Genomic DNA, 144,179 nt, shown 5'->3' with positions numbered 1-144,179 from the left:
TGTAATGGTGGACAAGCCTCTGCGTTCCATTGCATTTCTTTACAAAGCCCCGAAAGGTGGCACAAATCACCCCTTGCGTGACTTTGTAAATATTACCGAAGCCTATGGTTGACCATGCGTTGTCTGTTGTGACGCAAATACCATGCAAAGGCTTGAGAAATCTGGCCTGTGGACCATAGGCTAGGGAAAATTATTGCATAACAAGATATTCCTTAAAAGGTAAGTGTTCTTGCAGAAGGGCATGGAAGGCAATACTCTTATACTCTCTTCAAGGAGGTTATAAAGTAAGTTGAGGTTGGCATGGAATGTGAAACCTAAGAAGTGAGCAGACTTCACTGTTGGAGGGATGATTCCAAATGGTTTACATTGGTCCTGACATAGTTGAATGCCTGTGGAAGTTTAGATTGCGTGGCAAAGAAGATTGTTGACATTGCTCGAATTTAGGTTCCACGAGAAGCCAGAGATGTATTTTTCAAGGTCTGAAAGTATTGTTTTCAGTTTCTTAATATCCTTTCTGCAGCCCCGAGGTATAGCTGGATGTTGTTTTTTGTTGCTGAATGGTCACAACACACTCTTGAGGGCAATTATATTAGCTAGTCAGCATACAGATGATAGATCAAGGGGGAAAAAGTTGATCTTTGTGGAATCACGCTCAAATGTTAGCATCAGAGAGCAAGAGTGTTCCACCTGAACACATTGGGTTCTACCTTTGAGTGACGAAGAAGACTGGTTCAGTATGAGGCTTTCCTTATCCATTCCTTGGATTGAATGCAGTGGTGGTTTCGTGGTCACCAGCGTCAAAGGCTTCAGAGAGATCAAGAACAGAAAGAGGTAAGCCTTATCATGTCGTAAATCTGTCATGTCTCATCCAGAACATACAATGTAGCTGTTCCATGCCATGCTGTACCAGGTCCTGAAGCCAGGAGGACCAGTTCTACTATATATTGAATTCAGGTCTAAAATGTATGCCGCATTTCTCTAACAAAGTGCAATTTTATCAGTACTTTTAATAGCACAAACTGTGCATGTCAAAAGGGTCAAGCATTAGTACTGACCTGTAGGATGGCCACAACATGCTTTATTTTACCCGTCATTCCAAGTGTGTGGAGATGTGTAATGCACTCACAGCAGTTTTGCACAACATGAGGCCCTCAGAGTGACAGGTGGCATAACTTCCAGATGCAAAGTGGGGGGTAATATGCCAAAGGCCTAAACATGTAGAATTCAAATAGTGCTACTTATGCTTTTAAGCAAAACAACTTTGCAAACAAATCAAATTCTTAAGAATGTAGGCATTGTTCTATAACCACTGACATTTGTAATAAAGCAATTTATTCTTAAAAGAGTCCTTAAAATTACAGCAGTAAAATCACTTTGAGTATGGATATGCAGAAGGAACATTAAAAGGGGTTGTGGAGTTTGCATATCGAATAGGGATTAACATTATACATTACTATCATAGTCAAAATAGCGAGAACAAAAATATCGAAAGGTAGGTGCATACAGTGAAGTATGGATTTATTATTCCTAATTCCACATCTAAGTACCTTGAGAATATATATCCTCAAGGTGCATCGATGTGGAGTTAGATATAGACAATCTATACATACTTACCTGTCAAAGGTTTTGTTCTCAATATTTTAGCTACAATATTAAGGAATAGTAATATTACCCTCTCAATATTCAGGAACCACACCCTTTAAGGGTGATTTAAAAACTTTCATACATTGTTTTCCAAGCAGTGACAATAATGGCTGATTTTCTATAATAAAGGGATAATACATTTATCGGCTCATCTCCTTAATTTCCAGATCCTTTAAAGCAAAAACAAATGCATCACTTAAAATAAAAATTAATTGAATTTGCTTTAAATTGAATTGTGGGAGAGATTATTCCCTAACATTAATTCATCTGTTTGCATCTTAATTGGCTATCAAAATATTTGACTACTTTTATAACTATTGTTTTCTCTTTTTTCGTTGTTAATTAGCATTCCAGACTTTTTCAGAACCATGAGCCTACTAATTTTCCATTATAACCGGCAAATGCAATTATTTAAAGCTCTTAATTATTTTGTTTTGATATCATGATTACATTGCCACCAGATTCTCCCCTTTGAAAGTAAAAGGAGACCGAAACATGAGAAACATCTGTCCCTTGTCTGTTTATGGCAGCTCTGGATTGGTAAGAACTGCGCAATCGCATTCTGTATGCCTCACAGGAATTGACGATCTTTATTCCTAATTTTTACTTGCTGCCCCATATTTATATGAGTGGCGTAAATTCGGGGAAGCGCCAAAAGTAAGAACAGGAAAAACCTGGTCTTAACATGGCGAAGTGAGTAGAAATGTTTTATTTCTCCTAGTTTTTGCGGTTTTTACATGTGCTGCATTGTGCAGCACACGTAGAAACAGAAAAACGCCATGAATGTTTGTTTATGTGTTGGAAGGTGTTCCTTCCTGCACGTAAACAATCATTAAAAAAAGTATGAGTTGCAACTTCTATGTGTGCTGCATTTTGCAGCACACATAGACGTTCCAAATCGTCATCACTAATTTTTCAAAAACACAATGTGGACAGTGGACCACTTTTAACACCCTACAAGCACCAATCCAACTATTTCCAATATTTGCATTTAAATTGTCTTTCAAATCGTGTGCAATGTTCAGAATACTCCCTGTCCAGAGAGTATAACCCAACAGCTTTGGGTAAACACAAGATTTACAACAAGTTCCGAAATGCACCACTTTGATAATCAAAATTACACCATATGTCAGTGAAGAAGTCTATGTTCGAAAAGAAATAGTCCAAATAAGAGAGCGCTGGGTCCAAAATTGCAAGCAAGTGTTCAGGATTCTTTTAATTTTCAAATCGAAAAGCCAGCCAACGCGTTTCGTTCCTTCAAGTGGAACTTCTTCAGGGCAGTAATGATAGATGACGAGTGTAAGGATTTCCTGAGCCGGGATCAAAAATTAACCATAGATGTTTGTATCCTATGTCTGGATGTCGGTGAATATATGAGGTCACCAGATGTCAATTTCAGAAAGGTAGTTGCCTTGTATCTTCCAAAGGGAATACACCTTATGAAAGCCTTCCTGCAGATTTTTCTATTTTCTCTATTATTTCTTATTTTTCATTTCTTCGTCATTAGTAACAGTGGGCTGTGCAGTTTCTTGCTGAATTATAACCTTGAATTATTTTGAAGGTCCGTATTATTTACTGTCACTTGTTCGAATTTGTAGATCCCTAATCGACTCTGGCGAGGTAGTCACATTCAGGTAGTTACCTGTGGGGGTCCCATTCGATATCCCCAGTCGGCGTTTCCTCAATACTCGCGCCTGGTCCGCTCCGGCCAATGTTCAAATTGGCCGGAGAAATGAAAAATAAGAAATAATAGAGAAAATAGAAAAATCTGCAGGAAGGCTTTCATAAGGTGTATTCCCTTTGGAAGATACAAGGCAACTACCTTTCTGAAATTGACATCTGGTGACCTCATATATTCACCGACATCCAGACATAGGATACAAACATCTATGGTTAATTTTTGATCCCGGCTCAGGAAATCCTTACACTCGTCATCTATCATTACTGCCCTGAAGAAGTTCCACTTGAAGGAACAAAACGCGTTGGTTGGCTTTTCGATTTGAAAATTAAAAGAATCCTGAACACTTGCTTGCAATTTTGGACCGAGCGCTCTCTTATTTGGACTATTTCTTTTCGAACATAGACTTCTTCACTGACATATGGTGTAATTTTGATTATCAAAGTGGTGCATTTCGGAACTTGTTGTAAATCGTCATCACTAATTGTTTATGTGCAGGAAGGGACACCTTCTGCACATAAACAATCCTTCCCTGCAATGCAGGCACCCTTGCACAGTTGTGCAAGAGTCCCTGTGCTGACGCTATGCAGCTGTATTTAGCACCAACACTAAGGGAAAGGCATGGGCACGGCGTTATCCTTCTTGGCTTATTGCCACGTTCCAACAGTTTCCTAGTAACTATACCCTTTGGTGTGGTTACATTTCACCAAGTGCAGGGTACCTGGCCTCATGGTCAGAGCTGCTGACTTTTGAACTAGAGGACCGGGTTCCAATCCTGACTTTAGATCAACATCCAGTGATTCTGGGAAAGTAGCTTTATTTTACCCTGCCTAAAAATGTTTAACAGTATCTGGTTCTCATATAAAGTGCTATAATGCTATACATCAACAATTGTGTTGTATAAAACTGCAAAATATGAAAAAGATGAAAAATAGGGAAAGGTATCTAAAGTCAAAACTTGAGGCCATCTGAAATTTCATTGTGTGCTTAGCTGGAACCCGGCTTCAGGTAAGCGGCCTTCAATATCCCTTAATATAGAATGTGTAATGCTCCCATTTTGAAGAAGAACGTAGGATTGTGTTGGACGTGGCCCTTTTTGCAGGGTTATGCACAAACGTTTTGCTTCTTCCTCCTATTTTTTCCTGACCTGTGTTTGTTGGCTATAAGACTCTGGGCACTTTAACACTGCTGATCAGTGCTTAAGTGCACATGTTCTCTGTATAAATTATGTTTATGGATTGATGTTTCCATGATTGGCAAATTTGATTTACTAGTAAGTCTCTAGTAAGGTGCACTGAGTGTGCCTGGGCCTGTAAATCAAATGCTATAAGTGGGCCTGTATCACTGATTGTGACACCCACATGGGTAGCCCAGAAAAGTTATCTCAGACCTGCCACAGCAGTGTCTGCGTGCAGTTTTAAACTGCCATGTCGACCTGGTAAGTGCACCCACTTGACAGACCCTAACTTTCCCCTTTCTTAGATTTAAGCACCCCTATTGTAGGCCCAAGCTACCCACATGGGCAGAGTGCAGTGTATATGAAAGGTAGGACATGTACTGGTGTGTGTGGTATGTCCTGAAAGTGAAAAACTGCCAATTTAGGGGCCGATTATGATCGCGGACGGACTTGCGTCCGTCCGCGATCATTGAGGAGGGGACGTCCGCATGGGCTGCGGAGTCCCCTCCTGTGCGATTAGGATGTGACCGCCAGGGTGACGGTCACATCCTCTATTTTTAACATTGCGGCGGGTGCGGCTTCAAGCTGCACCCGCAGCAATGTTAAAAATGCATGCATTGCATTTGCATGCAGAAAGAGGCAGGCACCGTGCGGTGCCTGCCGCTTTCTGCATACAAATGCAGGGGGGTACCATAGGTACCCCCCATGTGCACCCCCCACCCCCCCTTCACCTAGGGGGCCCGCAACGGGCCCCCGCAGTGAAGTTACACATGCTTTTCCACGGTGGAAAAGCCGCCGCGGAAAAGCATGTTTGCAGGCACATACTAATCTGGCGGACGGTGTCTGAGAGACACTGTCACCAGATTAGTGCTTTTCCTCCGCGGTTGTAAGCCAACTGCGGAGAAAAAGCTGCGGACGGAAACCAGGACCCACCAGCCATCCTAATGTGGCGGTGGGTCTTTGGTGGGTCCGCTGCGGATTTTCCGCATCCTCCGGGCCGGCGGTGGCTTCCGCCGGCCCGGAGGATGCGGAAAATCCACAATCATAATGAGCCCCTAAGTTTTTCATTATTGAAAGGCTATCTGCCCAATCGGATAGAATGGGAGGTACTTTGTAACATCTTACAAGTGTAATTCCCCTTGGGACAATATAGAGAAATAAAGTTTAGGCTCTCTGAAATCAGAATTTAATAACACATCTTTTAGCACGATTGTTTTTACATTGTGCAGTTGAAAATGCCACTTTTAGAAGGTAGTTATTTTCTGTTTATCAATTTTGTGTGCCTCTGCCTGTTTGTGGATTGACTATCTGGTTTTGGAGTGACAGTGGCTGGGGATGTGTATTCCCTGTAGACAGCCACTTGAGGTTTGCTTGACCCATAGCTGAGCGGAATGGGAGTTGGCTGAATTTAGAGTAGTGGGAGGGATTTCCTTGCACCTGAATAGCGCCTGTCTCCCTTGTACAATGCTATCTCCACCCCCTGTGGTTTTACTGCACCAGTGAGGACAGAACTGGTTTGGACTGGGCTCAGAGACCCTTGCACAAAGAGAACAAAGACAAACTGGGGTATAAGTATTAGACCTAAAACCCCAGAACTTGAGTTCACTTATGGACTCAAGAGGAACCTATGCCAGGAGAAGAGCTGTGAGGAGGAGTACTTCCCATTTGCTGTGTGCTGTGGGGTTGGCCTGCAGTTGCTGTTTCTGCCAAGGAAAGGACAAAGACTGAAACTTTGCTGTGAACTTGCTTGAAGAAGAATTTCCAAGGTCCTGTGTGTGCTGGCCTCCTGTTCTGAAGTTTCAGGGACACGAAGGCTTCACCTCCAGCTTCCATGAAGTATGCTGCTGAGAGTTCTGACTTGCCAGGAGGTGCCTATCCAATTCTGGGCCTCTGGAGGTTGTTCTTGCAGTTGGGAGCTGGATTAAACCTGAAGAACTTAGAAAATGTATGCATCGCTCTTATCACGTCTCTTTTCCCCGATGCAGCACCGCCGTGCAAGAAGAATCTCCACGTATTGCTGCACCACTGCAGACATGATGCAGCGCCTGTAGCGGCTAGAAGAACCAATGCATTATGGGATCAGAGCTGAAGAAACTGATGCAGCACTTCACGGATTACCACGCATTGCACCTGTGCGGCAAGTTTTCCCTACGCATCACCCGCAGACCAGAACCGTTTTGATGTCAACGCATCACTTTCCTCCTAAGGTCCGGATTCAACGCATCACGTCTCCTGTGTGCAGCTGAACTGTCCCATCTCCTCCCCAAGGATTCAGGGACTGGCGCATATCTTTATTTCTCTACGCTTCCCTTCTCTGCAGCTGTTTGGCCTTATGAATATTGACGCATCTGCAAGTACTGCGTGTAGAACCACACATCCATAGTTTTCTATGGACCCAGTTGCTTGAAACCTTTGAAAAGTCATATTCTTATTACATGTTTGTTGAATTTTTGTTGTTTTGGTCTTCTTGAGTTTAGATAAAGATACGTTATTTTTCTAAACTGGTGTGGTGTCCATTTGTAGTGTTATCATTGTATTACTGTGTGCTTTGAGTACAAATACTTTATACATTGCCTTTGAGACAAGTCTGTCAGCTCGTGCCGACCTACCCAGGGGGTGAGCAGGGGTTATCCAAAGTGTGTATCCCCCTTACCCTGACTGGAAGCAAGAGTCCATATTTCTGCCAACTACAGAATCCATTTCTAACAGATTAATAATGCATGCCACATTAATTATTGTAAAGTTGTTAATAATTATAACATTGGACTTAAAGATTCAAAACATTGTTTATAACCCCTTCTTCCTTTATCCTCTTTGAGGTGGTTCTGTGTATCATCTGCACACATCTTACTTTTGGTTGAAGGTTTGCAGGAGTACACAAAGTAATAACTGAAAAAGACTGGAGCCTTGTTAAGTTTTAAGTCATCCTGCAAGTGAAGTTTGTCGTTGCTGGTACAGAAGATGAAGTTTGTATGTTTGCTTTCATTGAGGAAACACTTGGACATCTTTGACATGTGCCCCCCAACTCCCATACACATTTCAAGGTTGTGAAAAAGTAAATAATGTTCATGGTTTTGAAGGCTTTGGGGAATTCTGGTAAGGTAGGGGCTGACTATTGGCCATGGTGGATGATGATGACTTACTATCTTCAAAAAGCCTGATGGTGGTGTCAGATGTGAGAAGTCAGATAGCATCTCTTTAAGGTGGCCATTTCATATTTTATTAAGCATTTCTTGGTTCTGCCAAATAAGGAAATGTAAGCCTTCAAGTAACAGCATGTGGTACACTGAATGTAATTGCAGTAAAGTTTGTCTTTTTGCATATTCTTCCTAGATAGTAGACTCACATGTGACTGGATTGGCTGGCATTTTTAACAGTGCACTGGGAGGCTGCCAAACATCTCCCAGTGCAGGTGTTCTGGCCACAAAACATGATAGATAATTGGCTAACCTTAATAGGCACAGATGACTTTAAGGTAAGGCCACATTACCATGGTACAGAAAATGCAAAAATGTATTGAAGTAATTTGTCACATGAGGTCTGTGGTGGATATATGATGTTACAACGCGCGCGTTACAACGACCTACCATAACAACGCGGTTGTAACAACGCAAGTCGTTACAACGACTTGCGTTGGGGGGGCTCAAATTTAAAACATTTAACTTACTATTCCAACACCAGTCCCCGTGGATAGTAGGGAAGGTGTTGGGATAGTAAACTAAATGATTTACTATCCTCGAGCGCCCCCCAGCGTAATTCGTTGTAACAACTTTCGTTGTTACAGCCGCGTGGTAATGGTAGGTCGTGGTAGCGCGCGTTGTAAGCGTTGCATACCGTCTGGGGTGTGCAGTTGCACTTCCCACAGTACTTTAGACGCGCAACAATACATTTTAATAAGTTAAACAACCTCATTTTGAATTATTTGAATCAGTACAGAGTCTTGTAGTCCATTAGACCCTTGTGAACAAAGAGTAAAAAAGGTAAGATAAATATAAACCCAAAATACCTCCTCATTGATAAGATTCAAAGTGCTGTATCCAGTGCTTAATTTGTAAAAGAATAAGTGTCGAGGCTCTAATCAAAAGGACACTGCATCTTGCACCACCCATCGCTCCTGATAGCACTGCCAGTGACACTACCAAAACAACTACTAACCGTTACACTCTTAAAAGTGTAACAATTCATATTATTCCAGGCTCCCAAAGCTATAAGAATGGTTTGGGTTGCAGGTATCAGTCACTGTTAATGTATATTGAATTAATAAACAGCTGTTGTTGTGCTCATACCAAAATTAGAAAGACGGGGCCACCATTGGCAGACTGTCATAAACGCTGGTGCTGTCAATTAAGTACTGGTACCAAGCACCGGAAACCACCGGCTCAAATTAAGCACTGGCTGTATCATTGTAAAGGCTAGAATAGTCTTTCCCCAGATTAAAGGCCTGCTTCGATATAAATGTCATAATTCCCATAATTTAGCTTTAGGAAGCAATAGAAAAAATGTCTGTGTGCAGTTGAATTGTTATATTAGGACCACTGGAAGTGTATGGTTCTACAACTGCGATGCATACTACATAATTATGTATTGCTGCACTTCTTGTATAAACCATCTTCTGCTGCATAATTTACAGATTTTTTTCCAAACAAATATTAGTTTCTAACTCAAATGAACAAAAAGTTACCAAAACCACTGTCACCTGTGATGCTGTGCAGTGGAAGAGGGCCTGCAAAAATACCTGGCCACCTTTCTTTTTCTGATTGCTGTATTTAGTTTTTAAACCAATAATAATGAGGGGAAACATTGCCTAGACAGTGTTTACAAATGTAAAAATGACAAAACACTGAAGTCATACTACTCCCAAAATGTGCCATATTATGCCACACAATGTGGCCGTTTTTGTTTGTTAATTTTGCCAACACTCTCACATGTTATTTTCTCCCATACTGCTACAAAGATGATTGTATTAAACGTTGGACACCTCTACCTTAAAGTCTGGGAAGATCAACTGCCAGTGGCAGCTGGGACATGCAAAAGTGGTGGTGCAAGCAAATCAATAATTTTGACCAACTCACAGGCACTGTGAGTCAGCAAGAATACCTGTAGGGTTAACGCCAAAGCTCTCAATCATGGTTTATTTTAAACAATGTTTATGACAGACCATGCATGAGAGCTTCAGGTTGAAGGCAGTGTGAATTTTTAACAGTACTTGTCAGTCGGTCATAAAATCAAAATAAAATGTATACTACCATTGGCGTGCCTCCTCCTGTTCTGCTCAGTGTTCTTCAGTCCATCGGAGCAAATGGTTTTATAGGCAACTTCCCTAACCAATCCAGATGATTCTCCTATGCTTCTGACAATGTTAAGCAGCACGACAGAGAAAAACACAAAGGGGCAGATTTATGTTGGGAATGCGCCACGTTTGCGTCACGCAACTGCGGCGTAAGCGTGGCGCATCCCTACGACCCATTTACAATGTGACGGATGTAGGCAGATGCGTCACGTTGTAAAGCCCTGCGCCACTTGTGGGCGTTCCGGCGCAGGGTGGGCGTTCCGGGGCAGGTGCGCCTCGCAAAAGTGGCTGAGTGAAATCTATAAGATTGCACTCAGTCACTTTCAGGCCAATGCTGCGTCAAAACCCTGCGCCTGCTTGAAGCAGGCTTAGGTCTTGACTCAGCATTGTAAAGATGGGGCCTTGCTGGACCTGCGTCGCGCTTGCGACGCAACTCCAGCAATGCGCCACCTTTACGGCACAGGTGCGTCACGCATCTGTGCCGTTTTTGCCCCATGGTGCGCCACATTGTAAATGCGGCGTACCATAGGTGGCGGAGCAGCGGCGCAAAATAACTGGCGCATCCCTGGGGATGCGCCAGTTAACATAAATCTGCCCCAAAGATTGGCTGGAGCAGGCTCCACTGGGGGCCTGTTCCTTCTCTCCACCCACCTGTCTTAGACAGCCAGCATAAGTGACATGCATACTTTAAACAGGAGTGGGCACCACTTCTCCCTTGCTGCAAATCAGCAGCAATGGCCCCATCCCACCCGGAAACCTGCCTCGGGCTGGTAAGCCATGAAAAATAAAATGGTAATAAATTAATTCTTTCAGTGAACAAAGGACTCCTTGAAGTGACTGATTTGCTAGCCGATATCTAGCATAAATGCAGGTTGAAGTTAATTTGAATTTACTGGGCGTTCATCAATATTAATCTGGGAATGTGGGGGGACAGGAGAGTACACCTGGCAGGAAGTGTGTATATAGTAAATAAAGCATGAATGTTAAAGTCTTTCCTTTGTTGGTGTCCTCCCAGTCATTCGGATTTGTGCCCCTCTGGGAGTGGTTTGGGCCAAGAACCAGCCACAGTTAATTTGCTAAGGGTGGGAAGGCTAGTTTTTTTCATTGTAATAGGATAGCACTTGGCTTTGAATACAGAGTTCAAGACGGTGCCAATGGTGTGTAGCCAATTTGGAAAACCTCCAAAATAATGCCTTCTGGGATAGTTGTACCCCAAGTCAGGAGAAGAGCTGCCAAAGAGGGCACCACCTAAGATAAGCTGGCCTAAGAAAGATAATGGAAATGACCATTGTTCTGAAGAATCAGTTGACCAGTGAACTCGACTTTGGCTGAACCCTGGCTAAACAGAATGACTGAGCTTGACTCCCACTGCCAACTGTGCCCAGTTCCTGGATACTGTCCGGAGCTGTTTCAGAGCTCAGAAGTAATTACGAGATTGAATTTAAGCATCCAAGACAAAATTGTATTTAAAATATGGGGTGTTGAGGTTACCGGACAAAGATGCAGCCTTGGTATGCAAGATTTCCTGGTGTGTTCTGCTTGGAGTTTTTGGCAGCAATGTCTGCTGGTTCAGCCAGAATGCAGAATCCAAGTACACTTAACCTTGGGCTGCCATGTCCAGATGTGCCTCTCAACCTTGTCCCTCTGCAGAAGTGTGAGCACCAAAATGTGAAAAGTCTGATGGAATTAAGCAGGAACAGGTAAAGGCAGCATCACTCCATGAAAAGACAACTTGGTGACTCTGATTCTGGCTTGCTGCACTTGGAGCTTTTGGCACCAACATTGAAGGTTTCATTGAGACCTCACACCCAGTGTAACCTGCCTTGTCGAGCCTTCAGTGGTCTCAGGACCTTGACTTGACAGATTTTAAGCTTCAGAAAAAAGACGAAGTACAATTACATTTTTACTCAGGAGACAGAGTTTCAGAAAGATACTACAGAGAAAAGGGTATTATCATTTTCTCAAGAAAGGTTGGAGAAGATGGACGACTGGCTCTTGACAGCTGGGGTGCACACACAGGCTTGTATAAAGACAGAGCAGCAGAGACAAGATAGCACTCACATTTGTTCTGGATCCTTGTAATTGGAGTCAAAACTAAAAACATGGCACCTGGCAACTTTTTGTTTGTTGTACTGCTCCGTCCTTCATTAGTTTGTTTCTGGTTTGGCATCCCTTATTTTGTGTTCCCTTTTTTGGGCTATGTTTGCGTCTGTCACCTTATGCAAAGATTCTGTACTTCTCCAATTAATGGCATTGCTCAGAGTTCCTTTAGATTCCCGGCAACTCTCGTGGTGCCTGCAGGAGCCCTGCATTGTCTTTTCTGCTGAAGCGACCGCTGAGTTATTTATCCAACTTGTATAAAGTATAGGTTATGTTGTGGGGTTTTCAAGATTGTAATATTTGGTTACACTAAGTGCTTAATTTGTATTTGAATCAGCCCTGGTGCTCAAAGTTTGCTTCGAAACCTATGGCCGGTACTTTTAAATGTCAGCCCACTGACTACCACGGCTGTGTAGTCTTGAATCAACCTCATGGCACCTTCATCTACTATCAGACACTCCCTGTCCCTTTATCTTACTCTTGCAGATTCCTGCTTTTTCCCTTTGGGACACTTTTTTTCGATCTTTCTCTACCGACTTCATTCCCCTTGGTATGTTTTCCCTCTTGTCTGCTGCTAATTCTTCTTTTACCTGATTCTTTTTGTTGGCCTTAGACTCTGAGCACTTTACCAGTGCTAACCAGTGTCAAAGTGCATGTGCTCTCTGCTCTAAACATGGTTACACTGGTTTATCCACACATGGGATACTTCCTTTTTCTGTAAGTCCCTAATAAAGTGCACAACCTATCCTCAGGACCAATAAATGTAATACTTCTAGTGTGCCTGCAGCACTAATTGCGCCACCCACACAAGTAGCCCTTTAATATGTATCAGGTCTGCCACTGCACAGCATGTGTGTGCAGTTTTACTGCCACGTTGACTTGGCACTTACATATAAGTCACCCCTAAGGTAGGCACTAGGTAGCAAATAGGACAGGGTAATGTGTAAGTAAAAGGTAGGATGTACTTCTAAGTTTTGCCTATCATGGTAGTGAAAAACACATATATTCCCTTTTCACTACTGTGAGGCCTACTCCTCTTATAGAGTAACCTTGGGAATTCCTTATCACACTTTTAAGCTGTAATTCCTTTATAGGTCTCGACTAGGCAGCGCATACACTGTCTCGTCGAGAGATGCTGTATACAGTATTGTGGGGGAAGCTCCCCCCACTTTCTCCCATGCTTTTGATTGGCTCAAATCTGAAATGCTGCAATCTGATTGGTTGCCGGCGTATTAGGCCCTCCTCCTTACTGCTGTGACATAATTTTAGTCCTTCCATGGCTATCAGCCCCTTTACTTCAGCAACTCTTTTGTTCCCCTGCCTACCCCTGTTCCCTTCCGCAGTCTGTGACTTCTCTGGCCACCCCCCCCCACCCACTCCAGTTCCTGTCTTCTTCGGGCCCCGCATTTTTGTTAACAATGCAATAGGACTGATTGGCTGCCTGCATTTGCACTTTCCTTTGCCTGACCTGTCCCTCTCGCATGCGTGCGATGTTATATATCGTACGCATGCGTGCCAAAAGTCTGCCTCTGTTAAATTAGAGCTTTCTTGAACAGCGACAAATCGTATGTCTGTCCCTTTGTTTACTGAAAATATGTATCGGATCAGGTTATTTAATGTATAAACAGGGTTGTAAGAACCGTTGAATTTCTTTAGAGTCCTGAATGGGTATAGACTCTGGGAGGCACACCTCCATGTGTCTGTAAGGTGTGTTTATACACTATGGCCCACATGCATCATTGTGTCATTTTGCATTTCTTAATTTGCGAAAAATAAGGAATCGCAAATTAAGAAGTGCAAAATGCTATGCATCATTTTTTTCGGTATTTCTTTGTGATTCGGTAAAAATCGCAATTTTTACCGAATCCCCAAGAAATACCGAATTCTTAAGTTAATTTTCGCAATTCCCATTGATTCCTATGGGCCAAAAGGCCCATAGGAGTCAATGCAAATTGCGAGTGGCACTTAGAAAATTTCATGGGTGCAGGGGGGGGGTCCAAAGGACCCCCCCATGCACCCCTGAAATGTATTTTTCGCATCATGTTGCACACACACATGTCCTAAGGACATGTGTGTCCGTAACATGAATGTTGAAAAAAAAGCATTTTCAACATTTTAAACACTTTTTCCAAATTTACCGAGTGGTTCAACCACTCGGTAAATTTGGCACCCTATTTGCGAATTTTCACTTTTTAAAATAATGATGCATTGCTTTTAAGAAATCGCACATCTGCGACTTCTTAAAAGCACCCGCAATTTTAGAACTCGCAACAATGTTACGAATTCTAAAATTGCTTCATGCATCCCAAAAAGCACTTTTGCATTCGCAAACGGACGATTTTAAGGAATCGCACCGTTTGCGAATAAAAAAGTGCTTGATGCATGTGGGCCTATGTTCGTGACACAGCAAACCCCGAGTTGAGTCACTCGAGGTTGCGCTGGAGAGTGCTCGGAAGAACGAGGGAAAGCCTACACAAACAGGCTGCGCTGCTCAATTAGTGGTGTCAGAGAAACTCCTGAGGTCACCTCAGAGCCCTTTAAACCGTGAACACAAAGGCATTTAGTCATGGCGTGTGCTAAATAAGGTTACCTCACTACAGATCCCAGTAAATACTTCTCATAATTTCTAAAAAAATATCTTCTTCCTGTGTCTGTTGTCAGTGCGAGGGACACATCCAGTACTGGTACTATGTATGTACTATGTATGAAGCTCATGCTGCCGCGGGTAGTGACGGGCGATCAATGGAGAAACGGGGGCTTCACTCCACGCACTTGCACTTTTACGAGTACAGAAACCATGAACAACACACCATTACCTCAAACAACCTCTTCAGAAACTCCAGAGCTCTTGCTCACGATCCTGTGTAAACACCAGCGCCACCTGCTGTGCTACAGCCTACTTAAAGACCTAAAGTGACACCGAGTTGTGAGTAAGAGACGTCACGGGTCACTGAAAGTCGTGGGTGTTTGAATTTGTTAGGCATTCTCATCTTCCAGCATGGCTCCTGTGCTTATTGCGAAAAGGAGGGAATCACTCAGCTGCCTCTGCCAACTTAGGCACCTAAATGATTTTTAGGTCTCGCCTACGATGTGCACATGTGCTAAATAGTAGACCTTTAGCCGTCGTTCTGCTGTTTTTCTAAGCACATACTCACGCTAGTGGCGGCATACACATTGCAGGAGCATGCAGGGGGCGCAACAAGCACAAGTATGTGCTTCAAAAAACAGCAGACTGCTCTCCGCAGCGTGCGCACCACTCGCAGGCTCACCTCCTGCTCCCCCTCTCACAATTAACTTTCGCGGCTAAAGGGAAAAAAAGATGGATCAGAATCGAGCACACCACTCCCCTCCCATGCCTATCCAACCTCATTAGGCAACTCAGATCCAGGTTTTAACACTTACTCTCCTCCTTTCTGAATTATAATTCAATAAACACCAATCTAAGGACAGAGAATGCAAAAATCCAGGTCCCTTCCCTTCCCATGCACTCACCAAGTCAAATAAATTTAACTTCGCTAATGAAACCTGGAGCCCTAGGCTTTGTCGACTCACGCCACAGCTCATTTGAAGTTTTTACATCACTGCTACAACGCCCACTGTGCCCATCTGTTTACTAATCATTACTGTTGGCTTCAGCTCCTTGACAATGTAATTTGTGCTCAGAGTGAATATGGCCTCGTGGGCCCCAATGTACAGCACGTCTTCACTCTCAATCAACGTCAGCCTCGAGTAGTTAGAGATGCCAGGTTTCGAAAACAGCCTCGCTTTGTTCGTCAACTCTGAAATGTAAAATTCATGACGTCACACATGATTGCTATCCATGCAAATTACCTTTCATGTGGCATGATACTACCAAGACCATGCCTTGGGAAAGCACCTGAATGCTGCTGAGAGTCCAAACCAAACATGCATAAGCCAATATCCGCCATGAAATAAATGGATGTGATCATTAACTAGGCACTCAGGATCAGTTTACCTGGCAAAGTGCGCAAACAATATATCAATAGAAGAGTGCCTGTCAACTTACCTTCATTTAGAGGCGGTCGCACGCTTTTCAATAATATACACCCGCCTCACAAGTAAAATGCCCCATATGCTCCCATAGGACCATTCTCTGCAAACCACTACACTCCTAAACAACATTTTCCTCAAATTACTTTATGGTGACCGCTTTCATACACGTGAGATGTCTCACGTATTAGAGTCAATATGTTGACATGTACGACAACGGACCGTGGCAATTCACGCCCTCCTTGGTTGACAACTGTTGCAGGCAGTAAGCCTTGTTGGTTCTGTGAAATTCTTAAATGCCCTCCTATTAGGAGCTGTTGCCCTGTGGTTCCTTGGCTCTTGTGGAGGCTGCTTATGAACCCCTCTTACCCTAGTATCGGTATCCCACTTAGAGGCTTTTGACCCCATTGACTATGGCTGCCTACTGCCTCTCAATAAGAACTTTACTCTCCCCCTTTGCTGGCCACGGGAGCCTGTGAGTGCCATATCTGGTCAATTTTGGGGGTGGGGAGATTGTGTCGTTGGGCTAGAGGAACCCGTATGAGCCTTCTTCCCTCTTCGCCCACTACACCAGTGCCCACCATGCCCATGCCATGATCCCTTCTTTGTAGCAGGTCGTTTGAGGGACGTGCCATCTCAAACATCTGGAAAGTATCAGGGCCCTCTTCCCCATCCCCTTCAAAGCCACATGAAAAGGCGGGGTGGGGCCTAGCAGGCAGAGCTAGCCAAGCCTCCGGCCTCAACCCAATGAAGGGCAAGGAGGGGTCTGGCAGAGGTGCTTGTCGAAGTGGCGCTTCGGATTACAAACAAGAAGGAGCTCATATGTGCGCGTCAAAGGGCAGAGACAGTAACACAACACCAACTGCCACACAATCACCATGAGAGGGCTCCTGAGAACGAGGACATTTTGCACCACGGGGACTGATTACATAACAGCACCCCCTCTCACCCCGATGAGGACTCCCAAGTCACTGCACAGTCATCAAGGAACAACCCCAGGGTGAAAATCATGACTTCAACAACCCCCCCCCCCAACTCCAAAAAGAAGCGTTGCAAGCCTATGTGATAGCAGCAGTTTCATCAATGAATTTAAGGCCTTCAGCACGAATACATAACAAGCATTGGCATAGCCAATAGGTCTCGCCTTTGGGACCTTATAAGTTTTTAGCCATGCAACAGTTGATGTTGTTGCACGAAGGATATTGTGCTGCGTAACTAAATACTTATAAGGCCCCAAAGGCGAGACCTATTGGCTATGCCAATGCTTGTTGCCAAATGTGTCATTTAACACAACGATTACTATCGATTTCCTCATAAACTATCAGTTTACGCGCCATTGCGCACCTGTTGGATGGCATTTTGACCATAATGAGTGGAAAGAGGTGTCTGCCTGATGGCAGTCTCACTCTAGACGAGAGTTCGCCTCGCACGACTTTCTCCACAGGAGAGCAGGCTACTAACTAGGATCTGTGCCGTAGTTCATCTTGCTAATTCATTATTTAATACACTGTACAGGGCTATAAGTGGGATGAAAAAAGTGGAAACCATGAAAGGAAACGGGGCCTATATAATTAAGGATATGACTTCAACTTGCACACTAACATTTGCTTAGATCGCCACCCTGCCCACACATTTGCATTAAACAACAACTGCAGCCGGCATATGTGAACATTGCTCCGTGACTTTGCAGGGAGGCCAAGGATTGGGTGACCACGTAATCTGCCACCTTTTTGTCCTACTGATAGGCACTGAGAGAAACTTGCACTGCCTTCAGCCGCAACCTAATTGGGGCCCCATAGAAACACCTGGATGAAACTCAGATCAAATTATGCACTAGGCAACAGTTATATGCTGCCTAAAAAATGTAACACAACATGAAAAAAGTAACATAGCCTCCTGGAAAAAGCAAACACTCGAGTGATGCAAGATTAATTAAAGCATGTGAAAAATAAGCAGGAACGACATAGATTACATAAATGTTTTGTTGCTGTCTGTCCAGAAATCGATCAAAGTTTTTGCATGGAGACTTAAGATTAAGAACATGAATACAGGGCCTGAAAGGGATACATACATTCAATGTCAAAGTCTGTTGGAAATAGGACCCTTTTAGAAGTGCTCCTGCAGAAAGAAAGAGGCAGACGCCAGCAAAATGCATATTTGCACACCTAATTTTAACGTTATCAAATAGGGCTCATAAGTGGCCCCCTTTCGCAGTCTGTATTTTAGAATTAAAAAGTGGTCCAATGGAAACGAGAGTAGCCTAACGTTCTAAGCCGCAATCAATCAATCAATCAGCAAATTTGTAAAGCGTGCTACTCACCTGTTAGGGTCTCAAGGCGCTGGGGGGAGGGGGAGTCGCTACAGCTCGAACAGCCAGGTCTTGATTTGTTTCCTGATGGAGAGATGGTCCTGGGTCAGCCTTAGGTGGGTGGGGAGGGAGTTCCATGTCTTGGCCGCCAGGTAGGAGAAGGATCTGCCTCCAGCGGTGGTTCTGCGAATTCGTGGGACGGTGGCGAGGGCAAGCCTGGCGGATCTGAGCTGGCCGGTGGGTGTGTAGAATGCGATGCGGCTGTTGATGTATTTGAGGCCCATGTCGTGGAGAGCCTTGTGTGCGTGGGTGAGGAGTCTGAACGTGATCCTCTTGCTGACGGGGAGCCAATACAGGTCTCTCAGGGGGCAGAGATGTGGCTGTGACGGGGGATGTCCAGGATGAGTCGTGCAGTGGCGTTCTGTATGCGTTAGAGTCTTTTCTGGAGCTTGGCTGTGGTTCCTGCGTAGAGGGTGTTCCCGTAGTCCAGTCGGCTGGTGACGTGGGCCTGGGTGACCGTCTTCCTGGTTTCTGTGGGGATCCACTGGAAGATCTTTCGGAGCATGTGCAGGGTGTTGAGCCGCAGGATAAAGGCTTCTGTTTCTCCAGAGGCAAGAGTTCGAGTCCCACTGATGCCAGTTATTTTTAATCTATTGCAATGTCCTATCATACTTTGTTGATGTTTAGGACAATTTTTATTTTAAAAATATTCGGATCTGGTTTCTTCATCAGGAAGCGATGCTTCTCCACATTCGCACCGTCCAGGAACCTGTGATTAAGACAATATTTTAGACATGGATCAGAGGAAAGGCAAAATGAGGAGTGTGGCAACAACCTAGGCACCTGGGCTACTGGCTTTCAAATGGATACTAAGCGATAAACTCGGGCAGTTGCCACATAGCTCATGAGTGCTATTATTGACAATTAGAAAAGAAGAACTGAATGACAAATTCTCAATCAATCAAGGCAGGAGGGACCAGTGGCACTGGCATCTCAATCTTTATCATATGAAGAGGTATTGTAAATAGCAGGTAAAATTATGTCTTGTTTGAATAGTTCTGCATCTCTAACCTGGGCTTAAGCCATGGCATGCGTCAGAGCTGCTTCACACACTTTTATATGCCCCATAACATTTAGGACTTTCAGTCAGCTTACCTACCTGAGCCCCCTTAACCTCCGAAACCTCCGTTGTTATGCATCCCTAACCTGAGCGTAAGCCATGATGTGTGTCTTAGATGCTTCACACACTTTTATATGCCCCATAGCAGTCAGGATTTTAAGTATATATTCAGCACATTGCTTCTCCTCCAGCCAGGTTCATGCTATATGCAACACGTTCAGACAGTGCTGCCTTTTTAAAAACAACACGTTGCATTCTGGGATTTGTGGTATTGCTTTTAGTATTGTTATACATGGTCTAAAATCGCAAAGATGGTTTAATACATTAGTGAGCCATTAACACAGTCGGTTGAATTTCCTACATTGGTTTCATAAAGCCAGAGGAGGTTTTACCTGATTTCTTTAATGTTTTGTTCGTTTTGCCGTTTTCTTATTTTTGTTATTATGGCCCTTCATGTAAAATTATTGGTTGTGTCTCTAAAATACAAGTCAACCTGTAACCCTGCTTTTACATCGACAGACTTACAACAATATCTTACTTTAGAGTTTGACGTATGTTTGAGGAGTTGTAATATTATTTTTTAAATGCTGCCCATGGGTAAATGACATTGTCATTTACAACGTCACTAGCTCTATTGCTCACAAATAGAGACCGATTACATTGTAAATGCTTGTTTTTTCTCTCTTTGATTTTGTGTTTATTTTTGTATTTAAATTTTTTATTTTTTATTTTCAATAGTGGCACATGAATAAATTCATATTCAAATAATTAGTCTGAGAGATTCTATGAAAAACTAAATAAAGGTATAAAGATGTATACATTTTGTGCTATCATCCCTCTCATATATACAAGACATTTTTTTTCAATACACTTTTTTGAAAGGTAAATATTACATTGGAGGATAAAAAACTAACAAAGAAAGGGAGCAGAAAAGAGATAGAGAGACCACCCCTGCCCGCTATAGCGACATTATTGTTATATACAGAATTTTAGTTCACTGTTATGTCAAGGGTCCCCAGCCTCCTCCTTCCACCGATAAATTGGGGCCCACATTGTTTTGCTCAGCTTTTTGACCTTTCTACCTTTTCTTTCATAAATTCATTTCTCCAAGTTGAAAGTGGAGAGAAGCTGAGCAAGCCATTGTTAAAAAAAGATGGAGCCACCGGGTCTAGCCAGGCTGTAGCAACAGAGATCTTAACCACTGCCATTGCCAAGAAAATAAAGTATGGTTGTGCACCATCAGATCCTGTGCTGTTGACCCCCAGTAACATCACTTCAGGAGGTAAGGCCACATTAACCTTCAGGGTTAGCTCTAAAAACTGTTCTATACTTTTCCTAAGAGCGTCCAGCTGCTGACAGGTTGAGAACATGTGTATCAGATCTGCACAAGCAGTTTTACAACGTGGACAACTGACACCTACAGACCCACCCCACTTTGCTATTTTATCGGGTGTATAGTACAGGTCTAAAATTGTTTTATAGTGCTGCACCTGTAACTTTGATGAGCTTTTAAGCTGTAATTCCTGATGGAGAAGCAGTAGCTTTGACATTTTTCATATTATTGGAATGGTAATGATAAATCCTCTTTACTAGTAAAGTTGGATTTAAAATTGCTATTTTAGAAATACCACTTTTAGAAAGTTGCTGCGGCAACAACCGATGGTCGGAATACTGAAAAAATCAAACATTCACCCCCAGTCAAGAGATCTGGGTTAAATCCATTGTCCTTTTGCTCACTAAGCCACTTTTGGGCGCAGCCATATGTAAATCAGTCTTGACCCTGCTCCTCATGGGAAGAGGCCAAGCTGGGTACTCACTGGACAGGAATCAATAATTTTGGGACTGGTTTCAGGGAATGAACCCTAATCAGCCAGGCTAGCTTGAAGCCAGAGGCACAGCGAGCAAGGGACTCACATCTGGGCCTACCCATCCCACTTAGGGCAAAAAATTTAGCGTCAGCAAATGAAGGATGGATTGCTGAATAAATCGAACCTTTACCCCGTCAAGAGATCTGGGTTAAATCCTTTGTTCTTTAGCACACTAAGCCACCCCAGTTTGGACTCAAACATATGCAAATCAGTTTTAATTACTGGATTCAAGTAGCCTGGCTAATGAGGGGTAGTACCCTGAAACTGATCCCAGGATGCTTGTTTCCGGTCCAGGGAGGACCCGGCTTGGCAGTTGGGGCTGGACTCTTCTTATGAGGGGCAGGATCAAGACTGATTTGCACATGGATGGGTCCAATCTGGGGTGGCGTAGTAAGAAAAAGAGTGATGGATTTATTCCAAATCTCTTGACTGGGGGTGACTGTTTGATTTACTCAGTATTCCGTCTAATATTTGATGCTGCACCACTTTTAGAAAGTTGGCATTGCTCTGCTCTTAAAGCTCGGTGTGCCTGCAGCCTGTCTCCAATACACATCTGGGGTCGGTCACCGCTTGACTTTGTGTATTCCCTCTAGACAGCCACAAACAAAGGAAGGTTAGGTGTGTCTGAGTGCTAATCTGCATTCTGATACTTACACCTGAATAGGCAGTGTCCTGTCACCACATACAGATTTGATTACCCCCTGCAGATAGTCTGGAGCCAGGGCTATAAAAAAAGGATGTCTGTGCACTTCAAAAGACCCTTCTTCGAAGTCACACCCACATCAAAGGCAAAATTGGGTATAAGTACAGGGGGGATTTTTACATGAGGTCTGGGCTGCTATAGCACCACTTTTTTTTTTTACACTTCGTTGGCGCAGGCCTCTCAATCATATGTATGAGGTAACGAAAAGCTACCCTGCATGGCTTTGCATTACATCATAGATATGTTATTTGGCAAGGCAGTAAAAAGAACTGATTTGTCTTACTCAGCATCAATGAGTCTTACCTTTGATGTTGCTGTAGGTGTTCCATGGATTTTGAGGCTGCCCTAGATTTACAAAAACAACCCTGCCTGCAATAGAGGCACCCTTGCACCATGCTGCAAGGGTGCCTACGTTGTTGCTAGGAATCAAATTGTGCACCAGATCATGGAGAAAGGACAGGAATGCACTGTATTTACCAATATGGTGCATTCCTGCCCTTTCACAATGGTGGAGGGCAACACAGCAAGAAGATTTGCAATACTGTCCTATGCCAACTCTTCATAAATCAAGCTCTGGGTCTTGGACACTGCCAAATCAGGCAATCTTGACTTGTAAGTAAACTCGGTCAGGAGGAAAGACTGCTGTGCTGCTACGAGGACTCTCACTCTTCTGAACTGCTGCTCTGAAAGAGCAGTTTTTCTGCTGTGCTGCCCTTCTACCTGCTACCTTATGGCTCTGCTGAGGAAGACCTGGACTCTGCTTGAACTCAGAGTGATGTCCAAGGGCTTGTTGACTTGCCTTCTGAAACTGAGAGTCAGGAATATCAAAGTCTCACCACCTGCGCCTGTGCCTGGTCCATTGGAAGTGGATCCAGGACCTTGCTCCATTCACACCAAAGCATTTCCTGTCTGCATGTAGCAGAACCAACACATTGCTGCTGTTGTGGGAGTAGATTCGGTCCATTGAACTCGGAACTAGCATATCGCCTTAAAGAACAGATGCATCGAAACCAAAGCATCATCGCCACTGCAGCTTGAGAAGATCGATGCATCCCCTTGACTGCGTGGTGAAGCCTGGTTCATCTTCTACAGAACTAACACCCCTCAACTTGGTGCATCATCTCTGGAACTGGCGCATGGCCACCCCTGCATAAAGAAAATCGACGCATCACTTTGACTACGGGATCAACATAGCACCCAGCTGTACAATGCATCTGGCTGTTGCGACCAGAATCAAGGCAAGTTCAGCAGGCCTTGCATTGCTCCTCTATCCTGCTCCATTGTAGTCAGTCTGAATTGTTGACTTTGCCCCGGTCCAGTGCAACCAGATAACACCCATAGAAGCTTATTGCTCCCAAGTGCTATTTTTACATTTAATCTTTAAAAACTCATATCTCGACTTCTACACATTGAATGTTTTTCGTTTGGTCTTGTTTTATTTATAAAAATCATATCTATTTATCTAACCTAGTGTGGTGTCTTTTTGTGGTACTTTCATTGTTTTAGTGTGTGTTGTGTTGCACAAATACTTTACACATTGCCTCTTAAGTTAATCCTGCCTACTCTGTGCCAAGCTACCAGAGGGAGAGCACAAGTTAATTTATGGTGTGTATCTGATTTACCCTGACTACGATTGTGGGACTTACTTGGATAGGGTACATTCCTCTGACAACTAGAGATCTGGGGCCTCATTTATAAAGCCCCTTGCACAGCCGGACATCACTTTTTGTGACCTTACGAGGCGCAGGAACCTGCTACATATTTACTAGGATTCAAGCAAGCCGGGCTGAAGACGGCTGGAATGCCAGAAACCGGTCCTCGGAAGCTTGTTTCCGGTCCAGGGAAGACATGGCTTGGCAGTTCGGGCTGGACTGTTCCCATGAGTCACAGGGTCAGACTGATTTGCATATAGCCATGTCTGAACTGGGGTGGCAGAGTGGGTTAAAGAACGGTGATGGACTAAACCCAGATCTGTTGACTGGGTGTGAGTGTTTGATTGATTCAGATGCTCCGTCCATCACCACCCCCTTTTATACCATATTTGCACGGCAGCACTAAGCCACTTTTTTTGGCTTAATGCTGCCTCATAAATATGGCTCCCATTAACGCAGTTTCTTGTATTAAAGGGGAATTCAATGGGTGTTTCTGGGATCATTCCCAGCAACATCCATGGCTTTTTGACACTGCCCCAGATTTACGAGAAATCATAAATCTGAGGCAGCGCCACAAACTTGTACTTCTCCTCGTTTTTCCTTTTTCTATGTGTGCCGCATTCTGCAGCCCACATGGAAAGAGAAAAAAACTCTTTTGATTGTTTCAGTGCAGGAGGCTTCCCTTCCAGCACAGAAATAATCATCCCCGCAACGCAGGCACCACTTCACCATGGTGCAAAGGAGCCTGCGTTGACGCACGGCAGCCCATTGGGTGCCGGCGCACAGGAAAAGAACAGGAATTTGCTATATCTCGTAGATACAGTGTATTACTGCCCTTTTCTTTTACCGTAGGGCAGTGCAGCAGGAAGAACTGCGGCGATGCCCTATGGTAAAACCTCATAAATGAAGCCCCCAATTACTAACATTGGTGATTAGTGGAGAGGATAGGACTTCTGTTTGTGCAGTACTATGCAGTGACTCTGTGTATACTACTATATCATATCTAGACCAAGTCGAACCAGTTCTCCCTACTTGACATCATGGATTGTTCCAGAACTTTTTTTGCGCCATTTCCATTTTTTCTGCAACATCTTTGGCCTTGTCTGACAGAATGGAATTCAAGCTGGCCAATCTGGATACCTACACAGTTATCCAACTCAAGGGGTTCTGCCAGAAGAAGAGGCTGGGAAGTGTCAAGAAGACAGAGTTTCAAAATGCTTTAAGAGCATGGGCAGCAGCTCACAAGACCAATCCAGATGATGAGGAGGAAGGCTCTGAGGAGGAGTTAGAGCAGGACCTGGCTGGAGGTCTTGTCATGCAGCTTACTGAGGTGAGGGGCAATTTCTTTCCATGACTGGAAGTCCACCCATGGACAGGCAGCAGTGTGTCTTCAAGGAACCTGTTCTCAGAGGAGCTGAAGGGCAGGAGGGAGGAGAGGAAATAGAAACTAGAGCTTGCCAACATTAACAAGGAGCAGGCCCTTGCCAAGCCAGAGAAGGAGCATTACCTTGCTAAATTGTAGAAGGAGCAAGCTCTAGATGAGAAAAGACTGGCATTGGAGGGGAAGAGGATGGCCCATATGCTCAACTTGAGAGAGCTGGACATCAGAGCCAGGCAAGTGGAGTCCAGCAGTAGTGGTGGCAGTATACCTACAGTGTCTGCTACAGAAGGGATGGTTTGCATCCCAAAGGATTTGGTACCCAGTTCTTTGAATGGGGGATGACATGACAAGTGGTTATGTGCCCATGTGGTGGCTCTTAGGGTGCACAAGGTTCCTGAGGAGTGCTGGAGGTGTAGTCTGTGGAGGTACATGTCAATGGGGGTGAGGTAAACACTTCTTACACTTGAGGTAAAGGATCTGCACGGTACACCCCCATGAAGGCCATTTTGCTAAATAAGTTTGAGCTGATCCCCGAAATGTATAGGCAGAAGTTCAGGGGCAGTCACTAGATTTCCTTACAAATGGGCAGATTTCCTTCACTATACAAGCAAGGTACTGTAGGACTGGGTGAGGGGCAGCAAGGTTGATGATCATTCTGGGCTGTACAACTTGATTTTAAAGGAGCACATGGTAGATACTTATTTTCAGGAGCTGTGCCAACACCTGGTAGATAGCAAGCTTACTGATCCCAGGAAGCTTGCTGAGGAGGCAATTATCTGGGTCAGCACCAGAGTGTCCAAGAAGTCATCTGGGTGGGACTCCCAAAAGGGTGGTCAGGTTTCCCACCAGAAGAAGGATGGGGAGAAAAAGAAAGAGCTCTGTCAAGGCCCCCAAAACAATTCAAAGTGAAAGGGACCAGTTTCCAATCTGGCCACTAGAAGAAGAGCTTCCCCGACAAAAGTCAGACAAAGTTCTCCAAGAGCTATGAATGTTTTAAGTATGGGCACTACAAGGAGGATTCTAATTGTTTAAAAAGAGCACTGCCTTCCACTGGAGTTAACATACCAGGGGTGGTGAGTATACTGCTGGGGAGGAGTTTGTCCCATTAAGGGGAGGGGAGGTTCAATGAGGTTACCCGAGTGTCTCTGTGTGACAATGAGATGGTTTCTAAAATCCATGTGTCCTAAAACACTGCAGAATATAGACAATGAGTTACCATCAATGGGAAAGGTGTTGAGGCTCTGAGGGACACAAGACCTAGTATGACTATGAGAAGGAATCAGCAGGAGCCCCCAGAGCAGGTGATACCCAATGCATTCCACCAGGTTGTGGTGGCCAACAACTGGGAGGGTTACTATCCAGTGACCCTCTTTCCATTTGAGTGGTAGAGGGGTTCTCAGGTCTTCTGAAAGTTACCGTAAGTGCTTCTATGCTGTGGACTTTTGGTTAGGTAATGACCTTGTGCACACTACCAGGAAGGAAGTGGAGCTGTAGACACACCTGGAAATGTTATAGTTGCCTGAGTGGACTTGTGCTGCCAGGAGGTCCATGGCTACCCAGGATGGGAGTCAAGATGGAAGAATGGCCCAGCCAGCTCCAAAGAAAAAGATGGTCAGAGGGCATAGGAAACTAGCCCCCGAATGCCTCCCAGTTCAGGTGGAAGAAGTGCCTGCGGTGGCCACCCCAGAGTACACTGAGGTGGGCATTGCTCCCCTGGTGACCTGCTTTCTGGATGACAAGTGGAAGGTAAACCCACCAAGGAGGAGTTCTGTAGGGCAGAGAGAGAGTGTCCAACCCTGGAGGGCACAAGGCAACAGGCCGAAGTACAAGCAGCAGGTGATGCCTCTTGGAGTCATCACATTTACTGGAAGGACACCCTCCTTTATAGTGAGCCTAAGGTTTATGTGCATGGGACAACAAGGGCCTTGGTGGTCCCCCAATGCTAAAAGGTCTTCCTACTGGAGCTAGCTCATGGAATTCCCCTGGCGGGACATCTGGGCCAAGACAAAACCTTTCCTAGGCTTGCTTCCCACTTTTATTGGCCTAGGATTAAGATTTCCTCTGATGCGTTCTGTAGGACTTGCTTAACCTTCCAGGCCAGCAGAAAGGTAGGAAACAGGCTGAAACCCCCCCTTTTCCCTTACCTGCCATTGACACACCCTTTAAGAGGGTGGGCATTGAAATTGTAAGGCCTACTGATCCCCTGAAATCCTCTGGCTGCACATTATTCTCGTACTGGTGGACCATGCCACAAGGTACCCAGAGGCCATACAACTGAGGACTGCACCTGCAGTGGCTAAGGCTATAATGGGGATTTTTGTCAGAGTGGGTTTCCCAAAGGAAGTGGTGTCTGACAGATGCACCAACTTCATGTCTGTCTATATGTTGTCAAGGTGGAAGGAGTGTGGAGGACCTACCATTCACAAGCCTATGGGATTGATGAAAGGTTCAACAAGACCCTGAAGGGCATGAGCAAAGGCCTGACTGAGGCCTTGAGGAGTAAGTAGGACATCCACTTGCCACGTCTTCTCTTTGCTTACAGAGAGGTGCCACAAAACGGGTTGGCTTTGGCTTTTGCACTTCTGTATGTACACCCTGTAAGGGCACCTCTGAGTTTGGTAAAGGGAGGGTGGGAGCAGGCTCCTAGGAAGATTCTCCAGGACGTACTTAGCTACATGCTGGACTTCAGAAGCCAAATGGGCAAGTTGTATCGGTAAGTTTCTGGCAACTTAGAGGCCATCCAGGAAGTGATGAAGCAGTGGTATGACCTAAATTCTCACCCTGTGGAATTTCAAGCTGGGCAGAAATTGTGGGTGATGGAACCCATGAAGCCCAGGGCCCTCCAAGACTGTTGGACTGGGCCCTATGAGACTGTTGAGTGTAAGGGTGAGGTCACATACCTGATGGACCTCAAGATCCCCAAGTAACCACCTCATGGTGCTCCATGTCAACTATTTCAAACCATGATTTTAGAGGTCTAAGCTTACCATGCTGTTAGTGACAGATGGATGGAGGACGAGGATAGTGAACCTCTCCCTGGCGTCTTAGCCTCCAAGGAAAAAACGGATCAGTGGAAGGTGTAAACCTTTCCCCAGTCTGACTCCTGACCAGCAGAGGTACTGCCACCCGTTGCTGGGGAAGTACTCCTCTCTGTTTTCCCTCATCCCTCAGACTACCCACCTGTGTACCCATGATGTGGGCACAGGAGACAGCCTCCCTGTCAAGAATACAACTTGTATTGTCTGATAAGGTGAGGGTCAGCATTAAAGATGAGATTTCTAAAATGCTGGAACTGTGGGTGATTGAACCCTCCCATAGCCCATGGTCCAGTCATGTGGTATTGGTACCAAAAGCTGCCCCACTGTGCACCACACCTGAACTCAGGTTTTGTGTGGATTACAGCAGGCTCAATTCGGTATCTAAGACTGATTCTCATCCCATCCCCTGCCTGATGAGCTGATAGACAGGTTAGGGGCTGCCCAGTTGTTAAATACCATTGATCTTATACCAGGAAGCTAGTAGATTGTCCTAACAAAAGGAACAAACAAGAGGTCATCCTTCTCCACTCAAGAGGGCCACTATCAGTTTAGAGTGATGCCCTTTGGACTCAAGAATGTCCTGCCACCTTCCAGAGGTTGGTGAACCAGGTTTTGACTGGAATGGAGGCCTTCAGTGCTGCTTACATGGATGAAATTACAGTCTTCAGTAGCAACTGGAAGGGCCACCCTTTTCAACTCCAGGAAGTGATTCAGGCTCTGCAGCAGGCATGCCTGATTATCAAAGCCAGTAAGTACCAGTTAGGGAAGAGGACTGTGGTGTAGTTGTTATGCCTTGTGGGCAGCGGTAAGGTGCAACCTCTCAAGCCCAAGTAAAGATAGAGATATACATGGGCTGGGAGCCCCCCAAAACCCAGAATGAATTCAGGGCCTTCTTAGGCCTCACTGGGTATTATAGGAGGTCTATAGCATCATTGTTGATCCCCTGACAGAGCTGGGTTTGAAGGTTCAGCCCAGGAATGTGATTTGGACAGAGGCATGCCAAAAAGCATTTGACTCCCTAAAGCAGGCCATGTTCACTGCCCCTATACTAAAGTTCACTAACTTTTCCTGGGAATTTATTGTTCAGACAAATGCCCCAGAGCATAGCATAGAGCCAGTACCTTCACATCTTAATGAAGGGGGCCTAGACCAACCAGCAGCCTTCATCTGTAAGAGGTTACTTTCCTGGGAACAGAGGTGGAGGGTTATTGGAAGGGAAGCATTTTCTGTGGACTGGGCACTGTAGAAGTTGAGACCATACCTGTTTAGGACTCACTTCCTGATTCAGTCAGACCCCTGTGCCCTCACGTGGCTAATGCAAATGAGGGGCTAGAATCCAAAATTGTTGAGGTTTTCCATTTCCCTACAGGGTATGAACTTTAGGGTGGAATACAGACCAGTGATAGACCCCACTAATGCTGATAGTCTTTCCATGTTTTTCCGCCTTAGTGATGAGAACTCCCTAGAGGTTGGGTAGCTCTCTGCACTTTCAGCTGCAGAAGGCACGTATTAGACCTGTCAGCCGTAGGGTGGTCATCCTGCAAACCTTTTGTCTGATTACCTCCTCTTTTTGCTGATTCTTGTTGCTGGCCTTAGGACTCTGAGCACTTTACCACAGCTTGCAAGTGCTAAAGTGCATATTCTCTCTCCCCTAAATATGGTTACATTGGTTTATCCACAATTGGGATACTAAAGTATCTGTAAGTTCCTAGCAGAGTATCATACCTGTGCCCAGGGCCGGTTGCACTGATTGTGCCATCCACACAGGTAGCCCTTTAAACATGACTCAGGCCTGCCAATGCAGAGCCTGTGTGTGCAGTTTTACTGCCATGTCGACTTGGCACTTAAAACCCCTCACTGGTCCTTAAACGACCCTTTTATTACACATAGGTCACCCCTAAGGTAGGCCCTAGGTAGCCCATCGGGCAGGGTGATGTGTAAGTTAGAGGTAGGATATATATATTTAAGTTTTGCATGTCCTGGTAGTGAAAAACACCTACATTTGTTTTTCACTACAATGAGGCCTACTCCTCTCATAAGTTAACCTTGGGAATTCCTTATTACACTTTTAAGCTGCAATTCATGATTAAGACGGGGTAACTCTGTCATGTTTTATATCAATGGAATGATAATGATAAATTAGCCTTACTAGTATTGTTGGATTTAACATTACTGTGTTAGAAATGCCACGTTTAGAAAGTTGCTGCGGCAATGAGTGATGGACGGAATGCTGAATAAATCAAACATTCGCCCCCAGTCAAGAGATCTGGGTTAAATCCATTGTGCTTTTGCTCACTACGCCACCCCAGTTTAAACCCAGCCATTTGCAAATCCTTCTTGACCCTGTTTCTCATGTGAACAGTCCAGCCCGAACTGCCAAGCCAGGTCCTCCCTGGACCGGAAGCAAGCATCCTGGGACCCGTTTCGGCGTATCACCCCATCATCAGTCAGGCTAGCTTGAATTCAGTTGCACAGCAAGCAAGGGACCCACATCTGGGCATTGGATTTAACATTACTGTTTTAGAATGCTCTTAAAGCTCTGTGTGCCTGTCTCCAATACATGTCTGTGGTGGGTGACAGCTTGCCTTTGTGCATTCTTTCTAAACAGCCACACAAAAAGGATGATTAAGTGTGTGTGAGTGTCTATCTGCATCCTGATGGCTCATCCTGAGCAGGATGGGAGGAAGGAGATGACACACCTGAATGGGCAGTGCCCTGTCCACGCAGAAAGGGTTGATTACCCCCTGTAGATAGTCTGGAGCCACCGCTAGAAAGAAAGGACCTCTGTCCACTTCAGAGACCCTTTTTTTAAGTCACCCCACTTCAAAGGCACACCTGAGTATAAGTAATGGGTCTCTGACCCCACCAAATCCTATACATCGAGACCTGTAAAAAAAACTCTGTCTGGAGGAAGGACTGCTGTGCTCCTACAAGGGCTATCACTCTACTGGACTGCTGCTCTGGAAGTACTGCTTTTCTTCTTTTCTGATGACTATCACTCTGCTGGACTAATGCTCTAGAAGAACTGTTCTTCTTCTTTTCTGATGCCTTGCTGCCTGTTATCTTCGGACCCTGCTGAGGAAGAACTGGATTCTGTTTGAACCCAGAGTGATCTCCAAGGGCTACTGTTTTTGAGAGTCGGGGTTATCAAAGTCTCCCCATCTGCACCTGGTCCATTGGAAGTGGATCCAGGTGCTTGCTCCAGTCCAACCAACGCATCTCTTGTCTGTGTGTAGCAGAACCGATGGATCGTCGCTGTAGCAGAAGCAGATCGGCACACTCAGAACCAGTGCATCGCCCTAAATAACTGACACAATGGAAGCAACATATCACCACCGCTGCAGTCTGGGAAGATTGAGAAATCTCCACTACTGCGAGGAGAAATCCAGCACATTGTTTACGGAACCAACTCCTTTCGGCTCAGCACATCATCTTCGGAACCGGTGCATACGCCTGTATGAAGAAAGCGACGCATCACCTCGACTGCGGGATCAACAACACTGACCTATTGGCCGGCTACACACCGCATCTCGCAGTTGCGACCAGGATGAAAGCACTGGCCTTGCGTGGCTCCTGTAACCATCTAGGTTAGCCTGAACTCTTGACATTGCCCTGGTGCAGCGCAACCAGATAACCCCCATAGGCGCTAATCACTGCTAAGTGTTATTTTTATATTTAATCTTTAAAAATTCATATCCTGACTTTTGGATTTTTTCTGTTTTGGTATGTTTTATGTATAGAAATCCTATATATATATATATTTCTATTCTGTTTTGGAGTATTTTTGTAGTGTTTTCATTGTGTTACTGTGTGTTGTGTTTCACAAATACTTTACAAATTGCTTGTTAAGTTAAGTTTACCTGCTCTGTGCCAAGCTACCAGAGGGTGAGCACGGGCTAATTTATGGTGTGCATTGGACTTACCCTTACTAGCATTGTGGCCCCTACTTCGACAGGGTGCATAGCTCTGCCAACGAAAGACCCAATTTCTAATACCTCTTCATCCTCAATTGTAGAGTATTTCACATTTTGTCTCTGCTCACCATAACATACATTTAGAGGAAATAGTTTAGTCAATTCCCTTTTGGTGTTGTTGTGTGTAGGAGACGGCATTCTGCCCAAGGACAATATCAGCATTCAGAAGGGGACTGCTGCCAATTATAGGAATACATATATATTTCCTTTGTATTTTAAAAAGAAAAATATATATTTCAAGGGTCTGGCAGCATACCAAACACTGCCACTGCTCTCTAGCTTCTGATGCAATTTGATGGATACTATGCAAATGGCAATTATATTTGACTGAGATATAAACCATTTAAAGATGGGCGTCTTTCGGCACATGTCCACACACAAATGCAGCCATATTTCAATTTTATTTCTCATACTTTAGTAAAATCAAAAGCTAGCCCAGAATGTGTGTGCATGTGTGTTCAATTGTAACTAAATTGTAACTAAAACATTCCAAAGAAGGCGATCTCAGCTTTACCTAACAATGCACTAAATTTCCTCTTTGTGGGACCATCTCCGAGAACAAATTATGTTGTTTTTTTACAGTAAATCAGTAATCCAAGATAGTTTCACCAGATATGGCCTGGTTTAGGGTAGACCAAGCACAGTTTTGAACCAGCAAGATTAAATTCAATATTCTTGCCATAGCCCTGAATAAACATTGATGTATGGGTTATAGCATGCCATCATATGACTTCTATAGCCCCTGTTTGCCTTAAAGCGTCCTCTGCATGAATTTAGTTCCTGGTGCAGACTCACACATGTAAATTAGAGGTAACAAAGGCATACCATAACCCTTAGAGCCCTATTAAGAGTCTGCCAGTCGGAGGGCCGCCAAACTCATGGTGGCGCAGCAGTGGCGTGGCAGTGGTGCGGCGATGGAGGAGAACATGATTGCAGTCACAAGGTAACTTTCACAAAGATTAAACATGAATGTTGAAGGGACTAAGTGCATAATGATTGCCTGTCAATGACAGGGGTTTCTAAATAACTGGAGCCCAATCTAAACCAGAGCAGTAATTTAAGAGTGAATGTGCTTTGTGACATGTGATAACGATCGTCATTAGATTTCTCACAATATGTATATATATAAAATATATAAAATACTACTGTGAACAAAGTTGTAGCAAATTCTGAGGCATGACCAAAAGAGTGAGTCTGAAATGTAAGAGCTAATGTGAAAAACTAACAAACTAAAGTGTGGCAAAAGATCTCTATGAAAAGGCTAACTGCGTTTCAACAATTGTGATGAAAGAATTGGAAACTGGAAATCTGAACTGCGAATGGTGGTGGACAGATCAAAACAAAGTTGGGCTTGCTTGATAACTGCAGATGGAAAGGAGATTTAAAGAAAACAGGATAATTACAATGTATTCTTCAATCCTTTGGGGTTGAGTGTATCCTGGAATCGTATCCAGTAGGTTGGTCGTTGTGCCAAAAACCTCATCAGGTCTTTATCTGGATGCTAAACTACTACTTCCAGACTCGTGAAGCATGATTGCACTTTGGTATGTTTGCTCTCATTCCAGTGAGTTGCCAGAGGTGAATTCAGAGTCTTGGCCTCATTTATTTATTTATAAAGTTTAATATATTTTATTTATTTATTAATTGAATTTATTGAGCGCGACAGCTACCCATGAGGGTTTCCCAGCGCTAAGAGACAGATCGACAACATAAGGCAGAAGATTTAGAGATCGAAGAACCAGGTCTTCACCGCTCTGCGAAATCGCATGTGACAGTTTTCCATCCGAATGGTCAAAGGAAGTCGGTTCCACAGTCTGGGTCCTAAGTTCGCGAAGGAACCACCGCCCATTCTGGTAAATAATAGTGCGAACATGACCCAAGCGGGTATCAGAGCGCTTCACATAATGATGAGGATAAGAGAGAGGGAGACAGGTGGGTAAAACAACAATCTGACAGTGCAGGATAAACGGGTAAACAAGAGTATTGTGGTATCAGAACACCACATAAATACAGTATATACAGTAAATGAGCAGCCGTGTGAGGAGGGAGTCTCAGAGCATTGTTTTCAGGGAGTGTAGGTACATTACAAGTTCAGAAAATATGCATAAGAAGTGCTTTGACTTCTTTTTTGAAAGAGGACTTTGAGGGATTCAGTCTGATTTCCCGAGGTAGTGCGTTCCAGATTCTCTGGGCAATACCGGAGAAGGCTCAGTTATAGGTTTTCTTTCTTTGACATTTTTGTGGTTTCAGCAGTAAAGTGCTAGAACTTCTTAAAGGTGTGCAACCACCCAAGAGTTCCAGTTTAAGGCAAGGTACAGAGGAGTGTTAAGGTGAACAGCTTTGTGAGCCATACAATCAATTTTAAGATGAATCCTAGCCTCAAAAGGAAGCCAGTTTAGAGATTTCAAATCCGGCGTGATGTGGTTATTTCTTTTGGATCTAGTGATGAGCCTAGTCTCTGAGTTCAGAGAGACCCTCAGCGATGCCAACTTGTAGCTCGGAAGACCACAGAGAGTTGAGCTCCCATACTCCATTCAGGAGATGACTAGCGCTTGAACAGCAGACTTGAGGTCTTCCAGAGTAAGGAAGGGTTTTAACTTTCTTAGTATGCTCATTTGGAAGTTTTCTCCTTTGGTGGCAGCTCTGATGTGCTCCTGCATGTCAGGGCCTTATCAAGTATTATTTCAAAAGATTTGGTAGAGTCAATGATGTGTGGATGATAATAGGGGCCTGTTTGGGAGGAGAAATAAGGAAGAATTCCGTTTTGATGGAGTTTAGCTTGAGATGGTTGGAAGTCAACCAGTGTTGGGTTTTGAGTCGGGTCGAATTGAGTGAATTGATGTCTTTGGGGAAGGAGATTTTCAAGTACAAGAGGGTATCATCAGCGCACATTTGATACAGTATATTGGATGATTTAAGCATTTGCGTTAAGGGCTCCATGAACAGGTTGAAGAGTGTGGGTGAAAGCGAGGACCCTTTTGGGTCCCCCAGAGTGATCCGAGTAGAGTTGTAGAAGGAGTGATTGACTTTAATTCTTTGCAATGTGTTATGAACAAATTAGGCAAACCAGTTTAGAACTGATCCTAAGAGACCCATCCTGTGTTCCAGTATATCCCGGAGGTTGTCATGTTTGACCATATCGAAAGCCGATGAGAGGTCAAGGAGGATTAGAAGGTAGGCTTCGTTCCGTTCCAGCGTTTTTAGAGCATCATCCATTGTGGGAGTAATGGCCGTTTCAGTGCTATGATGCTGGCGAAAGACCAATTGGAATTGATCAAGAAGCTAGAATTGATTAATGTGGCTACAAAGTTGGACATGGACACATTTCTCTAGCAGCTTTGATAGAATTATGAATGGTAGTGATTGGGCAGAGGTTATTAAGGTTGTCTTGCTCAGCAGAGGGTTTTTTAAGAATGGGTGTAACCTGGCCCACCTTTAGACAATGAGGAATCACACCTTGCTGTTGGGAGGCATTTACAATCTTGGTCCAGATTGGAACTAGGGACCTCTTCATTTCATTGAAGAAACTGGGAGGGTAACAGGTCATTGAAGAGGTTAGAAGGTTTAAGAGTATTAAGTATGTTAAGTATAGAGATTTCATCAAAGAGTGTGAAAAGGCTCCTGGCGGTGCTATTTTTGGGAGTGTACCCTAGATCAGGGGTAGACTGGGGGTAGGGGAAGGGTCTGTCAGCTGGTTCATTGTTGTCTGGAGATCAGATTTAATCTTATCCATTTTACCAAGGAAGATGTCAGCAAAATCATCACAATATGGCTGTATAACGGAGGCCATTTGTGAAAGAATGGGAAGATTGTTGGATTGGAGTTTAATTAATTCAAAAAGCTTTTTTGGCCTATTTCTGGTTGTATCAAGTTGACTTTTGAAGAAGATCTCTTTAGGGCTCTTAGGGCCAGATGTAGGTAAATGAGATTTACCGATTTTTAATTACCGAATTTTACCGATTCGGTAATTAAAAATCGGTAAATCTGAGGGGTGGATATGTAGGAACATCCAGATGTTCCTTTTACCGAATCGGTAAATATCTGTATTTACCGATTCGGTAAATACCGACCGGTAATGCCCCATTCATTCCTATGGGCTTTGAAGCCCATAGGAATGAATGGGGCATTACCGGTCGGTATTTACCGAATCGGTAAATACCGATTCTGCCAAGGGTGCAGGGGGTGTCACTTTGACACCCTCCAGCACCCCCAAAAAAGGTTTGGGGGCCATGTGGCAGGCATACCTGCCCTAAGGGCAGGTCTGCCTGTCATATGGCACAGGTGTGCATGCACACATGTGCATGCACACCAGAATCGGTATTTTACCATCAAATAGTATTTGATGGTAAAATACCGATTCTGTAATGCTTGTGGGACTCAGAAGAGTCCCACCTACATATCAATTTTACCGAATCGGAAAAAATACCGATTCGGTATTTTACAGAATCGGTAAATTTACCGATCGGTAAATTTACCGATTCTGTAAAATACAGGGCCCTACATCTCAAATTGCATTTACCGGTCGGTAACGGCCGAATTCGGCCGTTACCGACCGGTAAATGCCTACCTACATCTGGCCCTTAATGTGTTTATTGTAAGATCTCAGGAGCATAAGGTGTTCAAGAGATGGTGAGCCCCTCCAGGATCGTTCGGCTTGTCTCAGATTGCGCTATCTGTTTTTAACCCCTCATTGAACTAAGGTTTGGAGTCTTTTGTTGACCTTCTGTTTAGTTGTAATGGGGAAAAGCATCCAGAAGGCTCGATATAGAGTTGTTGTAGTGCTCGGTGAGGTCATGAACCCCAGACATGTGTGTAGGAGGAGGCAAGTTCATGTTGCTAAGGGATATCATTTCATTCAGGTTTGCATTTCGGATGGATCGTTTCCAATGCCTAGGTTTCTTAGGCTGAGATTTTAACTTAGTCCATGGTTTCATGATGCAGAAGGAGATGTAGTGATGATCAGTCCAGTCACACGGGACAATCAAGTCAAGTTGAATAAAGCTGGGTTTAGCAATAATAAGGTCCCGGATTGAACACAAATTGTGAGTGGGGCTGTCGCATATTTGAATCATGTTAAGGTCAACTTGGAAGGTTTTGAGGCTATTCATTGCAGGGTCATTCACGTCATTCCAGTGAAGATTGAAGTCACCGAGGAAGATTTTGGACAGTGATGATCCACATTGGAGAAAATGTTTTCCATAATTTGTTCCACAAAAGGGAAGTTATCACCCGGCGGTTGGTAGAATGTGTGCAAGGTGCATAGAGGCCTGAGGTTGCTTGAGATGTCTATGCACATGTATTCGCAAGGTGAGAGAGTAGCTGTGAGTGACTGCTTCACAGTAAGACTGTTCAGAAATATGCAGGCGCTCCCTCCACTAGGTTTGACCGATCTAATAAGTCTGATGAAGTTATGGCTAGGAGGGACTAAGATGTCAAGGACTTGACCTGAAGAATCCTTTAGCCAGGTTTCCGTGAGTATTAGAAGGGTCTACGTCCTGCTCCGGGATAAGATCAGCGATATCCTTGGCGTGTTTCACAGCAGATCTACAATTGATATGTATGCATTTCAAGTGAATAGTTGAGTCAGATGAGATAAATTGCCTGATGACAACTTGTTTGAGGTGTTTATAGTATTAGGGTTGTGTCTGGGTATTTTGAGACGGTTAGGGAGAATAGACTGAATATGGAGTCGTTTACCCAGATTAACGGTATGAGTGGAGCTGTAAGTAAGAAGGAGGGAGTGTATATCAAAATCTGTTAAGGAGATCTTACATCTACAAGGTCTGGAGGCAGCATTCCAGCATTGAATGGATCCCCACCCTTGGGGGGGGGGGAAATCATGTAGGGAGATAACCTCTTTAATGAAAGGGGAGATGCCAGTGTAGTAGGGCAGTAGTTAGTATCTGGCGCTTGATTACGTCTGTTTTTCTCTAACGACCTGTAGGCTAAAAAGTAAGTAAGCTTTTGTAGGTCAGCCCTAAGTAGTTGAAGATCTCGCGAGATATTACCTAGGCAAGGAGCGGGGATGAGGTGATGCTCAGAAGAGAAGGCGTTTATCTGGTGGTCGGTTTGTGGGGAGGGAGAGCTGATAGCAGAGTATGGGTGATGCTGGATTGTGCGATCCCGCGAAGGGGAGGTTGAGTTGGAAAGATAATTAGGCTTGCCAGGGAGCGGTGGGAGACTCCTGAGATTATTATTAAGTGATACTACGGTCGTATGAGTACTGATGTAGCTAGGAAGAATACGTTCAGGATTCAGAGAGGTCACCTTGGGACGTGTGAGGGACAGATTAGTATTGAGCATGCCGGGGCTAGTGCAGGATGTGTGTGTTAATGTATTGGCAGAGGGTGAGCAATGCTGAGGGTGAGCAATTGCTATAGCTGCCCAGATTAGGGGGGTGGTCAGTGGGCTGGGCAAGATCACTGCTAATCATGTGAGAGTCAGGCCCAGTTGACAGGGAAGGGAAAATGGGAGGTGGGAACTGCTCGGGGGGACAGTGCTGAGGAGGGCGTGGGGAGGGGTGAAAAGGTGCAAGGAACTATGTAGCGGGATCACTTGGGTGAGCTGTGAAGGGGATGAGGACCTAAGCCACCTATTTGCAGTATCAAGATCACTGTTAGAAATAGACTTCCTGATGTTGTGAAACGTTTCTTCAAAGGTACTTAAATGAAGGGCAGCATCTTGGATGAGGATTAGCAATTGTTATATATGGTGATAGTAGCGTCAGCTTTGAAAGTTGGAGAGGGAATTACCAAAAGCCTTAGACTGTGTGCAACATCTTTGGGAGAAAGTGATCATGAGTAGCGAGTGGAATTCTTTCCTCCATTTAGCTCTTCTCTTCGAGTCGAAGATGAGATCATTAATTGTAGAACCCCTTTTCACGCAGACGTAGGGATCAGAAATTAAGGTTTCTGGATAAGCTTTAAGAATTCTGTGTTTGAGGCATTTAGATGCAATTTTTGTTAGGGTAGGTGGGCATTTAATTGTAAAGGCATTGAGGCCCAGTGGCTCCAGTTTGGAATCAAGTGACTTCAGTGGTGTGGTATCCATGATTAAGAGAGACAGACGTGCTCAGAGTAGGCAAATATGTAGGTAAGCGTAGTTGACCTCGTGCCCAGATTAAACAGATGGGACTGTAAACAACTGCTGTTAGTTAGTATCTCAATGCAGCTACATAGAAAACCGCCACAATATATAGATACTATCAATGGCAATAAAGTATCCTGGTGGAAACCTCTCTTGACCAGAGAGGTAAGTACAGAAGTATGGTCATTGTTCAAAATGAAGACCATCAAGAGCAGATGCGACAACCAGGCTCCTGCTAATATGGCCACGCCGAATTTCTATTACCGACAAAGTGAGCCAGGAGTCCGCCAGAATAGAGAAGGATAGGTTGTGGTGCACTTCTTAGCCATTAAAAGATGGCCGTCCCATAATCCATAAAAATGTGGATGCAAGTGAAACACTATTACTTTCTATTGCAGGAAGGGAGACTCCTTTTTACCCTCCTGTGTGGAAGGAGAGAAGCAGCACAGGAAGCTATGTCCCCCGTTTCCTACCATGAAGTCAGACTCTGCTCTCACTGCCCGGGATCCACATCAAGAGAGCAGCACCCAACTGCCCCATCAACAGCACGAGATCACCTGTCAAAGATTCCCATCCGATCGCTCCAAGAAACAGTACAAGGTGCATTCTTTATCCCTTTCAAGATGGCCACCCCATTATCCATAGTAATCTGGATGACAGAGGACTAGTCCTACCACAATTTCACTTGCAGTGAGGGAGACGCCATTTTGCCATGGTGCCCTCGTGTCTGGAAGGGGAGATGAATCTACAAGATGGAGGGTGGTCAGATCCATAGAGTCCCCACCATGAATACAGACAAGCTCTCTCCCACGCCTCCACTAGATACAACGAATGAGTAGCCCCCAGCTGACCCCACCAGCAGATCCAGCTCACCTGTAGAAGATTCGTCCCAGGCTGAAAGATCCGCCACCAGGCCTGTGAAGGTCCGACATGGGGAGCAAGCTGAGCTTATCGGAAGAGCCTCGCCCCCCCCCCCCGCCCCCGGAGTGCTGGGAACACATCCACAACCACAGCTGGAGCCAGTACCCAGGCGGCGAGGTGCAACGTGGTTCACGTTCGTACCTTCACCCCAAGATCAACGTTCATGAGGAGAAGTCTGCTGCACAGATACACTGACTGTGTATGCGGTGGGCGTGGGCCTGCAACAAGCTCAGACCACAAGGGCGGAAACCGGCAGACTAGTGAGCTGAGAAGTCCACTGCTCAGATACACTGTCTGTGTACGCAGTGGGCACGGACCGGCTTGTACTGCAACAACCTCACGGGCCGCAAGGGTGGAAGCCGGCAGACTAGTGAGCTCTACAAGCACATCCGTGAGCCTAGAGGCAGATGACGTGGCTGGGCAACAGCAAGACAGCCTCCTCCAGAACGCAGCGTGAGACAGGGGAACAGGGGACAGTCACCTCTTGATTTCAGCACCGCATCAGCCCAACAATCAACGTCGATGTCCGCCAGCAAACAGTCCACAAACCAGCAAGGTCTTCTGGTCAGCAGCAGTAGCCATCGACGGAGAGGCCAGACAAAACTCCCCAGAATGACTGTGGAATCAGAAAGAAAGTAGATGGTTCAATCTTTAGTTTAATTTCCAGAATGATCCTCAGCTTCTCAGATGGATGCAGGCAAACATGCGGGTAGATGGCAGGCACAATCAGGGATATTAAAGAGATCCCAGGCAGAGGAGCTTGCCTTAGGCACCCCCAGCTGCAGCAGCCATCTTGCCCATCTAGTCCTTATGCGACTCTTAAGCTCAGTGATCCTTGACCTGATCTTTCTTTCCGTCTTGCCCATGTAGAATAGCCCACATGGGCACTTGATGGCATGAATTACAAATTGCGTATTTGAATCTGATGTGTATTTGAGACTGATCTGTTTTATTGTCCATGGATGGAAAATGCTCTTCCCTACCAACACATTATTGCAGTGTGTGAAATTCAAATATTTTATCATGCCTCTATGGACCACGTCATCCATCTTCTCTGCCATAGATAATAGTTCTCTTAATTTGCTAGACCATTTGTAAGCTAATAGAGGCAGATTGGCAAATACTCCTCTAAAATCAGGTGCCTTTTGGAGTAATTCCTACTGTTTTAGGATGATGCTCTTAATGGTCGGTGATTTTATGGAAAATGTAGAGACAACAACTTGCCTTTCATTTGCCTGTTTGGGCTGCTTTTCCAGGAGTTTTGCCCTGTCTTTTTTATGTACATGTTGTTCGGCTTGATCTAACACCTCTTCATGGTATCCACATTGTAGAAAATGTTGCTTGTATTTATGGATTGTTGAGCTGCAGTTGTCATTATCTGATGTGATGTGTTTGACCCTAGTGAATTGAGAAAACGGTAAATGCTGTTTGAGTTGGTGGATGGAAATTGCTATAAAGTAGTGTATTATTTCTGTTGGAGGGCTTTTTGAAAACCTTGGTTTGAGTGCCTGTCTCCACATGCATAATTTCCATGTCCAGATAAGTGATGCTGAGTTTTTCAATGTTGTATGTGAATTTTATTCTGGTATTCTTTCGGTTGAGATCCTTCAGGTGCTCTTCTAGGTCCTGTTGTTCACCTTGCCAAATGAGGAAGATGTCATCAATGTATTGTCGATACACAATGAGCTTCTGCATCTAACTTTCTTTGCTTAAAATGTATTCACTTCGAATTTGAGCATGAAGAGGTTGGCGTAGCTGGAAGTTCCAGAAAAGCCCCTAAACGGGCCATTAGCTTGGAGATGATAAGTCTGATTCCATTTAAAGAAACTGTGATAGAGGCAAAAGTGGAGTAGTTCAAGTAGAAATGTTTTGTTTGCTTGCATTTCCTCCTACTTGAGGAGTGCCCACTCTATGGCTTCTGTGCCTTCTTCGAGTGGAATTGAAGCATGAAGTGCTACCACATCCACTGTGCGTAACCAGACGGATTGGTGTCAGTACAACGCGATGTTTTACAACGCGTTCCGTTACAACGCGATTTTTACATCGCAAATACCATTACAATGCATGCCATTACAACGCATGGCATTACATAGCAGATGGTATTACAACGCATACCATTACATCGTAAGTATTGGTAAGTATATCTTTTTTAAAAAAAATGTAATAAAGTTAATTAAATTAATTTAAAATAATAAAAATAATATAACATTATTACAACAGTAATTAAGTTAATTATAGTAATTTAAAATAATATAATTAATGATATATAAAAAATTTATAAATAAAAAAAAATATAATGTAATTAATTACAATATATATATAATTATAATTTAATTAAGTTATAAATAATACATAATATTATTATAATTAATAAAATTAAAAGAATTTAATTAATTAAACATTTTTAAATAATATAATTTAATTGTAATCGTTTATTAATACAATTAAATTAATAATTGTAAATATTGTAATTAATTTAATTAAATTAAATAAAATTAATTTAATTAATTTAATTTCTATAAAGTCGTAATACCCCTGTACCCCAAAACCCAAACCCTGCCCTAAAACCTAAAAACACCCCTGTACCCCAAAACCCAAACCCTGCCCTAAAACCTAAAAACACCCCTGTACCCCAAAACCCAAACCCTGCCCTAAAACCTAAAAACACCCCTGTACCCCAAAACCCAAACCCTGCCCTAAAACCTAAAAACACCCCTGTACCCCAAAACCCAAACCCTACCCTAAAACCTAAAAACACCCCTGTACCCCAAAACCCAAACCCTGCCCTAAAACCTAAAAACACCCCTGTACCCCAAAACCCAAACCCTGCCCTAAAACCTAAAAACACCCCTGTACCCCAAAACCCAAACCCAGCCCTAAAACCTAAAAACACCCCTGTACCCCAAAACCCAAATCCTACCCTAAAACCTAAAAACACCCCTGTACCCCAAAACCCAAACCCTGCCCTAAAACCTAAAAACACCCCTGTACCCCAAAACCCAAACCCTGCCCTAAAACCTAAAAACACCCCTGTACCCCAAAACCCAAACACTGCCCTAAAACCTAAAAATACCCAAACACCCCAAAACATATACATCAGTACCCCAAAACATATACTCCTATACTCATACTTATTTTAAAAAATACTTAAATTAATATATTTAATTTATAATATTTAAAAACGAAATAATTTTTTTTTATAATTAATAATAATTAAATCAATAATAACATATTAAATAAAATAAAAAAAAAATGAAATACTTACCAATACTTACGATGTAATGGTATGCGTTGTAATACCATCTGCTATGTAATGCCATGCGTTGTAATGGCATGCATTGTAATGGTATTTACGATGTAATAGCTGCGTTGTAACAGCATTACGTTGTAAAAGTTCCGTTGTAACGGTAACACACCAACCAGACTACTTGATTGTTTGTAAAGTGAATATCCGCTAACAATTTCAGTAGGGGTGTGGTGTCCTGTAGGTATTACGGGTTCACTTGTACCAACGGTTGTAGAAAGGAGTCCAAGTATTGACCAAGTGGTTTGTGACTCAACCCACACCCTGAGACAATTAGTCTAAGGGGCGGCTCAAGAAACATTTTGTGGATCTTGGGGAGCATGTATACTGTAGGCCGTCTTGGGTATTCTGTAGATAGGAAACATTTTGTCTTATCACTAATCCATTCCATGTCCAGAGCTCTTGATAGTATGGAAGCCAAAGTCTCCATGAATATTGGCATGGGATCTTCTGGCAATGGTAAGTATGTGAGGTTGTCCCTCACATGATCCTCCACCTTGCGTTCATAAAAGCAATGGTTCATAAATACTAGGGCCCGCCCTTGTCTGCAGGTAAAAATCTCAATAATTGATTGTTCTTTAATGCTTTTAGAGCTGCCAAATCATTCTTGGACATATTGTTGTGTTTGGTGGTAAAACACGACAATTCCTGTAAGTCCTTCCTGACCAATGCTTCAAAGATGTCAATCATTTTGGGAGTAACTGGAGAAATGAATGAACTCTTAGGTTTAATTCTTGGTACCTCGGTTCCTCTTTGTCAACATGGGTTTGGTTTAGATTCTCAAAGTAGTATCAAAGTCATGGTTTTCTGATACATATATACAATGCTACGTCCGTGTCAAGAGCATTTGTGTGGAATGTAGGAACGAAAGAAGTGCCTTTAGTCAAAACAGACAGCTATAATGGAGTCAAATTAGATGTTGAGATGTTGATCACTAATGTTTCTTCTGCTGTCTTCTTGCGGATGCCATGGTTTTTACTGTATCTGTGACATGGACACACTCTGCACATTACATCAGCACAAGAGGATTGGTAGGGGCATGCTGCAAGCACTGGCTTCACTGCTGAAGTTTGTACTAATGCCTGTATGTAGTGAACTTTTGTGGCAACGGATTGTTTGACATGCACTAAATAGCCATAGCCATTAACCTTGTGGGCAGCAGGTTGCCACCAGCACAGGTCTCCCACTAAAGATAACACCAATCATACACTCGTTAAAATTGGCTCGCATAGGCTCCATCTTACTCCCATTGACTGCATTCCATATGAGAAAATACAACAGAGCATGATGTTGCTTACAATGTAAGTACCTGCTCTCTCACTATAATAAAGGTTTTCGATCATGAAATACCAATGGTTTGGCAGTTGATCTTCTCAATTGACAATTCTGAAACATCAATTTCCACCTTCCAGTCTACAATGAGATTCATCCAAACTTGGATGGACCAGAACCATTTAAAATTTAATCCAGGAAAAACCGAGCTGGTCCTCACTGGAGAAGACAGTGCAAGGCACTGGGGCCCACACTACTGGCCGTCGGATCTAGGCCAAGCTCCTACCCCTCCCCCTCGGCAAAGACACTTGGAGTCACCCTGAATAGTGATCTCTCACTAAAAATACAAGTGGGCCAGGTGGTCTCCAAGTGTTTTTTCCAACTACGGAAAATTCGAAGTGCGCCGACTTTTAACACCAGAAGCCATTACTCAGGTAGTAATTGCGACCGTGATCTCCCACATGGATTACGCAAACTCTGTCTACCTTGGCTTACCGCTTTTTCTTCTGAAACGTCTTCAGATGGTACATAATTATGCGGCTAGACTGATTTTGAATCGTCCTAGATGGCTTCCTGCCTCCCCTCTACTGAGGCAACTCCATTGGCTCCCCGTGGCTCAGCGATGCACTTTTAAGACAGAGTGCATAATTTTTAAAACTCTTCACTGTAAGAGCCCAAAGTTCATAGACAAACTAATCACCAAGTATGTCCCATCGCGGAATTTGCGCTCTGCCCACCTGGACCTCTTACAGATACCATCGTTCAGCCGTAAACGCTCTGGAGGCTGCCGATTCGGTACCTTGGCTCCCCGTCTGTGGAACACTTTTCCTTTGGAAATTCGGTCTTGTCGGGACTTGCTTACATTCAGGAAAGCATTAAAAACCTGGCTTTATATTCAAGCATTTCAATAGAACCCCGGATCCCCCCTGTTCAAGTATTTCCTCTGTCTGTCAGTGCCAAGAAACTAATCGGTGTTAGCGCGCTTTATAAATCATTTTTTAACATAACATAACTAGGATAAGTATGAAAATCTGCCTGGAGAAAAATCACATTCCAATTCATCTTATTTTTTCAAGTCTGAAATATATGTTATTAATAATTTAAAGTTAGTATGTGGTGTTGGAGCTGCAGAGAGTTCCCAGCAACAACATGGACTAACGGCATCTGTTCTCTATTCACAAATATCATCGGAAATGAACAAGTCAACATCTCCACCTCTGTCTACACAAGGAGAACTCTATACCATTGTCTTCACAAGCCTTTCTGACTTGACACTTGACAAAGTTCCCCTACAGCACTCCCAGAAAGCTGCACCAGGCTCATGCTTCCAGGCGAACTCTTCTAATGGTCAAGTGTTTATACAGTCAGGGTCCTATTCTTTCTGTACAGAGTTCTGTGTACAAGAGATATCACAAAAGGGAAATTGGAGCCCGTGTGCAAACACACTTCTTCTCCATGGAGACATCTATGCCCCTGCTCTAGTGGTTCTGGCATCTATGGGGAGTGGTGGGTTGGGCAAATGGGTGGTGGGTCAAATGAAAAATAAAAACACTTACCTGTGACACCTCTGACTCCGACCCTTTCCTCGCTGCACATCTTACTACTGCAGCGAGATCCCTTGAGAAGTGCCTTAAGCAATCCTGGTTCTGCTCTCATGCTGTGACAGCAGTGCCCTGATTGGAGGGAGCAGCCCGACTCACAGCTTTCAAGGACTTTGGAGCCCTAAGCTTACTTTAGCCCAGCTTTCATAAGACAGCTGGGTTAGAGGTTTTAAAGTGTGCATGTCTGGGTGACCGTAGCAAGACTGCCAGCCAAAAAGACATGCGCACTTTGAAAAGTGCTAAGCAGCCCGCCCTCCTCCCTGCTGCTGTCTCTCAGCATTGACCCTGCCCACATCATGACGCGAGCATCAGGATGGAGTTATACTGAAAAATAAAATGATAATAAACCAACTTTATTACCATTTTATTTTTAAATTCTGGGTTATTGTTAAATGGCCCGTAGGAACATTGTCAACAATGCTTAGTTAGCATGAGCTTAGCTGCCATGATGCTGCTTTTGCGCACGTTACTACATGACTTTGTTTTTGCAAGAATCTGTTTGTGCCTTTCACATGAGAATGGGCTGCCTTTGGCGTTCTCTGCATTTCTTGGAGTTTAGTCTGAACACGATGTGCAAGGTCGATAAACAATGCCCCTTGTTATTCTGTTCTAGTCAGTCCCTAGCACCTAGACATAGCACGCAACACACAGCTGAGGTACTGAAGACTCGTGCGTTGATATTACATTGTTGGAAGTTGTTTTAACACACTTGGAGAAAGCTGTTCCATGGAGAAGAGCTCCGCTGTTCCGATGATGTAATCTTACATCCAGGCTTTAAGGTATGGGTTCTGCCGCCAAAGCCTAGAGATCTTCATTTATATAAAATAAACTTCTTCTAGTCAAGGGGAGGGTGGCAAGGCCTGAATACCTTGTTTTCCACGGTCTTTATAAAAGATTTCTCCCTTTATATTCTATGGAATTGTAACAATGCTAACAGTGTGTAGTGTTTATGCATTTTGCTACTAGTAGTGGCATGTATACTGTATTGTAGAGCATGATAGTGAAAATAAACATTTTTACCATTTCAGTGACTCTGCCAATTCTTATTGTGGACAAGTACGAGTTAGTGAGCGAAAGAGTACGTCTTGCTCCCATGATTCCTGAGAGAGTCAGGAGTGTTGTGTTCTGGGTTGCCTAATGATTTGTAGCTCTGTGATATTTGGAGGAGAATTAATGAGACACCATAGCTAGTCGGTTTGGGATTTTGGGCACTGGTGTGGTAGGTTGGTACACCCTTATACACTGAGGTCCTGTTTTCCTGCGCATAGTTCTGTGTATGAGTAGAATCTCTGCAACATGGCGCCGCCAATATTTGGTCTGGTTCTTATCTGTGAAACGCTTGAGTAGTGCTTGTGCTTGTCCACAATACCGTCACTTCTGTTTCCGGAGACAGCTGTGACGGTGTTACTTCCTATATTGATGTTTTATGGGTTCTTTCGAGCATGAAGTTTTAAATTTTTTTTTCTCTTTATTATTTACCCGTTATTGCGCTGCAGCGCTCTGGGTTGTTAATCTTAAGTTTTTTGTGATGGCGGTTGATGTTCCACTTCATAGCCGAGCTGCACTCAAGGCTTATTTAGCTCAATATGTAGTGCCTGATCCAGGTGCGGAGCTTATATTTGTAGTGGAAGCGAATCCGGCATACCACTTCAAGGTGTTTTATTCTTGGATCACCTTTCTGGTGGTGGATGGAACAGACAATTTGTTTCATGAATACATGGCCATGGCCCTCCCTCACGCTCATCAGCCGTATAGGGCTCTTGAAGTGTGCCTTTCTGCTTGGCAACACCAAATTTGGTTTAATGGTGCCCTTCCTCACCCATTATCACCCGTTTATGTAGGTCCTTTATCGATAGATGGGGCCACTCTGCCCATTTTGGCTGGGTACACCCCACACCCATGCTATTTAACTCTTGCAATTGGAGACCTTTGCACCTTACGTACGTCTTTAATAGGCGTACATAGGGCTGTTATTCATATATCACGTGCAAAATCCAGGTGGGACCACCTGGCCATGTTGTGCAATCTCCGAGACATGGTGGTGTAACTATCAGGCTCGTTATGGTTAATTTAGTAATGGGCAAGCAACCACAGAATAAAGATAAGTTACCGTTTTGGCTTGCTGAAAAATGTGGACAACTAGAGTCTGGTTTTCCAAATACCTCTCCTGTGGAAAAACACAGGATTTTGACTATAATTTTGCCTAAAGACTTACTTCCAGAGTTAGCTGATTGCAACACTTGGGGTAAGGTGTTCGCAGCAGCATATTCAAAGTGTTTTGGCACTCTCTACACGACTGTACTTCCCTCAGTGATTAATGCAAAAACAACAGTTGATGGACAGAATGCAGAACAATGACATACATTCACCCCAGTACAGAGATCTGGAACTAAAGCCATTGTTTGTTTGCACTCCACACCACCCCAGTTCAGACATGGCCATATGCAAATCAGCCTTGACCCTGTGCCTCATGGGAACAATCCAGCCCAAACTGCTAAGCCATGTCTTTCCTGGACGGGAATCAGCATCCTAGGACTGGTTTCTGGCTATCAGCTGTCATCAGCCAGGACAGCTGAACTCCAGTGGTGTGGAGAGCATGGGACTCACGTCTGAGCATACCCATCCCAATCGGGGTGACAAATGCAAAAACAACAGTTGATGGACAGAATGCAGAACAATGTCATACATTCACTCCAGTACAGAGATCTGGGCCTAAAGCCATCGTTTTTTTGCACTCCACACCACCCCAGTTCAGACATGGCCATATGCAAATCAGCCTTGACCACTGTTCCCATGAGGCACAGGGTCAGACTGATTTGCATATCGCCATGTCTGAACTGGGGTGGCAGAGTGGGCTAAAGAACGGTGATGGATTAAACCCAGATCTGTTGACTGGGTGTGAGTGTTTGATTGGTTCAGATGCTCCGTCCATCACCACCCCCTTTGGTACCGCTTTGTTTGCCAAAAGTTGGCAGGGTATGCTCAGGCATGAGCCCCTTGCTCACTTTGCCACTGGATTCAAGCAAGCCTGGCTGAAGACGGCTGTAATGGCAGAAACCAGTCCTAGGAAGCTTGTTTCTGGTCCAGGGAAGGCATGGCTTGGCAGTTCGGGCTGGACTGTTCCCATAAGGAACAGGGTCAGACTGCTTTGCATATGTGTTATATCCTTTTCCATACATATTTCCCTTTTAATTCATGATTCCATTTTGTACATATTTCCCTTTTAAATAGAATGCTTCTTGTTATGTGCTCATGCACACTGTCTGTTAGATTCCATTGGAATTGTTATTACCTGAAATGTTGTAACTGAGACAGAGAACTTGGAGTGTGGAAGTACTGTGCTGCAGATAAATAAATCTTGGATTTTAACTTGGATTTCTTGGATCTCCTATTGATTTCTTACAAAATTGGCGACGAGGGCGACCAGTACCTACTACTTCTACAACAGCAGCACAGGCGTGGTACATCTAATATTTTTTTTTAAAAAAATGTTTTGGACTCTTTTTTGAAATTTTTTGGTCTTAAAAGGATTCCAGAGGCTTATGGATCTTGGAGTGTAACCTTTAACACGCTCTTCCACGAATATTGGGAGTTATTGAACTATATTTATTTGTTTTTCTTTGATATTATATGTTACCTCCACTGATTCGACTACATTGTATTATTTGAAACTGCATCTTGGAAAACGCTGGACTTCGCTGAAACTACGATCACTGTAAGTCTTTGCTGCACATTTCCACGATTTTTTCACTAAATAACCTTTTATTTCGCTGGTGTTTACCTTTGAAAGCAACACACGAACAAGATCGTGAAGCTGCAGTTTCCATGCACCGCCGTGAGCGAGGAGCCGTTACCATGGATACAATTGCCGAGTATCACGTGACGCATGACGTAATGCGTAATGCGTGAGCAGCGGCCATGTTTGTTTACCTCTGAAGATCGTACGAGCGCTGCCGAGTGTTGCGCGCTTTTCTGAAGTCTCTGACAGTAATTCATGATTTACCTCTGATAATCGTACAAGCTCTGCACGCTTTTCTGAAGCCGCTGGTGAACGAAATAAGAGTTTCTATACAACGGGACTATAATTGAAGGTATTTCAACGACAAGGAGTTAAAGACTTCTACCAATTTGTGTTCAAGCTTATTCCACTTCAACTAGACAAAACTTATGCACTGTGCCTTTTTCCTTCGATTTCACTGAAGTAGAATATTGCTGATGTACACAGCTTGTGTACTCATGAACTAGTGTCTAATTTACCTACAGTATTTTGTGCTTTGTTTCATTTAAATTTTATTTCACTTTCATCTCGTTTTTATTACTCATTTTGAGCTAATTGTATTTACTATTTAACAATGCAGTTTGATCCCCCTTCAAAATTTTTGCAAAGTAAAGGTGACCCTCCCATTCCATGGAATAGATGGAAGGAGGAGTTTTTAACTTATTTAAAGGCTATTGATGGGGAAAGGATGGGAAATGAAAGGAAGAAAAATATTTTCCTCCATTGTCTAGGTTCCGAAGGACAAGCCATCTTTAGGAATTTACCACCTGTTCCTGGTGACGCTGGTGTCTTTGATGAAGCTATGCTTCGTGTGGAAACACGTTTTAAACCTACAACTAGTATAGCATTAAATCGTTACAAGTTCTATACCAGAGCCCAAAAAGAGAATGAGTCGTTTGATGACTTTTTAACAGGTCTCAGAGCCTTAGTAGTACCATGTAATTTTGGTAATATGACAGATGAGATGCTTAGGGATCAGATAATTTTTAAATGTTAAGTGTAAGAAAACACAAGAACAGTTGTGGATTGTAGGGAATGCAACCTTATTGGAATGTATTTCTACTGCAAAGGCTTTTGAACAGTCTAACAAATGGATGAAAACCATCGAAGAAACTAGTAATAAGAATAATAGGAATGACAAATTAACGGATGAAGTATGTGCAATGAACAATGTTGCTAGAGGTCCCCAAAATTATAAATATGGACGTAACCGCATTGTGTGTTATAGGTGTGGAAGTTACAATCATGTAGCTTCTTTCAAATTTTGTCCTGCTGTGGGCAAAGAGTGCAACAAATGTGGTAAAGTTGGTCATTTTTCTAACTCTTGTAAGGAGGATAAAAAGAAAAGTGGGGACAAAAGTGGTTATTTCAAGAAAAAATAAATTTCTTGTGTGAGAGATGAGACAGATTTTGATTCAAGTTCAGTTCGAGGTGAAAATGTTGTGTTTGATGCATCCAATAAACTAAGTGGGATGATTGTGTCCATAATAAGTTTAAGTTTGCTTGAGGAAGATGTTTTGGATTCTCCTAAATGTATTGTCAGATTTAAGGGAGTTGAATTAGAGTTGATGGCTGATTCTGGGTCTCCTTGGACCATCATAACTGAGAAGTACTTTGATGAAATGTACAAGTCTATAATTTCAAAGAGCGATTTGTGTCCTCCTGATGTTATGGCGAATGGTTTTAATGGTTCTAGTATTGATTTCACAGGGTATATTGCTTCCATGATTTATTTCAAGGATCAATCTGCATATATCAAACTGTATGTTGTTGTAAAGGGAGTAAATGTTTTGGGGTGGCGGGATCAATTCAGACTTCATATTACTTTGAATCCACGCAACAAAGATCCCGTAATGGTGTCACATGATTGTGATATGTTGGTGAAAAGTGTCAAATCTGTGGAAGAGAGCAATGTTTGGAAGACACTTTCGGATGAGTTTCCTGGAGTTTTTTCGGATAAGTTAGGTAGACTATGTGGTTTCACTCATGCAATTAAGCTTAAACAACAAGCTATGCCAGTTGTACAAAAACTTAGACCTGTACCACTGAATGTTAGAGAAGAGTTAAGTGATGCGCTCAATGACATGTTAAAAAATGACGTCATAGAGGAGATAGAATCGTCAGAGTGGGTTTCGCCAGTGGTTTTGGCACGCAAACCAGACAAATCTTTGAGACTATGCATAGATTTGAGAGCACTTAATGTAAACATAGTGGTAGATTGTCATCCCCTGCCCAATATCAACGAAGTGGTGAGCATGCTAGGAGGAGGTGTTATATTTTCCACTTTGGACTTAAGATCTGCGTATCATCAGGTGGTGTTAGCAGAAGAATCACGTCACCTCACAGCTTTTATCACACCACAGGGTTTGTTTCAGTTTAAACGGATGCCGTTCGGGTTGGCGTCGGCAGCCTCTGTTTTTCAGAGATCTATGTATCATATTTTCAAGGACATGAGTGAATACGTGAAGTGCTTTCAAGATGATATCTTGATATTTTCCAAATGTGATGAGGAACACATGGAGCATTTGAGGAATGTGTGTAAGATGTTAAGTAAGTTTGGGCTTACTATTAAGAGTAAAAAGTGTAAGTTATTTCAAAAAACCATAGAATATTTGGGACACACCATTTCTGGGAATGGTGTTGCTCCAAAAAGATCATTGGTTGATGCGATTCTAAAAGCTCCTGCACCTGATTGTAAAGACAAGTTATTGTCGTTTTTGGGACTTTGCGAATATTACAGTAAGTTTATAGCAAATTTTGCAACCAAGATGGAGCCTTTGAGAGAGTTAACAAGAAAGGGTGTTGAATTTTTGTGGGGACCTAAACAGCAAAATGCGTTTGAGAGTGTTAAACTTGATATGGTGTCAGCTCCTACGCTAAGACCTTTTTGTTTGAATAAACTTTGTATTTTGACTGTAGATGCAAGTCTCTATGGTTTGGGTTGTGTGCTTTCACAACGTTCAGGCAAGGAAGATTGGAATGTTGCTTTCGCATCAAGATCTTTGAATCAAACTAAAAGGCGGTATGCTGTCATAGAAAAGGAATTGTTGGGATGCGTATGGGGTGTTGAACACTTTCGGAATTACATTTGGGGTGCAAGGTTTTTGATACGTACTGATCATAAACCGTTAGTGAGTATTCTTTCACCCGGAGGAGGTTTAAATGCAACAGCTCGTATTGCTAGATTGATGTCACGTTTGCAGGAATATAGCTTTGATATAGAATATGTACCAGGAAAACTGAATGTAACAGCAGATTGTTTGTCAAGGTTGCCATATCCTTGTACTGAAGATGATGAAGATACTGAAGTTGTAACTAGTATTTCTGAACTGTTATCAGGAAAATACAATGTCATTTCAGAAGATTTGTGGATGGAAAGCATGAATGAAGATGATATATTGTGCAAAGTGAGAAATTATATAAATTTGGGTTGGCCTTCTAAGGAACGCATACCTGCTGAAATTATGCCCTTCTACAATATTGCTGATGAATTGGGCATTGAGGGTAATTTGTATTTGTATTTGTATGTCGATTTATAGAGCGCGATTGCTGCCCGGGGGCGTCCAAGCGCTAAGAAACCAACAGAACAAGAGGAGGTGGCCCGGTGTTATTGGGCAGCAGTGAAGAGGAACGTTTTTAGCTGTTTCCTGAATGAGGTGAGATTGGAATTTTTCCTTAGGTGGAGGGGTAGGGTGTTCCATAGCTTGGAAGCGTTGTAGGTGAAAGTCCTACCGCCAGTTCTGGACTTTTTTATTTTGGGAATTGTGGCCGTGAAGGTCTGGTTGGATCGCAAATTCCTAGTGGGGAGGTAGTGTGACGCTAGGTTGCGAGTGATGAGAGGACCCGTTTTCCAGAACGCCTGGTGCGCAATGCATAAGGCTTTGAATTGTATTCTTTGGGGAATGGGTAGCCAATGCAGTTTTTTCAGTCCATTTTTGACTGATTGACGTCGAGGGATCTGAAGCAAAGTGCGCGCGGCACAGTTCTGCACCGTCTGTAATCTCCGTATCGTGTACTCAGGGGCGGCGAGGTAGAGGGCGTTGTTATAATCCAGTCGTGACTGGATAAGGCCCTGAATGGCTACTTGTTTTGCCTCCATCGGTAGAAGATGGAGTACCTTCCTTAGCACTCTGAGGAGGCCGAAGCAGGTGGCTGCCAGTTTGGTGGATTGGGTGCCGAAGGACAGAGATCTGTCTAGCCACACCCCAAGGCTCTTGATGCTGTCCTTTGGGGCCGGAGGGGTGCCCAGGCAGGGTGGCCATAGAGTGCTGAGGGAGTTAGGGTTGGCAGGGCCCAGGAGCATAAGCTCTGTCTTGTCTCCATTCATTTTTATCTTATTTTTTATTTTAATCTTTTATTCAGAGCTGGAAAGTGTATTCCACCTGTGAGTGTTAGAAACGTTATTTTACAAATGAGCCATGAGTGTCACATGGGAATGTCATCCATGAAAAGATTAATTAGATCTAACTTCTGGTGGCCTGGAGTAGATAGGCAGGTAGATAAGTTTGTTAGAGAATGTCCTGAGTGCATTGAAAGTGATAAGACGTGCAAGTGTGATCCGGCACCTTTGGTTCCAGTGAAATGGCCAGATCATCCGTGGCAGAAGTTAGGGATTGACATTGCTGGTCCATTTAATTTTTTACCACAGGAGTGCAGATTTGCTATTGTTGCAGTGGATTATCACTCCAAGTGGCCTGAGGTCAAGCTGGTACCTCATCCTAACACTGATAGTGTTATTTTATTTTTGAGAGAGATTTTTTCAAGAGAAGGTTTTCCTGAAAGCATTGTATCTGATAACGGTGTACAATTCAAATCTTCAGAAATGTCAGAGTTTTTGAATACTTATGGTATAAAGCATTGCACCACTGCTTTATATGAACCACAGGGAAATGGACTGGTGGAGAGATATAACAGGGTGCTCAAACAAGATCTAATATGGGCTCGGAAGTCTGGCGGAATGTGGAAAGAAAAATTGAGGGAGAAATTGTGGTTATATCGTATAATACCTCATGCCACAACTGAAGTTTCTCCTTTTCGCCTGCTGAAGGGTAGAGATCCTGTATCTTGTTTGTGTCCTTGGTGGTTCAAAAAGAATGTTGACCATCAAAAGGTTGATTTGTGTGTCAAAGATGTGGCTGAGAGAGTGGAACAGAAACAAGACAAGTACAAACGTGATTATGATACCAGGATGAAGGTTAAACAACCTGCTTTCTTTGTAGGAGATGTTGTTAGGATTCGTAAGCCAGGTTATGTAACCAAAGGTGAGACGAAATTTGGTAAACCTATGAAAGTTGTGAGGGTTTATCACAATAGTGTGGTTACACAGGATGGAAAGAGATGGAATGTCAGAAGGGTATCTAAATGTATATCTTGATCTGTTTCTTATACTCAGAAGTAGAAATGTTAGATTTGAATTGTATTTCTTTAAGGGGGAAAATGTGTTATATCCTTTTCCATACATATTTCCCTTTTAATTCATGATTCCATTTTGTACATATTTCCCTTTTAAATAGAATGCTTCTTGTTATGTGCTCATGCACACTGTCTGTTAGATTCCATTGGAATTGTTATGAACTGAAATGTTGTAACTGAGACAGAGAACTTGGAGAGTGGAAGTACTGTGCTGCAGATAAATAAATCTTGGATTTTAACTTGGATTTCTTGGATCTCCTATTGATTTCTTACAAAATGGCCATGTCTGAACTGGGGTGGTAGAGTGGGCTAAAGAACGGTGATGGATTAAACCCAGATCTGTTGACTGGGTGTGAGTGTTTGATTGGTTCAGATGCTCCGTCCATCACCACCCCCTTTTATATCCCTCAGTGATTAGGCATGTTCAGGATGAACATGGAGCCGAAGCGGCTGTAGAGCTGGGAATAAGACTGGCGGGGGTGTTTGACCTGGTTGCTGATATGATCCTTGCCAATGTCAAGGGCGATGCAGTAAGCTTTCAAGTGGCAAACTGCTTGGAGGCAGTCCCTGATGTTGACAAACCACACGATTATCGAAGATTATTGCAAACGCTCATAAGACCATAGGCCGCAATAGTCTGGGAGTTAAGCCTTTTACTCAAATGCAAACTCAAAAAAAAGCCCAGACTGATAAAGATGGGCGCTCGTTCTTTCCTAAAAAGAACTGGAAGCATAAAAAACAGGGGCAGCAGCAACAGAAGCAACAGAAGCAAGGTTCGTTCACCGACACCTGAGTCTTCTGAGCTTACTTATGACTTGTGTGACAGCGTGAAAATTAAGTCTCCTGATAGATTTCAAGTCCCTGATCAGAGTTCTCCTCGTTCTTCTAAAAACACATCTGGCTCTCAAGCCAAAGGATGGGAACGCCAACATTGTGGCAAAAGTCAACCTGCGCCACAGGGACGTGATCAGCCTCGACATCTGTAAGTGAAAGGTAGGCACCACAATTCATGTAGAAATGGACTACCCAGTGGTTCAAAATGGCCAATCGGAAAATGTTGCATGCACGATTTAAATTGAAATAGCGAAAAAGGGAGAGAGATAACTCGATGAATTAACGAAACAGCAGAGTCCGTTTCCGCTACCGAGAACAGCAAGGGTTCCAATTGTTCAATATGCAATAGTGTATATGCAGCATCTGTCATGGACATAAATCGTTGTTTATCAGTTACATTAAATGGCAAAAACAAAGCAGTGGCTTTCAAATAATCCCAAGGTACTTTTCCCATTTTAAGGGTTTGCAATGTCCAAGCAAATTTCATACCAGATCTTAACTGATTTTGACCATGATATAACACAGAAACATCACTTTGAACAATATCAATAACTGATGAAATAATATTATCCAGCCTATAAATGCGTAAGGAAAGTGTGTTACTGTGTTACTGCTGTTGTCTACTAAAGCAAGGACTTTTTTTAATTGGCTTTATCAATTTGGGGCAGACGAAAAGCAGCTGCAATCTGCGAAAGCTTCTATATTTCATTGTATGCGGCTTAAAGAAATTGTTCAGCTCTAGGATTCCTAGGCCCTGAGATCAAATCAGCCAGATTGATGTCATGCGACGGCAGAGAAAGATGTTGTTTTACTAACGGCAGTGTGGAATGTTCCAACCATTGTTGGCATAACTTACCCTTCAAACAATACCTCGGAGCTCAGAGGGAATACCGTAAAGGGTCGCCCTCTACTATAAATCTATAATACAACTAAAGACCCAATCCAATGGCGTAAAGATACATCAGTGACTCAGGAAAAGGGGGGTCCAAATATCCTGCTCCCAACTACTCTCTTATACACGTTATAAGGAGGTGATGCACTGTACTCTGCCCACGTTAAAAAACCTGTTCACCCGGACAACACTACAGACCACCAAAAATAGTGAACCAAAAACGAAGTTGGTCACACAAGTCCACACCAATTGTTGAACTACACTCTTAATAGAGGAAAAAATGTGCGACAAGCAAATGACCCCTCATGGAAACACCACCAACGGGGTAACTGGGATGCAATTTCCAGACATGCCCCTGTCTCATCATCGGTAGTCACTTGTTTCTCAAAAGAAATAAGAAGAAAGAAAAGAAGTGTCCAAAACAAACAACATAAAATGTGACAAATAGTGAAGCGCAGAAAGATCTGCTGGTGACAAACACACAAATATAACTGAGTGCCTAAAAACACACAGCACGCCAGTCCCTTAACCAACTCTATTCATAGGGAGGTGATAGTGTGCTGTTTAGATTGAAAATCTGGTAGCTAATCATGCATACCATTACCTAATGCCAGTGCCGACATGTTTCACTGCTATATTGCGTTAAGCACGGTGGAGGAAAGGCGTCTTCCTGTGTCTGTCACGAAAAATTTTAGACTAAGGAAAAAGGGATATACTTACGTTTGAAGTACCCTGTGACCTTGTTGAAACCGGAGCGGCGGGTATGACTGACTTGGCTGTCTCCTGTGCGTTACAGAACTAGTGTCCAAAAAGTGAAGTGGCAGCATTTGAGTGCAGCCCTGATGAAACTGCTTAGCCGTGGAGGATTTGCGTTGATCCCATCTAGCCTTGGTGTCAAATGAGCCATGAATAAATTAAACAAATGGGGAGCCAAGACGCAGCCTTGTTTTAATCCATCACTGGTTGTGATCTTCCTTGTTAGCCTTCGGCCATTGTCGACCTTAACCTGCATCCAGGTGTTGGTATAAAGGTCCATGATTGGGTTCAAGATTGTATCTGGCAGACCCTGTTGCTGTAGTTCAGCCCAAATTTTTTTTCGACTGACACGATCAAAGGCCGCCTTGAAATACACTAAACATAGATGTAATGTTTGACGCTCTTGTAGGCTTTTTTCAGCTATAAGGCTTATTGCTATGGCGTTTGCCATGGTGCCTATACCACGGCAGAACCCTGATTGATTCATGGGGATTTGTTGTTATCGTCAGACCATTTTACAAGGTCGTTTGGCACCAGTGACGCATAATATTTAGCCTCCGCATCGATCAGCGCGATCAGGCAGTAATTTGCTGGATTTTTACGGTCCCCGCCCTTTTATATTGGGTTGATGATCGCTCCTCTCCAGCTTTCTGGAATCCGACTGGTAACATTGATCGTCCGTAACAGATTGTTAAAATTACTGGCCCAATAATGGATGTCTTGCTTATAAATTGCCGTTCGGTCCTGGTGCGCTATCTTGCCTGTTTTTCTTTATTATTTGTAGTATTTCTACTTCCGACATGCAAAGTGGGCATACCCAAACAGTTAGCGACTGAAAGCAGTTGCTAACGTCGCTATCGCCTATTAGCAAGGCAGGCGTAGCCGTGGAAATATTCGCGCTAAGCGCAAATATCTCCAAATACTAACACCAGCCCAGACCAGTTCTTAGCCATGTTATCCAAAGGGAGGTGGATAAAATGGCTAAGCCATTTCGTCGCTAATGCGTGAATATCGCTGTATTCTCAGCGATATTTACGCATTTCGCCGCTATCGCTGGATATTTTAGCACAATGGAGAAAAACGTTGCTAATAGCATGTTTTCTCCGCTAACATATCCAGCGATAGGCAGCGATAAAGAAATTGTCGCTAAGGCTCTTTAGCGATAAATATCGCTACTGGTAATATGCCCCTAAATTCGGTCCTAATCTCATGTTTACGACTAAATTTACCTGCGCAATTATGGCTAACCTGCATGTAAACATTTTCCAGTGAGTCCTGTTTATCTATATCTTAAATATTGTAGAACAATTCAAACCTACATTATAATAGCGGTTAGGCAGTACACGGATGAATTATTTGAAAACGACAAATTAATTCTTTAATTTTTACCTGCTAGACATTGTCAGTTTTGTGGCAAGTGAAACATGATGAAAAGGCAGCTGCTGCATGCAGTAAAAAAAGAAATATCCAGAAGGTACTGTAATTTTAACTGTGATTTTCTTCAAGGCGGTAGCTCTTAACGAGGTTTAATGATTATACATGCATTGTGCAGGGAGATTGCTCTCAAAGACTATCAACTAAATCTCAAGAGAATTAAAAAATGGGATGATCTACTTTTGTGATAACAGATTATCTTTGCAAGATGCTTGCCTTTAGCTGAAAAAGACCCAGAGCTCCGTGTTATTGTGTTATTATTGTTAAATTTCAATTTGTAGAATTCATTCTAAGGCATGGGCATTCGTTATTCTACAGCATAATTCTCGCTTTTTCTCCGTTTCCTGCATCTGTGATGAATTCCCTTGAGCAATCTTCATAGAGAATTGAGGTGAATGGTATTATTTAAAAGAAAGTGGGAGTTGCATGCATGCATGAGACAAATCACTGCAGGACTTGGGGCAGGATTCGTGTGCAGAATTCACTGCTGCTGTTCCCTGGAGGCGTGGCTAGTGATTGGGCCCCTTTGTAGCCAGCACTTCTGGCCCACGGCGCAGGACGTGTCACTGCAGCACCTAGAGCAGGATTTAAAAGCCCGCACTGCTGTGGTTCCCTGGAGGCAGGGCTAGTGATCTTGCCCCTTAATAACCAACAGACCCTGCCCTCAGTGCAGGATGTACCACAGCAGGACCTGGGGCAGGATTCAGACAGGACTTCAAAGCCCACACTGCTGCTGTTCCCTGGAGGCGGGGCTAGAGATCGCACCCCTTTATAGCCAACACACCTTGCCAGTGGTGTGGGACGTGTCACTGTAGGACCGGGGGCAGGACTTCAGACCCCACACTACTGATGTTCCCTGGAGGCGAGGCAAGTGATCTTGCCTCTTTATAGCCAACACAACTTGTCCGCAGCATGGGATGTGCCGCTGCAGGATCTAGGGCAGGATTCCGGGTGGGACTTCAAAGACTGCTGTTCCCTGGAGGTGGGGTAAGTGATCTTGCCCATGGTGCTGGATGCGACCGGGCAAAGACCGAGCCAAGAGCACGCCCTTCTTAGTCCATCATCAGCTGCAAGAGGCTGGGCTAGGCCAGGCGCGGCTGGTGACATTTGAAAGTGGTGGGGCGTAAACTAATTTGCATATTGCACTGCAGCGATCGAGCGCAGCGAGCGAGCCCCAACCACCTTGCATCCATCCATTCATCATTCATGCATTCACCCATCTATCCACCCACCCACCCTGCATCCATACATCATTCATTCATGCATCCACCCATCCACCCATCATGCATCCGCCCATCATGCATGCATGCATCCATACATCATTCATGCATCCACCCATCCACCCACCCAACCATCCTGCATCCATACATCATTCATTCATGCACCCACCCATCCATCCATCCATCCATCCATCCACCCATCCATCCATCCATCATGCATCCACCCATCATGCATGCATCCATGCATCCATCCATACATCATTCATGCATCCATCCATCCACCCACCCATCCATCCATCATGCAACCACCCATCACGCATGCATCCACCCATCCATCCACCCATCCTGCATCCATACATCATTCATTCATGCATCCACCCATCCACCCACCCATCCATCCTGCATCCATCATTCATGCATCCATCCACCCATCATGCATGCATCCATCCATGCACCCATCCACCCACCCATCCACCGAACAATCCTTATTGCACCCACCCTGCATCCATCCATCATTCATGTATTTTTATGACCATATAAAAATAAACTATGGACTCAACAAGCCTTTAGGATCGATGTTGAAGGATGTGCCAGTTTACATATTACATCACCCCTACCTTTTTATGCTGGAAACCTTATACCGCCCATGTATTTGCCATCCTGTACGCCCTAGGTATGTACTATACAAATTCACATACAAACATACTCCAACATGCATGCAATAATAAATGCATATATCATGCTATTCCGCCTCTACCGTTTGTTAACATTTTGACATTTTATAACCTTAGTTCAAAGAGTACATTATATTTGTGGTGACAGTTGTTAACTCATTTTCTGGAAAATGTTTATAAAATGAAATGTGTTGAAGGCTGTTGTTGCAACTATCAAAAAAGAAATTCTGAGAATTTTTACATTTCCAAAACCCCATGCCGTGAAATAAACGGGTGACCTGGAATAGACGCACACATTTCTGCAGCAGATGCTTTAACACACTGAACTATCTCAAGTCATTTGTGCAAGCTAGTTTACTGGAACACCGAAAAAAACACACTCTTACCTTGCTGCCGGTCCCGCACACGTCACAGGCTCACAGCGCCCCTGGCCAATCCTGGCGCCAGGGGCACAGGTACCCTCTCGCCCGCAGCACGCCCATTAGGGCTCCTGATGGGCATGCGCAACGCCCCCAAAACACAAGTGCGCATGCGTGGGCACGGGTAAAAATTCACCCTCCGTCGCCACGCATGCGTACTTGTGTTGCCGTCTGTACAATCATGTCAATGAATCAACATGACGCCCGCCCGGCGGTCTGACGTCATGTTGTTTCATTGACATGATTGTCATGAGGGAGCTGCGGGCGGCGTCTGGCAGGGGGGGCTACGCCCCCACGCCCCAATGGAAGAACCGCGCCTGGGCTGGGCCGCCCCTTTGACTGCAACTTTGGATTTGGAAGGTATGTGGCTTGAAGTACCAAAAGGACTCTGTTAAATTACAAATCACACAATTTATGTGCTAAGGTTAAAACTTTTGCATTTTGGAAAGTTGTGTGGGCTTTGAGCTCTCCAGAAGAAACCGTATGCCCAACGGAGAAAAGAAAAGTAGCAGAGGCTCTAGTAGGAACCTGATTGCAAAAAGAAACAGCCATACTGCCTCTTAAGAGAACAACACTGGGAGAAACTAATGATTTAAGAGAAGAAGTGGAGACCATATTCAAACCAACCAATAACTCTAGCCCCCCTCCAGAACTAACTTAATAGCAAAAATATTTTCTAAAAAGCAATCTAAGTCACACAAGACTTCTAGGCAACAAATGAAAGTAATAATATCGAGCCCTTCCAGTTCGAGATTCTGGGGAATATGTACCAGTAAGTGGCAGAGTGAGGCATTAGCCATCATTGCTCAACGCCTCACTCCGACACTTCAGAAATGCAGGGCTGAACCATATTTACAAGGATATGGTGCAGCCTTGCGTTTCCCCCTGCGCTGGCCGTAGGCACCCTTGCACCAGAGTGCAAGGGTGTCTGCGTGCAGGGGAGGATTGTTTATGTGCAGGAAGGTGTCCCTTCCTGCACATAAGCAATGCTAAAATGCCATGCAGCACACATGAAAGTCACAAAATGGCATTTTTTTTACAGATTGTTTATGTACAGAAACCTGTACATAAACAATCCAAGGCAGTTTGCTTTTTCCATGTGTGCTGCACAAGGCAGCACACAATGGTAAAGCAAAAGCAAGGTGAAATAATGCATTTCTCCTCATTTTACCATCTTAAGACAAGGTTTTCCCTGGTCTTAATTTTGGCACTGCCTCCTATGTACACTGCCTTGTACATAGGGGACGGCGTCAAAATCGATGGGTTTTGCAGTGGAACACCCACTGCACACCCCTTTCACGCTAGCCATAGTGTGAAAGGGGGCCTTACTTACAAGGCAGCATTAAGCCACGTTAAGTGGCTTAAAGCTGCCTGGTAAATAAGGCTAAGTCCCTATCACCACCACAACGTCAGAAAAAGTGATGTTGTGGTGGCGATAGGTGCTTATACATATGCCCCTAAATGTGAATCTATGCCAGCTTCGACTCCTCACAAACCTCCTGTGGGCTGTGAAAATTGGTTTGCCATCTTGGCAGCACCAGAATCTCTGATACTCAGGGCAGTCCTAATATTGCAGGTAGCTGTCTGACTCCAAAGTATAATACCTTGTAAATTCCCTTAACCTGTGATATTCTTCAGGTTGTGAATGATCTAAAGACTGAGATAGTTAAACTCAAGTGGCTAGTAAATTGAGTTGTTATTCCACTCACATTGACCACCAATCCTGCTCAACAAACTGCACCTTCAAATCATCACCCTACCACACCTCTACAACATGAAAGCATTCTTGGACCAGGTCCTTAAGCAAGCGCTGCTACCAGTCACTCGATAGACGAGGGCCTCAGGAATATCCAAGGTGTACTCAATCATCTCCAAATGATTGGAGTGAAAGTCCTGGTTGTAGGGGAAAATGGTCTCTTCAAGGAAACCAATTCAATTCAAACAAACTTTATTCGGTTTTACAGCAGAAAACCATAAATGTTACACAGTTACAAGAGCATAAGAACAAAGATACGTTAAAACATGATTAAAAAGTTAAACCCACTGCACAGTTTATAAGTAAAAACTCAGTACCCAACCACCCCAAGTTCTTCAAAGCTTTAAAGTTTAATGTGCCTGAGAAGCATAACCTCCTATTACATTGACTTAATAGCGCAGGTTAGACCTGCTAAAATAATAGATCAAACCTAGATTGACAATTGTCTACACATCCATATACGCCCTGGATTTATCAGAAGCTTTTGAAAACCCTACTATAAAACCAATGCAGTCCTCTTTCTGTAATTGAAGATATATGAGGGCAGGACGAACCTGTCTAAAATGTATTCTTTTTAAAATGGGAACCAAAAAAAACCTTTGAGGGGTTTCATACAACTTACATAAAAACATAAAATGCTGCAAATCCTGCGGAGCCTGACCATCGCAGCCGCAGGGAGCTAACACTTGACGTCTGCTAAATCCTTTAGGCCTTGCTAACAAGAGGTGAAAATGGTTCACCCGAAACCTTGTTAATAAAAACTGTGTTTATAGGAACCCCATAAGATAAGGTTCCGTTGTCGGGGTTGTTTTAAGCATTAAAAACATATGAACACACGGTTTCAGCAACTCCTGCACCTCCCTGTCCAATTTCCTTGAGGTCAAGAAGGCTTCCCTGATTATTTCCACATCCTTCTTGACAATGGATTCAGGCTTACAAAGTAAATCAGCGTGCCCTTCCCCTTCCAGGCTGCTTTTAATGTATTTGAGTCAAGGAATTCGGGATGCATTATCGAGAGACATACACTCTCTTAAGATTAAGTGGTTAAGAGTTAAATCTTTATTCAGCCAGCACCTCAGCCAAAACACCAGGGGGCGCAGTGCAAGGACATTGCTTAGATAGGGGAACCCCAATTCCTCATGGACTGCTAAGTTAGAGGTTCCACGCGGAACACACAATAGACGCTTCAGAAAGTCATTCTCCTCAACTGGAGGGAATCCGCAGCAGTATAACCCCAAATTTCGCTACCATAACTAGCTATGGCCATGCTTTTGGCTTGATAAAATTTCAGCATGGCTCCTGTTGGCTTCTTCCCTAATTTAGTCCAAAAGTTAAAAATTGCTGCATTCACCCGGGCCAGGTCCCCCTTTTTCCTCAAAATCAAAGGACCCCATTTTAGTTGGTCATCAAAAAGAACCCCTAAGTAGGTAAATACATTAGTACGGGGGATCTTAGCAGGGCCAACACTAAATTGAAAATGTTTTTGGGGTTGTTGCCCCACTTGCATTATGCAAGATTTTGTATTGTTTATTGCCAAGTCCAGGTCAGTCATAAATCTGGAGAATGCTGCTAAAAGAGATTGCAATCCTATTGCGGTCCTAGACATAAGGACGGCATCGTCCGCATATATAGGCAGGACAGGAATGCCTCCCCGCCCTACACATGCTCTTAGTGCAGTATCCAATTCATTGATGTACAAATTAAACAAGAATGGAGTCAGAATGCATCCTTGCTGTACTCCCCTCTTCATCTCAAGGTTCCTAGAGACCCGCAGGCCCTGAGAAAACCTGACGTTAGCCTTAGTTGATTTGTGCAAGTCCTCTAGGAAATTAACAATACTGTTGTCAACCCCCATTATCCTCATGTACTGCCACAATTTAACCCTAATAGTGCAATCAAATGCGGAGGACAGGTCCATGAAGGCAAGGTAGATGGTACTGGGGCTGGCAACAGTATATTTGCACTGTAACATAGACAAATTAGGACACTGAGCAACAGTAGAGCGTCCCGACCGGAATCCAAACTGGACATCCGACAGGATCTTGTGTTCCTCCACCATAATCTCTGCAAGAGAATCCGTCCTACAACCTTGACAACTAAGTCAATGAGGGAGATCGGTTTATAACATTGGGTACTATTCGTGTCACCCTTCTTAAAAACAGGAACTATGGTGGAAGAGGCCCAAGACTGAGCACAGCCATCTTAGCCACTGCATTAAACACAGCCTCCAGTACCGGTGTCCAGAACGGAGGGTCGTACTTAAATAGGTCAGAAGGAATACCATCTGGGCCCAGCGCTTTATTAATCGATCACCCTTTTCAAAGATTATTACATGGGCATTTGTATCCCGACCTTCTTGAAAGATATGCACCATAGGACTGTCAAACATAGATTTAAAGAGGAGCACCCATTCCTCCTCAGTGATATGTGCATCTAACGCCCCCCACTTCCTGACCAAAAAGGGGGCGATTCACAAGGTTCCAGAGCCCAGAACTGTTCCTAAGAGTGTTAGAGTCAATCAACTCCCTCCATGCATCCTCCTTTAGGGCACCCTTCCTTCTGGCCAGGGCTGACTTATATTCTATACGACAAACACGTACCTCTGATAGAATTCTTGGTTTGGCTGACAGCGCTTCCCTCAGTTTTTTTGCTGCCTTAGAGCAATGAGAGTCAAACCATCTGGCACCAAGTGTAGCCGTTCTGCCTGCCGGAACACTTAAAAATTTCACCTACTTTATGGTCTGTACTGGTCTTCGAGCTAACTGTCAGGGTGGCCAACGGTTTGATTCATATGCACCAATAATCTCATTAGAGGAGGATGCTGCAGCAGTGCATAATGCTAACTCAAGGACACAGGATACATTTACTTCACTGTAAAATGTATCTGGGGAAATCTGGGACCATTTTAGTCGTTGCTTGCCATCAGTCGGTTTCAATGAGCCCCTGGTTAATCCGTCGCCAATTTGTGCTGATAATGGGCCCAACAGGTGAACACATAATGGGTTATGGTCACTGTATTCACTCACCATAATTTTAAAACCATGAAAAAAAGATTGTAGGAATGAGGAAATTAAGATAAAATCAATAAATGATCCCCTACTACGCCCTTTAAAAGTTGGCACAGAAAATATAGTGTGCGGGCCAGTTAAGGACAACAAAGCCACCATATCCAATTAATTTATCAAATTATTCAACAGTGCCCCATGGGCATGGTGTTCAAACTGAAAACTCTAAATGCGGGGGCATCCCAACTCAGAAATACAGGATAGCATTGGGTTTCCACAGGGATGTATGTTAAAATCACCAGAAACCATGAGATTATGTAGGATAGGCCCAAAAGACTGTCTGATAAAAGTACCCAGAGTGGCAATATTACAAGCTCCATAGGGACAGGCAACAACATTTCTAAAAATGTATAAGGCCCCATCTAGTCTTCTACTTTTTGGCTGTCAATGCCAGTATTCCTGGATTGATGGATGACACAACCTGGATCGGGCAATCGACAGCCACAGATATGTATACGGGTAAACCACCCTTGGGTCTTCCACTCACCGAAGGAGTAGCTGGAACAAAAAAAGCCTTGTAGCCTTCCAACAATAATCCACAGTCCACCGTCCATGTTTCTTGAAAACTAGTTCCCAAAAATTGCTTCACAAATCGCACCCACAATGGATCGAAAAACGTATTTGCCAGCCCTGCGATTTTCCATGATAACAAATTGTTGGATACCCCACCTACGCACCTCTCATCTCCCTTTACAGGAGACTGAATAAGTACAGCAGGCTCATTATCAGATGGCGTGGGGATCCTTAGTCAATCGCACTCCTCCAACCCAGTTAAAGCAGAGATCTATTGTTTAGTTCCAATAAGGAGCCAGCATTGGTCTGACCATCTGTTTCAAAGGATGAGCGAGCCATGGGAGTGGGCTGAAGCCTAGGTACTATTCTATTTGTCCACCCACCTCGCGAACCTACCATGGGAATATTGTAGGACATATCCCTAAAAGGGACTGGTTTATAAAAAAGCCCAGTGGAAAAACCCTAATGGCAGATCCAGAAGAAGGAGCGGGGCAGATGTCCCGGGATAAAATCCTACCTGCAGTGTGGGGGTTATAAAAATTTACAATGACACAGTCACCCATGCCCACTTTGCGCGAGCTCCCAATCCAACTCACCCTACGGGCCATAAGAATGTTTTAGCCACGCGGGCACCCAGAGTTTTATTATTTGCAAACCAATGAGTTAGTTTATTTAACAGCTGCCCATAGTCCTCACTAGCCCCTTGGGGGAAGGAAGGGACACTTCCCAAAACCACTACGTAGGGAGTGGATTCCGGTGGCAGATTAATAACTGGGAGACTCTTTGCCTGTAACTTCCTTCTCTCTGGCCTCCGGCCCCAAAAGGCACAGAGAACCCTGCTCTTGGGGGGGACTGACCAGTGCGAGCTGGGGTATCAATACTACTGGACACATTGTTGTTGGAACCATTCTTATCTGACGACTCTCAATTTGCAACAGAGTTAGCCGATTGGCCTACCCCCTTACCTGTTCCCCTATTAACAGATGGTCTGTTCTGGTCTTCGAGCTAATTGTCAGTGTGGTCAACGGTTTGCAGCTAGCCATCCCGTCCAGTTTTAATAATCTAGCTTCTACTGAGCATATTTTTTGCAAAATAGGATCCAATAAGGTTGACATCATGGTTTTGAGCCTGCCCCAGAAGTTCCTATCCTGTGTACAAGCGGCGAGCTGCTCTATCGCCATCTGGATCATAGGGTGGGGGATGCCCTCATTAGAATCATTTGCAGTGATAACAGGCAATATTTGCTTTCCAGTTGTTCTCTGTGCAGGTTTGCTTTGTTTCTCTAGACCACAGCTTTTTCTTTTATTAGGGGGAGATTCACTAATACAAACTGGCCTAATTTTTAGCTTTCTGCCCTCTGGTCGTAACTTTAGGTTTAACAGGGCTGGGCTCTTGATCAGAAGATGAACAGGGGACAATATTTGTTGTTGGATCTGAAAGAACATGTGGGGACTGACTAATCTGAGATGGGGGTACTTCATAGTTAGATACCACCAACAAGGATTCAGGGATAGCAGAAGATAGAGAGAGTCTTCTCTGCGACGGTAGAGGCTCAAGAGATAGCCTTTGTTCGGTATGCTTTATCTCGTTAATGAGGGTTGACTCTGCCCTCAATAAAAAAGCTGTGTTCCAACCACACTTTTGCCTATGCTGGGGTTACGCTTACTCATGTTAACCGTATGTACACAAGCTATTCTAATAGCAATTCACTTTTAAAATATTTCACAGATTAGAGGACAAAGTGCAATATGCAATAAATACAATACAATACTAGGCCACAAACCATAAAATACCAAGTATTACAAATTATCAAAAAGCCTTGATTTATCAGGAATAAAAGTGCAACGTGCGTATAAGTTTTTAGCAGCAATAATAATAAGGACGAAGTAATGTCATTTAAGTGCAGCGTGCAGAGCTGTGCCTTAATTTGCAAAAGGCTGGGCCCAAGAAGTCCAGTAGAATCAAGTTCAATAAAAAGGTTAATCACACCCAGTTCTGGTTGGCCATAGTGCGTATAGGTTTTACTGGAAGAAATAAGATGCAATTGCTGCACGCAGGTATGGATGATAGAGACCGCAAAGAAGGGGGCTCACGGTACCTGATAGCCGATTCTCGATGCAAAACGATATCCCCGGGCCTGAAATGAAAGGGGGGTGTCCCTGCCCTGCCTGTTCCTGGCAAGGAGGGGGCCGCCCTTGGCCCGGGTTTTGCCCAGGCGCAGCCTGCGTGCATCCCACGCTGCGGTGAGAGAGGCAGAGCTATAAGTGCGTTCACCAGTTCCTCCCCCTCACACGCAACACCTGTGGTGGGAGCAGGGGATGCTGGGACTGGTAGTCCCCTGTAACGGTGTTGCACCCTTCTGGAGGCTAGGAGTGCTGGAGTAGAGGCTGGTAGCGCTGGTAGCGCTGGTAGCGCTAGAGTGAAGATACCCTGGGACTCCTGTCCCACCAGGGCAAAAGCAAGGTTGGTGGTGCAGCAAGACTGTTTCCCTGCACCGCGGGGGGAGAGGCAGCGCTATAAGCGAGTTCACCAGTGCCACCCCCTCACACGGAGCAACTGTGGCGGGAGCAGGGTATGCTGGGACTGGTAGTCCCCAGTCGCAGTGTTGCACCCTTCTGGAGGCTAGGAGCGCTGGAGTAGAGGCTGGTAGTGCTGGTAGTGCTAAAGTGAAGATACTCTGAGACTCCTGTCCCACAAGGGCAAAAGCGAGGTTGATGGTGCAGCAAGAGTGGTTTTTAATTTAGACTTCGGCAAAGCTAAAGTAGAAATTTTACTCTTGATACCGCCAGAAGACTGAGTGGTCTATTCAGAAAATGTTCTTCTGCAAGTCATGCTATGCTCAAACCAGTCAAAGAGCTCTTGCAATTTTATAAAACTGCTGATATTTCTTCCAGCTGTGTTGGGGTTACTCCATTCCACCATTTATACATCCAGCACGTTACCTTAAGCATGAACCAGAGCGAGCTGTCACGATGGATAAGCCATTCTGCAACTTCTTGAAATAGATTCAACTTTCCTGAATGAGCGAATTGGCAGAGCTATCCTCGTTTCCCACCAGTTGCCACCTTGCCAATCCCTCCATTAGAGATAGTTAATGGGCCATGTTTTAGTCCCTTGCACTCTGGCAAAAAAGATACCTCTAAGCCCTTGGGTGGGCAAATTACATGATCGGAAGGGGTTAGATACAGGCACAAAGTGTCCAGGCCCCCCGCTGCCCAAGAGAAGGATGTGACTCTGATCAACAAAGTGATTAATTGGATTCACAATACAGATAAATGTACATCAGTAATATGCTAGGACATCTCAATTATTCCAGTGGTATAATCAAAATGATATGAATTAAATATATAGCTCAATAGCGATGAACATTAATACTGAGGATTGATAAGAATGGCAAAAAGAAAGGTACGTGCAATTGTGTATATTTCTCTCATGTTTTTTTACATCATAGTATAGACTTTGTTGAAATATGTCATACAGTTCAGTGCATACATAAACAAAAACAGTACATAAAAGTGCAATGTGTCCCAAGTGTATCAGTGATACCAAACTAACAATACACAAAACATAAGTTCTATCAAGGCACAGTGGTTTCTAAATGGATATATAAAAAAAAGGAAAAAGACCAAAGAAGAATGATTTGATTATTAAAAGTGATTCTACACAGTCGTAGGCACTTTATTTAAAGGTTCAATTCCTTGTTGCGTCGACGGCGTTTCGACCCTTTAGGATGTGGGTCTCGTCAGGACAGGACAATCAAGGACATCTAAAATTTAATTTAAGAGTACGAAGAGGCAGTGAATATACTGTATGACGGCTTCATATAGAAAACCAATTTATATTTCAGAAAAGGGACCAAAGTACCTGAATGTTATCACGTATTCACCCATGCATGGTGATAAAATGGAAAAAATTCACTCACTTACAAGTGACCCAGCCGGGTACTGTTGTGGGAGTAGAGAAAGGAAATGGTAGAAGGCGAGAGAAGAATTAGTTAGACAGGCCGTGTGAGGTACAAACCAATCAATAAGTGGGACATAGCACCATGTTTTGATTAGGTACTTACCACATGTAGTGGTCAAAGAATGGCAATGAGCAATGTGCAAGCGAGGGCACTGATAATGTTGTCTCAAGGTATTACCTAATGAAATAGCAAAGTTCCCAATTACATTATATATAAAGAATATATATAAAAACTGACGTATGTTTTGGTTAGCATTGTCAAAGTCATTAAGAATAAGTGCCAGTTATTACCTGAGGTCAATTGAAATTAGCGCGGATAGCCAATTAAGCATCCGGTTCGTGGGTCCAATGATTACCGTATATTTTTATCGAGGAAAATGCCTGTATAAACAGAGATGGGAACGCGTCAGAGATAAAGCAAAAAGCGGACTTCTCACATAATAGTTTGTTTAAGGGACTCGATCGGCATTAAATCGAATGTACCTCGCTGCTGTGGAACCCGGTCGCGTCTCACAGCTCTCTCCTTCCGTGTGTGGCTGCCCCTCCTATGCCCGGTATATTGAATCATGTAAGACCTGACCGTGAGAGTTAGGAAAACTAGATCGCGGTCAGGTCACTTAATCGATTCCCTGAATCGGATGATGATGTATTACCGCCGATTGCCGTCATGTTTTCAGACTATCGCCAAGGGATCACGTATTATAGTTTGCTCGCACAGTAAAAGGATGTGACCAAGTTGGGAGCAATTTATAAAAATTTGTCATCTGTGCTGTGGTCGCATTGCCGAAGGACCACAGTCACAATGTTGGGCATATCTACAATGCTACTCTGCATCTTGTTGTCCCGAATACATAGCTACAAATTATGAATTAGTGGGCAATCCAATCCATGCAACAAGCAGCGCGAATCCCAATCAACATATCGGATATACCCTTCCCCCTAGATGCAACATTGGAAACACGCATTTATGTCATGCAAATTCAGAGGATACAAATTGATTAAAAACTCCCTTTTCTGCGCATTAACAGTTTCGGCAAATAAATCATACAAGTCACAATTTACAGAATGATAGTTGTGGAGAGCCTGCAAATAATTTCAATATTACACATATTTCTAGTGCATTAGTACTTCTCACTTCTATGGCTTCACATAGAGACCTAGTTGGAATTTCAGATCATGTACATCTTAACACATACAATATAAGGTGTATTACTCAATATGAAATCCATCTCTATTTACAGACTACATGTATATGTAAAACACACTAGCTCTTCATATTAGACACATACCCTCTTCATTCGTCAGCGGAGTTTAGACCATGGTTGATAGAGTCAATTCTATCTATCCAGTGACACTCTCTGCGTTGTAGGATCTGCTAAATATCTCCCCCTCTTTCAGGCATTGTTATACTATCAATAACTTGCCATTTGATCTGGTCAGCATTGTGATTCAAATCTTTGTAATGCGTTACAAGTGGTGCTGTCAGGATTGATTTCCTAATCTGACTACGGTGTTGGCCTATCCTCGCTTTAATGGGCTGTTGTGTCTGCTCAATATAGGGTAGTCCACAAGGGCACCAAATGCAGTACACAACACTGCGCGTGTTACAATTTGAAAATGTTTGCAATGTATGTGTAACATCCCCATGCTGGAACAATGTTGTCTTAAAAGTAAAGGGGCAGGCCACACAGTTTCCACATGGATGGTGACCCACCACCGGTGGTAACCCCCATATAGACTCCAGTGTACCAGTGCCTTCTCTTGTCTTCTCATTTGAGGAATGTACAAGATGGTCTTTCAAATTTTTTGCTCTTTTGAACGAGAACAAAGGCACTTCAATTGAAGTATCAATGTCCTGTATGATATACCAATGTTTTGTTATCAAACTGCAAATTTTGTTTGTATGAGTGCCAAAAGTGGTTACACAGACGATCTTCTGCATATCTTTTTTGGGGCGTGTTACCAAAAGCTCCTCTTGTGGGCAATACCATGCGCGTTTTAATGATCTTTTTATCAATTTGTTAGGATATCTTCTACTAAGTAACTTCAGTTTCAGGACACCTGGGTTGTTAAGGTAAGTTACAAAGGCATCAAAACCTTCAGTGGTGCCACTCCAGACTAGGAAAATATCATCAACTTACCTTAACAATATACAACAACACCTCACGTTTACATCTACGATTCGGAAGGACATCATTGCCTTCCTAGATCTTAATATCATGAGTGATGGAGACTAATTGATCACGTCATTACAAAGGAAGGATACTGAAAGGAACACATTACTTTCTTACAAAAGCCATCACCCGAGAGCCTTAAGAGACGGCCTTCCCTTCGGGCAGTTTTTGCGCATTCGTCGCAATTGTGTCCGAAGGGATGATTACATGAAAGAAGCAGGTGTCCTGAAACTGAAGTTACTTAGAGTGAAGATACCCTGGGACTCCTGTCCCACCAGGGCAAAAGCGAGGTTGGTGGTGCAGCAAGACTGCTTCCCTGCGCCGCGGGGGGAGAGGTAGCGCTATAAGTTGCTTAGTAGAGGATATCCTAACAAATTGATAAAAAGATCATTAAAACGCGCATGGTATTGCCCACGAGAGGAGCTTTTGGTAACACGCCCCAAAAAAGACATGCAGAAGATCGTCTGTGTAACCACTTTTGGCACTCATACAAACAAAATTCGCAGTTTGATAACAAAACATTGGTAAATCATACAGAACATTGATCCCTCAATTGAAGTGCCTTTGTTCGCGTTCAAAAGAGTGAAAAATTTGAAAGACCATCTTGTACATTCCTCAAATGAGAAGACAAGAGAAGGCACTGGTACACTGGAGTCTATATGGGGGTTACCACCGGTGGTGGGTCACCATCCATGTGGAAACTGTGTGGCCTGCCCCTTTACTTTTAAGACAACATTGTTCCAGCATGGGGATGTTACACATACATTGCAAACATTTTCAAATTCTAACACGCGCAGTGCTGTGTACTGCATTTGGTGCCCTTGTGGACTACCCTATATTGGCAGACACAACAGCCCATTAAAGCGAGGATAGGCCAACACTGTAGTCGGATTAGGAAATCAATCCTGACAGCACCACTTGTAAAGCATTACAAAGATTTGAATCACAATGCTGACCAGATCAAATGGCAAGTTATTGACAGTATAACAATGCCTAAAAGAGGGGGCGATATTTCGCAGATCCTACAACGCAGAGAGTGTCACTGGATAGATGGAATTGACTCTATCAACCATGGTCTAAACTCCGCTGACGAATGGAGAGGGTATGTGTCTAATATGAAGAGCTAGTGTGTTTTACATATACATGTAGTCTGTAAATAGAGATGGATTTCATATTGAGTAATACACCATATATTGTATGTGTTAAGATGTACATGATCTGAAATTCCAACTAGGTCTCTATCTGAAGCCATAGAAGTGAGAAGTACTAATGGACTAGAAATATGTGTAATATTGAAATTATTTGCAGGCTCTCCACAACTATCATTCTGTAAATTGTGACTTGTATGATTTACTTGCCGAAACTGTTAATGCGCAGAAAAGGGAGTTTTTAATCAATTTGTATCCTCTGAATTTGCATGGCATAAATGCGTGTTTCCAATGTTGCATCTAGGGGGAAGGGTATATCCGATATGTTGATTGGGATTCGCGCTGCTTGTTGCATGGATTTGATTGCCCACTAATTCATAATTTGTAGCTATGTATTCAGGACAACAAGATGCAGAGTAGCATTGTAGATATGCCCAACATTGTGACTGTGGTCCTTCGGCAATGCGACCACAGCACAGATGACTAATTTTTATAAATTGCTCCCAACTTGGTCACATCCTTTTACTGTGCGAGCAAACTATAATACGTGATCCCTTGGCGATAGTCTGAAAACATGACGGCAATCGGCGGTAATACATCATCATCCGATTCAGTGCATCGATTAAGTGACCTGACCGCGATCGAGTTTTCCCAACTCTCACGGTCAGGTCTTACACGATTCAATATATACCGGGCGTAGGAGGGGCAGCCGCACACGGAAGGAAAGAGCTGTGAGACGCGACCGGGCTCCACAGCAGCGAGGTACATTCGATTTAATGCCGGTTGAGTCCCTTAAACAAACTATTATGTGGGAAGTCCGCTTTTTGCTTTATCCCTGACGCGTTCCCATCTCTGTTTATACAGGCATTTTCCTCGATAAAAATATACGGTAATCATTGGACCCACGAACCGGATGCTTAATTGGCTATCCGCGCTAATTTCAATTGACCTCAGGTAATAACTGGCACTTATTCTTAATGACTTTGACAATGCTAACCAAAACATACGTCAGTTTTTATATATATTCTTTATATATAATGTAATTGGGAACTTTACTATTTCATTAGGTATTACCTTGAGACAACATTAACAGTGCCCTCGTTTGCACATTGCTCATTGCCATTCTTTGACCACTACATGTGGTAAGTACCTAATCAAAACATGGTGCTATGTCCCACTTATTGATTGGTTTGTACCTCACACGGCCTGTCTAACTAATTGTTCTCTCGCCTTCTACCATTTCCTTTCTCTACACCCACAACAGTACCCGTCTGGGTCACTTGTAAGTGAGTGAATTTTTTCCATTTTATCACCATGCATGGGTGAATACGTGATAACATTCAGGTACTTTGGTCCCTTTTCTGAAATATAAATTGGTTTTCTATATGAAGCCGTCATACAGTATATTCACTGCCCCTTCATACTCCTAAATTTTAGATGTCCTTCATTGTCCTGTCCTGACGAGACCCACATCCTAAAGGGTCGAAACGCCGTCGACGCAACAAGGAATTGAACCTTTAAATAAAGTGTCTACGACTGTGTAGAATCACTTTTAATAATCAAATCATTCTTCTTTGGTCTTTTTCCTTTTTTTTATATATCCATTTAGAAACCACTGTGCCTTGATAGAACTTATGTTTTGTGTATTGTTAGTTTGGTATCACTGATACACTTAGGACACATTGCACTTTTATGTACTGTTTATGTTTTTGTTTATGTATGCACTGAACTGTATGGCATATTTCAACAAAGTCTATACTATGAAGTAAAAAAACATGAGAGAAATATACACAATTGTACGTACATTTCTTTTTGCCATTCTTGTCAATCCTCAGTATTAATGTTCATTGCTATTGAGCTATATATTTAATTCATATCATTTTGATTATACCACTGGAACCATTGTTTTTGATATAATCGTTGGCCCTGGTTCCTTTGTGAGTAGGGTTTCCCTTATTTTCGTTGAGGACATCTCAATGGCCATAAGCTGCCCAGTACTTGGAAATACATACGATTATGTTGAAATAACACTATTATAAGAACTGGTTGATGGCCTGAAAGCACTGGAGATCCAATGCCCTTCCCACATACTTTTGGCCAGTGTCTAAAGCATAATCCGCTGTTGCCAAACTGCGAGAGACAAACAGTTGTTAATACAAATGCTGAAGACCTTTTAGAGGAATCTTGTCTGAAAGTAGCGAGAATGGATTGACTTAGAATGCAGGAATCTCAACATCATTGCTTTTTGCCTTAGACTAAAATGCATAAAGTGTGGAACTTACTTTCATGGAACATTGCTGGTCTAAAATATAAATTGACAGAGCCCAGTTGGGGCAACTGCATGTTTTTTTTTGATAATTGCTTATTTCTGACGACTTGGTGTATGGACCCAGTATATAGACCAGGCTTCACAAACTTTTACATTGAAGCCGCCTCACAGGGGAGAAGGAGATCAGCAGAGGGACTTGCGGTTTGGGTAAACATTTTATTAAATTGCAGAATCAAAAGGCTTCTGATAAACTCCCCTGATATACTCGGTCTTATGTTTATCTCACTCAAAGGCAACAAGTTCAACATTTAAAATGTTTATAATAGGAACGATGGCAGGAACTTAGAGTCAAAAACATCAATATGTTTATAGTCCTACTTTGAATATGGCTCATCACTTCAACCAGTAACAGTTGCAGGCGACTAAATGCCACTTTTGAGCCCCTGGACAACTCAAAATTGGCTATTATAGATGAAGAAGATGCTAAGTAGGGAATCCCACAACTACATCTTGCACCAGTGAAAAGATGGCTGTCCTTTTTTACCCAACTTCTTGGGACGACAACAAACTTATGTCTAAGAGCCCGTAATAGCTTTTCCCCTTCAGATCTAAAAGGTGTGCATACATTGAAGTGGTTAACCATTCTAGCAGAATCAATTATATTATACTAGATCTTCAACCATGGTTGCATATGATAGACATGAAGGTCCACGAGAGAAGCGATAGTGACCACAATTCTTTACACCTTACACCTACTCTACTAATCAATCCCAATGAATATTGTCTGATGAATTTCTGAGAGCTGAGCTTCTCGTTCAACAAGCAGGCACCTAAATGGTCCTATGTAAAAAGCTAACCACACATAATTTCTCAAATATGAAATAAAGTGGCAGATACACTAGAGCAAATGGGTCTTGGGGGTGGAAAATAGAGAGACCACATTTATATTGAAGGCCCACAAAGCTATGTTGGATTACCTAAGGGAATCACTCACTAAGGAGTGCAAAGCACCATCTACAAAGAGGCCAAAACATCTTTAGTATGATAAACATTGCAGAGCTTCCTAGGTGGCCCTAATCGACTCTATTATAGCACATGATTGAGAGCAAATAAGATCTGCTAGGAGAAACTACAGTGCTTAGTGATGCCAAGCTCAAATCGGAGACCAAAGCATGGCCCAAATTGGTGGCCAGAGTAGGGGATAATAAAACCTTCTGGAATATAGTTGCCCATGCAGCGCCACTCAATATCTAATGTTGACTTCCATGTACAGCCTCAGGTTGGGTGGAGCACTTCAAGAGCCTATACCAGTAAGCTGACATGGTGGACAGTGACAACCCAGTAAGGGACCAATATGGCCAAATGGAACTTTAAGTCCATTAGTGATCACACTTGAGGAGTGCCTTGAAGCACTCAAGGGGATTGTTTTAGGGAAGGCCCCGGAGCCTGACTGTATTCCAGGAGATCTCTACACTTCATAACTCTTTATGGGGCCCTTCTCTCAACAATCTTACAAACTGTATCTTAGAAGGTGGCAAACTCCCAAAACATTAGTTTGAAGACAAGATTGTACATATAAAAGGGGCAGTTGTGAAGATTGCTGTTGCTACAGGTCCATTAGCTTGATTGATGGACTGCAGAAGCTCTTTTGCTGACAAACATTGGGGAAGCTGTCAGAGTGGGTCAATGATAATAGGATTTTATCTGATTTGCATATAATTGATCAGATATTTCGACTGTGCATAATACACTTTAAAAGTGTGATACTTGGGAAGGGCCACTTGTATGTGGCATTTGAGATCTGAAGTCAGCATTCAAATGTATACTTTGTCACAAGCTCTAGGGTGTATTGGGAACCATGGGAGTTTTTAGTAACATTTATCCAGTCTGCTAAGGCTACATGAGTTTAACTATGCCCAAGTAAGATGGAGTAACATGGGCAAGCTGACTAGCCACATTAGAATACAGAAGGTAATTTGGAAGGGCTGTGTCCTAGCCCCATTTCTCTTCTCCTTATATATCAATGATGTTGTGAAATGCCTAGACTTCACAAGCAATGGCACCCCACAAATAGGAGCCCTAAGAATTCCAGCACTATTGTTCACAGATAATACTCTTCTCATTTCCAAAACACCTGCTGGGATGATGGTGCTGATTTACGATTTTTTACTATTCTGCACAATACGGGGGTTGGAATTAAATACAAAGCTAACCAAATAAATGTCCTTCAACCTCAATAAATCTATAAAGGTCCATATAAAAGTGCATAATGAATTATTAGCGCAAGTCCAGGACTTTAATGATATAGAAGTTAGACGGACCAGCAATGCTTCTTGGACGCAGCAGATCAACAAGAGTGCTTTAAGAAGACTTCACCAGGAATCCATGGCCGTCTCTAAATTATAAGAGTGAACCAAAACAGTAACTATATCACCAGTCTTAGAAATGTACATTGTTAAGGCCAAGGGAGTGTCCCTCTATGGTTCTGAGCTATATGTACATGTAAAGGGCACAAGGTTAGCGGTGGTTGAAAATAAATGTATGCGATTCGTATGAAACCTCCCACAGAGTGCTCTTTTGACCTAGGTAGTCACCTGATACCCACAGTTAAGCTTATAAAGATTATGGCTAACAGAGGAGCACCTCCCAGAAAGGCAACCCTTTGAGGAAATACAACGCACAAATGGATTCCATGGCTAATGTACATCTAAGATATGCTTTATTGTGAAACAGGGATTCTGCGCAAACACAGAACTGTGCACAGAGACTTAGGACCACAGTGAAGTAGGGTGTGCCAAAACTCACCTTAGTACCCAAAATCCCCTACCAGACTAGCAGTCAGTGTCACATTAGCTCTTTGTCCTATAGTAAAGAAACCAATGATTAGACAACCTATAACATGCGACTTAGAACCCTCTCAGGAATGGTGGGAAGTGAGAACACTCTTTGGGTATATGTTCATACCAGTCCACAACAGGAGTAAAATAGAGACACAGTAAGAATAAAATGTTTATTTTAACGACGTGATCTCAAGCGCAGTATTTTAATCAACAGCAGCATACATATAAATAACACTAATACGGACAGCATGGTTACAATTCTATAAAATACAAAAGGAGGAATCATGTTACAATGATAGTGCAAACAGGTGATAAAAAACCCCTATTTAAAGCACTCTCCCTCTCTCGGAACTATGTATTATAAAACTATAGAAGGTCTCTGGAGTTTTCTTAGGGGGACCCCATTTACCTGTCCGCTCAGTAAGTGGAAATTACATCAGGATCGGTTAGTCTCTCTGCATGCCTGGAATCTTCCAAGTGTGTTCAATTCTGGCAAGTGTACTATGATAAAGGCGCCAGAATCCTACTCGGCTTTCAGCTGCCAAATTGTTGTGTCTAGAATGTGTTACTCAGACACACCGATAAAAAAGCTCGCATTTTATGATAACCTTGGTGGCTCAGCACTCACTGTGCAGACTCGGGACACAATGTTTCTCTAGAGATGTCGAAAAACAACCCTTTTCTCATGTATAGACCTTCGTGAAAGCTAACTCAGCAAAATAGCTAATCAGTGTTGTGCGCAAAAAGCAGCAAAAAGGAAAATGGCATTTAAACTTCTAATAAGTCATGCTCACTTATATGCACGCAAAAAGAGGCCCATAAACCACTCTACACCCCCCCATGTTCGGGGAATACACAGCACTCAGGGCAAACAGTATAGAACAGAGAGTTCAAGTTTGAGTCAGACAGAACCAAGTTCAGACATTTTTTGCCTAATTTGAAATTTAAGATTGAAAAGTAAAAAAAAAAAATCAAATCAGTGAATACAAACACACGTCGCTATGGTGTGTGAAAATACCTCAGAAATGTAATAAAAATGCAATACCAAAATCAAAAATATTCATGAGTCCAGCAAGTGTCTATGAAGAAAAAAAAATAATAATACTTCAGTCCAACAACGTGTAAGCACCAAACGTTGCAACTGCTTCCAACAAGAAGTAGTTATTGTCATACATGAACATTTCAGCCATCCAATTAAGCAAAGGAAAAGAACATACATGTTCCTCAATTACCGGATCCTCTAGCAACATCAGAGGACAACTTGGGCTTACTTCAAGATAGCTGCGATCCAGAAAGTCATTTGCCGCAGTCCAAACGTTCCAATTGCCTAGAACCCCATGTGCCACTGCGCAGACCATAATCCCGGAACCAGAACAGTCTATTTCATGAGCAACTAAGGGACTCATTAGTAGATCAAAATCCAGATCAGGAGACACCGTGTTGCAGAGACACAAATCCAGGGCACATTCGAATCCACAATCCAGGCAATGGAAAACAGGCTGCACGCAAGTGAAGAAAGAGAACCAGAAGGATAAACCATACGCCACCCTTAGAGTCGCCAAAGGCAGCGCACCATAATATTCTAGCATCCGGTCACACATGTGGAGCAGCCGGGACTGTACGTCAAGGGGCACATATTGTGCATCCATTTTGCAATAAAAAAAATAAAAGTAGAATGGCGGTGCCCAAAGCGAGGAGCAAGGGGAAACCTCCAAATACACTCAGAAAAATGCAGGGATCACACCAAATATAGTTTGAAATGAAGTAAGAAGGCCAGAGCATACTACTTTAAAAAAATGAGCCAAGCCAGTTGTCAACGAGGCATTCAAGATTGTGTGGATCAAAGCACCGAAGTGCAAGGGCAGGTCCGTGTTTAATAAAGCATTTACTTCAGTACGAGTATTTGCAAAGTGAAGGACGAATGTCTCACGCGCAGATGTAACTGGAACTTCCTTCTGGGACAAAAGAGCTCTTATTCTGCTCATCTTGTTGAAATTTGCTTTCAAGGTCGGATTCGAGGGCCAGATGAAAGCATCAAGCCTGCCATGCGGAGGAGGGAACAACACATTCTTGCAACAGGTTACACGCTGGGAAACGGTAACAATGTAAGCAATACCAGCGTGCATCTCACAACACTCTTCATTATTTAAAAATAAATAACTACCATTAGCAAGCAGTGTGAATGTAGGTGGAATGGCCGGGACTGGGGTGCCTTTCAAAACACACGCTAAATTTGGTGCAAGCACATTACACAAGCCGTGCAACTGAAGATTTCTGCATGTTAATGAATGGTCTGGTGTAGTGATGCAATCTTCGCCATTCAAAAATACTTCTGTAGCATCCCTCAAACATCTGTAAGTGAATGGGAGGTTCCAAACTTCATGAAGATATGCTCCACCCAGGGGCTTGAATCTGCCTATAGCATATTGTTTCATGCAATTCCCAAATTTGAAAAGAGAGAACGGTAAGGTTATTAACCCGTGGATAAGCCACACAGCCGAATTTGCCTCCGCTACAGAAAAAGCCAATGGTTCTAATTTTTCAATATGTAACAGGGAAAAAGTGCATCTTGAATTGACATAAATGGCTGTTTCAAAGTCAAATTAAAAGGCAGAAATAACAAGCTTGTGTTCATGTACTCCCATGGAACTCGACCATTCTTAAGCATCTGCAAAGTCCAGGCAAACTGCATAACAGAACACAATTGATTTTGCCCATGATATAAGACTGCAACATCTTCTTGTACAATATCAACCACAGATGACACACTATTATCTACAGTGTCATTTCGGGAAGAAAGGGTATTAATGCTATTATCTACAACAGCAAGCACTTTTTCTAAATTAGCCTGATCTATAGCTCTAAGCCTAGAAGCAGCTTCAATTTGAGACAGTTTCCAAACTTCATTGTAAGCAGCATGTATCCATATTTTCGATCTGCCACCCGCAGGACCTTTCACATAATCATTTAAATCAACAGTTTCAGTGAGTTTGGACAAATGCGACTTAACAGACGCTAAGGATGAATGTCTGAGCCAACTTTGGCACAACTTGCCTACAGAATAGGTGGTGACTGAGTGGTGAGTTTGAAAACAGGGATCAACTCTAACTGCCGTATAGCCAGGGGTCAGACCCAGAAATCGGTGCTGGCAGGAATCTGCACTTTTTGGCCATAGCACCCAGCCTTCGGGATTAATGCTGGAAACATGAAAAGAGGAATTACTAAACAGTGCCTGTATTTCACTCAAGGGTGTACTAGTAAAATTATTCCAATGAGGGAATTCACCCAAATATGGAAAGGAAGGAGCATTTATCTTTTTAGAAGTAGCCAATCCAAAGGATGTGGTTTGAGAAATAGTATCATTCAGAAACAACATATGGTTTAGGATGAGCCATGCACGATGCAAAGCCTCAGTGCCTTGCATTTGCCAACTTTTAGAACCCCAAACAGATTTAAGATCAATAGTATCTCTCCACAGTTCATAGCCCCCAACAGCCAACTAGTCAATAAAGGACTTTGAATAGAGTAATTTAGTGTGGGTAAGTCTAACCTTGGAAAATGACTCTCCAGTCAATTTAAAATAAAATGCATTAGGGTTGGATTGATCAATATCCGTAAAATAGGAAAACTTGTTCAGAAATGTTTTGTAACTGCTTTCTACTGGTGCGGGACAATGTTCCCACTGTGTGAAATTAACCATGCTTCTGAATGAGCCAGTCGTAGGCAGAAAGTGATTGCAAATATGTTGGTAACAGTACAAATCACCATAATTTGCAGACTCCAAATATAAATCTTCTGCATCGAAGGCAGCATAATATTTCAAATCAGTAAATAAAGCTTCAACCGCTTTTACATCCCAATCATCAGAGCGAATATTTTGTTTAACCACATCCCCCATAGAAACACGGATCACATTGGGAACATTAATAACCTCTGTGGGACCATGAATATGGAACTTTACAGCATCCCATACAATCCCATCTAAAACGAGCCAAGCAGTTATATTAACAAAAGTCTGGTCCCTCTTCATAATGTGCGAAGAGGAGTGGGTAGCCAAAGTTCCATCAATCACTCAAATTGACGTTCTTTCTTCAACATAGTGTCCATTGATAAAACGAAAAAATAAACCACAAATACTATGGACATGAACAAAAAAATTGCAATCAGCACCAGCCAAATGTAAATCCAAGGTGGGATCAAAAAATGTTTTTTAAACCAGGTAACAAAAATGGAGACATTTGAAGGGGTCTTCGATGTGGATGAGCCAGTGTCAAATGAAAAACGGGATTGATTAGCCACACAAGTTTCCAAATCAGGCATACAGACGTCAGTTGGATAAGAATATTCAGTGTCATTAAGTGGATCACCAGCAGGTAGATTCACTATAGGATTCGTAAGTGGACTCATTTCAATGGCAACATCAGGCCCAATGGTAAGATCCGGGGCCAAAACAGTGTCACACCATTGCTGGATACGAAACCGCAGACGTCATACTATACAGTATCGGCCACCCTGTGTGGTTTGATATGGTCAATTGAAATGTACCTGTTCCCCTTTCGTCCAGGAAGAGGAGGTAAAATTACTGTTCTTGTACCCTGCACACCAAGCACGGCAACTGGAGCTCGATAGGAAAGACCAAATTCTTTTTTGTTGTCGATCTTCTCTCGGACCAGTTCTCCAAACTGGGGTAGCCAGCTGACTACCGGAATCTGCAACGCAGCTTCAGACGTGGAGGGCAAGTGTTCCTTTGCAAGACTTTCTCTGGTCTTTTGTAGGTTCTGAAAAACATTTGAATGTTCGTCTACGTCAAAGGATGTGGCTCCTGCCGCCATGTCTAGACCGTCAAGGTCCGGAACAAACATCTAGGTGCCAAAGAGCATTTCGTATGGGGTCCGCCCACCCAGAGACCTTCTAAGGAGATTATTAAGTGCACGTTGTACGCTATTCAAGTGGGTGAGCCATTCTCTGCCAGCACCTAACACCTTCGCTGTCAATGATTGCTTTAAGTCACGGTTCATCCGCTCCACAACACTATTGCCCTCAGACCTGAATGGAGACGAAAATTTGACTTGGAGCCCCAATGAACCCATGGCATCCTTGTAAACCTTAGAGCGAACGCTAGACCCTGGTCCGAATGGAAGGTGCCACATGCAAAAATTCCCACAAAGACATGCAAATCTCTTATGACAGTTCGGGCATCAGCGCTCCTTTGAGGCCACACCCACACAAAGCGCGTGCAAGAGTCAACTGCTACTAAGATGTACTTATATGCAGTATCAGAGGAGAAAGGACTGCAGTGATCTAAATATACACACGCAAGTGGCTTATTGTATATGTACAACTGAGTTTGGGACAGGCGTGCAGCGGAAGAATGCTTAATTTGCTGACAAATGCCACATTGAAGGAAATAATCACGTGTCTGTTTGTACATACCCCGCCACCAATATCGTTGTAGGAGAGATACAGTAGCTGACACGCCGGCATGCGCCAAAGCCATCCCCGCGTGGGCTGCTGTAATCAAAGCCTGTCTGTGGTCCACATTGGGAATCAGTCTGTCACCAATGTTCTTAATTCTCACATAAGGAACTTTATCGGGACTTAAGTGCTAAGAGTACTTTGAACGGAAACACTTAGGATAATTACCTCCCTTCTCAGTCGCGGCAATAGCTGCCAAGATGTCATCATCAATTTTACTTTTGTAACGTGTAACCGCTGCCACTGCAAATGCTGCTACTGCTGTCTTCGCAGCCTCTTCCGAGAGACAATTGCCAACAGCCTGAACTCCCACGTGCTGATGACCCAGAGTATGAATTACAAAAACGAGCGGGAGACGTTCTTTAAGCTCCGCCACTCGAACCCAGATCATCTTATGTTTTATTGTGCGACCCATGGAGTCAGGATAAACATTTTGAGTTCAAAAGGGTAGATTGTAATTGAAAGACTGTACACAGTAGTAAGAATCACTCACAATAAGAGTAGTCACACTGGGGTCCGCGTACTCCAACACAAGCATCAGAGCACATAGTTGTGCTAATTGGGCGGTACAGTCCCCTAATGTCTGTGTATGCACAAAATCGGACTTGAATTCACCATCTACCATCGTACCAACCACAATTGCACAGGCCGCGGAATACACGTGTCTAGAACCCATAGCCACTTGCACACTTCCATCAGTGTAAATGATACAATGAAAATCCTCAAGTGGTCGCATAGTCAGAGGAGCAGGATGAACAATCATACTGCAAAAACTTTTGAGTCTGCAAAGAGGAATCGAAAATGAACGTTACATCCGGGGATGTCAAGGATGTAGCCCATTGTATCCACCGAGGGTGCAAAGCCTTGGAATTTGGTACACTGGCTTTCATCACTGCCTCCAAGGCAGGATACCGACTAACAACCACAATGCGCTTTCCCTGCGACAGTGCACATTCCTTAAGAATCGCCATTTGCACTGCTGTCAAAACTTTTTCCACAGTGGAAAACCGCAACTCAGCCGAAGTGTACAGGTGTGACTTGTAAGCAATAGGAACTGTGTCCCCCTCATTAAAAGTGAGGTACGTGAAACCCACCGCCCCTGGTATGATTCTTATCACCAGGTTTGTATAGTTGTCACAAGTCGAGAAGAACTTAGATTCGAGAAGGTCAGCCTGCAAAGATTGCAAGACGGCTGAATGTTCTGGCAGCCAGCACGATTTGGAAAAAGTAGGTTGTATCAACGCATAAAGCGGCTTGATACGCTGGGCATATTCCAGAATGTATGTATGTCCGAAATTCTAAAAGCCCAGTAAGGATTTTAGTGTTTTCAGCACTGAGGGAGCTCGAAAAAGTGCGCATTTCTCCAAGAAGTGAGGAGCCAAGCCTCTACCTTTATTGTTGAGATTGTAGCCCAGGAACAACACTGTTTTCTGCAATGTGTGATTTCGCAAAGTTGAATTCATAGCCAAAGTCCGCAAAACTGCAAATTATGCGGTCAACACGGCACAGATGCGGCTATAATTCATTGTCTGTGAGTAAAATGTCATCCACATACGAACATGCATCTGCGTTGAGTCTCTCAAGCAGAGAGTCTATTCGGGCAGCAAAAACGCCTGGACTGTTCTTGTAGCCCCTGGCCAAATGAAGAAATTGGCGTTGTTTGTCGCCACAGGTAAAACTTGTCCACTGACTACTAAGTGGGGACAAGTTATGGGCAAAAAAGCCATTGGAAATGTCAAGTGTGGATCTGAACATTTTACGCACAAGACTATTTACTAGAGCAGAGCTTTGAGTATTCTGCACCACACATGTACGACAATGTGAGTTTAAGTGGCGGTAATCCAATACCAAATGGTACGAGCCATCCAGCTTGGTCACAGTAAAAAGTGGGTTATTCATCGGAGACACAGACGTTTCAATTACACCTTGATATTCCAACTGTTTCGGCCACAGAGGCTTTCGTCTCACGCCAAATGGGGTATTGGGGTTGTGGCATTGACCGCAAAGGGATCTCATGACAGGGTGAACATTTGTCCTATCCACATTGAGTATAGTACAACGCCGGCGCAAGCGCCTTAGCCCAATCTTCTGCAAACTGCAGTGCCTGCTCCTTCGGCACTGTGTGCCCAAAAGCGGGGAAGATCACCTCCTCCTCTTGTGGAGCGGCCAAGACAAAAGGTGGGGGCCAGTCGACCTCCGCCAACAAAATATCATAAGTAGTCATTAGATTTTCCCCAAAAAAACCTTTTATGGTACGTTCTATGTCACCTTCAATTACAAGGACTATTTCATAAAGTCTTTCGGGAGCAGCCAATCTTGTGTCTGCTGTTTCAACTACAACGAAGGTGCCAGTCGCTGTCACCTTCAGTAGTGGATGCAGCGCCTCCCGAATGATGGTAATCTCCGCCGCGCTGTCCAGCAGGGTCAGAGCCCATGTCAGATTCCGAAGCTGCGTTCTGACTATCTGTGGCATATCTGGCTGTTACAGCAGCAACCTTCTTCTTCTGAAACTGGGGTCTTTGATGTGGCGACTTGTCCTGCTTGCCTTTTTCGTCAGCCTTACAAGGCTGCTCACGGCTCTGTCGGGCACCTTGACCTATGCCGCCGCCTCCCCCACTGGTGGCTCTTACCGATGTTTCCTGCAAAGAGCGAGGAGAACGTTATTCAGGAACATGAAACCTATCAGGCGACTTAATAGTACTGCGGTCGCGCAAATCATATTTACGCTCAACAGGGGCAGGTGTAGGTGAAGCGGGACGGGAACCCTGTTTCTGCTGCTGCTGCTTCTCCTGTTTTTTGTTCTTACTCCAATGTTGTTTTTGAACTTTCGGGCAGTCATCTTTATCGGACGACCCTTGCTGAGTTTGCTGTAGTTTTTCTTTCTTCGCGAAAGGCTTAACATCTAAACTATTACGGCCTACGGTCTTATAAGCCTCCGTAATAATTTTCAGCAACTGATGGGGTTTATCGGCCTCGGGGACCTCGAGTAGAGCATTAGCGACCTGGAAACTTACAGCATCCCCCTTAACATTAGCAAGGACGAGATCACATACCATATCAAATGCGCCCACGAGGCGCATCCTCAACTCCACTGCTGCCTCTGGTCCGTGCTCATCCTGAACACGCTTGATCACAGTGGGCAAAACAGTCATTGACGGGGTGCCAAAGCACCTTGTATAGACCGCCGCAAAAATCACCCCCCAAGTTGTATCCCCAGATATGTCAGGCACTAAGTCTTCCTGCAACCTCACAGTGAGAATCCTGTGTTTCTCACCAGGATTTGTATTAGGGAACACTGCTTCCAGTTGGTCAAATTTCTCGGCAAGCAAAAAAGGCATTTATTCCTAATCTTGGGGACGCTTGCCCATGACCGCATTAACCATGACGGGACTAAGTTTGAGTCCTCCACCGCCAACTGGATGTGCTGCACCACCCGGGGCCCCACCCGGGAGATTGCGAGTAATGTAGCGAACCAGACCCCTAATAACTGCAACCGAAGAGGCATATAGGGGTCGTAGTTGTACGGCTGTCAAAGCACCCGCAGCCAACACAGGCCAAGTAGCGCCTTGAATGGACAACGGTCCTTGTCTGACCGCTGTAACAACGTGTGGGAGGGTGCCATTAAACCAAACAGCATGCTGCCAAACAGAAATCGGAATTTCAACTGTCCGATATGAAGAGTACACTGCAGGAGCATCAGCAGGGGTGTAAGTGTGAAAAACACCAGAATTAGCATCCACTGCGGGAAACGTGACCCATGAGTAGTACAACTCAAACGGGTACACCACATCAGCAGAGACTACAAAAACCACCGCCCGTCCCTCTAGAACGAGGTATTCCTGCAAATGATTACGCACAGCTACACGACTGTGTGCAGGGATATCAACCGCAGCCATATCGAAACAGTAATAGAGAAGTACAATACAATACTATAACGCACAACTGGGTAGTAATTCAAAGAAGAAACCTTTGAGAAATATCAAGCTTGAAACAACCTATGTAAATATAGGTAGGTTTGTTATCCGTCACCACCGTCAACCGGAACCAGTAGTGAGGGGGTTGTAGACCGATAAAAGCACTTCTCGAGTGTCTCACAATAAGACCACACTCGTTGGCGGCGCCATGTAACAGGCATTCTGCGCAAACACAGAACTGTGCACAGAGACTTAGGACCTCAGTGAATTAGGGTGGGCCAAAACTCACCTTAGTACCCAAAATCCCATACCAGACTAGCAATCAGTGTCACATTAGCTCTTCGTCCTATAGCAAAGAAACCAATGATTAGACAACCTAGAACATGCGACTTAGAACCATCTCAGGAATGGTGGGAAGTGGGAACACTCTTTGGTTATACGTTCATACCAGTCCACAACAGCAGTAAAATAGAGATACAGTAAGGTTAAAATGTTTATTTTTTACGACGTGATCTCAAGCGCAGTATTTTAATCAACATAAGCATACATATAGATAATACTAATACGGACCGCATGGTTACAATTCCAGAAAATACAAAAGGAGGAATCATGTTACAATGATAGTGCAAACAGGTGATAAAAAACACCTATTTAAAGCACCCTCCCTATCTAGGAACTATGTATTATAAAACTATGGAAGGTCTCTGGAGTTTTCTTAGGGGGACCCCATTTACCTGACCGCTCAGTAAGTGTTAATTACATCAGGATCGGTTAGTCTCTCTGCATGCCTGGAATCTTCCAAGTGTGTTCAATTCTGGCAAGTGTGCTATGATAAAGGCGCCAGAATCCTACTCGGCTTGCAGCTGCCAAATAGTTTTGTCTAGAATGTGTTACACGGACCCGCCGATAAACTGGCTCACACGTTATGATAACCTTGGCGGCTCAGCACTCACTGTGCAGACTGGGGACACGATGTATGTCTAGAGATGTTGAAAAACAACCCTTTTCTCATTTATAGACCTTTGTGAAAGCTAACTCAGCAAAACAGCTAAGCAGTGTTGTGTTCAAAAAGCAGCATAAAGGAAAATGGCGTTTACACTTCTAATAAGACATGCTAACTTATAATGCACGCAAAAAGAGGCCCATAAACCACACTACAATTGTGTAGATCTAGCTGTCCTTTGGGAGACTCCTGGCAATGCCTGTTGGGTGTCTAAGTCAGTTATCAAAAAGAAACCCAAGGCCTTGCTATGGAAAGAGAAAGTATGAAAACATAAATCAGGACGCTTGACAGATAGATTCTTGGACCACAAATCCACCCTATTATTTGAACCTTTTCTAGACACTATTACATGCCCCACAGCAAAGCAGCTATTCATTGAATTTAGGCATGAGATCCTTACTATCAACACCTTCTGTGTACAGTGGGATAAGAAATATTTTTTAAGTGATAGGTGCTCTGCATGTAGAATGGAGATTGATATTGCATACTATTTGCTCTTTTTTGTAATGCCTATGAAGCTCAATGTAAAAAATTGATCAAGCCAGTGTGCAACCTTTTAGAGGTTAGACAATGTGAAGAAACATTGAGAATCCTAGGAATTGTTTTATGACTGGAGTAATTGTGTACAGTATTGCAAATATTTTAACCTCGACATGGTTAATCAGAAAGAAATGCGTGTACCATAATTCACTACAAACGTAATAGCGCAGAATGAATTAACTGTACATGCAGAGGAACCTATTATATGTGCAATATTTTAGTAGAAGTTTTGTACTTGGATGGATCATTATTGAATTCTTGGTTTTAACACTTATTTATTTGCATTATAGATCGTTCAGATTGTATGTAATCAATCCAAATGTTTCATGAAATGTGTGTTTTGAAGGATAGTGTGGCTCCTTTTTAGAAGGCCCTGGAGCCTGGTACCTTCTCGAGCATGAGGTTGGCGCTAAATAAATGCTCCTAGCATAACATAGCAACGCCTTATTTTCCAGAAATCCTTGCCTATGGTACTTCATGAAGTTTCGTTGTGAGGCTTTTTTCTCCTACTTTTTATTTGTTTCATTTTTGTTCTGTGCCAATGCCACCTAACCAGGCCTAGCTTCATATTATCTGCTGAAAAAAAAGCTTTTGTTCTGTCATTACATCGCCTGCTCATATGGAAGTGGCTAGTGGCCACTTTTCAGGGACTCAGACCGAGGCCAGAGAAAAACAGGAGTTTAGTAATTAGCTAGTTGTAAGTTAACCCCAAAGGTCAGCCACTGTGCTTTTAACAGCTGGGTCATTTAGGGAATGGTGAGGCAGGATTTTTTTCTTGTATCTTAGAAAGATGCACTTGCCCCTAACCATTCTTCTACGGGGCTCATTATTAAAAAGTGAAGATATAAACTAATCCTGAATTTGTATTTGTATTTTTAATAAGAATAAGAATAAGAATCAGAATAAGAAATGAAGATGAAGATGAAGAAGGATAAGAGAAAAAACATCCTACCTGTGGCAAGAAGAAACCTTAAGTGCCTAAGAAATTCTGAAAGAGCTGTTTCTGTTTTGTGGAAAGGGGAGACCTCTCGGTCACCCCGAACGTATGGCTGGGTGCCCCGATCCCCCGGGAAACCTTTGCGGGCGGGGGGCGTGTCCCGGCCGGTATGCCCATAGTGGCGTGGTTGGAGCACGCCCCCGCCGCCTAAAAGGGTTGTCCTAACACTCGCCCGGAAGTCCGTGCACTTCTGGGCGGGATGGGGACGCTACCCCGCCTTTCCGCTGCAAGATAAAAGGCGCGGGAATCCAGGCAGGCGTCCTCTTGTTCCTGCGCTCTGAAGGCTGCACCACTCGTCGCTCGTGAGCCCTCAAAGGAACAAGCTGCAGTTTTTGAACGTGTAATCATTGTTTTTTCTGTTTCAGTCGTCAAGGCGTAGCTGGAGTTCGAGTCGCTACTGGAAAACAGGCAGAGACAAAACAGAACACAGATATGCCTGGTAAGAAGAGTGGAAAGAGCTCCGAGATGGAACGAATGCTGCGCACACTAGTGAACCAAGTGTCGGCGATGGACAGAAAATTCGGTAAAGTAGACCAGCTGGGTCGCGGCCTAGCGGCCCTCCGGAAACAAGTGGAGGCCCAAGCGGGGCCCTCAGGGCGACCTAAGAGGATCGTGGGGCCTGCTTTGCCAAACATTACCCCAGGGGGGGATAAGGGGAAAAAGAGGAAGGGGAAAGCGGGTCCTAGCGAGGCCCCAGTCCCGATGGAGGTCCCGCTGGCCCCAGTAGCACCAGCGTCCAGCCCGGTACCCACACCGGATGGGGGATTGCCAATCCCTGTGGTTATCACACCGCTGGATAATGACCAAATGCCTCCCGTATTAGTGCTGCAGTTGGCGGCTGTGCTACCCTGGTTGAAGAAGGGAGCGGGGGGATCCGCGGCTGTGGAAGACCCAGCCGAAGAAGCTAGGCAGATTGTCGAGCAGCTCTGGCAGACAAGGGGCGCTGGGGCAGCAAACGGGCCTTCTATTTCTCCACAGGTGGCGAACCCGGCCGCGGTCAAAAACCGGAATAAGTCGACGGACACGACCGGAGGTACAACAGAGACTGGTAAGAGATCGCTCCCAATAATGGGGGAAGGCGCTGTACCCTCAAGGCGGGAATACTTGGCGCAACATGTTCCTATGGCAACTAAAGAAATGGTGTGGGCAAACAAGTATATCAATATGTTTTCATTGTTGACAGACAATCGTGAGTTAGAATATGCCAAGACTCAGAAGGATTTATGGCACCCCAGTGTATGGAGGGCAAAAATGGCAGAATTCAGGGTAGAAGAGTCTATGATGAACTGGATAAGGACTTTTTCTATTTTTGTAGCAATTATGGGTGAGCGAACACCGGAACTGTTGGGAGACCTTGCTTGCTACCAGAGCAGGATCACGGGCTTCCATGAGAAGTATGGAGGAGAAGAATGGAAAGGGTATGACGTGGCATTTAGAAAAGCAAAAGAGTTTAATGAAACATTGACTTGGGATTGTTTGGATACTGTATCTTGGCATGCGCAGTTCTTGCCGGGCTCAGCCGGTGGATCAGGGTCGAGTGCAAACGGCTCCAGGGCCTTTCAGCAGAAGCATCCACAGCCCTTTCGACCAACCTACGGGGGAGATACTCAGTCTAGATCGGGTGGGAATGCGAATAAGTGAGGAGTATGTTGGGGTTTCAACAAGGGAACGTGTAGCAGGCCGCAGGGAACATGCAGGTTCAGGCATGCTTGCGCAGGTTGTGGTAACACCTCTCACCCCGAGACTAGCTGCCGATCCAGAGGCAATAGTACAGGAGGGAAAGGGGGTACCAAACAGGATTGACACGGTGCCTCGGAGGTCCAAACAATCGCCCGTGGATATTCTGGCTTTGACTCTGTGGCTGAACAAGTACCCTGATCATGTGTCCGCTGGGATCCTGCGAGATGGTTTCTCGTATGGTTTCAGGATCCCGGCGGGTGATTTTCGGGGGGCCCCCTCATGCAGAATTCAAATGTCCGTTAAGCACAACCCGGCGGTGGCCGCCACAAAAATCGCAAAAGAGGTTCGCTTGGGGCGGGTGGCAGGACCGTTCAGTGAACCACCAACGGCCAATTTTGTGTGTTCCCCATTAGGGGTAGTTCCCAAGAAGGAGCCGGGAGAATTCAGGCTCATTCATAATTTATCCGCACCTGGGGGAGCTCCGTTAATGAGGCGATCGATGCAGACATTTGCAGTGTGAGGTATGCATCATTCGATGACGCAGTGGTAATGTTGAATCGCCTAGGCCCTGGTGCATTGTTAGCGAAATCAGACATTGAATCCGCATTTAGGTTGCTTCCGGTGCATCCCCAGGATCAGCACCTGTTGGGTTTTGCATTTCAGGGGAAGTACTACATGGATATGTGCATGCCGATGGGTTGTTCAATTTCGTGTGCCTATTTTGAAATGTTTAGCTCATTTCTGGAGTGGGTATTCTCGAAGGCCTCAGGGCACCAACATGTGATGCATTATCTCGATGATTTCCTGTTTCTCGGTCCAGCGGGCTCTCGGGACTGTGCACTGGCATTGCGGGATTTCTGCGTGCTCATGCGGGGTTTCGGGGTACCATTGGCGCCAGGTAAGACGGTGGGTCCAACTACCTCCCTGGAGTTTCTGGGTATCGAACTAGACTCCGTGGAAGGTTGCTTCCGTTTGCCGGTGGAGAAGATCGCCAAATTCAGGGCCTCCTTGTTGCAATGTCTCCGGAACGACAAAGTGACACTGCACCAACTACAGCAAACAGTGGGTCAGCTTAACTTTGCATTAAGGGTTATACCGATGGCTCGCCCCTTCTCCCGATCGATTGCCCAGGCCATGGTTGGCCTAAAGGAAGGGCACATCGTACGAGGCTGTCGGCAGAGGTTCGCCAGGACATGCTCATTTGTCTGGCATTCCTGGCGGATTTCAACGGCTGAGTAGTCTGGAGCAAAGCCCCGGCCTCGTCGGCAGAATTAGGTTTATGGACCGACTCTGCGGGCAGTGTGGGTTTTGGCGCGATCCTTGGTAACCGATGGTCGGCCCAGAAATGGCCAGCATGGTGGGAAACAAGTGGTTTGACAAGCAACATTGGTTTTCTAGAGCTATTCCCCATCTGGGTAGCGTTGTCGGCCTGGCCAGAAGAGTTCCGAAACCGCTCGGTGATATTTTGGTCAGATAACATGACTGTAGTCGAGTGCATTAACCAGCAGGCAGCAAACTGCAAGTGGATATTGCGATTGTTGAAATAAATTGTGTTGAAATGCTTGAGACTAAATGTACAATTCAGGGCAAAACATGTGCCAGGAGTACTGAATAATGCAGCTGATGCGCTCTCTCGTTTCAAAATGCAGGCTTTCAGGGATTGTTTACCCTCAGCGGAGCTAGTGGCAGCGCCATTTCCTGAAGCACTATGGCAAATCGGCGCCCCGGACTACAAAACCTCGTGGCAGCCAGTTTAGTGCCCAGGACAAGAAAAGCTTATGAAGGGGCGTTCCGCTCGTACTGCGCCTTTTTGGGCCCTGCAAGGGAGCATAGATGGGGTCAGGAGGGGTACTTTACCCAATTTTTAGTGGCACTTCATGAGGAGGGCAGGTCGGTGGCAACCGCCATTCGGTATAATGCTGCCATATCGTTTATGGCTCAGCTCCAGGGGATTAGGGACCCAACGGATTCCTTTATAGTCAGAAAGGCGCTGCGCGGCTGGCGGCGCCTAGAGGGTCGCAGAAAGGATACCAGGCACCCGATAGGTTTTGACAGATTGACCTCCTTGTTGGCTACACTAGAGGAGACATGCTCCTCACCTAGTGAGGTCGTCCTATTCCGGGCAGCATTTGCGTTGGCGTTCTATGGGGCCCTGCGGGTAAGCCAACAAAAGGGATATCGATGGAGGTCTGCGCAGGGACCACACGCAAGTGAGGGGGGATTCCCTGCTGATCACGATAGCTAGGTCAAAGACAGACAAGGAGGACCAGGGGAATAGCATTGTGTTGCAGTGCGCTCTGGGTAGTCCCTGTTGTCCAGTAAGGCATGTGGAGGCCTACCTAAAACAAAGGTTGACGACATGGGGGGGTGCCTTGCTGCGACATGCTGACGGCACCCCATTAACAAAGTTTCAGTTCCAGAGGGTGCTGGCAATCACGATTGCAGCTGCGGGCTTGAACCCGAGTGATTTGGGACTCATTCATTCAGGATAGGAGCCGCTACAGAAGCAAAGGCTGGGGGTCTGCGGGCAGACAATGTTAAACAATTAGGCCGCTGGTCTTCGAGTTGTTTCAAACGGTAGGTGCGGCTGCACATGTTGTAAGTTACTGAAGAAGTGCACTCACGCTTGTTGTCTTTTGTTTGGATTACAGTTTCACGAGCCTGTGACGCAGGGCGGAAATTGGGACCGGCCCAGTATCAGCTAACCACCACTTCTGGAACAAGGAATGGAAAACAAGTGGTCTGGGTCGTGTGCCACTCATACGTGAGGCGTGCCGCGGACATATTCAAGACAGGTGATGCGATCCACACATCTGAGGAATATGGTTTCAGGGTGTCCTTCCATGGGAAGGGCGGCATATGTATTGACCGACTGCAAAGTTTTATGGAAGAATTGTTAGGGCGGCACAGGTCACCGCCATCAGTAGTCATAGTGCACGTTGGGGGCAATGACTTCGTAAGGTTGGGCAGACGAGCTTTAATTGAGCACATACTTTCAGCAGTTAGTTGGTTAGCAAAGACGTTCCCGGGGTGCACAATAGCGTGGTCACACATGATTCCGAGGAGGGTATGGAGGGGTGGATTGTCCACGACAGCGTTGAACCATTCGGTAAAGAGGGTCAACAATAAAATGGAGAAATTGTTTCGCTCTGCACAGCTTCAAAGCATACCTCATGGGTGCATCTGGGGGGAGCAATGTTATTCAGACGATGGGGTACACCTGTCCAGGGTGGGGAATGACTTATTGATAGGGGACATAATAGCTTGGCTAGTGGAAGTGAGGAGACATGACCTACAGGAGGTGTGGGGGGGCCAGATAGTTGGTCAACTATCTGGCCTGTGGCGGTAAGGTCATAATCGGTGAGCAGTGATTTCAAGGTCCCTAGTGGGGGCGCCTCCCATTATGGATGGGAGCGCCCGCGGGGAGGCGGCCATTGGCCCCTCCCACGGGGGGCGGCACCCATTACGGATGGGTCGCCTAGGGGGAGACGGGCATAGGCCCCTCCCAGGGGGAGTCGGCTATATGCCCCTCCCACGAATTTCCCGGGGGCCGGATATCAGCTCCGGCAGAAGAGAGTGCGGGGAAAGGGGGGGAGTCCACGCTGTCCTTCTTACAGATACCCCGCACGGGAACTCGGACGACCTTAAGGTGGTGCCGAGTGAAAGGGGGCCCCCATGACAAGGGACGTTACAGTTGGCTACGAGGGTAAAGTCCTCTGCGCATGCGCCACTCACACGTGAGGGCGGAAATTTGGTGATAGGGATCTGACACCGGTTAAGACCTTGCCGTTGGCCCCTAACGATAGGATGTACAAAATTCGTATGTAATGCATTATGTCCTGATGTTAGGAAAATCTTTTTATTAGAGATTTGTTAAGGTTAGCCTGAATACCTGTCTTCATCAAGTGTAATGAAAGTTGAATTTTGTACATGATACATGAAACCTTTAAATTTTGTTTCATATTTTAATAAATACGGCCGGGAGGGTCGTGAGGCCCCCCTGCCTTCCAAAAGTTCAAACTGTGTCTGTCTCCTACCAATGGGATTGGTGGTGGAAGGGGTGGCGGGCATCCCTGACCATATGGAAAGGGGAGACCTCTCGGTCACCCCGAACGTATGGCTGGGTGCCCCGATCCCCCGGGAAACCTTTGCGGGCGGGGGGCCTGTCCCGGCCGGTATGCCCATATTGGTGTGGTTGGAGCACGCACCCGCCGCCTAAAAGGGTTGCCCTAACACTCGCCCGGAAGTCCGCGCACTTCTGGGCGGGATGGGGACGCTGCCCCACCTTTCCACTGCAAGATAAAAGGCGCGGGAATCCAGGCAGGCGTCCTCTTGTTCCTGCGCTCTGAAGGCTGCACCACTCGTCGCTCGTGAGCCCTCAAGGGAACAAGCTGCAGTTTTTGACCCACCCACCAGCCCCTGTTGCAGAAGTTTAGGAGTAAACAAAGTTCTAATTCGCAATTTGATTGTAATTGATAAGCGTCTTGTTGGAATCGTTTCTCCCATCTTCAATTGATGCCAAGAATGTGCATGGAACGGAATACTTGCCTATAGGCCTTTTTTCCTTTGTAGAAATGTAATGAACTGTATGCAATAAAAGCGTTCTCTGTTATAGGACCTTTTTCCCTTTTGTAGCAATGTTATAGTTCATTGGATATATTTAGCTGTAATTTGAGACTAAGCATAGGTTTTTCCCCCTAGTAGGTAACTAGCTACTACTATGGCTACTACTATGGAATTCCAATCGAACCCCATGTTAGATGTCTTCACATCTAACATGGGCTTCGATTGGAATGCCATAGAGCATATTATCAAGCCCATTATCGCCGCTTTATCAACAGTTTCCGGCCGATAAAAGCGGCGATAATGTATCGCCCGTCCTTGATAATATGGCCCCTAGTCCTTCGGAATAAAGCGAAGAGAGAATATGCATAATCTGAAGCCTCCCGTCCTGACATAGAACTGTAATCCCTTATACAAATCACTTGTGCATTGTCATCAGCTTTTGTGGCTACCAACTCATGTCACTTTGATTAATCTTTCCTTTTCTCTACTATTTAGAAAACATTAACATCGTATTGTAATCCAGGCAACTATAGCAACACTCCTACTTCTGCCTCCAATCAGGTCAGTCCCCAAAACACCAAAATGCCCAAACTATACCATCAAGTTTTCTAGAGTGCATTGGCCACAAAGCATACATCTTGCCACAACAGCATTTAACTTGGTGTTGGTTGCCGAAAGTATCCAATTCAAAGGATCTTGAATTTTCCACAAACCCCCTACATGAATGAGACCCTGGAATCGTGAACTCCCAGTTCACACCCAAGACACAGGCAACTACGCTCAGCTACCACTGGATTCTTTTATGCAACTAAAATCGTTTCATTGTTTCATAAACTTGTATTCGATTGCCACTTGTTATTGCAACCATAAAAAGTACACACAGTAAAAATCATTAAAATTATGCATTGTTAAAAGACGTTTTCAGAGCAGATCAATCATATTGTGAACAGAATATGAAAAACAGAAAACACAGAAGCTCGTAAAACATGAACTAAAATATGACGTTACTCATAATTACGTCGATATTTGATACAGGCTTTTAAAAAGTTAGCTACGTACTTCGCTATAAAACTTGACTCCAGACATTGCAGGGATAAATATGCTGGGCGACAGGTTCTTAGGCCTATTAATTTTAATAAAGGAAAAATCCAAACCTTCCTAGGGAAAGAATAAAATTTACAAAAGAAAAAAATATGTATTGTTGATTGGGGGGAAACATCGTCACAGGGACAGGAAATGGTAGTGGGGGAACAGTCTTGGGCATTTTGGAAGGTTACGAGCCGGAAAAAAGAATTAAAACGAAACCTTGTAAGAAGATATTTTTCATAGTTGTTCAAATGGAAGGTCAGGTATGGTTGGATGCCCAGGTGGGTTTGTACAGCAATGATTTGAGAATTTGTGGGTTTCACCAGTTCTACCGAGCATCGTAGAGCTCTTAAGTGGGACAAACATAGCTTTTTAAGTTCTTTCCTCGATATGTCAGGTGGGTCCTGGAAAAAGTTGCTACGGTCCATATCCCGGCTGAAGTTCCTGATGTATGCTAGCCAGGGTATTTTTTCCCAGTTATCGAGGGCTGTGCAATCCAGAATTAAAGAACGCGTTAGGTGGCACTCCTCTTTGGTCCATATACGGTGCCACAAGAGCATAGGTTGGCAACGAATGGTGTCCGTAATAAAATCCATGCCTAGTTCGGCTAACGAGGCATAGATTGGGGCACTATGTGGTAAGGCCAACAAATATTTAGCAAACCCATTCTCGATCGTTTGGAGTGGGGTTATCGGTCCATAGCCCCAAACCCCTGCACCGTACGTTGCCACACTGTGGCACTTTGCGTAATATATTGTGAGCAGTTCCGGGGGAGCCGGTTTCCCCAGTTTCCTTGAAAAAGAAATTAGGGCTGCCGTGGCTCTCAGGAAGAGCAGCTTTTTGCTCGCCACAGCCTGTCGCCAGCTCAGAGAGTCGTCCACCAAAATGCCCAGATAGGGATAGACGCGGGTTCTTTCAAGCCTAGTCTTTTCAACAAAGATAGGTTTAGGGCTCTTTATTTTAGGGCCAAGGTGCATTACAAATGTCTTTTTTATATTGACCCTGAGGCCAAGAGAGTCCATATAAGAACAGTACTTGTTGAGCTGTGCTTGAAGTTGGGTCAGTGTCCTGGCGAAGATGACAGAGTCGTACGCATATAACAGCGTTGGTATGGGGCGATGTTTAATTTGTGGAAGGTCCTGGCTCCATTCTAGCATGGCTGCCTCCAGGCCGTTGGTGTACAAGTTGAACAAGAAGGGGGCCAGTACACAGCCCTGTCTAACTCCTTTTGTAATTTGAAAAGGGGGGGAGAGTTCTCCATTGATCCCGTACCTAACTCTTGCTGTTGCATCCGAGTAGAGTTCACGCAAGAAAGCTATAAGAGGAGGATCACCGCCCATTTCCTCGAGCAAAGCCCAGAGTTTAGGGTGCTTACACAGTCAAACGCTGCGCTGAGGTCAACGTATACCAGAAATAAATTACCCCTTTTTGCCTTCACGTATTTCCCAATCAGGAGAGCGAGATTCAGGGCCTGCTCCACAGTCCCTAGACCCGCCTGGAACCCATTTGGAGGTCGGTTAAGATGTTGTTGGTTGCTGCCCACTCCTGGAGACGTTCCAGCAGCAGACGTCCCGCTACCTTGCCCAGGGAATCCAGGAGGGAGATGGGTCTGTAACAAACCGGATCATTCCGGTCGCCCTTTTTGAAGATGGGAAGGAGGATGGATGTTGACCAGGAATCAATAAGGCCGGATGTTGTTACCGCGTTCAGAACCTGGGTGAGAAGTGGAGACCAGAGCTCGATGTTATGTGTAAAAATGTCCACTGGCACCCCGTCTGGGCCAGGGGCCTTTCCTGGTTTTGATGCTTTTAGGGCCCTGACCACCTCTCCGTGCTCAAAACGGATGTTTAATGGGAAGATCCTTGGGACCACTGCGGAGACAATGATAGAGTCCCCCTCTGTTGGATTTGTTTGGGATCCACCAATGATTCTTGAAAAATGGGCGACCCATTCTTCTGCTGTTACTGCGACATCAAGATGCTGGACTGGCGACGGATTTGTCAGAAAGGGAGATTTTACAACTCACCAGAAGTGTCCACTATCCCTTGATCGACAACTTTCATGGAGTTGTAACCACAGATTCTCTTTAATGTCTTTAGTTCGTTTTACCCTTTCGGCCTTATAGAGTTTTCTTAATTTTGCTATCTCTTGGAGGTTCCTCGGAGTAATCCTGAGAGCTGCCTTTAGGTTTGAAAGTGCTTTCCGACACCCAGAGTTAAACCAGCCCTCGGCCAGTGGTTTACGTGCAGTAGTACGGGTTAATTCCTCTTTTATTATTCCCAAGATACTGCCAAAGCTGTCCAGCACTGTTTGGGGCGATGATCTGGGATCTAAACAATCGTCAACAAAAAGGATGGCTTTTTTGAGGACTTTCTCTGTTACTGTGTCAGGATCTATTTTGGCCCACTTCACTGAAAACCCGTTCAGTTTGTCCATTTTTAACGATTCTTGCGTTAGTAGGCTTCTAGCATTTGTATGTAGTGATACAGATTTTAATTGTATTAAGATTCTGTTAGGGAAATGATCACTGCAACTATCTGATCCTGTGGAGAATTTTGCCAAGTGTCCCCTTAAGCTCTGTGAGCAAAGAATAAAGTCGATTGTGCTTGACAAGCCCCTGCCATGAAATGTTGGAGAAAAGTCGATCTGTGGATAGACCAGCTGGTTTGCATAGTCCAGCTCTAGCGTGAAAAGGCTCTCATTCAAGGAAATCCCGTTGGTACTGTGTACAAAGTGGGCCAGAGGACAGTTGGTCTCATCAGACAGTCCACAATTCCCATTTCTGTAGTTAGGGCATAGTGAGATATTCAAATCGCCTCCCCAGATAATATAAACAGGGAGAGACGATTTCTTGTTCAACTGTGACATTAGGAAAGTGGTGATTTCATTTAATATCCGCACGCAGTCAGAAGGTGAAAGATTGTTGTATAAGTTTACCAAAAGGTAAACGAATCTATTGTCAACGTGGATTCTTAGAATTTGGTAGCAAGCCTCTTCTCTTAAGCTGGTAATTGTTGTAAGGGGGAGGATGTTTGTTACATAGACTGCTAGACCACCCTTGGGTCTTCCGAACAAACCCTGTGTTGCTGGAATAAAGAAAGTTTTATAACCCACCAGATGGACAGGGACAGTTAACCAGGTCTCCTGAAGGCATAGGATGTGGTTCTCATTGTCCGCCCATGATTGCAGGTTGATCTTAGAACGAAGACCAGCAATGTTCCAATATAAAACAAATAGAGTCATCGCGTTAGATGGAAGAGAATTACGTGCTTGACTATGTGGGGTAACTGAAATAGCGTTATCAATTGTAGTCGTTTGGGAAGGACTAATCCGGATCACAGTTGAGGAGGGAAGTTTGGGACCCTCGGTCAATGGGGACAACAGATCGAAAGAGATTTCAAAATCCTCCACAACGTGACCTGTGGGGACACAGGGAAGTGGCGACAGTAGGGGAGATTGAGCACACGTGGATGGCGAGGGTAAAAAGTTGGTATTTGCAGATGGAATCGCCAAAGCTCTATCTGGGGTCGGTGGAGGGCTAAGTGTCCTCTGGGGCTGGTTGCTGCAGTATTGAGTGGCTGACGGTCAATCGACCATTTCCAGGCAGTCGAATCTATTTCTGGTTGGAATTCCTTGCCATCCCACCAAAGGAACCTGTTCTCTACTGGGGTACCAAGGCCGGGGTTGCCATTCTTTGCTGCTATTTCTCTGGGTATGCCAAGAACCCGCATAATCCCAGGGCCTCTCTAGTGGATGCTCCCAGTTTGGAGCCATCTGGTATTGGTTGTTGTACATCGGGGGGTAGAAGAAGGAAAGACGATGGGCGTCAATCCCCCCGCTCTTGGCTAGGGCTGGCCATGAACAGATATGGTCGACAGTGGCTGGGTCTTCACAATTAACTATAATGCAATCTCCCTGTATGCTTTTGGGTTCTGAGCCTATCCACGAAACTCTACGCACAGTGGAGATTCTGCTGGTATATGCAGATTGTGTTGGCCTATTAATATTAAGCCATTGTAAGACCTTATTTTGAAGGGACCAGGATGGTTCCTTTGTAGTTTCCGGAAGCTCCGGGACCCCCGTGAGAATGATGGTGTAGGGGGACGCTTCTCGTGGAAGATGGATCGGGCGTCTAGACTTAAACCCCTTTTTCCCTTCACCTGGTACGTTTGACGTGGGGAGCCGGGGTACTAAGGGTGGAATTGGTCTCTTGGTTTGTGACTGGGCGGGACTCTTGCCAGAAATAGGCTGAGTTGGAACGGGTTGCGGGGGTGCTGGCTGGGTAAGAGTGGTACTCGGAGTCTTGTCCGTGGGTCCACTTCCGGGAATTGGGGGAGCATGGGGTTAGTGGCCTCTTGGGGTTTGATTGAATGGTTTGAGATGTTGTCGTCTTAGATGGTTTGGGATCACAGACTTTTTGGCCACCTTGAGCGCTAGAGCTTAGAGGTGTTCCCTTACTAGCCCCTATATTCGATTGACCCACACTGTGATGATTAGATGGTTTTTGGGTCAATTTTGCAAGTTGTTTTTCGATGATCAGTATACTGCGTTCTAGGGGTTGAAGATGGTGCTTTAGAATTTCCCTAAAACTTGCCAAGAGCTGGGTGTTTGTAGTACATAGGCTACTGGTCTCCCCCGTATTAGCAGGAATAATTAAGTTAACGGGAAAATCTGTTAGGTTGATAGATTGAATGGACGGGTCATTTACATTGTCCTGCGATGTTTGAGGGTTTGGTCTATTTTTGTTACTTGTGGCAGCTTTGGTATTTCTTAAATTATCTTATTTCTTTTCTTTTTTCTTGTCTTTTTTCTGCTTAGGGACAGCTCCCTCCTTCGCCCCGTATGCTGAGAGCCCATACCCGGGTCTTGAGATTGTAGTAACTGGAGGTCTGGTGTATTTTCTAGGTTACATGTGGAGTCTGAATCTAATGAAAGATTAGAGACAGAAAGATCAATAGATTGGGGGATTGTGTAAATTTCTGCTAGAACGTTTAACTGTGGTTGCAATGGTTGTATTAATGTTGGTATATCTGAGAGCGATTTGAGCGGAGATTGGGCTAAGGCTAGGGGGCCCAAAGACGACCTTCTGGCAATTTCAAGATCTTGTGACACCCTTCGCTCTAGCAGGGATATGCTCTGATTGATGACTTCATTAGTTCTTGAGATGAAACGGTCAATGGGGCCGGTGGCCAGAGCGTTAGTCATAGCCGTCTTGCTTCTAGTCCCTCGAGTCATGGTGGATAGACCTAGGGCTCCTTTTAATTAGTTATGTTAAATCTACCAGATGTAACAACAGATGACAAATGGGTGTACCTGGTAGTCGGAAAGTGTAACACCTAATACAAGAGCCACGGGGAATGGCCCAGCCCAGCCTGGAACAGTCTAGAACGGGCTAAAACGGGCCCGCCCTTGGGTCGGGCTTCGCCCGTTGTCCCGCGAGACGGGGACGGTGCTGCTTTTCAGCGCCTCCTGGCGCTCTCGCGGTGACGACGCAGACCTCAAGGGCTCATGGACTATGTAGTCCGCCCCTCGCCACGCTCCACGCTCCACTCTGCGGCCCCGCTCTGGCTGTTAGTAGAGACGGCGGGGCGGCGGGAGACAGGCGGAAGGTCTGCGCTGGTAAGAAGGTGGTAGCGCTGGCAATTTTCGTGACAATCTCTCTTCTGGCATGGATTTCGCAAGAAGTAAGTCCCCCACTCAATGGGGCCGGTGCTGCTTTTCAGCGCCTCCTGGCGCTCTCGCGGTGACGACGCAGACCTCAAGGGCTCATGGACTATGTAGTCCGCCACGCTCCACTCTGCGGCCCCGCTCTGGCTGTTAGTAGAGATGGCGGGGCGGCGGGAGACAGGCGGAAGGTCTGCACTGGTAAGAAGGTGGTAGCGCTGGCAATTTTCGTGACAATCTCCCTTCTGGCATGGATTTCGCAAGAAGTAAGTCCAACTAAAATCATTAAGACTTGTTTAGAAGGTACAGAATTCCATGCCCTTTGTGCCGAAAATAAATCCTTCTTGAGACATAAAGATCATATGCAAAGGCTATTACATTGGTTAAGATAGACTAACCGATTTAGAAGACAAATATGCAAACTCGTGATAGAGCAGTTATAGTTGAGCAATTACAAAGAAGTAAAGACCACATACTTGTCATGATACAAAAAGAGGTAAATTAACACAGACATGAAACAAAACATTGTAAATCAGGCATGAATTTTCTTTTTGTGGAAATAACCACATTAAAAATGCAAAAAAAAATGACGTGTAAATATTTTCATACACTGACTCCAGATGCTCATTAACAAGTCGTGTCTTTGTCTGTTGTTAAGGAAAAAAGTTCAATTTTATTGCTGTTCAGCTGGCAAATCCACTACCAGACATGCTTTCTCCTGAGAACACCCTACTCAAGTTAAAAAAAGGGACTGAAAACTTGTCTCTTCCAGTAACTAAGTCTATCATTAACAATCATCTGCCCTCCATATCCCCTTTTAGTCTATGTCTGCTGCCATTCATGGCATGTACTTCATTATAAGAATAGATGTAGGTAAAAAATAAATGTTTTTGCATCTGTAGCTCATTGTCGTTGATGCGTTAGGTTCATCCTGTAGGCTGAAGCCCAAGCACTGTTCAATTGTGAGATTGGGCCCATGTGACCTCCGTTGACAGGATTTAATTGACTCGCTGTGAAATTGTATCTAAGCTGTATCTCACTGCTGGCACCCAGGTAGTCTGATTTAGGGGTGCTTGTGTTCTAGGTCTGAAGGCATGTGGCCTGTCACCTTGGGTTGGACTGCTACTATTGGAGATGAACCAACACTGATTTGCATATGGTTGCTCCCTGTCTAGAGTGGTGCAATGGGCATTAATTACAATGGAGGTAAATTAGGCCCAGGCAAATTGCCACTGGCTGAGACTTTGACAGGCATCTATACTATCACCTTTTCTCTTAGTGCTGCATGTGTGGATCTAAACATTTGCTCTTCAGTCTGCTCAAATGCAAACTACAGGGACTTCATCTGCCTCCACCTACAACTTCCTGAGTATTTGATTCATTGGATAAGTTAATTGATAGCACATCATATGTCAAACTACCGATATAAGGTTTTACGTTGGTACTGGACAAAGTTTTCTCCCATTTGTTTGCAATGATCAACATATTAATTTAACAATATGTTCATGTAAAAATAGCTTATTCACTTCATAGAATTTTAAGTATTTTGGCACTCAGATGGTCTTTTAAAGTTTGACGGACCCAGTGAATCTCCACATATTGGTGGTTCACCCATCCACCCAGACTTGCCACACCAGCAGTCCATTGAAGGCAGTGAGATGCCCTCAATGTAGAGAGGGACTTCCCTAATAGGGGAAGCCTATCAGTTGCACATAAAGTGATGGAAGGAATGTTAGCAAGTAGTCTGCCAACAGGCACGTGCTTGGAGAATGGCTCATAAGTGAAGTATAATATAGATTCTTTGGCACAGTAAGCAAGAGACCCATGTCTGGGCATACCCTTGGCCACCTAGGGAGTTACATCAATCACACAAAATGTGACAGGAGGAACGCTTGCCATTAGTCTTACCACTGGCCATCGCTCTGGGGAGCATTACAACCCATAACGTTTTTCACACTGTGCCACTCTAAACTAAGGTTTGCCAAATTCAGGCCACTACTGTCCCTGCTGATCATGGGAACAGTCCATCAGAGCTGCCAGAAGAGGCCACATTCCGAAGGGAACACATGCAACCCCAGGCCAGTTTCGACCTTGTTAGGCCTCATTAATGAAGAAGATTTTGGATCTTGTGGCACAGATTCAAGGGGTCCATGTCTGGGCATACACTAGGCCATTTAGGGTGTTACATCACTCACACAAAAGGTGATGGGTATTTTTCAACCACTGTGCCACTCTAGACAAAGGCTTGTCTCAATCAAGTCATTAATCACTCTCCTCCTCATGGGCACAGTCCATCCTGAACCGCCTGACGAGGCCAACTCCAGAAGCGAAAATAAGCAATCCCAGATCGATTTTGGACTGGTTAGGCCTTATACGTGAGGAATACCTTGGATCTTTGGCACAGTGAGCAAGAGACCCACGTCTGGGCATACACTTGACCACTTAGGGTGTTATATCAGTCACACAACAGATAATGTGAGAAATGCTTGCAAATAGTCTAACCCCTGGGTGTAGCTCAATGTAGCATTGCAAATCATCGCCCACTGTGCCACTGTGGACAAAAGTCAACCATATGCATATCTGTACTAACCTTGCGCCTCATGGGAACAGTTCATCTCAAGCTGCTAGACGAGTCAACTCCCAAAAGGTACTCAAGCAACCCCAGACTGGTTTTGGGCTTGTTAGACCTAATCAGTAAGGGAGAGGTTGGCAGTCCAGAATGTACTGTTCCGATGAGAAGCAGGGCCAGTACTGATTTGCATAAGACGGGCCTTTATCTAGAGTAGCACAGTGGTTGAAAAATGATCAGTTGAAATGCTACTCCGAGCGATTGCCAGTTGTTAGATTATTTGCAAGCATTCCTCCCATCACCTTTTGTTGAATAGCACCTATCTACTGTCAATTCTTATGATTTTTTGACCAATTATGACATTTCCTCAAGTAAATATTTGCAGGTTGACAAATGAAACTCTTTTTCAACTTCTGAATTCCTATAGGTAGGCCATAAAATGCAATATTCAGCTTACTGCTTTGAAAAGCAAGAGACTGATGGTTGTGGCATACAATCATGTGGGCTTTGAGACACTGACCTCCTTTTCTCAACTAAGAAAGACTTTTAATAGAAATGTTTTCATTGAACAAAGGCACTATATATAGAAAACGATTTATCACAGGCTGAAAATATATTTACCACTTATTAAGATGATGCTTAAGAATTGCAAAAAATCGATATAACTATATGCGATCGGTGATAAAACCGAAATTTGTGTAATAAAAAATGGACAAGCAGCAAATCATTTTTGTTATAAAAATCAATGCAGGCTGATAGATTTCAAATTGCCTGACAAAAATAGACGCTTAATTTATTCTAAGAGTGCAAACACTTGGTAAAATTAAAGGTTATGACTACGTGGTGCTATAATGTCATTAAAATAAACTGAAAGTGATTTTTAATTGACATCTTTTAAACGTCTATATGGATTAAATTTAGATACAATAATTACTTATTTCGAGGGATTTGTGACGTATTTTATGAAGGTTTTGTGCTTAATTTGTCCTGGTGGTTGCAGGTTGTGGGCACCTGCACTCATTTTTGGGCAATATAGGAAAATAATGCCTAAGGGCGAACAATAGTGTGAAAATACCCTGCATATGTGAGATAAAGACAAAGGAAGTATAGGAAGGTGGAAGAAAGAAACGTGAGGTGAAATCAGGACCTGGCAGCCGTGGTATCTGGTATTTGAGGCATTCACAACATTGGGTCCTTTTAATTATGTATTTATTATAATGCACTGATAGAAATGGCAGGTAACACCAGTAGTGACACTGAGAAAGTATGCAATGTATATTATGATTCTTTAAAGTTCTTCTTGTAAGACTTCACCTGCAGGTTGCTGTCCGAAGCTGAGGTGCTTGTAGCTGAAGATACCTATGTGGATGGCATACGACAATAACTCTTGAGGCTCAAGAGGATGCTAACCCTCAGTAAGGATGGGCTTTATGAAGAATTGACCATCATTTAACTGAATTTTGTCTAGAATGCATGTCTGTTATACCTGCCTTTCACACGCCTTGTTGGGGGTTGGTTTGCTCCTGCTGTTGTGCCCTAGAGCTATTGCATTGTGTACGGTCCTGATTGCACCCTACTTTGGCTGTTCCTAATTTGCTCTCACAATGGTGCCATGAGGCAAAGTGATCCTAAGCAGCAGCTGCTTAACTTCGACTCGACTAGAACTCTTTGGCAAGTCCACTGAGGTAGACCCTGGTACATCCACGCCAGTGCTGCCACCATTGAGGGAGCGAATACAATAATGGCTGAGCTGAAATCTGGTTTCAAGTCCATAAACTCTTGTTTTGATGCTCTCTGTATGTGGCTGGATGGTATGCCTGAGTGCATGGAGAGGCATGAAACTAGATAGGACACTGCTGAGCAACAAATATCTGACATACAGGATAGTGGTACAGTGGTGAATAAACAACTTGAGAGGATGGAGTAGACTCTCAAAGTGATTGCTACATAGACTGAGGATTTGGAAGTGCGTTCCCGCCGGAACAACATTGGCATTGATGGGGTAGCCGAGGCCACCAACACTGAATGCATGGATACCTTTGTTGATAACCTATTAGTCAAAATCTTTGGTAGGGACTCTTTCACGGCTACATTTATGATTGAGAGGGCACACATGACATCTGGCCCACGACCGATACCGGTGACGACGCCTCACCTCATCATTTCCAGGCTTCTTCCCTACCGAGACCAATATATCGCCTTTCACCTTGCCCGAGAGAAAGGGTCTCTGCACTGTCAAGGTATGACTGTGTCGCTATACCCCGACTTCACATCAATGGTGCAGGAGGCACACCATAAATACATTGATGTCAAGCGTATGCTACTGAAATGCTATTTGCGCTGCACAATGGTGTACTCTGCTCGCGTGAAATTTCAGATACATGGTCGAAAATATATCTTTGATAAGCCGATGGATACTGCCCTTTTCTGAACGCAATGAGAATTTGGAGCACAGGCAGCTGATGACCGCCACTCTGCTACTTTGCTGAGCCCACCGTCTACGGACTTGTAGGGCTTGCAGACTTTGTAAAATTATTGGGTGCGGACTCTAGTCCCCCACCTTACACGCCATTTAATATGCAGTAACGAAAGCACTATATACAATCCGTTCAGTTCATGTATTCTTATTTGACAGCCTGATATAATCTCTGCCATCCTCCTTATGAGTGTTGCCATATCCCAAGTAGTCCTCCGCCTGACTTGTTCTATTATTTTTCTAGGTGTTAATGGGTTTCACCAGGGTTTTTTAGTTTTCCCTTCTGTGTGGGTGGGGGGTGTATGCGTTGTTCCACCCTTTTGATATATTGTTCTTTTTCTTCTCTCACAGAGGTTGTGCTATCCTATATGTCATGGCATGGATTATCTTCTGCACACATGCACAGTCCTGTACTTAGTGAACCATGTATGGGGATGCTGATAAAGAGTGCTGGAATTATGTCCCTTGTATTTATAATATGGAAAATTAGAGGGCTAAATAACCCTCAGAAGGGGAGACAAATCCTCTCCTACTTGTTCAGGCATGGTGTTCAGCTAGCCTTTCTCCAAGAGACACACTATACATCAAATCCCACAAATCAATATGCTTCCACCTGGGGAACTAACCATTTTTTTTGCTAGCTATAGGTCATATTCCAGGGAGGGTTTGACTTTTAGTCCATAAAAGTATTCTCTTCCTTGCATAGGAGGGGGTTGCTGATTCTGAGGGCTGCTACCTTTCAGTTTCTGCGAGCTCGCAGCTAGATCCTATTTGTTAGTCAATGTTTATGCCCCAGATGTGGATTCTCCAGAATTCTAGCATGAGCTCTCCACTCACACAACCTGTTTACATACTGATCATGTTCTTATTGGTGGCAATTTTAATCTAATTCCTCATCCTCCCCTTGGCTCTCATGTCGCCAAGCTGCATGCCCTGCATGTTCCTTCCAATCTCTTGAACTCTTTCTGACTTGCAGGTGCCTGGATATCCTGCCACCCGCACAGTAGAGTCTATACTATTACTCTGCCCCCCATGGTGTCTGGATGCATTTCGGGGATAGCCCGAAATGCATAGGGATTCACTATTAAGCATTTGCATCGAACTTGGAATGTACAATTGATGACATTTGAATATCATTAATGGAATAAAATTAATGATGAACTATTTGATTCGTTTGAACTAACTTTATTATACCTACCCTTGGGTATTCTACGCGCTGTGCGCAGGGGGACAATTCCTATCAGGACTTGCTGTTTTGATTTATTCCTCAACGCCCTTTTGACCAGAGAGCGAAGCCCCAGCAGCACGCGACAATTCTACACTCTCCCCAATCTTTGCTGGTGCGTGTCTTACCCAACTTTTTACACAGTGAAAATACTCTTACTCTATACGACCCCATTAGCAAGCCTTAAACTAAATGGCACCTTGATTGACCAATTCACATTGACAGGGATGCCCATTTTCACCTTTATTATTCATCATTGCCATGGATCTCCTAATTCGAAATTTTCAGGAACGCCAATTGGATTGTAGGTTGCGTTTCCATCGAGGGCCTTTGCCAGCTTCTTTGTATGCAGACAACATACTGTTCTTCGTCAGAGATCCTGAGACTAATCATTAATTCAGGAAGTGATCCGTTGTGGAGATTTTTCTTGCCTCTCCATTAATTGGAGTAAATCCGAAATCTTTCCGCTGAAGGACGCTATGCTCCCCTGCACTATCGAATTTCCCCTACAATGGTGTGCAGCCTCTCAAAAATGCCTTGGCTTCTATTTACACAGAAATAGTTCAGAGATCATTCGTCTTAATCACAGCCGCGGTCTGTGCAGGTAACTGTGGTGGGGCCGCATGTGGGGGATTTTGAGGGATGATGCTGAGGGAAAATTAGTTATTTATTTAATTTTCCCTCTGCAAAATCCCTTGAAATCCCCACCACGTGGCCCCACTGCCTAACCGCTGTTACCTGCACGCACCGGGGCTTGCTTAATTATGGCCCCTGTAATTGATAAACTTTCTACCCAGATCGATCATTGTGTCCGGTTCCCTTTGTTCAAAGGACAGGATAGCAGGGAGAATAGCTATAATCAAAATGGTGGTTCTGCCCCATTTTCATATTTATTTCCCAACATCCAAATAGTGTTGACGAAAAGTTGTTTCAACCCTCTGCGCAGGACACTTACGCGCATTGTCTGGGTGGGCAAACACCCTAGAATTAATTGGCATGCATTGACTCTACCCTAGTATCGTGGTGGTTTTGGAGTCCCGGATTTTAATCTATATTTATATATTTATTTATGGGACTTGTATAGCGCCCGAATCATCCCAATCGGGATATCTCTGTGCAGAGACTGCTTGTGGCCCGGCCAAGGGAGGATTAAGAACAGTGAAGTTTTCAGAAGTTTTCTGAAGGCCAAGAAGTTAGTACATTGGCACATCTGAATTGGGAGTTGGTTCCAGTAACGGGGGTCTAGATGGGAGAAGGCTTTGCCCCTGTGCATGCCAATTTGACATGGGGAATGCGAAGGAGCACTTGGCCCATGTTGGCCCAGGGATTCGTACACCATACAACAGATTTTAAACGTAATTCTCTTTTTTACTGGGAGCCAGTAAAGTTTGCGGAGTAGCTGAGCAGATAAGGTTCTGGGAGGGGCATTGCTCACCAAACGAGATGGGGTGTTCTGGACTATTTGCAGTTTTTTTAGGGATTTTTCTTTTGCAGAAATCAGCAGGGCATTGCAATAGTACAGGCGGCTGATAATCAGAGCCTGGATTAGGGTTTTTCGGATGGCTAATGGCAGAAAGGGGAAAACCCTTTGGAGGATGCAGAGTGTGTGAAAGCATGTCCTGGCAGTAATGTTAGTGTGTTCCTCTAATGTTAATTCATGGTCTACTCGCACTCCTAAGTTTTTCACTACGTGCTTTGGGGAAGGGGCGATCCTAATTCCCCCGGCCACCAGCTGGGGGACCATTTCACTTTTGCTTCTCTGACCAACATGATTTCGGATTTTTCAGTATTCAGATGAAGGAAGTTTTCCCTCATTCACTGCATGATGCCTTTCATCCCTTCTTCGAAGGTGTATTGAATGTTAGGGTCTGATATATCAAAGGAGAGGAGAAGTTGCATGTCATCGGCGTAGCAGATGGGAATGAAGCCCAGTTTTCTCAGCCGCCATGCCAAGGGGGTAACATAGATATTGAATAATGTAGGGCTTAGACAAGAGCCCTGCGGAACCCCCTTGGTAACTGTGGTGGTCTGTGAGCGATAGGGGCAGAGGTTGATGGTTTGGGTTTTGTCAGTTAAGAAGTTGTTCAACCATTTTAAGGCTTTACCCTGGATGCCTATTTCCTTAAGATGTTTGAGCAGGACCTGCTGGAGATAGTATTGAAGGCAGCAAACAGGTCAAGCAGCACCAGGACTACTGCCTGACCGCTGTCCGCTAGCATTAGAATGTTATCAGTGACTTCCACTAGCGCCGACTTAGTGCTATGCCTCGGTCAAAACCCTGATTGTGATTGGTCAAGGCGATTAGCGGATTCGGTGAACTCAAATAGGTATTTGTTCATGTGCTTTTCTAAAAGTTTGCTGAATAAGGGAAGCAGAGAGATGGGACAGTAGTTTGTGACATCTTCTGACGGTGCTTTGGGGTTTTTCCTAATGGGGATGACCTGAGCAGCTTTCCACTCAATGGGAAGGTTACCTTCCTCCATGGAGCTATTGAGGATTGAGCAGATGGGCGCCGCAAGTGTTTTGGATAGGATAGCAGAGGTCTTAGCAGGTATGGGGTCCGGTGGAGACCTGATTTGACTGTTCTTAAGAGAGCAACTACTTCTATAGTTGTAAGAACTGGGAAGATTTCGAGGGTAAAGGCGTCAGGTATGGTAAGGGGAGGATCTGTTTTAGGGCCAAATTGGTGAACGGTGGCTGAAGAAATTGTTTTGGTATATATTTTCTCTTTTCTGAGAAAGATGGATCGCAATGTTGTCGCAGAGAGTTTGAGAAGGGGCATCTTCGGTGTTATATGCTCTAGGGTTGGTAAATGATTTTAATATCTGTAACAATGTGCGAGGGGAATTTTCTGCTTTATCGATCAGGAGTGCAATGTGTGATTTGCCAGCAGATTTCAGGATTTTGTGGTATACATCTAATGCACTTTTAAATCGATCTTTATCCAGTGGGTTTTGAGAGAGGCGCCATAGCCATTCAAATTTTTACAATGGCTTTTTTCGGTTCTAAGAATAGGGGAGTACCATGGGGTATGTATGCGTTTGTTGGAGTTCAGTTGAGGTTTCAACGGGGCTTGATGATCAATAGTGGATAGCAAACTAGTAGTTAAGGAAGATAGTTGTTTCTCTGTGCTGTCAGATTCCAAATTCTGTGGGGGTGTGAAAGCTTCCTGGAAGTTTGTAGGAGTAATTTTATGCCATTGTCTGTGTTTCCTAATAGGTTTTGTTTTAGGGGCTACATGACCTTTTTTGGTCGCTAATTAGGAAATCAATCAGAAAATTATCAGACCATTCCAAGGGGCTAGTGGCTTTATAGATTATATTAGGGGAGGGGGTTAGAATAAGGTCTAACATGTGTCCGGCCAGATGGGTCGAGTCATTATTTACTTTAGTTAGATCAAGCGTGGCTAGGTCTGTCAATTGTGTTGCAGCTTCTCTGTTTGTAAGATTTTCACCATACACATTAAAATCTCCCAATAATAGGAAATTCTTAGTTGAGATCACATGGGGTGAGATCAGCTCCACTAGTTGAGAGGGAAAATTGGAAAGGGGTCCCGGGGTCGATATACTAGGGCACCCTTCCAGCTGAGTAGGGGATGTAGGTCAGCTCTAAAGACTAGTATCTCCATGGTGTCACTGCATTGTTGGTCAATTATTATCTCGTAGCTCAGGCACATTTTGCATAATACTTGTACCATCTGGATGCCACTCTACAATATCTTATACCGAAATAGACACACGCCCTCCCTGTAATCCTTTTTTACTATACTGCTGCATGGTTTAGCTAGGACCCCTGCTGAGATACAGATACTTCCTACAACATACTGGTCTTGGACAAACCTCTTGTGCTTTTTGGGCTTTGATATGTTCTATTGCCCTCACATTCCCCTTCTTAATAATGCCTGGCTCCCGCTGACATGGACAGGTTTATTTTACATAGGCTGCATGGTACTCTACATGCCACTCTTCTTTCATATTTCATACCCTAAGGAACCTAATGACTTCCCTTCCCTCACTATATTTAATCACAATCACAGATAAAACTCATCTAGTGCCTTGCCTATATCACACTTCCATATGACTGAAACCTATTGGGGCAGAGAATGCGAGGGCTGCATGGGAGAGGGATTTGGCGTACCCTTTACCTGATAAAACGTGGTAATATTGTTGTGAACAAATTGGGCTTATCTCCAATAACCATCGGCATAAGTTATTACTTTTTAAATATTTGCACCGGGCCTATGCCACCCCCCCATTTTTAGGCTGAACTTGATCCAACTAGGTTGCAACACTGCCCCAGGTGTGTAGCAGAATATGCTGATTTTTACCACTTGCCTTAGAATTGTCATCCTATATTTACATTTTGGGAAGCAGTTCACTACACACTATCACGCATGAAGGGGCAGACACTTACTCCAAGCCCACTATTGGCCCTGTTACGTCATGTTAGGCCAATACCGGCAAGTGTTTGCAGCTATACTGCAATTGCATTATTGTTTGCCAAGCAACAAGTTGCTCTACATTGGTGTGGTGCTTCCTGCCCTACTGAAGTGGCTTGGATACTTGACTTGACATATTGTGATACTGCAAGTCAAGTATATGCCTCTTTACACCCTCCTGTTTGCAACTGAAGGACGTATGGCAACCTCTCAGATACTTTTTGTTACTCTCATCCGCTGACACTGATGAGAATATGGAAGCATGTCCTGTTTTTCAATTATCACAGATGGACGGCATGTAGCATATACTTCTGTTACATCAGTCTATATTTATTACATCAGTGTACATTTTTATATCTCCCTCAGATGTCGTAGCACTTAATATCATTTTCTACATATCTCACTTGTCTCTTTTCTTTGTGGTTATAGTGCATGGTTCACAATGTCATGCCTTTATTTCTTTACATGTGATTTCAGTACCCCTGTATCCCTTATTGTTTTATTCCTAATTTTGTTATGGATGTCATAAAATGTCATAACTAAAGATATTTCTTTTAAAATGCTGAACCACACATTTTATAGGCTCATCAATGTGCAAACAAGTTTCAAGCAATTTTAGTCTAGTTTTCCAAGGACCTTCAAAAACTGTCTAAGTATTTTTTCAGTGCCAGGGTCTTTTGCATAAGTCTGACTCACAATCAATCAACAGAGAGTCTAGAGCAAGCCTAGCTTCACAGGTGAAGCAAAGTTTAAATGAAAGTCAGTGCTTGCAACAGTTTGAGTGAGGTGAGTAACACATTCTGCACGATGCTCTTCATGCCTCATGACAAGATGAAAGTTGAATTGCATGGCAGAGGCACTTGGAACCATAGACATGTAGTCTCACTTATTTTTATGCAGGCGGTAAAGCTGTGTGCCACAACACTGATTGTAGTGAGTCATTTACCCCACTACAATCAATTTTGAGCACCAGTTTTGTGAGTGCTAGCTTATTGTTGCCATGTGAAGCTGCTTCTGAGGGAGACATGCTCAGAGGAGGGAGACCTTTCAGAAGAGCTGCTTCTGCTAAACAGTTCCCTGACTCTGTATCTGGATCTATGTACCGGCCTTGACGTGCAGACTTTGACTGGTCTGACCCATTGCGCTGAAGAGTGTGGTTCTTTCACTTTACTCCTTATTGTCGATTTGCTGTGTTGCAGATGCCTTGAAACTTCTCCTCTGGAGATGGGCGCACATTGGGATGTTATAACTGCACTTTCGGCAGGCCTTCTGAGGGGGATCTCTGCTGAGCTCAGCCTTTTCCCCGTAACATAGTACAAGTGCTTGTTGTGTCTGCATCATCATTCATGTCTACTTCGAGTAATAACACCTGATTTAAATTGTGTAGTGCATGCAGAGTTACCCATGTAAATGTTACCCTCACATTTTACATCCCTCATGATATGTTCAATGACTGCATTGATAATATCCATAATGACATCTGAAATGGCATAATTGATAACAAAGCTTTGCATGATGGGGGTGCGATTTATAGTTACTTTAGGGTACGAGTTACACAATGGTTAATTTGTAAAAAACATAAGTGCTGGGGCTCTCATAAGGAGGCAGCGTGCATCAGCCCATTTCTCCTATTAGCACCGCCTAAAACAGAGCCACCTACTAAGCATGAAAGTGGAGACAGGGTGTGGCGTAATGACCAGAGCTGCTGACTTCGGAGCTGGGCACCCAGGTTCGAGTCTCTGCATGGGCACAACATCATGTGATTCTGGGCAGATCACTTAATCTCCCAGTGTCTCCCATAAATGAATGTGTTCTTAACTGGTGCTCATGATAAGCCGGTGTTGATGATTAAGTGCCAGTGCTGAGCCCCGGAAACCGCTGGCTCAAATTCAGCATTTGAGTTACAGTTACTTGGGATAACTATAACTGGTCAATTTCTGTGGTTTTGTTATTTTAAAACAGTAGGTTTTAACTGACATTTTCACCTAATTATCAATATATATATATATATATATATATATATATATATATATATATATATATATATATATATATATATATATATATATATATACATATATATATATATATATATATTACCTATTGGCGGTCGCCAGTAGGTAGTTATAGTTAGGATCTACTTTCCATAGGAAATCCGCAACATTCTATTAGGAATAACTTTGGCGCCGGTGGACGAATCTTCGCGAATTTCTCAAAGAAGGTGGCCCACTCCGCTCCTTCCCTGAAAATGTGGGGGGGATTCGTCAAGTGGGGGCTGAGATAAAAGGGGGGTCCCAAAACGTGTTTTCCCCATGTTAATTTCCATAGGGCGGTCAAACTCACTTTTAGCCCGAACGGCTGAATGGATTTCCACCAAACTTGGCAAAATTGTAGGGACTGGTAGCCCGATGTGCCTTTGCTATGTCTCAAGATATGTGCTCCAGTGGTTTTTGAGTAATTTAGGTTAAAAATATATATGTATCTATGGGTGCGCCCCGGGAAGCGCTCCGGGCGCACTATGTGACTTGCGCGCGGAAAGCTGATTGGCTCTCGGGTGTCTGTAAACATTCGAAACAGTCCGGAGCGGCCGCTATCTTGTGTCTCGGTAGGATCGAGACACAAGAGGTGGCAAAAACAAAGGGGGAAATGACCATAAGGGGGCAGGGTAGACCCCCCCTGACCCCCTAGGTTTGATGTGGGGGCCATAAAAGGGCCCCGCGGGGCAAAAAAAAATAATATTTTTTTCGATTTGTGCGGGGGGAGCGCCCGGTACGCGCACCAGGGAGCGGACCGGGGAGCTTAGCATGGGGAAAACCCAGTTTATTCACTGCGTCATCTCTACGACCCTTTCTTGTGTCAATACGCCCCTTTTGCATACATTACACCTGACGTAGGTATAATGTGGCGCAGGGGTTTACAAAGTGATGCATCTACCTAGATGCGTCACTTTGTAAATATAACTCAATAAGGCGCATGTTTTATGCTGCTGATGAGTCACAAAAAGTGACGTACCGGTGGCGTAAAAGTGACGCATGGCCTCATAAATGAGGCCTTCAGTCTTCTACTCATGCGTCATATTAAATATATAACGTATTATGTCGCAAGTACTTACAGATACGTCAGTATTTCAGACGTATCTGTAAGCGCAAAAGTGATGCATTGCTGGAGTCTGTCACAAAAATGATGCAACTCCAGCAATGCATCCTTTCACATGGGGCCAGGCCCCATGTGAAAGGGCCTGCATCAGTCTAACGCCTGCTGTGAAACAGGCGTAAGATTTGGACGCAACAGCGTCATAAAAGTGACGCAGTGATATCTCATAGATTTCACTGCGTCACCTCTACGACCCTTTCTTGCGTCAATACATCCCTTTTGCATACATTACACCTGACGTAGGTATAATGTGGCGCAGGGGCTTACAAAGTGACGCATCTACCTAGATGCGTCACTTTGTAAATATGACTGAATAAGGTGCATTTTTTACAGCACTGGTGCGTCACAAAAAGTGGCGCACCGGTGGCATTAAAGTGACGCATGGCCTCATAAATGAGGCCTTCAGTCTTCTAGTCATGCGTCATATTAAATATATGACGTATTATGTCGGAAGTACTTACAGATACGTCAGTATTTCAGACGTATCTGTAAGCGCAAAAGTGATGCATTGCTGGAGTGTGTAACAAAAATGATGCAACTCCAGCAATGCATCTTTTCTTACCCTTCCACACCCCGTTCCTTTTCAACATTTTCTTTGAATATCCACATTCCCCATGTTCACTCTCCTTCTCCTTACTTTCCTTGCCAACACTCACCTTCTTTCAGTCCCCCTACTTCACTTCCTTTCTCCTCTCATACCTTTCTGTTCTTTCTTACTCATTTTCCTTTCCATTATCAATGCACTCCACTTCACTTACTCTTTTTCATTTTTTTAAGAATATAGCTCTTTGATGAGAATTGTAGGTAGTTCTGAAAATAACTTTTTTTTTCTTCTTTTTTCTTTTTTTAGAACAAAAACAAAAACAGGGAATGGAAACTGCTCAACAGGAGCAAAAAAAACAAAAAACATTAGGGCTGGGAACGGCAGCGATGGTTCTCCAATGCTCGAACCATGAGCAGAACACTTTGCTCCCCAAAGGTAAGTAGCTGATCACAGTATCTGCATTTCAGGACCCCTTTCTTGAATGCAGGCTGAATGTTTGGAACCAGCTTTTGCGATCGCCCCCTCACTGAAGTAGTTGCTCCTCCGGTTGATGTAGAGGCCCCATCACTGGGAACCTCTTGTGCCAGAGCCCTGACACTTTCCCAGGCAAAATTCCGTGGGTGCTTCCTCTCCACATGGCGAAGCATTGTGGAGTTCCCAAAAGAATATTTCTTAGTCGGGTCACCCCGTGACAGGACTGTGTGGCAGATCCTGCACTCCACTTTTGGAGCATTGACCTTCTTCTGGTCATCAGGTATGGAAAAATAATTCCAGATGAAATGCTCTTTGACCTTCGGCTGAGGAGGCTCTTCATCAATGAATTCAGGCTCATCTTCGCTGCTGGATGGTCTGGCAGCCATGATTATCCAAGAAAAATCCAAGAGCAAAAAGGCAGGTCTTTCAGTCACAAAAGTGAAAGAAGAAGAGAAGGAAATGGGTGGGGATTTCATTCTTTGTAAAAAAAACTGTTAGCAACCAATAAAAAGTGTTATTTGAAGGTCACATGGCTTGACACGCTGACGCTGCGTGCACCGGAGCGCTTCCGGGGGCCCATACGCGGCGCGAACGTAGGCGGTTCCGGGGGCGCTTACGCAGCGCGCCTAAGTGATGTTTTGATAGTTTCACGGAAATGCAAAATTATTTTCATTTCCTTATTCAAAAAAACTGCTTTTATATGTATGGTACTAAGGCCCCGATGTAGGTAAAATTGATTTACCGATTTTAAATTACCGAATTTTACCGATTCGGTAATTTAAAATCGGTAAATCAATGGGTCCGATATGTAGGTATTCCAGATGTGCTGGAATACCGAATCGGATGAATTCGGTATTTACCGATTCGGTAAATACCGAATCGGTAATGCCCATTCATTCCTATGGGCTTTGAAGCCCATAGGAATGAATGGACATTACCGATTCGGTATTTACCGAATCGGTAAATACCGAATTTCTCAAGGGTGCAGGGGGTGTCACTTTGACACCCTCTGGCACCCCCAAAACAGGCACGGGTGCCATGTGGCAGGCATACCTGCCCTAAGGGCAGGTCTGCCTGTCACATGGCATAGGTGTGCATGCACACATGTGCATGCACACCGGAATCGTTATTTTACCATCAAATAGGATTTGATGGTAAAATACCGATTCGTTAAGGCTCCTGGGACTCTGAAGAGTCCCACCTACATATGGGTGGCTCCGAATCGGTAAAATTACCGAATCGGTATTTTACCGAATCGGTAACTTTACCGAATCGGTAAAGTTACCGATTCTGTATTTTACAGAATCGGTAACTTTACCGATTCGGTAAAGTTACCGATTCGGTAAAATAGTGCACCTACATGTCAAATCATGTATACCGATCGGTAACGGCCGAAAATACCGATTTTCGGCCGTTACCGACCGACCTACATCGGGCCCTAAATGTCTTGCGTTATTATTTACTTTTCATTCATATTTTATTACACAAACGTAAGTAGCGCTCAGGGTGCACTTTCCGGAGAGCTTACCGGGGTGCGGACCCAGAGCGCACCAAGAAAAAATGATTAAAATATATATATTTTTTAATATTATTATAAAAAAATCATACTAATTAATACTCACACAAAACAGCAAATTAAAAAAAAATTGTAGGTTACAAACTCGATATAGAAAGGAATTAGCATTTAAAAAACCTATGAAATTCACTGAAAAAAACATAGGTTTCACACCAGTTATAGTTAGGAATTAGCATTTAAAAAACCTATTAAATTCACTGAAAAAACCATAGGTTTCACACCAGTTATAGTTACCTGGAAATTTTACTGACATAAAACCATTGAAATTCCCACGTTATAGTTAGTTGGACTCACTATAACTTGCGCGCCTGCAATGTAATGCTGATGATGTCACATATTACATCACTCATGACATGGTCAGTGACATCACTCATGACAATACTTCAAGGAGTGGCATCACTGTCCCGCCCCAGTGGGCGATTGGGACAAGCACCATGTCTGGATTCAAACAGAGTGTCTATCAGGGTGATATGGATTCCGCTGTGTCATCAAAAATTCTTCCGCTACAACGCATTATGTGAAATCTATAATAATGAAAAATAATAACATTAAAAACTATAAAGTTGAAGACCACAGACAATGTGTACATGGTTCATAATCTCATTCATGTAAATGCATTGCTAATTCTTCACTGTTGTTCAATCCTTTGGGGGATAACAGTCAAAGTCTACAATATATTTAGACTCCAATTTTCTGAGGGACAGTTCTCGATTGCCACCTCGCACACCAAGATCAACATTATCAATTACCACCATCTGAACCAACTTCTCATTTTGCATATGTTCTGTAAAAAGTGTCTAGCTATGGGATATTGTTTGTTGTTATTGTGGATTGCATGTAGATGTTCTAATACTCTTTTCTTGGCCTCATGTTTGGTACTGCCAACGTACCATTTGTTACAGGGACAGATTAAAACATAGACACTGTACGGTGTGGTGAATGTGAGACGTTTACGTATCACAAATTCTCTATTGGTGTTAGGGACCGTAAGTGACTTACAATCAAAGCTATTTTTACATGCCTTGCATTTACGACAGCATTTAAAGCCTCCCTCTTTGGGGATATTGTTGGTGTCTCCAGAGGTAACATAATTACGGCTCAGTTCATCTCTCAAAGATCTTCCTTTGCGGAAAGAAATTTGAATATTTTTTGAGATGGATATCGGTTTGCAAAACATGCCAATGTTTTTTAAAGATTTTTCGCACCTCATTGGCTTGGCCCGAAAAGGTGGTAATGAATCTGACTTTTTCCTGCTCCTGTTCGACTAGTCTCGGATTTAACAGTTCTTCTCTATTCTTTTCTTCAACACGTTTTTTTGCCATAAGGATCATTTTTTTGGTGTATCCCCTGCTCTGAAATCTATCACACATAACCTTTTCCTCGTCAACATAGGCTTCATGGGTGCTACAGTTGCGTTTAGCATGGAGAAGTTCTCCATAGGGGATACTATACACCAGATTCCGTGGGTGACAGCTATTAGCATTTAAAATGCTGTTACCCGCCGTTTTTTTACGAAAAGTCTGGTGTTTAGTTGGCCATTGGAGACTTCTACCATTATATCCAAGAATTCAATTGTCTGTTTGCTGAAATGGTTGGATAAGTGTTAGATTCAGGTTGTTACTGTGGCGAAACGCGTCGTGAGACTTTTTTCATCTGCCAGAATAAAATACAGTTACTGAAGCTTTGGGTGTCCTACATTTCTTCGTAATTGAGGAGAAGTCTTGGATACAATACGTTAGCCTGCCTGTGGCTAAGCGGGACCGCCCACAGACAGCCAAACTCGTCTACCGGCATTAGTGGAGAATATATATATATATATATATATATATATATATATATATATATATATATATATATATATATATATATATATATATATTCACTGTAAAAACCATAGGTTTCACACCAGATATAGTTAGGAATTAGCATTTAAAAAACCTATTAAATTCACTGAAAAAAACATAGGTTTCACACCAGTTATAGTTACCTGGAAATTTTACTGACATAAAACCATTGAAATTCGTGTGTGTCTTTCTGAAAAATAAATATGTTTTATATATGTATTTGTAAAGGTGGATAGAAGAATAAATGTTTAAATAAGTGTCTAAATGGATGTTTTAAAAAAAAAAAATGATTGGTTAACTGGCTTATTAAGTGTATCTTAGTGAATACATATACTAGCGAGTAATGTTTAAATATTTCAATGTTTGCATCAGTGTTTCACTTTGTGTATAAGTGGCTGCATGGGTTGGTGAGTAGCTACATGTGTGTGCATATGGGTTATTAGATTTTTTTTAGTATCAGTATGAGTGTCTGTATGGTTTGGTGGGGGTATTACTTAGCACATAGATGCATCAATGACTGACTCACTGTTTATATGTGTTTTCGGAATTAAGATAATATTTGCCATGGGAGTGACATTGAATTAATGTTTACTGGGGTGTAATGGATACCAATATGCAAAATATAGATACTACTACGACAATCATGCTTCGAATAACAATATAGCACTATATGTATGAAATATGTATGGTTTTTACCAAGTCATTATGATAATGTTTTTTGCACAGAATATCACGAAAGTAACTGTTATGAAATGTATTTAACATTCATACTGAGCTAATAACTGTGTTTTAGATAATTTTTAGCATGTTTTTGTCCGTTACAATATGTCCGCCGCTTCGCGCATTATTCACTATGCACAAGGGTGTTGTGGGTTTAAATATGGCTGTCAACACAAATGTGACGAGCGTGATCAAGCCTTAAGTGGAGAAACGCGTCGTGAGACTTTTTTCATCTGCCTGAATAAAATACCGTTACAGAAGCTTTGGGTGTCCTACATTTCTTCGTAATTGAGGAGAACTATATATATATATAGAGATAAGGTGCTTGAGGACATTAAAGCATTGGAGAATGAACTATCCAAGGAAGAGGACCAAGATAAAGTGACAGAACTTAAGGAACAGATGAAAATACGACTTAAAGCATATGAAGAGAAAATTAAGCTGCGGAAGGAAAGCAAATTCGACAGAGACGAAGAGGATTATGCCCTAGGCAGGGTCTTAACATTCGTGAAAAAGTATGACGCACCCCGCAAGGAGCTATTGAAGAAGACGTCATCCACCCCTGCATCACAATCGGAGGCACCTGCCACCTCGGAATCCTCAGCTGCAGAGAATGAATCCTCAGAAGATGACATTGCGGGATGTCTACGATCAGGTCGTGTCCGTACCCCTTTTCACGAGGAGTTCAAATTGATCCGCCAGTCTCGGCGAGGCGGGGGGGGGCGGGCAAACCCCCGGAAAGAGGAGCAGAAGGAAAACGAGGCGGGGGCAGAGGGGGCGCAAAAAGATCCACCTCACCGCCAGTAACGCGAAGCAGGAGGGGGTTCAACAAACGGAAATGACGGATGAAGAGAGCCACACCATTGTGAACCTCACTAATAAAACCCTGACAGCTACTGAAGAATCAGTTTTGATGTTAGGTTTGAACTTTTGCCCGCGTAGACATATGGAATTTGCACAAACCCGGATTGATCTCTATAAATTTACCCGCAAGCTTAAACTGCATAAGTTCTTTAAGACGAAGGTACAATCCACGACCCAGAAGAGGAAAATAAGGAAACCTTTGGCAACTGATATCCTCGCAACCAGAGACCTTGGTGCGATTATGGTACTGGAGGATCTGTATGATGGGAGCGAAACGGAGAACCACACTGATTTGAGTGGGTCACAACAAGTCTCTATTACAGGAGTGGCACAAGAAGGAGAGACCACTCCGTTTAAACCTGTTTCTACCTTCAACCCTCAACTGGCATATGATGCCATTGATGTGTTCTCAGATGCCGTCATAAAGGATCTAACAGCATTCCGCAAGAAACTATATTTCACTAAAAGAGACTATGCTGGTAATTTCTCTAACGCACAGAACCTGGCTCTTAAATCCCTGTGTAAAGATAAAAACACAGTATATAAACCTGCGGACAAGGGCGAGAACACTGTGCTGCAAACAAAGGAGGATTACAATAAGGAGGCAGTGAGACAACTGGGCTGCAAATCCACGTACCTTAGGATAACAGAGAGAGAATATCAGATAAGTGTAAATGACTATCATGTGCTCATTACAAAATGGCATAATGAAGGTCTCCTTGAGATGGAAGAATATATGTTCCTGCGATGCCTTAATCCCATCATTCCCACATTCTATCACCTCCCTAAGGTGCATAAGAACCCCACTGCACCCCCAGGGAGACCGATTGTTGCATCGCAGGGGAGTCTCACTGAGCACTTATCTATGTTTGTGGATTATTTTCTGTTACCTTTTGTTCTGACTTTGAAGTCACATATGCGTGACACTACAGATTTTTGGGAAAAACTGAGTATGATTGAGTGGAAGAAAGGCTATACCCTGATGGTGTTGGACATTACTAGCCTCTACACCTCTATCGACCATGGTGATGGTCTGTTGGCCATGAAGTACTATCTAGACCAGAGACCTTTGAAATTTATGAGGCATAGTCAAATGTTGTTGGAATTTGTACAATTCTGCCTAACCAAAATTATTTTCCTTTTCCAGACAGAACTGTTTCGTCAGATGTCAGGGACAGCGATGGGCACCTGCTCCGCCCCCAGCTACGCGAACTTGTTCGTAGGCTGGTGGGAGGAGCAGGTGGCCTGGGGGGCAGACAACACAGCATGGACCCAAAATCTGATCAGTTGGTATCGTTTCATTGACGATTTGTTTATCGTCTGGAACGGCACAATTGAGAGTGCTAAACATTATATGGGGAGATTGAATGAAAACAGTGTTAACCTTGAATTCTCGGGTGAGATAAGCCAAACCACTGTGAATTACCTCGACGTGACAATCTATGTTGAGGGAGGGACACTTAAAAGCAAACTTTTCCGTAAACCCACAGCGGGCAATAGTGTTTTGAGAGCTACTAGTAGTCACCCTGTTAGTCTTGTCAAGAGTATCCCTTATGGGGGATGACTCAGGGAAAAACGCAATTGCACGGATGTTGAAGAATTTCAAGTGGCAGCCAATCTATGCATTGAACGCTTTAAGATGAGAGGGTACGGGGAGGAACTCCTCATTGATGCATATAAAAGAGCCAACTCCACACATAGGAAAGATCTGTTTAAAAGCAAGGAAAAGAAAATATCAGCTACCAGTGGGGGCAAATTCAGGCTCATAACCACCTTTTCCCAGGATGCCACTTTTCTTAATAAGACCATCAAGAGAAGCTGGCATATTTTGCAGACTGATCACCTACTCAAGGATGATCTACCTGCCAATACCCAGATCACATATCGCAAGGCACGTTCTATTAAGAATGATTTGGTGCAGAGTCACTTGGACGAGTCCCCCAAGACGAATGCTTTTGGTGAAATCTGTGGTTTCTCCCCATGTGGTAAGTGCAAGGCGTGCAAGTTTACTAAAAGAGTAAGATCTTACACAATCCCTAATACGGGGATACAACGCAGGATCAATACATTTATAACTTGTTCCACGCCCTCTTGCGTATACTGCCTTACATGCCCGTGCGGGCTGCGGTATATTGGCAGCACTGTTAATCCACTGAAGATGCGCGTTTTAGAGCACATGCGCACTATTGCCAATTTCGATGAGGCGTACCCGGTGGCGCGCCACTTCGATCAAGCACATAAGCGTAACAGGGATCTGTTAAGCTTTTTCGGCCTGGACCATGTACCACTAAACCCGAGAGGAGGGGACAGGCTTGTCCGACTCCGTAGACTCGAGTCCAGGTACATAATTGACCTGCAGACCAAAATGCCATTGGGTATGAACATACATGAAGAATTATCATCTCATTTGGGGGAATAATTAACTGGAGTAGATCTGTCGGGAGGCATCTTATTGGGACCAATTGTCGACTATGAATTGTCAGCTGCTTATGTATACGACTTGGCACTCCCAGTGGGACACGGAGCTGATGATCTATATTGTTCATTTGATCTGCAATTAATTAGATTTTGCTTTTGTTACACATTATTTAGACTTGGTCCTTTAGTCATTATGTTTGATTTGTGGCATTTGAACTTTTTTATAGTCGTTCAGCCTTTTGTATAGTAGCTTCACTTGGATAGGCATTCTTCGTGCCACATATGTCAGCTTTATGATATTATGCTTTGTGATTGAGGCCTAAGTACTTGTCTTTGCCTATTTAATGAATTGATAGGAGTAGGGTCCTCCTTGATTCCATGGTTGAATCATCAACGTAATGGCCCATCCAGGGCTTGATTGATTGAGATTACCTATATCTCTTTTTTTCGTTGGGGGAGTGATTGGGTAAAGCAGATTAATTCTAGCAGTTTGTACATATGTACCTTGACCTGATTAATTTTTGTATAGATATGCAGTGTTTCATATTATTCATATTATTTATATGGATGTGACCGATATAATTGCCCATCCAGGGCGCAATTAGAATGTATAAGTCACGTTATCAACTGTTGTACTTAGACACTGCAAGATGGCGCTTATGCTTTTCTCCCCTCCCAATAGGAATGTCCTATGTTTATTTTCATGACCCTGATGTTTAAAATGATGACACCTCTGCCGGTTCGGTAAACTTTGAGAAAGGTTCCTACCGAAACGCGTCAGTTTGCTGTGGTGTAATTAAATCTGTGATAACGTACCTCCGTGAGTGCTTCCTTCTTCTGCGGGAGAATTACGCTTTGGGAGGTGGAGCGGTACTGGTTTTGCGAGTGCACCCTCGCAACGGGAGCACCCTCCTGGGAGTGCGGCGCTTTGGTGTTTTCTGAGCCGCAATATATATATATATATATATATATATATATATATATATATATATATATATATATATATATATATTCACTGAAAAAACCATAGGTTATAGACCATATATAGTTAGGAATTCGCATTTACAAAACCTTATTTTACTCACACAAAACCATTGAAATTCCATATATAGTTAGTTGCACTAACTATATATCGCGCACCCGCAATCCACTGCTGATGATGTCACATATTACATCATTCATGACATGGTCAGTGACATCACTGATGACATCACTGATGACATCTCAAATGACATCACTGATGACATCACTGATGACAACATCCAGTGACTGTATGTTTCTGTAAAGTTAAAATATGTCTTACATATTGAAGAATGAGTGGATGTATAAGTGTCTGGATGAAGGATTTAGTAGGTGCATGACTGACTGTATGAGTGAGTGATTAAATGTGTCTCACTGAGTGCATGGGTTAGTGACTAAACTGTCTTAATTTGTGCATCATTATGTCTGTTGTTCTGTAAACTGCTGCATGTGTTGATCAGTAGCTATATGAGTAACTATATGGGTTATTGATTGGTTGCCCAAGTATTTGTATGGGAGACTGAGTGTGTGTGTGGGTGGCTGGGAGGTGTATGACTCTGTGCATAGATGTGTGAGCAGTTGATTCACTAGATGTATGGGTTCAAAAGTGCATGTGGAAACAGCTGTATGGGCGGTTGACTGTGTGCATGAGTGTATTGGTGAGTGAATGGATATCTCAGTGCTACATGTCAAAGTAAGTACATATGTAAAACACAGTACATGTGAGAGTTGACATATATAAATAACTGTGCATAAGAGCCAGTGAATGTGTGAGTGGCTGTATGGATCATTGTGAACTTGTATCAGGGATTGTATAAGAGAGTAAATATGTGTTAGTATATGTTTGAATAAGTAAGGTGTGTATAACTGTATAGTTGAGGAAATGGAGGGGTGATTGATTTTTTGCATGACTGACTAGGTGTGTGAGTAACTTCATGGATGAGTGACAGTCTGTGAGTGTCTGTTTACACTGAGTGTATCTAAGGTTATATTAGAGTCTGAAGAGGTTCATCGTATTATCACATGAATGATGTCATCAGTGATGTGATCAGTAATGTCAAATGAGATGTCATCAGTGATGTCATCAGTGATGTCATTTGAGATGTCATCCGTGATGTCATTTGAGATGTCATCAGTGATGTCATCAGTGATGTCATTTGAGATGTCATCAGTGATGTCATCAGTGATGTCACTGACCATGTCATGAATGATGTAATATGTGACATCATCAGCAGTGGATTGCGGGTGCGCGATATATAGTTAGTGCAACTAACTATATATGGAATTTCAATGGTTTTGTGTGAGTAAAATAAGGTTTTGTAAATGCGAATTCCTAACTATATATGGTCTATAACCTATGGTTTTTTCAGTGAATTTCAATGGTTTTTTAATAGCAAATTCCTAACTATATATGGTCTATAACCTATGGTTTTTTCATTGAATTTCAATGGTTTTTTTAAAGCTAATATCTGTAGCTGTAAAATGTATTCTTCTTTAAATCTTAAAATATATTTTACATGTTTTTTAGACATTTTTTTAAAAAAAAAATTGTTTGTTTCGCTCCCAGTCCGCGAACCGGTCAGCTTCCCGTTAGCTCAATTTAAAGCCGCGGCTCGGTCCGCGAACCGGTAAACGTTCCTTTAGCGTAACTGTTACGTTAGCATGACGTTTTGCGTTGTCGCGTAATACGTCATTGGACGTGCCAAGTTAGCGGACCCGGAAGCGGACCGGAAAGCGGCGCAAAGCGCGAAACGTAAACACAGCAGGTCATGTGACTCGGTAATAACACTTTTCATTGGTTCATTTCACTTTTAGTTTCCTAATGATGTAATACTAGGTCATGTGATCTAAAATTAACACTTTTCATTGGTTTAGAACTTTTGCTTTTCCCAAATGATGAAAACCCCTCCTTCTTTCCTCACTCTGACTTTCATCTTGGTGAGAGAAAGACCCTTTTTCATTGTTGAGCAATGGCTTCAATAGTTGCTTCAGCTAGTGTACCCCCACCACCACCTCCACCTCCTCATGGGAAGAGTGGACCACCTGCTCAAGCAATCATAGAAGAAGAGGAAGATCAAGAAGAGGAGGAAGAGGAGGAAGAGCCTGAGTTTTTGCCAGAGGAGCCCAGGAGGTACAAAAGAAAAGAAAACTACATCTGGCAATTTTTTTAATTTACAGCAGGGCAAAAAAAAGTCAATGCCAGATATGTGTTTTGCCGTATTTGCGACGATCGACTTTCAAGGGGGACTGACAAGAAATACAGCTCCGGAAATTACACGATGCACAGGCATATGAGTAGGTGGCACCCAAGCAATTATAGTGCTGCCCAACTTCGTGATGAACAGCAAAATCCCCCGGCAATGGCGAGAAGATCTGTTGTCCAAGAAGTATCGGGACCAGAGGCGAGGGAGGTGGTCCCGAACATTCAAATGGACATGGGGGAAGTAAAGCAAGTGTGCGTGCGGTGCAACCAATTAATATGCTACCGAGAAAGTAGCATTACTCTTATAGTGAAAGCTATCAATAATCATGTTTGCCCGAAACGCCCCAAAAAATAAATTCTTCTTTTTTTCGTTGCTCCTGTTGAGCCCTTTTCAATGAATCATTTTTGTTTCCCCCTCTCCCCAAAAAACAAAAAAATTACAAAATGTTCAGAAAAAACAAAAAAAATATAAAAAATGTTCAGAAAAATAATAAAAAAAATGTAAAACAACAAAAACCAAAAAAAAAGTTCTTTTCAGAACTACCTCCCCATTATAAAAAAAATTGGTAGAATTTTTGAAACTCTGCCAACCTCTATTTCTTTTAGTTCGCTCCCAGTTCGCACTCGGGTACGCGAACCAGGAGCGAACCAAAAATTTTTTTTAAAAAAAAGAACAGTAAGTATAAGGGAAGGAAACAGACAGTTATGTTACAAGAAAGACAGCTATAGGGAGTAAAGAAAAGATACTGTTACCCGCAATCCACTTCTGATCATGTCACATATTACATCATTCTTGACATGGTCAGTGACATCATCAGCAGTGGATTGCGAGTAACAGTATCTTTTGTTTACTTCCTATAGCTGTCTTTCTTGTAACATAACTGTCTGTTTCCTACCCTTATACTTACTGTTCTTGTTTTAAAATTTTTTTTGAGATCATTCATAAACAGTAACATTAATAGAGACAGAATGAGTGAATAAGAATGAAGAAGTATGAGAAGAGAGGGACTGAGAAAAATACTGGAAGGAGTAGAATAATTAAGTAATAGAGAAAGGAATGAGGGAAGTAGCAAACGCAGGAAAGTAAGGATTAAAGAAATGAAGCAGTAGAACTAATAGATGTTAAATGTGATAGATTAAATGATTGATTCAGGATGACGATAAGGTGTGGCCTCTCCAAAAGTTTGTTTAAGGTGAGGCCTACTCAGGGTTGCATTTCAAATTTATGCTTGTTGAAGAATACAGAGGAGATAATACATGTGAAGGCCTACCATTGAAGTAAAACATGTCCACTTCACTCTTGAACAACGGCCAGACCTCTTCTGTGTCCATAGACAGACCTAAACTTCATCTGCACAATGTCATTCGTAAACTTAGAAAACACAAGTAATGTAATTGAAAAACGTGGAGTTTCTTTTGCTCATTTCACAATCACATCACCTGTGTTGCCTTTGCTTAGGTATCTCATAGTGCAGATGTAGTCCAGCATATGACACAGTACGCAGAAGTGCAGCAGTGTATGCATTAATATATGTGAAGGCCTACCAATGAAGTAAGTCATGTCCACTTATTACATCATTCATGACATAGTCAGTGACATCATCAGCAGTGGATTGTGCGTAAAAAGAGTAGAAAACATTTACCTTATAATTCTTGTTAACTTTTTCAAATATTTTTTCATACTTTCAATCTGTAAAAGAGAGAACAAACATTTCAAAAATATTAAAACATGTATTTAAAAATTTGAAAAGACAAGGGAAAAGGTTCAAGAAGAAACAGTTTTTCAACAACTTTGACATTTACAGAAGCCTCTGCTGCTCTACGTCCCCTACACAATCCTAAAGATATATATTTTAAACAAACAGTATCTTGATGCTGATGAAGTGAGGCCTATTTTGGAACATGGTGCATCTTTTGCACTGCTGATGTCTCACAATAGTGATGCAATAGCAGCGCAAAAAAGATGTAAAGCCATCATAAAATTGTGTCTAACATTTTAAATGATTGTTTCAGGATGCAAATAAGATGTGTCCTTTCAAGAGGTTTCTTTAAGGTGAGGCCTATTCAGTTTTAAAAAAAAACAGTACCCAGAAGTGCAGCACTGTAAGCATTAACTTTGACACTTACAGAAGCCTCAGTTTCTCCATATCTACCTCACATTTCTAAATGTATATCATAAGTACAAAAAGTAGAACATTAATTATACATGTTAAATGGTTTATTTTTGCTGTTCTCAGAATGTATCAAATTTCACTTAAATCAGTGACTTGAAGGTATTCATCATGTAACAGCGGGGAAAAAAAAACACAATCAAAATGATTGTGTTTAAAAAACCCATACAACCTAAGAAATCTGAATTAAAAACTCCTTAAAATTAACTTACTTTCCATAACGTCGAAGGATGTCCTATGAACAGCGTACACTCTGTTGTGCTATAAATATTTTCAGTCCGCCACTTTCTGAAAGAAAACCTCCATCGTTTTGAAAAATATGTTACATACAATAAAAGACTTCTCACATTCTACCACATGTTTCCACTTGGCCAAATCATGTTGCAGCGTTTTTCAACTCTTGTAATTCTTATAATGAAATCCCGTCATTTTCTATTTTCGCAACTTTCAAAAAGAAAACATTTAAGATTACTTTCACAATCCTGGACTACTAATATCTTACCCTTCTTTCTCACTCATGTTCTCCTTTTCCTATGACACTGATACTGCTTACTATGAAGCAGACTTACTTGCATCAGGTTTATATAGTTGGATTTTTAAATTGACATTATAATTAAAAGTTTTGGACCAATAATCTAGACAGCATTGCAGACTTACATTCCCTCTACTTCATGAACCTTTTGCAATTCCTCAGAGGAAATCCCGAGATTCTTTCCTTAAAATTTTGGTTTTAAAAACACCAGGTAAGAATTTTTAAGGTCAAACGGCAATTTTTTTTTGAAAGTTACAACAGAATCGTTGCAGAATGACCAGCCGTTTCGAGACTTTAAATAAGCTGTGTAATGTCCTGATGTTGTTGAAGGACCATCGTGATAGATAATTGCTACAGTTACAAAAGTCCTTCCTGATATTGACAGCTGAGAAGCAACACATTTTTTTATTAAAGTTGACAATTTTGATCCATCAGGCCTACATCGTTGGATCATTAAAATGACATACTGGCCATATCTTCGTATAAATAATGTTGACATCATTTCAGATTTACATTGGCTACACTCCATGTTGTGATCAGCTGCATTTACTAGCTTATTAAAGGAGACTGATTTACTGTCTGGCAAAGTTAAATATATAAATCTTTCTGAGTCTACACTAGTAGTACTTGATACCGTACAGTTCTCGCAGTCATGCTGCCATTGATAAGAAAGCCCAAACAGGTGATCTACATCTACACCCTCATCTTGCAATACATCAAGCATATACATTAAAAACTCCTGACAATCCTGCTGATTATTTTCAGAGAAGTCTGTTTGACCTGAACATTCATCTAACAGATAACGAACTTCAGACACACTTTCTACTTTTGTTTGATCAGTGCTACATTTCTCTAACACAGAATTCAACAAACAGCATAAACTTTGTTCCGAATTGAACACAATCCGTTCTTTTAAAGTCTCTAGTGAAAAGAGAACATTAACCACTACATTTGCATAGCAGTTGACACCAGAACTGTTTTCAAATTGAAAACCGACAACATCTTCAACAGAATCCACTTTCTTTCTGCTTACAATTTTCGGTTCATCGACTTTTGGGCTTTTTGCTACAACCTCCCTACTATTACTGATATTTCTTCGTTTCCGGCCTACCACACGTTTCTCAAACAAAGGATATTGAGGCAAATGTGGCGCATACTCTTTTCTTAACCTATTGTATTCCTTAACACAATCTAGATCCGCACAAATGTTTGTGACATCACAGTCAATCAAGTACAATCCCGATAAAGTTCTAACTCGTGACAATGCCACATATGCCATACCCTCCTTGAACACAGAACTGCCAATATTCACCAATGCACTATCTACACTTAAACCTTGCGATTTATGGATTGTCAGCGCATATGTCAAGCAAACAGGAAACTGTTTACGGCGAACATATAAGTCTTTAACAAGCAAAAACCTAGCAGAACAACGACCAATTAGCTGTACTTCCTCAATGCCATCAAATTTAATTTTTAAAAATTCAATTCCATCTCTATTTCTGTATTTCTCAAAATCAACAACATTACCCATTGATCCATTTACCAGACCTCTTTCAACATGTAAATTCCTTCTCAAAATGATTCGGCAATTTAAACACACATTCAAAGTCTTTTCAAAACCCGCTGTTTTAGATATAGTCTTCTCTAATGAATCCAATTTTGATTTCAAATTCTCAGACAAAATAATTGTTGATCCCAGATGCTCTATTCTGTCAATAGCTTCAAGTTTCACAATCTCTTGCTTTTCTAAATTCAACATTTTGTTGTTGAAGATGGCACATTCTGCAAGAGTTGGCATCAAACATATTCCGGATTTCTTCTCAGTAATTTTCTGAAAAATATTCTCAGGCACAATGTCTTGTTCGGGATATAAATTTGACAGTAATCGTGCATTTAAAGCTTCTTTCCCATGCTTGGTCACTTTTCCAATTCTAATATCTTGTAGAATATTCTTGTAATCTTCATCCTTCGCCTGGCGCATATTTTCATGCAGTTCAGCATAATTGAAATTTAACCATATATTGACGTTGCCAATGCTCCCTAGGCACTTCCTGGTATCTTCATGCGTGAGTATTTTGAACACAGGTTGTCCTTTTACTGGTGTCAGCTGCAGAAGATCTCCGAAAACAATGATGTGTTTGCCACCAAATAACACATCATACTCAGTTTTAAGAACTTCTTGCATTCTCAAATGCACAAAGGCAAGCATGACATTGGAAACCATGCTTACTTCGTCAATGATAAGAAGTTTCATTTTCCTCAAGACTCTTGAAACTTCACAACAAGCATCCCCAGAAAACTTGTGGTATTGTAATTTGTTGTCATGCTCCACTGGCAGCATCAGTAGACGATGCAAAGTAATACCTTTAATGTTATGTGCTGCCAGTCCAGTAGGAGCGGTAACAACACAAGACAACGATGTCTCAGTCCTTTCCTGCAAATAACATGAAATTGCTTTAATGAGGAAACTTTTTCCAGTTCCCGCTTCTCCACTCACGTACAGTCGGACAGGCTTCAACGATGTACATGAGCACTCTTTCTTCTCATGACTTAATCCATGCTCAATTTGTTTGGTAACTTCATCATATATTTTCCTCTCCTCAACGTTGAGTTGTTTTTCCAAGTCTTCTAAGTTAACTGCATCCTCCTGAGCATGTGCCATGGCTCTTTCCACTTCATTCATAGCAGTGGCAGCTTCATTTTCGATATTAGGTCCTCCTAGTGGATCCTGACTCAATGAAACATAACTCTGACTGTCCTGAGAACTGTCTCTGGCAATCTCGGCTGCAATCGTTGCTTCCTGCTCAATTTCCAAAGTCAACATTTCTTGATATTTGGGAAAAGCAGGACATTCTATGGTCTCCTTAGCAGCAGTGAAAGAGTCTTCGTAACAGAGGAAATCTCCAAGCAGTTCCTCTTCTGCACGCCAAGGCTTGAAAAGTTGCAAAAGTGCTAAATAGAAAAACTCCTTTTTTTCTGGAGATTCGCCACTCAATTTTCGATGGTTTACTAATTGGCATTTTCTTTGCTTGACTAGACATCCCTCACTTCCAATTACAGCATACACTCCTTTCTCAATATCTTCTTTGATGTTCCTCTTGAATATATAATTTTGTAGAACCTCATATAGACAAACATTCTCAAGGTGACTGCTTCGATTTGGATAATATGTATCCAACATGTTGGTCTTCAAAATGTCGGTACTGTTTGGTTCCTTTTCTGCCAAATACTCAATTTCCCGGACAGGTTTTAGAACTCGATTTCGCGTTGCAGCAAGACCAAGACTCGCCCAAACAATACTCCTGGATTTGGCATAGAGACTTGCTGAAGACAACCGGTCAGAACATTCGTAAGCTCCGATTTCTCGATGCGACAACATCTTCAGACTGAAACTGTACAACTTCTTGCTGAGGCTCTTTTCATGGGAAATGTCCTCCCACATATCCTTCAATTCTGTCTTTTCTTTTTTGGTGATGTAAGATGTCACATACCGAGCCACAGCCATACAGTTGTCAGCCACAAACTGTATATCCATGTTAGCATTCCACATGGGAAAAATCACTGGGTTGTAGTCGTTGATGTACTTGGACTCTTCGTTCCTTTTCAAATTGTATGTATTTTTGGGTGATTTCCTCGTCACATTATGTCGCAGCGAAGACATCAAACTGTTCACTCTTCCTTTAGAAATCACCGGTCGTGGAAAGTTGAAACGACATTTGGTGTAGAACTTGTCCTTGTTTCTGAATTTACGACGACAGTACTTTCCACAACGATGGCTTTGGAAACGTAGAACTTGTTCTCTTAGGCTTTTCTTCTCCGTTGCGTTTGGAACAGCACACGTAGAATACTGTTCTTTGAAATTCATCACTAAGTCATCCGGATCTGTTCCAAATTTAGGTGCATCCTTGATCCACAACAACATATGTATATGAGGAGCACCTCTTGCTTGGTACTCCTTTCTCCAGAAGAAATCCAACACCTCTCCAAGAGGTGGATTCTTCTTATTTGTGATGAAAGACATCATAGCTTCAAATCTATGATTGAAGTACCTGCATACATTTACTGGATCCAAAGAACACAGTTCTCCAGGTGTCTTGAATTCAATGTTTTCAATATTTCCATTTGCCTCTCGTAGAAATTCAAGTAAGTCTTCCCAGCCATACTCGGCACAGCTCAGAGTAAGGAACCATGTTGGAGTTCCTAAGTTCCTCAGCATACATTTTAAATCACCATGACGACGGTACCAGTACTCATTAGTACCACGCTGACACGCCATGAGATTAATTAGGTGAGAATCCAAAATACTGTCTTGGACATTGACTTTATGCATAAAGTCACTTGCCGAGATGTTTCGCATCTGTATACCACTTTTTAAGATGTGGTTCACTGCATATGACAGTCCAGACAGATCGCTTTCAAACAGGAGATGAAACAAATAGGGAATGCATTGAAGAAACCTAGGATCTTCTGCATACAATCGTAAAGTCCGGTATTCAGATGCAGGAATTTGATGAGGTCGCTCATCATATCTTCCTCCTTGACCTGTTGGAAATAGCTGTGGGAAACACCGAGCTTCCAAACTTTCCTCCCAAACACTAATGGGACTCCCTTTGGCTTGTTTCATTTGAAACAACTCAATTGCATTCCCCATGACTTCCTTGGAATGCAAAGGATGAACACTATAATGTTCATATATTTCTTCACTTTTAGAGGCCTCTACTTTCTCAATTTGGCCAGCACACAAATCGCTATCCTCTTCATCACTTACTTCCTCTTCTGCAACATATACATTTATATAGTACTTATTATTTTTCTTCAAATACAATGTTGCCTTTTTGACTTTCCTAACATCCACTAAATCTTGCCATATTTTCTTATTCTTTGTCGGAACCCCATTAACCAAGATAACCAGAGGTTCCTCTTCCACTTTTTCTACTCCAATTGTGTTAATGTTTTTGTTCAAATCTAGAGGCAAATAAACAACTCTTCCCTTTAATCCTCTCTGTAAATCTGATGGAGGCAACTTCCCTGTCTTTGGCTCCATTCTTACAATAGCCTGAAAGGGATGGATACTTTGAATCAAAATAGATTCATAAGTATTTAAATCCTTCAATTCAGAAGGAACCTCAACCAATTCCAGATTATCATGAACCGCCCTAGCAGGCATCTGGTTTTGGTTTAATTTGTTACAACAATAAGTACATACACGTTGATCTGATCCCAAATCAAAATAATTTTCTACCATCAAGTATGTGGCAAAATCCTTCCATTCACTATTATTTTCCCTTTCACTTTTTGCATATAAATCCACTAACTTAGTCTGATTCTTATAATAAGTGCGTCGACAACACACACAAGTGAAATTAGGCCTCTCACTTGATTTCACCATAAACGTGGAAATTTCCTTCTGAAATTTATCTGTACTAGAAACCTGTACATTATCTTCAACATTACCCTCTACTTCTGGGTCAATTTGAACATTCTCATCCTTACTACCAAAGTAACAAAACTCAATTTCTTCACAAATATTCTTGACATCTATTTCAGAACCATGCAAAAGAGCAGCACATAATTGTTTAAGCATAATTGCTGGACTCTTAGCATAATACAACATTCTCACTAATTTTCTCACTTTATTATGATGCACTGCTAGCATCCTGAAATGATGAAAAACACTCTGGCATACTCTCCTGGAAAGACAAGCCAGTGAATGACCACGCAAACCTGTCATTTGTCTCACTCTGCAAGGATCTAAATCTTGCAACAACTTCATTTTCTGCTTCAAACTTTTCTTATTAAATGTCCGTATAAAATCACAAAGCAAATTGATGGAAACCTGTCACACACTGCAAATAGAACTACACTTCCAAATGTACACAGGACCCTTAGGACGTCTTCCTAAAACCTCATTACCTAACACCTTGTCTGTCTCTGTTGTCACAAGTTTTTCTTTTTCAACTGGACAACCATCCTTCACTTCATAAGCTCGACCACTGGTGTCAACTGCAAACACCAAATAAATCATTATCCTGAAAATAACTCTCCTCATTCTCCGGAAAAAACTTCACAAAAGTTACTACGATTTACTACTCTCTTCCATCTACTATTTGATTTGAAATCAGAAATTACCTTGCTTAGTTTCCTAATTCTATTGATTACCAAAATAAATAACTTTCGCTTAATTTCAAAAGCATGATCAATAATTTTCTCTACTTCTTATAAAATGCCACTTTCTGTTGGCCTTTCTTAATATTTTTTAATAAATTAACTATTATCCTGTTGCGGAACATTCGTTTTCGAATGTCCCTAAACTGTTGTTTCCTTCTACTATCATGCACAGAGTTATCTCTTGCTCTACCAGTAACATTTTTGATTGGTCTTTCCTTTCCATTTAAATTGCTTTTCTTTTTCTGGACTGAAACATTTTTTGGAGAAATACTTTTTTTACTACAAATATTTCTTAAGAATGATTTCGTGCTCTTACCCGGAGCTTTCTTGGTGATTTCACAAGTATTTTGGGGAGAGGACTGCTGCAATAATAGATGATCTTGCTGTCTTTGACGTTTTCTAGCCTTTCTAATTCGATTCTTAGTTGGCATTTTTCAAATTTTGTAATGATCTGCAGTTGAATCTGTGGAAAAATATAATAAAAAAATTTATTAACCACTATTACCAAACAGTAAATGAATAACAGTCATCAAAAACTTAACACCCTACTTATTATTTAACATAACAAATCTTTTGCACCAGCACTGCGTCACAAAAATGACACACAGTGGTACAAAACAGGCAGACAACAATCATAAATCTCTCCCTAACATTTTAAATGATTGATTCAGGTTGACGATAAGGTGTGGCCTATCTAAAGATTTGTTTGGGCCCAGATCTTTGGACTGGGGTGAATGTGTGTCATTGATCCACATTCGGTCCATCACCTGTTTTGTTTGTTTGAGGTGAGGCCAACATATGGTTGCAGATGAGATTTTCACTTGTTGAAGAAAACAAAGGAGATAATACATGTGAAGGCCTAGCAATGAAGTAAGTCATGTCCACTTCACTCTTGAACAAAGGGCAGACCTCTTTTGAATCTGTGGTCACACCTAAACTTCATCTACACAATGTCATTCATAAACTTAGGAAACACTAGTGATGTAATTGAAAAATTTGAAGTTTCTTTTCCTCATTTCAGAATTACATCACCTGTGTTTCCTCATTGACTTAAAATGTCCTTAATGCACATGAAAGCGTTTTTTTAGATTGCCCTTGCACCATTTTTGGGTCATTTTGAACATGGCTATGTTACTCCCATAATCAAAATCTAAATTTGCCAAGCACAGGTGGGAGCGTATTTACAAGAAACTTGCCCCATGAAGAACGCTTTCCATTTAAAAAGGGAAAAATAACATCATAGACACTCAAATGCCTTATAAATATGGCCCAAACAACCTATGAAGCTCTAGCAGTACATATCCAGAAATGTAATTGATTTCAAAAAATCGTTTTTAAACACAGCAAATAAATCAATTGTATACCTACATTCAAGAGGAAATGACTAAAAATGTCCTTGAGACACATGAAAGCGTTTTTTTGAATGCCCTTGCACCATTTTTGGGACATTATTAACATGGCTATGTAACTCCCATAATCAAAATCTAAATTTGCCAAGCACAGGTGGGAGCGTATTTACAAGAAACTTGCCCCATGAAGAACGCTTTCCATTTAAAAAGGGAAAAATAACATCATAGACACTCAAATGCCTTATAAATATGACCCAAACAACCTATGAAGCTCTAGCAGTACATATCCAGAAATGTAATTGTTTTCAAAAATCGTTTTTAAAAACAACATATCTGTTTCAGCTTACATGAGAGACCATGGAATGGGCTCCATGTACAACAATAACTTGTGTTACTGCATGCCAGAATGCTACACCGAATATGCAATTACAATTTCTCCAAAAAAACAAAATCTATTTGTATATCACATGAGACAAAGCCACATTTTAAAAACAGAGCTTTCTTCATCATTTTCTCCTTAAATCATACTATTCTCTATCTAAATTAAATAAATCTTTTCTCACCTTAGCAAATACTTTTTGAGTTTCAAAACAGTCTCAGAAATACTCCAAATTGTCTTCAGCAGAACAAAGAGGATGCACTCCAGAGGCTGCAGCTATTGAAAGCACAGAAATACAGATATCCATTACCCATATCTCTCATATTAGCCAATCATAACTCTTCCCTCACTTTTTTCAAATCAAAACCCTTCCCCCCTCTGCCCTCTCTGCCTTTTTTGCTTAGCAACCACCTCCTGAAAGACCTCTCATGTTTGCAAATTCACACAACAATGTTTCAATTGAACTCTGAACTCTCAGTGCACCTGCGTATCCAGTGCAATCTTTCATTAAATGTTTCTTCCTTGACCATTCAAATTACATCTTTCAAAGAACACATCCATGCACCCTAACTTTCTGTTTTCAGAAATGAAAATACACCAATCACTGCTAATGAATCATTAGGACTGGAAATCCACAGTTTTTTTTCTTTACAAACTCCTACTGTTTCAACTGCCCTTTCATTACCACACTTCATCTGACTGCAGCCCAACCTTCTCTCACCATGTTTAATGTCTGGATTGTTGGACATAGTTACATCTACTGGGCTCAAAGGTATGCTGAGAACAGAAATTTACCTAACCTCAATTTACAAGATGTGGAAATTAAGTGGTTGGGCCAAAGAGGATTAAAATGTCACCAATTGATACCATTGGTGAAAACCTTTATGCATTTGCCAAAACCTAACCTGTTAATAGTGCACTGTGGAGGTAATGATTTGGGCACTTTGACTGGGGTAGGTCTGGAAATGCTTTTAAAGGACACCTTTGAGCAATTAATGGCACTTTTTCCTCAAACTGCCTTGGTATATTCCAATATATGCCAAAGACAGAAATGGAGGTGGTCCAACCAATTTTGTCCACAAATTGAGAAAGCGAGGAAGCATGTAAACAAATCTGTTTCAGCTTACATGAGAGACCATGGAATGGGCTCCCTGTACAACAATAACTTGCGTTACTACATGCAAGATATCTACAGAGGAGATGGAGTTCACTTCTCAGATGAGGGCAACAGAATTTTCATTTTGAATTTAAGACTGTGCATTGGTACCTACTTATAAGTACCAAAATGTACCATAAACCCAAAAGCTCTTCTCAGAGCTACCCTACATCTGATCACTCACAATTATTATTTTTCTCTAACTTTTTTCTGTAATTTTCAACAAACTACGCTCAAAGAGCGCTACCCAGTACGCGAACTGGAAGCTAACTGCGCAAAATTTTAAAAAAAAATGTTTTTTCCCCGCACATATGGTCCTCCTCAGCCACCCTCAGAAAACCTAGGGGGTCAAAATACTTGTACCGTGCCCCCTTCTACCCATTCTGAACATTATTTGCCCTCCATTTTATATCTTAATTCGACCGAAACACAAAATGGTGGACTCCCGTTACGCTCCTAGTTCGCGGACCGGACCGCTTCCTGGGAAGCGGTCCAAAAAAAAAGGTGGGAAAGTAATTCACAGAAAAACGACTGGAGACACTCTCACCAAATATAGATTAGCTCATACTACATAACAATCCCTTTCATTTTCACAAATTTGATTGAAAATCCATTTAGCCATTAAGCCTGTAGACCTCTCTAAATACCGTGAGGTAAATTACTTCACAAAACACATCTGAAGTGTTGGAATTGACAACCAATGAAAATGTTACTTTCATTTTCTACTTATATTACCTGACATTTGATTGGTTATATACCTGAATATATATAAAGGAAGAGAAGAAAACACAGCCATTTTGACTGCTACTTCTTGTTGTACATCACATTTGAATAGCTACTAAACACTTCAACTTCTTTGTGAAGGTAAGTTGTTATTTTTAAAACTGAAGTATATTGTGCACTATAACTTAATATGGTAGACTTTTTCTGATAGATATATACTATCCCTCTGTAGTAGTTATGGATTTAGATAGACTTCTCTGTTATAGTTATGAATGGAGTTAGGCTTGTCTTGGTTAAATCACATACACTTTTTTATAGTCCTATTTCCACTCTGATACTATACACTGCCAAAAGATAAATTCACTGATAAAAACTGCCTATCTAAAATTAATCCCAACAGTGTCCTATCTCTACTAATATATATTTTTTTAATCCAATTTTCAGGCAAAATGGAAGGCGAGCAGCAAGTTCAATTTAAAATTGTACTGGAAGAGAGCAGCCAAGGAAACATTGATGAATTTATGGATCAAAGTAGAGACCAGGAACTACTACAATGTGTTGAAGCAGTGGATAACCTGCTTAAAAATGAGGACATGTTACACCCTCATAGAATACAAAATATATTCAATTTCGAAATTTCTGACAATGAAATGTTAGAAAGTTTAATGAATTATGAAACACAATCAAAATAAAAAAAATACTTTAAAAATAAAGAAAACAAAAAAAAATAAACAAAAAAAACAAACAATTAACATACAGTATTAGAAAACTCTATCATTCTTTTATCCTTATAGTACGCTGCCCAGAACGCTTTCCGGTTCGCGTACTAGGCGCTCACCACGCAAAAAAAAAAATTTTTTTTTTTTGCCCTGCTGGGACCTTTTAAAACCTCCACATAAAACCTAGGGGGTCAACGAGGATCTACTATGCCCCCTTATGGTAATTTCCCCCTTTGTTTTGGCCTCCTCTTGTCTCTCGATCCTACCAAGAGACAAGATGGCGGCCGCTCCGGACTGTTTAGAATGTTGACAGACACCGGAAAGCCAATCAGCTTCGCATCGCAAAGTTCCGTTACGCGAAAAGTACGCGAACCGGATCGCTACCCGGAGCGCTGTTACAGATAAATATCTAATTTTGAACGTTAATTTCTCAAAATCCACTGGAGCACATATATTGAAACCTAGCAAAGGCACATCGGGCTAACAGTCCCTACAATTTTGCCAAGTTTCGTGCAAATCCATTCAGCCATTCGGGCTAAAAGTGAGGCCAACCGCCCTATGGAAATTAACATGGGAAAAACGCGTTTTGGGACCCCCCTTTTATCTCGGCCCCCCCTTGACGAACACCCCCAGGGGCTGCTCAGAAACAAAATGTGCAATTTTCCTGAAAATTTCAGCCAATTCCGTCCACAAACGCCAAAGTTATTAGACATAGAATTTTCAGAAATCCCATAGGGAAAAAATCCTAACTATATATACCTACTGGTGACCGCCAGTAGGTAATATGTATATATATATATATATATATATATATATATATATATATATATATATATATATATTACCTACTGGCGGTCGCCAGTAGGTATATATAGTTAGGATTTTTTCCCTATGGGATTTCTGAAAATTCTATGCCTAATAACTTTGGCGTTTGTGGACGGAATTGGCTGAAATTTTCAGGAAAATGGCACATTTTGTTTCTGAGCAGCTCCTGGAAATGTGGGGGGGGGTGTCAAGGGGGGGCCGAGAAAAAAGGGGGGTCCCAAAACGTGTTTTTTCCATGTTAATTTCCATAGGGCGGTTGGACTCACTTTTAGCCCGAACGGCTGAATGGATTTTCACGAAACTTGGCAAAATTGTAGGGACTGTTAGCCCGATGTGCCTTTGCTAGGTCTCAATATATGTGCTTCAGTGGATTTTGAGAAATTAACGTTTAAATCAAGATATATATCTGTAACAGCGGTCCGGGCAGCGA

The sequence above is a fragment of the Lissotriton vulgaris genome, chromosome 2_1 (assembly GCF_964263255.1).
Source record: "Lissotriton vulgaris chromosome 2_1, aLisVul1.2, whole genome shotgun sequence".
Taxonomy (NCBI): domain Eukaryota; kingdom Metazoa; phylum Chordata; class Amphibia; order Caudata; family Salamandridae; genus Lissotriton; species Lissotriton vulgaris.
This window is presented reverse-complemented; position numbering follows the sequence as displayed.